The sequence below is a fragment of the Eschscholzia californica genome, unplaced genomic scaffold, assembly GCF_041429995.1.
Source record: "Eschscholzia californica isolate CP2 unplaced genomic scaffold, dmEscCali1.0.p SCAF_1, whole genome shotgun sequence".
Lineage (NCBI taxonomy): Eukaryota > Viridiplantae > Streptophyta > Magnoliopsida > Ranunculales > Papaveraceae > Eschscholzia > Eschscholzia californica.
This window is the reverse complement of record NW_028238198.1, coordinates 59347439-59449009: the sequence shown is the minus strand read 5'-3', so window position 1 is coordinate 59449009 and position 101571 is coordinate 59347439. Positions and strand designations below refer to the sequence as shown.

The 101571-nt window shown below is 37.7% G+C and overlaps 5 protein-coding genes and 3 long non-coding RNA genes across 13 annotated transcripts; 4 read left to right on the top strand and 4 right to left on the bottom strand.

Moving 5' to 3' along the window:
* Positions 1–5141: 5141 nt before the first annotated feature.
* Positions 5142–5591, bottom strand: LOC147567898 (uncharacterized). The gene has a single exon (XM_086658689.1). It carries the CDS (start codon positions 5589–5591, stop codon positions 5142–5144), a length of 450 nt encoding a protein of 149 aa, XP_086514815.1.
* A 35880-nt stretch (positions 5592–41471) lies between these two features.
* Positions 41472–45994, top strand: LOC147567897 (uncharacterized). The gene is made up of 3 exons (XR_015230898.1): positions 41472–41530; positions 45575–45651; positions 45888–45994. It is a non-coding gene; the product is annotated as an uncharacterized LOC147567897 (long non-coding RNA).
* LOC147567896 (uncharacterized) lies at positions 44374–59284 on the bottom strand. Its single transcript, XR_015230899.1, has 2 exons — positions 57490–59284; positions 44374–45411 (listed from the first exon to the last, which is right to left on the bottom strand). It is a non-coding gene; the product is annotated as an uncharacterized LOC147567896 (long non-coding RNA).
* LOC147567895 (uncharacterized) lies at positions 52220–64443 on the top strand. Its single transcript, XR_015230897.1, has 3 exons — positions 52220–52372; positions 60380–60569; positions 63965–64443. It is a non-coding gene; the product is annotated as an uncharacterized LOC147567895 (long non-coding RNA).
* Positions 60024–65715, bottom strand: LOC147567894 (uncharacterized). 6 transcript variants are annotated; one of them, XM_086654401.1, is made up of 9 exons: positions 65604–65715; positions 65352–65454; positions 65212–65272; positions 64974–65119; positions 64602–64717; positions 61570–61671; positions 61392–61466; positions 61186–61308; positions 60024–60278 (listed from the first exon to the last, which is right to left on the bottom strand). In XM_086654401.1, the coding sequence occupies exons 2-9, from the start codon at positions 65398–65400 to the stop codon at positions 60147–60149; spliced, it is 804 nt and encodes a 267-aa protein (XP_086510527.1). In that variant the 5' UTR covers positions 65401–65454; positions 65604–65715; the 3' UTR covers positions 60024–60146. The 6 variants fall into 6 exon arrangements, with proteins under 6 accessions (XP_086510527.1, XP_086510525.1, XP_086510526.1 ...); XM_086654399.1 differs by having other exon boundaries at positions 64602–64729; positions 65604–65703; XM_086654400.1 differs by having other exon boundaries at positions 64602–64729; positions 65352–65420; positions 65604–65703.
* A 5909-nt stretch (positions 65716–71624) lies between these two features.
* On the top strand, positions 71625–74923 carry LOC147567893 (small ribosomal subunit protein uS8my-like). The gene is made up of 3 exons (XM_086654395.1): positions 71625–71873; positions 72671–72831; positions 74709–74923. Exons 1-3 carry the CDS (start codon positions 71744–71746, stop codon positions 74805–74807), a joined length of 390 nt encoding a protein of 129 aa, XP_086510521.1. The 5' UTR covers positions 71625–71743; the 3' UTR covers positions 74808–74923.
* Positions 74924–78293: 3370 nt separating this feature from the next.
* Positions 78294–83845, top strand: LOC147567892 (uncharacterized). Its single transcript, XM_086658685.1, has 9 exons — positions 78294–78338; positions 80034–80125; positions 80988–81294; positions 81360–81642; positions 81758–81906; positions 81949–82077; positions 82467–82758; positions 83202–83319; positions 83506–83845. Exons 1-9 carry the CDS (start codon positions 78294–78296, stop codon positions 83843–83845), a joined length of 1755 nt encoding a protein of 584 aa, XP_086514811.1.
* Positions 83846–87144: 3299 nt separating this feature from the next.
* On the bottom strand, positions 87145–90281 carry LOC147567891 (soluble inorganic pyrophosphatase 4-like). Its single transcript, XM_086654405.1, has 9 exons — positions 90003–90281; positions 88651–88791; positions 88473–88501; positions 88252–88317; positions 88064–88171; positions 87909–87974; positions 87710–87830; positions 87526–87607; positions 87145–87379 (listed from the first exon to the last, which is right to left on the bottom strand). Exons 2-9 carry the CDS (start codon positions 88787–88789, stop codon positions 87337–87339), a joined length of 654 nt encoding a protein of 217 aa, XP_086510531.1. The 5' UTR covers positions 88790–88791; positions 90003–90281; the 3' UTR covers positions 87145–87336.
* Between the last annotated feature and the right edge of the window lie 11290 nt (positions 90282–101571).

Below are 101571 nucleotides of genomic sequence, written 5' to 3'. Positions count from 1 at the left end.
GAAATTTGGGGGCAATAAAGGAAGCTGGTCACAAAGTAGGGGGCCATATAGGAATTAACTCAATCTAATTCGCTTTATACGGGAGGATCTTCGAGATCTTCCATCTCTACCTCTCTTTCCATGTCTATTGGCTCTGAATAGATAGGAACCGCAATTGCTGACATTTGTACATCATTGTCAGTTTTGTTGCTCCGATCGAATTTCTTCGATATCTAATATTTCTCCCACTTGTCTTTTTAAAATAACTCTTATTTCAAGGAAGACACCACCACAAGCAACAACCACCTTGTTCTCTGACTGCTTGTGGAAGAATCCCCAATATTTCTTTACCTAGTAAAGAAACATTCTGTCTGATATGTAAACTTGGTTCTCGGAAACCATTTATGTTAATTTCATATCAGTAGACCTTTAAGAAAAGACCACTTTGGAACCATTCCAAACCCATACTCTTATGGTGCCTTTTTAGCTTTTGACGGAATATGGTTAGTTAGGATGAACGACCGTGTTTGAGAATATATCCTAGAAAGTGTTCGGAAGATTGGCTTATACCTATCATTAATCGACTCATGTCTAACACGTTTGATTACTCCCACTTGACTCATCATCTGTATGATGTGTTTGTGGAGCAAGTGGAGGAACTTTTCCTCAACTTCCTTGATGGTCATCAAATTTTGATTCAAATATTTATCATCTCGATCAAATCGAATGACTTATATTTTCGTCAAGTGGATTCAGGTTAACTCTAGTTAGTGTATTAATAGTTTTACGTACATCTGTATGTACAAAGACTATTAGTTTACTAGCCATTTCTCCCTTTCTAAAAGGTGACTTTGTCAAATGGCCGTGTTGAACAAAATTCACATGTGTCGTATGATTCAAAATCATTAGACTTAGAAGTCCATACCATTGGATCTTCTTCATGTGCTTTATGTCAATTTGACCAATGACAAAACATGAGTTGACCTCTTTGAATCCTTTGATTATAGCCTATCGTATCTTTGTTAATGCTCTTGGTTCTCTAAGAACCTTTTGTTAATTTAGCACTATTTTAAAACATTTGATGTTTCTAGAAGAACATAATAACGCTTATTAAGTTCTACCTAGATTAGTGTCTAAAAGAAGACTTTGATCCCTTTCAGCATCCTTAGCAACTCTTTGCTTCTGCTCCCTCTTGGATCCTTCCTTCTTTCAGTCAAGTATGTTATTTCCACGAAGGGAATCTACAAAACTTGCTAGATTAACTTAGTCAACAAAGATACAAGAATCGGAATTCGTAATTCCTTTTCTTTCGTCTTCCAGGTACTTAGGGTAGTTTCCTTGAATGGCCTAGCCATTGCTTTAGAAACTTTTACGTCGACCCTTTAACCTTTTGAATCATAAGAACTCTTCTTATATTCTTTTGGTAATAGAATCGTAAGAACATGCTTCTTAGATTCAATGTTCCTCAATGTTCTTTTCAAGACGACACTCTTAGAGGTACCAACCTCTCCATTCACGACATCTAGTGGAACTTTTCTTCATGTTGTCGAATGTTTGTGTAAGCATCCATATCATTAATCTCCACGAGAGAGAAGATTTTATGGATGTTCACAAAAGAATTTGTGGGTAATCATATCCTAAGTCGTTTGATGTGGTAGTGAACATCGGGAATGGGATATTCTCGAACGATTCCTTTGTTTCGAATACGAGAATGGTTCTCGGATTCTTTACAAATCATGAAAATAATTTTCGTTTAATTCCTTCTGAGGGAATGAACGAAGGTTGGAAAACTTTTCTAATAGTCATATTTTCAATACTTTTAAAAGAAAAATAAAACAAAATCCTAAAACTTATTATCATTGCAAAAACAGTTTTTGCCATATTATTCAATGAAAACCGTCCCCATTTGAATAATATGATTCCAAGATCCCATTCCTGTGGAGTTAAGCGTACTTTGGCACTGCCTTTAACTCCACCCTCCTGGGTGAGTAACTCTTTACTGATCATACTCCTATGATTCTTGGTTGATGAATAACACTTATGTGTTCAATTCATCCTTTTGCCTCGAAATCCAAAACCCTTTTGCTGACTCGTGGAGAATAACCATTTAGACGCGTAGACCTCTTCATAGATCTACCCGTATTGTCCCGAGGTAAAAGATGGCTCCCTGCTTTGGCATGACCCACCATCGATGAACAAGGGCGCAATAGGTGTCTTAATCTGGTTAGGCATTACTCAAAATTCTTTTTGGGGACTTTTACGTAATTTATCAAGTTACGTTACTGTGAACTCTAGCATAACTAACTGTGATTTATTACGTAAAGATTTATGTGGGTTTGCGTAATGATTTCTTAAATCTTAGTATTACTCCTGAAAGATCTCATCTTTTAGGTTATTTCTTGTTTGCCTAAGGTTCGTTTGGATTGATATCCTTGAACCACCATTGAGTACTCCCACTTGAATCATGATCCCACCATTCGATTCGTCAATGGTTTCTTAAGACCCTATACTCTAAGTATTATTCGGACACATCACACTTGTGCTTAGAACAAAAAGCGTTTACCTATAAGATAAAGTATGTATCCTAGATTCGTTTCTAGGTTTGCTACGTTTCGTATAGCTATTTGTGGGAAATTCTGACATCTCTATGTCTAACGTGAATTCTAAGTCTATTTTCATAAAATACAGCCTAATGGCACGTCATGTTTCTTCCTTAACAATTTCCAAAATCGCTTTAAGGAAAAACTCTGTTTGGACTATCGCATAATCCGGGTCAATTTCGGAAAAAAAATATGGTTAAAGTTGGAAGAAGAAAAGTCAAAACCTCCCACTCAAGTCAAGGCCCAAAAAACCCGAGTCAAACTCTAAAGACTTAAGTCAAACTTGGACAAACACCCGCGGACCAGTCTCGGTTTGACCCAAACATGTCGAGTACCCCGGTTTGGACGCGTCCTGGCCGTAGGCCAGACGTGCTCCTTGGCCACAGACGCGTCCTAGACGCGTCTTGGTGCATCAGACGCGTCCTAGACGCGTCTAACCAAGTATTGCTCTCTCGGACACTAAGTCCGAGAAGCTAAGACGTGCCAGCCACGCCCTAGACGCGTCTGGACGGTCAGACTATGTCTCGGCCTAAGGCCGAGACCTTCTGGAACGTCCGAGACCTTCTTGGACTCCCTGTCACATATGGACTGGGATTCCAGACGCGTCCTGGCTTGGTCTGGACCGGCAGTTTCTATTTCCAAAATAGAAACTGCCATCCGAGCATGCTGTCTTCTCCCTTTCTCAACCCTAATCTGCTGTTTTTGATGAAAAATCATCAAAAACAGAAGGTTTTGAAAACTTTTTTTCAAAAACTCATTTTTAAATTCCCTTTTCGAAAACTCTTTTCAAAAAACGAAAATTTAAAGTTCTCCCCATTGAAACACTTTCAATTTCTATCCGATTACGTCTAAGTCTAATTTAAACTAATCAATTTCATGTCTAAATCAAAATCTAAACATAAAATTATCTAATCAATCAAGTTCGAATCAAATTCGACTAGTCAGAGATAGTTTCATGCAACCGGCTCGTGATGCCACTGTAGGGTTTTGTGTGTATCCTATACACTATCTAGTGTTTTAAGCGGAATCTCAAACATCTCATGTTAACACTAGAATGCCCAGAATCATATGCAAGAACTAATCAATGAACTAGAAGAGGGATAAATACCTTTATCGCATTTTTCCCTCGAACCTTTCCAATCGCGTGTGAAGATCGAGAGCTCCAATTGTAGCTCCTCTACTTGAGACACCGAGTGTATAGACTTGATCTCCCTTCCTTTCAGACTGCTAGGACTTACTAGAAGGTTGAGAAGAACTCTTCTTCTTGACTAGATTGATAGAACGGGAGCTTTTTCTCTATATTCCTCTCTCTCCACTAGCTGTATATTGAGAGAGAGAGAGAGAGAGCTGTATATTTTTCTTCCAGAGAAAAATCCACACCTTTTATGTTCTCTACTGACCCTTTTTATAGAGAAACCCTAATTAGAATCATATTCAGATTAGGTCTTTCTATTTTTTTGGGTCACAGAAAAGATAATTACTAAAATACCCTTTTGGGGTATTTTGGCTAACCCTTTAAGTGTGGCCGGCCAGGGCAGCCCACTATGGGCTTTATATGGCCGGCCCACTTACCTTGGTCGGCCATCACATGGCCGGTCTAATAAGCCTTCCTCCGGGCACCCCTTTTTAGGCCCGGTTCTTTCTATCTTGTTCCGAATCTCCATTCGAACCTTTTCGGCCTCTCCAGTTGGATCCAATCCATCTTTAGCCTGTTCCCGTCTAGTCAAGTCTCTCCGATCAAGTTACCACTCTTATGTGTAACCCGTTGTAGGATCCGGTCTATGTTAGCCGCGAATCAACGACTTGATCTGATGATCGTAGTTGGCTTCTAGCAAAGCATTAGACCCCTAATTGGACCGGTCTGGATGATCTTCACATTATGGTCATCGTTATCCTAGCTGACAAATTGATCGCATTGCCACCTTGGTTCAAGGACACTCCTTTGGAAGGACATCTCCTTCAAACCGAACGAATATATCCTTCACTCACCTTCTCGCCACCTCATCATCTTCATCTGCGAAGATCGCTGGTCGACAAATTTTCCGGCCGACGACCTTCAAACATAAAACAGAAAAAATTTGTTTATCGACGCTCTCTCTCTCTCTAAAAAAAATTAAAACAAAAAAACTCTCTCCTCTCTCTCTCTCTAGTGGCAAATGATTTACAAGTAGGTGGATGATAACACTTTACTTGGGACATGATTTATTAAATAAACTACTGATGTTATAGCGATCTCCCAGTAAGTTGGTCGCATAGTAGCACCAATGAGACTTGCACGTGTCACTTCAAGTAATTGACGATTTTTCCGTTCTGCCACACCATTCTGTTGAGGGGTATGTGGGCATGTGGTGTCATGAATAATATCCGCTCTTGAAAATATTTTTCCGCTCTTGAAAATATTTTTATAACTCATGATTAACGTATTCACCACCGTTATCCGAATGAAGAATCCTGACTGAAGTAGAAAATTGTGTTTGTATCATCTTATGAAAAATTCTAAAGCATTCTTGTACGTCATTTTTGTGTCTCATAAGATATAACCATGTCATACGAGTACAATCATCAACAAATATTAGAAACCAACGATAACCAGATACGGTGTTTTGCATTCCAACTGTTGTTGATGTCCAGACCTTCATGTGAGAGGAGCTTGTATGCTCCCTGTCCCACTACTTGGGTGATCAGGTAAGGCCTTTCCCAAGTTGGAGCTAGTTTGCTTGGTCCTGTCTGCTTGGTGTTATGAAGGACCTTACGAAGTACCCAATCCCCAAGTTTGAAGGATCTAATTCGGACATTTTTGTTATAGTGAGAGGCTGCTCTCTGTTGGTAGATGGCGATTTTAATGGCTGCCCTGTCTCTTAGGTCATCAATTGTGTCGAGGTTGTGGTTAAGCTCGACCCGATTACTTTCTTCTTCAGTACATTGGTACCATGCGGTAGGGACTTCTGTTTCAGCTAGAATTACAACTTCAGAACCATAAGTTGGTGAGAAAGGGGTTTCACCTGTTGGCATTCGTACAGTTGTTCGATAAGCCCATATACTGCTGGTAGTTGATGACTATCTCCTTAGGTACTCCAAACCTACAAATAATGTGCTTTCAGACAAAACTCATGACCTATTTGTCTTTTATTTGGTGGAAGGCCTCGGCTTCGATCCACTTTGAAAAATAATCGGTAATGGCCAACATATATACGCGTTGGCCTGGGGCAGTGGGAAGTTTTGCCCACTATGTCCATGCCCCATTTCATAAAAGGTCAGGGCGATAGCATGGAATTTACTTTCTCTGTCGGGAGGTGAGTGGTTTGAGCGAACCTCTGACATTTGTCACATTGTTTGGCATAATCGATTGAATCAACCCGCACGGTTGGCCAGTAGTAGCCGACAGTCAGAGCCCTATTGGCTAAACTGCAACCGCCAGAGTGGTTGCCATATTGTCCCTCTTGTAATTCTTCTAAAATATATTTACGTACCTTCTTCTGGAGTGATGCATTTGAGGTAAAGGCCTGAATAAGACCTTCTAAGTAATTAAAGGTCGAGTATGCAGAATCTCGCGACCTTTGCTTTCAGTCTTTTGGCTTCATTTTTTTCTCATTTTTCAGGTACTTTATAACAGGGGTCATCCACGTGTCAGCTATGTTTGTAAGTGCTACTTCTGGTTGTGGATTCTTCCAAACGGCTGCCCACTTGAGCAGGACCAAGGGTATGTTCTGAGCTACCTTGGTCTGGATGTACGAGCCAAGGTTTTCCAAGGCATCGACATGTCCATTTTTAACTCTGGGTACCTGTTCAAACATTACCTCGTGGAAGTATTTTCGTATTTCCGTGACGTGGTCCAAGTAGGCTGTCATCTTAGCATCTTTGACTTGGTATGTGCCTTGAAGTTGGTTGACCACCATTTGGGAGTCAGACCTTACATCAAGGTTCTGGATTCTTAATTCTTTTGCCAAGGTCAGCCCTATAATTAACGCTTCATACTCTGCCTCATTGTTAGTTGCTTTAAGTTCGCACCTTATGGCTTGCAGAACTATGTGCCCCTGTGGGGATGTCAAGATGGCACCTAGGCCGGCTCCATTCATGTTGCTTGATCCACCCACGGATAGAGTCCATGTTTGAGGGTCCGACTTCATTGAGACAGAGTAATTCTTTCTGGGCTTGCACTAGAGAGTTAGGTGTAAAATCGTCAATGAAATCCGCCAATACCTGGGATTTGATCATTGTCCTTGGTCAGTATGTGATGTCATGCTCACTTATCTCGACCACCCCATTTGGTCAGGCGTCCAGACATTTTTGGCTTGTGCAGGATGTTCTTCATCGGGAAGGTAGTGACTACCACAATGGAGGTTGTCACCAGAGTTAATGCCAACTTCTCTAGTTGACTGTACCGAGTCTCGACATCAAGTAAAGACTTACTAACATAGTAAACTGGGAGTTTCTTACCACCTTCTTCTCTCAACAAGACGGCACTGACAACTATTTCAAACATTGTTAAATAAATGTAAAGGTGCTCACCTGACTTGGGTTTTGAAAGTAATGGACGTGAAGTGACGTACTGTTTGAGTTGATGAAGTGCATCCTCACATGCTAGTGTCCGATTGAAGTCTTTGGGTTTCTTTAGAGTTGTAAAGAAGAGATGGCACTTCTCAGATGACCGAGAAATAAATCGATTCAGGGTTGCTACCCTTCCTGTTAACTTTTGCACATCTTTCACACACTTGGGAGAGGGAATATTTGTTACCGACTGTATCTGGTCTGGATTTGCCTCGATCCCTCTGTATCTAACTACATATCTTAGGAACTTCCCTAAAGATACACCAAATGAACATTTATTTGGTTTAATTTCATGTTGTACCTCTTTAGGACCTCGAAGACCTGCTGCAAATGGTTGATGTCTTGTGCAGCTTCAAATGATTTGACCAGCATGTCATCTATGTTTACCTCCACTGTGTCGCTGAGCATGTTGGCAAACATCTTGTTCACCGAGAAGGCATCCATGAAGCTGAGGAGTTCATGGCCAGCAGTGGCATCTACTAGTATGTCTATGTGGGCAAAGGAAATGAGTCTTTTGGGCATGCCTTATTCAGGTCAGTGAAGTCAATGCACACCCTCCATTTCCCATTTTTCTTCTTCACTACGACAAGATTGACTAACCAGTCATAGTAATCGACTTCCTTGACAGACCCCATGTCTAGTAGTCTTTCTACTTCCTCATTTATTACCTTATTACGTTCAAGAGCGAACCTCCTCCTCTTCTGTCTAACAGAAGGGTGGTCTGGGTCGACCTGTAACCTGTGCCTTATTATAGACGGGTCTATGCCTGTCATGTCGGCGTGTGACCAAGCAAAATAGTCATGCTGTGCGGTGAGAAAGTTTATCAGCACTTTTATAAGAGCAGGACTCAAATTAGACCCTATATGTACCTTATGGTCTGGGTAGTCTGGGTGGATTTGTATTTCATCCAGATCTTCTATATTAGGCTGATCGGGGTCAGGACTATGAAGTTGTTTGGTCTGTAATTGCTACAAGGGGGTCTTAGGAGATTTCATTGAGTTTTTATAATAATTGCGGAAGGCCCCTTGGTCTCATTTAATCTCCTTGATTTCCTAGGGTACAGGGAACCGTATTACCTGATGAATCTATGGCCTGCCTTGAATCATGTTGTAGGCTGATGGAGAATCTAGCACCACGAATGTAATCGGCAAGGTAAGTCCTCCAACATAGACAGATAGAGATACTTTTCCCAAGGTCTGCTTCTGTTCACCACTAAAAATAATTAGTAAGGTAGATCGACGACATATGCTCGTCTCGTCTAAGCCCATACTTTGTAAAGCATGTAGAAATAGTACATTAGTGGATGACCCATTATCAATTAAAATTCTTTTTACCAGGACGTTAGCAATTGTAAGAGATAGGATGAGAGCGTCATGGTAAAGGTTGACGAGCCTTGTGACTTCGTTGTCTACAAAACTTGTGATCTGATCAGTGCAAGCTGGTGATGGAGCATCGGTTGAGTGTGTTACGGGGTTGTAAGCTATCCTCGCGCTTCTCTTGGCGGTTGAATTGTTGACTCTGCTTCTTTCCGAACCTCCAGTAATCATCGAGCATGTCCTTGTCCAGATTGGCGGCTCTGGCTCCTTCGTCTATTCATCCCTGAGTGCTAGCGTCCATTTACCGTTGTCTGTTAGTAGGTCCTTGAGGTGCCCTTTTTTTAAGAGCACTGCCACCTCCTATCTCAAGGCTATACAATCTCTAGTGGTATATCGAGGATCCAAATAAAATATACGCCCCTTCGAGTTGTCTTTTTTATCGCTTGGAGTTTTCGTCTTACCTAGCCACCTCACGGTATTTCCCATACCTTTCATCACGGCCACTACCTCGTTGGGTTCAACATTGAGGTTGTATTCTGGAAGGCTTGCCCTCAGAGGAGCATGGACCTTCTCGTCTGGTCGTCTGGATGAAGGATCTAGAGGTCTCCTGTTCTCTCTTTGATTCGGGCGCCTTACTGGGTACAGGCCCATGTTGCCTTTGTGTTCTGGCCTTCGGTCAGGTCTCGTGGATCGCCGATCACTAGATTGGCCGTCGTTTATACCTTGTTCCGGTGGCTCTTGTCTTCTTCCCACCTTATTTCCAACCAGGCTCTAGAAGTACGTCATCAAGGGGCGTACAGTTGAACTTGGTACGTTCTTTGTACAACTCCCCATCGTGGAGGAGCCTTTTCCTAAAGGGGTCCACAGCGCTCTCGGTGTTGCAGTACGGGTTTGACACCTTTTCTCTGTTGAATCTCCCCACGTATTCTCAGAGAGGCTCGCCTCTCCTTTGTTGTATATGATATAGGTCGCCAGATAAATATTCTATCTTCTTGCTACTAACGAACAGCTGAACAAAGGTATAAGTAAGTTGTGCGAAAGATGAGATACATTTATTAGGAAGATTAGTGTACCACTGCAAGGTTGGCCCAACGAGCCCAGAGCCCAAGCTCTAAAACATGCATGCCTCTCTTAGGTATCTCGGTATAGCAGCGGTGAACATACGTTGCTTGTAAGAAGCAATGTGGTCAGTTGGGTCGGTTGTACCATCGTATCTCTTCATATTCGGGAAACTAAACTTCTTGGGCATTTTAACAAGAGTGATGGCATCTACAAATGGTGAGTCGGCATAACTTTGGGGCAGACTCTTTTTAAATGGAGTCGAAACCCCAGGGATGCGTGAAAGTAAGGCATTTAGGTCTGCTAGACTTTTTGCCAAGCTTATAGAGAGTTGTCTTTAGGCATCTCAACAAGAGTGATGGCATCTACAAATGGTGAGTCCGCATAACTTTGGGGCAGACTCTTTTTAAATAAAGTTGAAACCCCAGGGATGCGTGTAAGTTGGGCATTTCAACAAGAGTGATGGCATCTACAAATGGTGAGTCGACATAACTTTGGGGCAGACTCTTTTTAAATGGAGTTGAAACCCCAGGGATGCGTGTAAGTAAGGCATTTAGGTCTGCTAGACTTTTTGCCAAGCTTATAGAGAGTTGTCTCTAGGAGAGTACGGGTGTGTGGGGATGTAAATCCCGTTAGTATCCACGGTAAATAGATGAGAAATAGTAGAGGAGTGAGGAGCAGTTGTAGTCTGTGTTGTTGGGCATTGGTTGTCACCCAGTGCTGGTTGAGTGACTAGTTGGCTTGAGGGGTTACCGATTTCTGTCCTGCCTGCCTGTTTCGGGGCTGTCAAACGAAGGATTGGCTGGTTAGGCATGTCTCCTGCTTTGGTGGTCTTTCCAGTCCGCTCTTTGGGATTTAACTCTATCTTCCTAGAAGCAACTGGTCTTCGAGGTGGTACAGCTACAAACAACTCCGTGATTTTTTCCTGAAATAATTGATTCTCGGCTCTGACCAGGATGTTTTCCTCTTACAAGACTTTGAATCGTTGCATGTTCTCTTGCATCTGAACTGTCAATAGTGTAAGCCGGGATGCTACGTCAAGTAAAGTGTTGGTCATCTCTTATGCCATCTGGGTAAGCTCAGTAATTAGTTGTCAGGGCTCTCCTTCTAGCGTTAAACTGTGAGGGGTCAAAATCGCGAGTCAAGAAGTCAAGGAGACCGCGTCGTTGACCGGAAGTCGGACCTTCACCTGTTAATAATTTTTTGGGCCACCGACGACGTCTTTGTGTTTAACCTATGACAAGAGACAAAACACACGTGACCGTAAGATCCCTATGACATTGGGATGGTGCCGGCCTAAGGGGACTCTGACGGTCAAGTCAATAAGCTTGCAAGAGAAATAATAGATACGCGAGTGATATCTTTGGAATGTTACCTTTGAGGATAATGGTCGTAGTTTAGACTCGTCTCGTAGAGTGGTCGGAGCTCGATCTCTACGGATGGACTGACTTGGTTGGAGAAAGAGTATGACAGCCTATGAGGTATGTCTTAACTAAGGCAGCCCTGGTGAGGTATGCCTTGTTCAAGGGGGTATGTACCGTAAATAAATAAAGTGAAAAGCCTCAGGGGTCTAACCTCGTAGATAATCACGTGGGTGAAATAAAGATGGTCTGACCTCTGGGAGAGATAAAGTAGTTTGCCTACTTTGATCGTCAGGAGAGAAAAGGATAGGTCGCCCTTTCTTGTAGAACAATCGTCTAGTTGTCCAGGAGAGAGAAATGTAGGTTTCCTTCCCTGATCGTCAGGTCGCCCAGGAAAGAGAAATGTAGGTCGTCCTTCCTTGGTCGTCACATTGCCCAAGAGAAAGAAATGTAAGTCGCCCTTCCTTGGTCGTTAGGTCGCCCTTCCTTGGTCGTTAGGTCGCCCTTCCTTGGTCGTCAAGTCGCCCTTCCTTGGTCGTCAGATCGCCCAGAGAGAGAAATGCATATCGCCCTTCCTTAGTCTTCAGGTCGCCTATGAGAGAGAAATGTAGCTTGCACCTGACAAGGATCTTGCACATGGGTGTAAGATCTTCAACCTCGTATTTGGTAAGACCTCGTACTCGGTGGATGATAAGGTCTTGTATCCTCTATGAACAGTACTTGATAATGTCCTGCACTTGAGTTTAAGGCCGTAATTGTTTTTAGGTGAGAGGAAGGAAGCAGGACTATGCGATGAAGCGACACCCTATCAAAGAGCATGACTCAGGTGATCGAGTGTTTTGGTCGGAAGTTGAATGATGGTGTTAACTGTATACTCGATGTGTTTCCCAATTACCAGATAATCTTGGTATGCTTGACAATGATGTGAGATGAATATGGGGTATGTTTGGCGATAACCAGATGCTCGAGTGTTTTAGTCGGAAGCTGGATGATCACTCAGACGCTCTCTCTGTATGAGAGAGAAAGTAGTTGGTTGTGTTGTATGTGATCCAATGTTTTGGGAGTCGGCTGTATTCGTTGATCGCCAGATGATATCTTTTTCTTCTCGGTCAATTTATAGTGTTGGTGATCGACTGTCACCTAGTAGTGAGTTGTCGTCTTCAATGTGGTAAGCATGGAGCTGTCACCATTAATACAGATATTGTTACCCATTAACGGGTATATTTGGGATCTTTAATGACTGTAAGGTCCTCCAACGGATATACAGAGGGGTGTCTGTTGAGGAGGTGAGGGCGGACCTCTTTATCCAGGGCTGGGACATTTCCGTACTTTGGCGTTGCTTCGAGGTACCCAAAGATAAATTGGTCGGGCCTATTTGCCGTTAATTCATGGGTTTCGTCACCGTGTAAGCCCATTAGTCGTGGATTTCTGGTGGCACTATTGTTGACGTATTTTGGCCCATACAATCATCAAAAGGTTTATGGAAACGACGACCCCTGATTCCCTAAGGAAGTTCCTTCCCAGGATGACGTTGTAAGGGTTGAACTTTTTAACTATGGTAAAATTCAGCATTATCACCCTGTTCACTATCCCATTTTTATCGCCATGGGCCACTATATGATCCCATCAGTCGGGACTTGGTTGCCTCCAAAACTGTCACATAAGATTGGTAAGGTTTTAAGTATTGAGAGCTTACCTCGAGTTTCCTGAAGCATGCCCTGCTAATGACTTCGGCCTAGCTTCCTATATCGACCAAGATCCACCCGACGTTCCAATTTGCTATTACTGTCGTTATCCTTAACGGGTTAGTGTCTGGTGTGATGACTCTTGTAAGGTCTCCATCTGTAAATATTTTAGGTGGAGATTCCGCTGCGGGCTTAGTAAACAGGGTAGGCGGCGTTTTTGCCTCGTTGACGTATCTTCGTCGAGCGCCCTTTGTGTCTCTGCACAGGGTCGGTCCCCCAGCAATGGTGTTGATGTTATCTATCATTTTCGTATTTTCTTCGAGTCCCCTTTCCTTCTCGGGCTTCTTGGTCGAGATGGAGTGGGTGTTAGTGTCGAGTCTGGACCCGACTCCTCCTTTTCCGGAAGGCTTTTTTAATTTATATTCAAGTATTCATGCTTGATGTATTTGTCGAACTCTCCCTTTCTCACGAGCTCTTCTATCAAATTCTTGAGGTGTCGGCAACTGTCGATTTTGTGGCCATACCCTCTGTGGAAGGCAAACCAGGTTGTCATGTCCCTGGGCCCGAAATCTTCCTCGTCATCGTTGGGCTTCGACAGCTCTACCTTGTCCCTTTTTATAAGGATACGTAAGATCTCCTCCCTTCTTCGAGTCAAGGGGGTATAAAAAGCGTATTTAGACCTCCCGCGACTGCTTCGGTCTTGCTCCTTGACAGGTCTGGTTTCTTTCTGTTCCTGCTTCGGTATTTTTGCGACCTCCTTCATCTTTCTGTAATTTTTCTCTCTTCTTATGATGCGTTGGACCTTCTCTATAAATTCCCCAAGGTCGTGTGGGTAGTCCTTCGAGATTTCGCGCATGACGTCGTCCTTTCTTATGCCTCATTACAGGGCTATATGAGCGAGCTTAAGATCGAGGTCAGGGACTTGTACCATATGTTTCAGCCTCTTCTCCAATAGTCATCCATGGATTCTCTCTTCCCCTGGACAACATTAAACGGGTCTTCAATTGTCTTTTTCACCGAGTACCTTCCTCGGAAGGCGGCATAAAGTAGTAAAACCCGTTAAGACCAGGGTCGATCAACATAAACTTAGTCAAACTTGTTCTAAAACTTGGAAGTGGCAATATTTCTCTTCAAAACTTGAACTTGGTGAAAATAACAAAATATTCGAACAAAAAGAAACTCAAATAATTAGTAAAAAATATCAGTGACAAAAAAATCTTAAGAGTTCGGGACCCAATTTAAACATTCATATATAACTTCACCCCTTGTTATCACGATTTTCTAACTTTATCACTCAACATTTAGAAAATCAACAATATCTAAACATCGGAAAATTATATCTTGTAAACAAATATATCCTAGATGAACTATGCTAAATTTAAATCCTAAATAATCATATTCCAGCTATCGCTTATCAAACGACAAGTATAAATCATCAAAGAAACTTACTTCTTAGTATGGCCCATTAAGCTATGAGTATAAACGATGAAGTTATCATTATTGTTCCACGAAATCAACTAAACATCTTTAAGCAATGATGCACATTAGTGAGAATCATGGCAAGAAAAAGATTAAAGTACTTACTCGTATCTGAAGCTTCATCTTCACTTTAGAGAAACAAAATTAGTTATTCACAATCATCAAAGAGAGCACAAAGAGATTATTTCAAAATTTAAGATTAAAAGAAAAGAGATCACCAAAATGATAGATTTCTTGTTGTTAGCGATGAATTGATAAAGGAGATAGATTATCAAGTTGTACAACAACTGTTATTTTGTAATTCTTCTCAATATAACTTAACAGAGAACAAAAAGAAGAAATGACTCACAAAATTCTCTCTTTATCTCTCTATTTACAATTTTCTTTGTTTCCACCTCTCTCCCTATATATAATTCTTCTTTAATAAAGAAGAAAAAAAATTATTGTGAAAAAAAAAACAAATACTCAATCAAACTCTTTCAATCAAAACTCTGCTCAAGGCTCTCTCTATCTCTCTCTATCTCTCTCTGACTCTCTGTTCTTGTTCCCACCCTTCTCCTTTCTCTCTCAAAATTTTCAATTAAAGCTTCTGAGAGGAAGAAGAAGAGGAACAGAGCTCCCTTTTTTGTCTTTCCTCTCGAGCCCGCTCAAAAGCACGTTAAAGATTACAGAAAGCATCCAAACAAGCTAACGTCAAGAATCATTATTAATGATACATAAAATGGTCACCCATTGACTGACGTCAATAAGTCAAAAGAAGACCAAAAGCTCAAAGGGTCAACCCATCTCAAGGCAACAAGACCGTTGAGCCTGAAAGAGGTCTGCCACCTAAGCCAAGAGTCGGGAGGTCGGCAAGATCATCTAAGTTGCTTCATCCCTGTCTTGCCTCAAACACAACCAGGTCTACCCTGGGACTCGAATGATATATGTAGGAGTCCACGTAGGCAAGACCGATGTCTCACACCCTGAACATAGGAAGCTAAAAGTGTGCCGCACGCTTACCGACTTCATCCCAAATCTTCCTCAAAGATCCCAGTCGGTTAAGATCTTAAGTGTTTGATTAACTTAGGCTTCAAGAGCCTCAAAGGTGGAAACATCTCAAAGAAGATCTATCAACTCGGCAGGATATCTACGAAGGATCCTTGAACAAAAAAACTTCTACATATCCAAGATACGAGATGAACTGAAAAGAAAACCCTAACTACGAAATAAGAGGTTTAATACAACACGGTGGATCCGTATCAATATCACCGTTTATCACAGTCGGTCCAAAGTAGCCTATAAAAGGGCATTGCATCACCTTCAACAAGGCACGTTCTGAAAGGTTCAACCAATACTCAATCTTTGACTGCAAAGGGCAATCTGACTGTCTTGAGCGTCGGAGAGGGTCCCAAACTCTTTGCAGGTCTTCCCCTCACGTTTCCAAGAGCATGAGTGAGAGCTAAAGGAGTAATATTACTCAGATTCATTCACTCAGACGTGATTCAGCATCGAGTCTCTTATTTCGGACTAATAATCGGGATTAACGTTTTTTACATCTTATTGCGAATAATTTCGTATTACAAGAGAGATATTACATGTGGTATGATAGGTGTCATTTTAGTAAGAAGTGGTAGTTCACCTTTGACATCTAGGCTTTTACATTTACTTGGGTTAGTGAAGCTGGCTTGTAGAGGTGAGCTGACGGTGGGCAGAGCACCGAAGCAATGGCTGAACTGGTTCGCGGAGCTAAGCTGTGTTCAAGCAGGGTCGGGGTATGAATCAATCTTGAACTGGCTTGCAGAGCTGGGTAGACACTGAGTCATGCTTATCCTTGTTTGCTTCTTAGGAGTGAGGTATTGTCTTAGACTTTGGTTGCCATAGTGATTGTTGTTTCCTTCCGCTTGTCCCCTCAATCAAAGCTTGATATACCTATACATCCCTTGATGGGGGGAGAGGTCGCGATGGCAGAGCCAACGATCCTCCGACGCCCAAGTCAGTAAGTGATATAAAAGATAAATGATGAATAAATAAAATTGAGTTGGAAGTAGTACAATTTTAGGTGGATTGCATTCCAATCAGTGTTGATATCTAGCCTTCTTTTGAGCGGAGCATGTATACTCTCTATCCAACTATTTGGGTGATCAGGTAAAGTCCTTCCCAAGTGGGAGCCAGTTTGTCTGCTCTTGTCTGCCTAGTGTTCCAGAAGACTTTTCGAAGCACTCAATCCCTATTGAAGGATCCGCCTCGAAAATTTTTATTGTAATGGCAGGTTGCCTTCTGTTGATAGATGGAATTTCTTATTGTTGCCATGTCTCTAAGTTCGTCACTTGTGTCGAGCTTATGGTTGAGCTCGACCTTATCGCTTTCTTTTTCAGTCCAGTGGTACCGAGCGGTTTGGACCCATGTTTCGGCTAGGATTACAACATGAGAACCAATAGATAATGAGAAAAGAGTTCACCAGTTGGCGTTCTTACAGTGGTTCGATGAAACCATAATACTGCTGGTAGTTCGTCTGCCCAAGTTCCTTGGCTTTTTCCAAAAAAATTTTCAGAGAGTTCGAGATGGTTTTGTTAGATGATTCAGCTTGACCATTAGATTGACAATTCCTTGGGGTTGAAAAGCTGAGTTTTATCCCCCAATCTTTGCAAAAGTCTTGGAAGGTAAAGCTTATGAGTTGGGACCCATTATCGGTGACTATTTCTTTCGGCACCCCAAACTTGCAAATTATATATTTCCGCACAAAATTCATGACCTCTTAGTCTTTTATTTGATGGAAGGCCTCGACTTCGATCCATCAAGTAAAATAGTTGGTCATAGCCAACATGTACACCAATTGGTCTGGCGCAGTGGAGATTTTTCCTACTATCTTCATTCCCCACTTCATGAAAGGCAAAGGTGATAGTATAAAATTTAATTTTTCAAGAGAAAGGTGAGAAGTTTGTGCGAACCTCTGACATTTATCACATCGTTTGGCATGGTCGATTGAATCGGCCCTCATGGTTGGCATGTAGTAGTCGACGGTCAGGTTCCTATTGGCTAAGTTGCGACCACCAGAATGGTTGCCGCATTCTCTCTCTTGTAACTCTTTTAAACCATACTTAGATTTCTCTTGAGTGACGCATTTTAGGTAGGGGCCTGAGTAGGACTTTTTGAGTAATTGACGGTCAATTATGCAAAATCGTGTTACTTTTGCTTTTGGTCTTCTACCTTCATTTTTGTCTGAGGGAAGCTCGTCATTTATCAAGTACTTTAAGACAGGGTCATCAAATTATCGGTGATGTCCGTAGCTACCACTTATCCACACTGCTGGCCATTAGAGCAAGACCAGGGGTATGTTCTATGTTATCTGGGTATGAATTAATGAGATAGGTTGGCCAAGGGATCTGCATGCCATTTTCAGTTTTAGGTGCTTGTTCATATTTTACCTCCTGGAAGTGTTTTTGCATTTCTTTGGCATGCTCCAAGTAAGTTGTCATCTTAGCATCCCTTGCCTGGTAGGTACCTTGAGTTGGTTATCCACCAGTTGGGAGTCTAACTGGGCGTCAAGGTTCTGGATCCTCAATTCTTTAGCCAAGATTAGCCCTGCAATTAGAGTTTCTTTAAATTCACATCTTACCGCTTGGTGAACTATGTCCCCTTGAGGGGAGGTAAGGGTGATACTTATCCCAACTTCTTTCATATTGCTTGGCCATCCTCAGCCAATTTCCATTTTTGATGAACGGGCTCACCGAGACAGAGTAATTCCTTATGGGTCTACACTAAGGTTTTAGGAGTAAAATCTGCAATAAAGTCAGCTAATACTTGGGATTTAATTGTTGTCCTTGGTTGGTATGAGATGTGATGCTCACTTAACTAGACTGATCATTTTGTCAGACCTCCAGACATTTCGGGCTTGTGCAAAATATTATACTCCCTCCGTCCCAAATTAAGAGTCCCATATTGGTAATCCAACTTATTTTCATACTTTTTCTTTTTCCAGATTTACCCTTATTTATTTTTAGTTGGTGAGTCAATCAAATTTGACCATAATAATTAAAAGTAACTAGATTAATAAAAAAGAATGGATTTGTTTATTGGAAAACCCAATTTTTTTATTGGAAAGTGTCAAATGTCTTAATTAGCTTAATTAATACACTACATATTACAATATTTAAGTAAGGGTATTCATGAAAAAGTACAGGATTTTATATGATATATTAGAATGAGACTCTTAATTTGGGACATCTAAAAAAGGAATAGTAGACTCTTAATTTGGGACGGAGGGAGTACATTGGGAGGCAGTGACAACCACAATGGGGTAGCATTGGAAGTACGACCCTAGTTATTTAGCAACTGCCACCAATGCTAATGTTAATGCTGATTTTTCCAGTTAGCTATACCATGTCTTGAGGTCAAGTAATGACTTATTGACGTAGTAAGTGGGGAGCTATTTGTCGTCTTCTTCTCTCACCAGCACATCACTACCTATTGTTAATTTCAGATATTGCCAAATAAATGTACAGATTCACCTTGTTTTGGTTTGGAGAGTAGTGGAGGTGAAGGGAGGTACTCATTTAGTTGTTGATGGGGTCCTCTCATTCTGCTGTCCGCAGCCCGGCCGAAACCTGAAGCGGGTACCCCCAACCCAAAGGGCTAAACTGCGCCCTTTGCCTGAAACAGACATAACTCGCCCAGACCGGTTGGAGAAAATGGGCGTGCTCGGGTTGCAACCTCAGCCCGCCTAACCGCCCGAGCCCACCCGAATTCAAGAAAACCTAGACGCCCGTAACACCAGGTCGTAACACCCGCCCAAACCCTATAGGTTTTTAACCTGGACCATTGGATGTTTTAATCTCATCCGTTCAATCTAGGGTATCAAACACTCTTATATAAACTCCATTTTCTTTTGTCTCCCCCTCTCACTTCTCTGAGAGTTTGCCCCTTTTTCTCTTTCTTGAGAACACGAAATCCTAGCCCAAAGTTTGGGTTTATTCTTTTTCTCTGAGAGTCTGCCCTAATATCCGTGCAAGATAAGGTTTTGCATCATCTCTAGATAGTTGTTATCTTCGACAAACCCTTCATCTTCAAATAAGTTTGGACTTTCATCTCCACAAAATAACCTTCAACTCTGATCTTTACTGCGAGTCTATGATGATTTAACAGTTTTTTATTATTTATTTTCAAAGTAACTTTCTGGATGTTAATTTATTATGATGCATTACTTTATTTTAGTGGATTTTTGTATTATCATGAACATAGCTACTGAAATAAGCTTTAACTGTTTGTTTTGTAAATGTTTGATTTATGATGATTCATAATGAAAATAGCTACTGAACTTATGTCCATACAATATGGTTGAAAATGGTTTAACAAGACTTTAAGTTTACTAACAATTTTCAAATTGAGCTACTCGACTGAACCTGCCCCGTTACCCGAATTACCCGAATGTTTTACTGGGCTCGAACGGGTTATAGCACTCTGAGAGTCAGAATCTACCCGTCTGGCCCAGTCTAATACCCTAACGGTCAACAACTATGGTTGCCCGTACCCGCCCGACCTGTTTATTGTTTTACCCGCGAGTAACCCGCCCGTACCAAATCCCAACCCTATGCTGGTGTCCAATTGAAATCTTTAGGTTTCCTAAGAGTGGTAAACAAGCGATGACATTTCTTTGAAGACCGCGAAATGAATCGACTCAGGGCTGCTAGCTTTTCGACATATTTCACACATTTGAGAAAGGGGATATTTATTACCGACTGTATTTGATCTGAGTTAGCCTCAATCCCTTTGTGTGTGACCACATAGCATAGGAATTTTCCTGTAGACACGCCAAATGAGCATTTATTCGGATTCAATTTCATGTTGTACATTTTCAAGACTTCGAAAGTCTTCTGCAAGTTGTTGAAGTATTGTGCAGCTTCCACAGATTTGACCAGCATATCATCTATATATACCTCCATTATGTCGTCGAGCATGTTGGCGAACATCTTGTTGACTAGCCTTTGGTAAGTTGCTCTTGCATTCTTTAGTCCGAATGACATAACTTTACAACAAAATATGCCTCTCTCTGTTATGAAAGAGGTTCTTTCTTGGTCTTCCGGATGCATAAGAATTTGATTGTACTCCGAGAAGGCATCCATGAAACTAAAAAGCTAATGGCCGACAGTCGCATCTACTAGCATGTTTATATGAGGCAAGGGAAATGAATCTTTCGGGCATGCCTTATTCAGATCGGTGAAGTCAATGCACATCCTCCATCTCCCATTTTTCTTCTTCACAACCACGACGTTGGACAACCAGTCAGGGTAATTAACTTCCCTTACAAACCCTATCTCTAGTAGCTTTTGTATTTTTTTCATTTATTACCTTATTGGCGTTCAGGTGCAAACTTCCTTATTTTCTGTATAACAAAAGAGTGGTCTGGGTGGACCTATAACTTGTGTGTTATAATTGAGAGGTATATGCCTGTCATGTCGTCGTGAGACCATGCGAAGCAGTCATGCTGTGTGGTGAGGAAGTCTATCAACTCTTTTCTAAGAGCTTGACTTAAATCAGATCCTACATGTACTTTATGGTCTGGGTGAAGGAGATGCCCTTCGACCAAAGATGCAATGCGAGCAAATTGTCGGATAGGATAATTGATGAAGAAGATCAAGTCTAGAGATTTAGGGGTCGTAGTGTTTAATTAGCTAGAAACCAACTACAGTCGTTGTATCACGGGGTGATTCACGGCTAAATTCGTCCAGATCCTACATCGGGTTACACCAAAGAGTGTCGATTTGATCGGAAGATATGACTAGAGGGATGAGACATATATGAACGGATTGGATTCAGAAATATGTCCAAAAGTCCAAGCAAAAGGGCTAAGGCAAAGATAATACAAAGCCAAAACAAGAAGGGTTTTTGGGTTGGGTACTTAAGTCCCATTAGTGGGCCGCCCAGACCTTGGTTGGCCACACTAATAGGGCCGGCCAGACCTAGCCTTTAGGGCATAGGGTGTGTGGCCTGTCTTAGGCATCTTGGTCTTAAAGACCGAGATGGCATAGGACCTCGACCATGGCCCAGACGCGTCTGAAATGGCGTAGGACGTCTCGGTCTTGACTTGAGACGTCCTGTAAGGCCTGGCCTTGGCCAGACGCATCTGGGACCCATCTGGGCCAAAGGCCAACGTCCTGGCCTAGGGCTAGGACGCGTCCCAATAAATGGAAAGTTCGACCTAGGCCAGGACGTGCCTGCACGGGCCAAAGAAATTGCCCTAGGTCCGAACTAGGGGTGGGATCGGTCCGAGCAGGTTACTCGCAGGTAGAACAGTTGACTGTCCGGGCTAGTACAAGTAACTAGGTCTGGTGACCATTAGGGTCTTCGGACGGGTCGGGCGGGCAAAATGTAAATTCCAGGTCGCCATTACCCGCCCGAGCCCGGGAAAATAGTCGGGTAACTCGTGCCAACAGGGCGCGTTCGGTCGGGTAGCCCGAATTGAAAATTGAAAGATAATGTAAATTTCAGACTGTCATTACCCAAAACTCAAGATGATTTTATCGAAGATAACATATGAACCTCATCGCCCTTCGTAACATCGCCATAATTCGATTGTTGGCTATCTTGTCAAAGATTATATCCAAATAAACTAAGGAATAAGGATTAAAGAAGATGGAGATTAAAGGTGATTACAGAAGTAAAGGTTGAAGGTGAGAGTGTAGGCTGAAATAAGAGTTGTCGTAGGCGTCGGATCTCGGTGGCGCTAGGGTTTTCCCACCGAAACTTTTTAAGGGCACAAGTTGAGCTTTGGTCTCGGGTAGATCGGTAGAGAGAGAGAAAGATGTCGGTTGTTCTCTGATGAGAACTTACATAGTTAGGACTTAAGAGGGGATTTAGACACTTACTTAATGACCCTAGATCGAACACCTAACATTTAGTCACCCCTCATCCGACGGTCCATGTAAAAAAACTAAAGGTTGGGTCGGGCGGGTTACTCAGATGGACGGGTATCAGCTTCGTGTACCATGGGTATAAAATGGTCCAGGCTCGGGCTGTCAGGTGGACAGAGCTTTCAACCCGAGCCCGCCCATTTTCTTCATTCGGTCTGGGCGGGTTACACCTGTACCGGGTAGTGGGCGTCGTTTTACTAGGCGGGCCGCGGGTAACCACTCCAGGTTTCGGGTATGTGGGCTTTTATCCCACCCCTAAACCGAGCTATGCTTTCCCCATGCCAAGGCACATCCTTGGCCGAGACAAGGAAAAGCTCGTGGGCCTTGACGTTTGGGGTCTTTGGCCTTGACCAAGGCTTGTCCACGACCATTCCGAAAATGGTGTAGGACCGCGTGCCGAGATTTTTCGGACTTTGAGCTGAGTGGCAGTTTTTCGTCTAAAATTCGATTTTTTTTTCTCCCAATTCCACCCAAACTTTACTGAAATTGTACAGGTTTTTCTTAAAATTTATTTTGGAAATCATTAAAAGTCAAACCAATTTTTTTCAAAATTGACCTGGGCCATCCGAAGGCCCAAACGAAGATTTCTTAAATATGGATTTTGGAAATCATTAAAGATAAAACCATAAAGTACCATTAGTCAAATTCTTTGAATATGGACTTAAGGTGTGTGTACATAGAGATGTCAACAAAGTATTTCCCGGACAATCATACATATATAATTGATTGTTTTAAATATCATATGAATGCATTCAACGTGAACGCGGAAACTAGTATGGTCGTAGAAAGTTGTTTTTCTTTCATTCTTGTTTTAAGCACAAGTGAGTGCATGTTGTAATAATTTTAATTTCAAGTTTTATACGATCTGCCTATCGTTCAAGTCTTGTAATTAGAGTTTAGGGTCTATGAGTCCATTGAAGAAGCTCAAGGATGGGATCCTGATTCGAGTGGGAGGATTCAATGGAGGTTTGAGGATGGCGATCAAGGCGAACTAAGGCGAAGACAAGAAGAATCCTAAGAAGATTAGATCTTTTCGGACTAGGGGCCATACTAGGATCCATAGCTGCTTGATTTGTTTTCTCGCGCGCATTTACTTATTTATTTATGTTTTCTGTCGTGGATGGTTAGTTGGTTTAAAGTTCACTATAACGCATACTAGATAAAACGTCAAAGTCCCTAAAAGTAATTTTGAGTAAAATGCCTACCTAGACAAAGACACCCTTGAGCCCTTCATCATTGATGGTAGGTCTATCTCCGTAGGGTGTCATCTTTTATCTTGGGACAATGCAGATAGACCATGGCAGAGGTCAACACGTCTAAATGGTTTTACTTAACGAGATCAGCAAAAGAGTTTTGGATTCTCGAGGCAAAAAGATGGATTTGGCATTCTTTAATGCAATCCATCAACCAAGAGTCATAAGAGTATGATCAATGAACGAGTTCACTCACCCAGGACAACTGGGTAAAGGCAGGGCCCTAGTTCGCTTAACTCTGAAGAAATAGAATATTGGAATCTCATTATTCAACTAGGAATGGATTTATATTGAATAGTGTGGAAAAACTGAATTTTTCCAAAAACGATAACAAGTTTCTTTCATGCAGTTTTAAAATGACAAAAGAGAGCACATTCAACTTTCGTTCACCCCTCGACAAGGAGAAGCTGAATGAAAACAACTTTCTCGAATAGGAGAAGAATCTGGGAATAGTTCTCAGATTAGAAAACAAGCTGAATGTCCTGGAAACTCCAATTCCGAAATTGGATGCTACTTCGATTGTTGAAGAAAAGGAGCATGAAAAAATTGTTCGGAAGAGGGAAGAACCAGTAACGTGTCTGATGTTGGTAACATGGAACCTAGTAGTGCCTCATGTTCGGAAAATGATTAGGCTCATCGCGAAATTGGCGAAGCTGGGTTTCCATATAGCCAAGAGGCGGCTACCGATACTATCCTCTGTTCCCTTCATAGTGATTTCAATCTGTTCAAGATGAACTACGACATGAATGGATGGGATAAAACCTTGGAGGAACTTCATGTCATGCTTCAGACAGCCGAATAGAATTTAGCAATAGTGGAACCAAAGAAGGAGTTTCTTTTGGTTCAGAAGGACAAAAGGTTCAAAAAGGCAGGAAAACAGAAGAAGAAACCTGTGTCCAAAGAAAAAGCCAAATGAGTTACTAAATCCAAGGACAAAGGTCCTCCTTCTGATATTAAATGTTTCTACTGCGATGTCAAGGGCAATTGAAAGAGAAACTGCCTAAGTTCCAGGAGGACGTGAAGAAAATAATAGTGGTTTCCGGTCCATGTATACACATTGGTTGTTAATTTAACAAATACGGTAAATGACCATTTCGGTATTGGATACCTAATGCTCTTGTCATTGTGAATATACAGGAGCAGTTGGAAACTGAGTATTTGGCTAAAAAGAAATGATCCAAGAGGGGGCAGCGGCAATGATTGTTGAAGATGCTCAAAGGGATCAAAGTCCTTTAGGCACTAATCTAGACTAGTTTTAATTTTTCTAATAAACATCATTTCTGTACTAAGTATTATGGAAAATTGATAAAGAAGTTTAGTTCTATATTGAGATGTTATAATTGCTGATGTCGAAAAATGGTTTTCCGTTAGATCAACATGAAACTTGGACTTGATGGATGACAGCGTCCATTATGATAGATTATTATGTTAAGTTGAGTGAGATTCCTTTCGCCTGCTCCTCGCTCCAGCTCCTGCTCCTTGCTCCTTGCTCCAGCTCCTATTCCTTGCTCCAGCTCCTGATTCTTGGGGGGAAACTGCAAAGGGTTCAAAAGTCGCTCTGACGCTCAAGACAGCTAGGGTGTTCTTTGCAGTAAATGATTGAATATTGATTGAACCTTTTGGGGGACGAGTATGCGAACTCTGTGTAAGGGGTGATCTTTCTGGTATAGAGATCGTGTTTCAAGCTTGTCTTGTGGAAGACGATGGGGGCCCTTTTATAGGTTGAGGTAGACCGACCGTGATTAGACGGTGTAGATGAGGCGGTTGTGATAAACCGTTTAGGGAAGTTTTCCACTATTCGTGGTTAGGGTTTCCTTTGTAGTTATCTCGTATCTAGGATAAATAGAAGTTCCTAAGTTCAGGATCCTTCGTAGATATCCTACCGAGGTGATGATTCTTTTAGGAGATGTTTCCTCCTTTGAGACTCTTGAAGTCCAAACTTGCTTAAACACTTAAGATCTTTAATCGACTGAGATCTTTTTAGGGAGATTTCTGGATTGAGTCGGTAAGCTTATGGCGCGCTTCTGCCTCTTCAGTTTAGGGTGTGAGGCATCTGCCTAGCTTACGTGGAACCCCCTCATTCCTTTAGAGATTCCAAGGCTGATCTGCTCGTGTCTGGGGCGAAAAAGAGCTGATACCTCTTAGCTTGTCCTGGACGACCTCCCAATTAGGGGTGTAGATGGCGGAGAGGTGAGGGTTTAGCTGTTTTGTTGCCTTAAGCCGGGTTGACCCATTGGGCTTCAGGTCTACTCTTGACTTTTTGACGTTAGTCAACATCTGGACAATTTATGCATCATTAACAATAGTGTTAAATTAACAAATCAGTTATATATACCAACATATTTCAAACTTGGGTTATACTTGTAAGATGAGACGCATCAATGAATCAAATGATTTAGAATCATGAGATACATGTGACTCATAAATAGGATCGTCCCAATAGAAAGGGATGAGAACAAGACATCCAAAATAACCAACAACGCTTTAAGCAATTTTCTCAAAGGAAGCAGAGAATCATATTGACAAGAAAATAGAATCATCTGAAAGGGTCGATGACATTTGAGACAAACACGGAGGTCGATCGTCATAAAATTTTATAACTGCACTTCAGACCTATCTAGTTGGAACTGTCCAATAGGATAAAATTGAAGACCGTTGACAAAATTTAATGAATCGTACCCTATCCTCCAAACCATTATTAAAGATGTTTAGATACAGCTTCCCACATAAAACTTAATCCGTATAATAGCTGAAAAGACTCCATAAGGATATAAAATTGGAAGGATTCCATTACTACCTTTATAGAGTTTGGGAAAGCTGAGCCAATGTAAGAAGTTTAGAGGGCACAAAATTAGCAAGTCTAATGCAATTTTCTTTAGAAGGAATTCGGAGCTTCTCTACAACCAATCAGAGAACAAAGTTTTTGTTGCTCGTGATGGTATCCTCCTAATAATTGATTTTATTCTAAGAGGATAAGTGGGAGAAAAGTACACATCGAATAGTTCGATGAAGAGCAACAAAAACTGTTGAGAACAGTAAATCGCGGTTCCTATAGTGAGAGGAATAAAAGGTAAAGTTAGATGAACTCTAAATACCTACCGCAAAAGACGAATTAGATTCCCAAGAAAAGGAGAACCCTCAAGTGGTTGAGAAAATTCTTTTGTTGTTCACAACTCCTTAGGTCATAATGGCTTATATATCTAGATTAGAAGAATGAGATCTTGTTGATGAAAGATAAAAGCCATAGACCTGCGCAGAGCTATGACGTAACTTAACTCTGAAAATTGGCTTAGAACCAAAAGATCGAAATAGGAATCCCTGTCGCATTAAGTTTGGAACTTGAAAATTTGGTTAATGGAGTAAAACCCATTGGACGCAAAATTAGTTTTCAAAGCAGAAAACTGAGAAGGATGGAAACATTGCTATTGCCCAAAGTTGAACGAGAAGATAAAGGCCACTGATTCATAGCATGAGACTATAAATGAGATCTTTTATATTCGTCGGTAAAGCTTAAGCCCATAAAGATCATACTAGCATATGAAGGTCAAAACTATAGTCCTTAATGAACTTCTGGAAGAAGATGTGCATTGGATAAAGTCTAAAAAGTTATTGACTCTAAAGGTTATTAAAACGCAAGCTTCAAGAATTCATCGGTGGATTGAAGTAGGCAAGTAAGAGTTGGAATCTTCGACTTAACGAAGTAATCAAAGGTGTTTGATTCTTAAAGAATGAATAAAATCTTGAACCTCGGGAATTTCAAGAAGGTAAGTGGGAGTGACCCATTTTTAAGGTCTGGTATGCAGAGGACATACTAAGATTGAGAACAACCTTTGGATGTTGAATACAGTTTTGAACTGACTCAATAAAGGATCATACACAAAACAATGGAATGCTTTTGGCTTCAAAGATCTATGAGAATAGATCAAAAGGATGACAAGACTAAGTCAAGAAACTTACTATGATAAGATTCTTAAAAGTCCAATGCCAAAAACTCTAGGAAGAGAAATTTGACCTAAGTCTCATGACAGAGAACTCAGCAAAACTCAGTGCCTGGTAGGCCATGATGAGAAAGCACGTGTGAGAAAGATGCTTGTGCTTGAAGCAAAAGATCAATCATGTTCGACATGATTAGCATTCACCTGAGACATCTCAAATACTTAGAGTATGATGAGATGTCACCATTCGAACTCAGATAAGAGAATCCGACCCACAACTAAAGAACATCCTAAAGAGCTTGGGAGGAAATTAGAATGAGTTCTTAGTACAAAGTTGAAAAGAAAAGTTGAAAGACATAGAAGGATAGTAGTGTGGAAAGAGTTCCAAGCTGACTACTGTTGTAAAACTCCACAAACGAAAGAACAAAATTAATGATTTGGAAGCTCTAACCAGCAAAGTTTTACTCGGATTAGATCCGTTTTAACTAAACTGTCACCCAACACCAATTATGAAAGGTCATGCACAGGGCCTAAGGCATAAAGCGCATTATGTGAATAACATTGACTAGTAAATTAAGTAAGTAAAGGAGTTTACGGAAGAGACACAAATTTACAAACTCTTGTTATCGGAAATAATAGTTGTTTATTTCATCGTCTAAATCTGGTTTAGTATTTAAACGACATCCCACAATAATGGAATATTCCAAATCGGTTCATCAGATGCGTGATCTAATGAATGAAACCCTATTAAGTGAACTTGGGATCTTTTCGTTATGCGCTCCCTAGTCGAGGTCATTACATGGACAACAATGACTTATAAAGGACTAGCACGTAAGATTGACAATATAGCGTTGTTTCATGGGCTATGAAATAAGAGTGTTCAAGTCAACTATGTGGAAGCATGATTGGGAATTTACACTTGATAACCCACCGTGAGAGTACATCAAGAGTGATGAACGTCAAAAACCTCTCATTGACAAGATTTGAGAGATTCCTCAAACCATGAGTATTCCACTCATCTTATGTAACCAATGTCAAACTTTAGTTCCACCAAACGACGCACCATATAAGGAGGTTATAAAGGCAGATACTGGGGAAGACATGATAGATATGAAGCTAAGTGGGAGTACAAGAATGGATTGTGTCATCCTAATAAATTAGGAAAAGTATCTCAAGACCACTTGATAAGTAGCAACTGAAAATGTGTGGCCACGATCAAATAGAGTAAGTGATTAATCATTTGGATTCACAGTTGTACTCGGGATCAAGAAAGTCTGAAAGATATGACGTCAAAAGACAAAGGAATCGAGCATTGTACTTGTTATAAGTACAACTAGGAGACTGAAGGAGATGTCCTTCGACCAAACATGCAATGCGAGCAATTTGTAAAATAGGACAATTGATAAAGAAGATCATCAAGTCCGGACGATTCAGGGATCGTAGTGTTTAGCTAGAACCCAACTACGTATGTTGAATCAGGGGGCGATTCACAGCTAACTTCGTCTGGATCCTACATCGGGTTACACCAAAGAGTGTCGATTTGATCGGAAGATATGACTAGAGGCGTGACATATATATGCACGGATTGGATCCGAAAATATGTCCAAAAGGCCAAGCAAAAAGGCTGAGGTAAAGATAGTACGAAGGCCAGAACAGAAAGGGTTTTTGGGTCGGGCATACCTAGCCTTTAGAGCATAGGGTGGTCGGCCATAACTAGTAGAGAAAGAGAAGAAAATAGAAAGAGGTTTCTATTTTCTGAAAATCCTTATTCAGCTTTAATTTTGGTCTTGTAGGAAACCTAATTAGGGTTGGACAGTAACTTTGGGATTCTATATAAGGCCCTCATTAGAACACAATTAGGTGTAGAAAATTCTCAAAGAGATTTTTGACTCTACGACGTCAAGTAGAGAAAGAAAGAAAGAATAGTTCCGAACTAGCTATCTAGGCTAAAGAAGAAGGTGTTCTTCATCTAACCACCATTGAAGTTCTAGCTAAACTCTTGATGGTGGGAGATCAAGTTGATTACACGGTGTCTCAAGTGTGTAGTTGCTACAATGGGGCCTTGTTTCCATTGTACTTTTATAATAACTACGGGGGGGCTACGTCTCCTTTAATCTCTCTGACTCCCCAAGGCGTGGGGAACCGTATTACTTGATGGAATGTTGACGGTATCACTCTCATACCATGTATCCTTGGTCTACCTAGAATCATGTTGTATGCTGACGGACAGTCTTGTCCGACAAATGTGGTTAAAAAATTGAGTACCCTAAATAGACATTCATAGATACTTCTCCCAAGGCCTGCTTCTGTTCACCACTAAATTCAGTGAGCATGGTTGACCAATTGTAAATGTTTGTTTCGTCTAATCACGTACCCTGTAAAGCATGTTGGAATAGTACATTAGAAGATGACCCTTTCTCAATTAAAATTCTTTTTAACTGAAATATTGACAATAGTAAGAGATAGGACGAGAGCGTCATGGTGAGGGTTGACGAGCCCTGTGACTTTGTTGTCTACGAAGTTGATGAGTTGGTCAGTACAAGCTGGTGATGAAGCATCGCATGAGTGTGTTGCAGAGCTCTGAGCTATCGTTTCGCTTCTTTTGACAGTTGAGTGCCTGACTTCGCTTACGTGATCATCGAGTATGTTGATGGGCCTAAAAGGTTACCCTAAAAGGTCTCCACCCGCAAGTATACGGGCGTCAAGTAATAAGTCCGGTAAGACCGGTTCGTTCCTCAGAGACTAAGTTAAACTAATTCTAACCTTAAAACTATTGAGATTTAAAATTGGTTTTGATGGTGATAAAATAGAATTATAATATAAAACTCAAGAAAAATAAATAAATAAATAAATAAATATTTCGATATTCAGAAAAAGGGAACCTAGGGTTTTCGAATCCGTTTTCCTAACAATTCTAAGGACAAATTAATTTTGGTCTAATTCGATAGTTCTTTGTATAACTCAGGTTTTCAGTCCATGAACGGTCTAAAAAAACCCGGAAGATATTATCGTTAAAATAATAAAAACTGTAATAAATTTATCATTAGAATAATTATTTAAACTTCATCTAAAACCCTAGATATAAAGGACTTAGCTACTCATGCTAGAAACGATAAATATTTGAAGTAATAGAAAAAAAAAAAAAAAAACTTACTTTTCTGCGCTTCTCCCACCAAACAGACCCTTAAGGAATTGATTTCCTTCTGTTTTTCCCGGAAATCTGCCAAACGCACCCCCTGGGAAAACGATTTTCTCGTCTTCCCGGAAATATTTTCCTCTCTGGAAATTTATTTTCTCACCTTCCTTAACTCTCTTTCTCTCTCTAACTTTCTGTTTTCTCTCTCTATTTTTTCTCTCTCTCTGTTAATTCTATCTCTCTCACAAAGACAGAACTAATAAGAAGTATAAATCAACAAGAGAAATAAAAAAATCACGAAAAATCAAATCAATTTCTTAAAAACCGAGAATCTGTTTCTCTCTCGCTCTACAATAACTCTCTGTCTCTCTCTCTAACTTTCTCTCTTTCTCCTTAATCTCTCTGTCTCTCTCTCTAACTTTCTCTCTTTCTCCTTAATCTCTCTCTCTCTCTCACTAAGAGGTTAAGATTAACAAAGGAAAATCAAAAATTACAAAGAAACTAAAACTAATGAAGCTCTCGGTTTTCTCTCTCTCTCTCTGTTCTTTCTTTAAAACTCCTCCCAAAAACCGTGATGATACCTACTGTTCTATCAAAAACCGATCCTTCTCACTCTCTCTCTGATTTCTGTTTGTAGTTGAGCTCGAGAGGAGGATGATGCTCCAGCCGAGACTCAACTCTACTTCTCTCTCTACTGTTCTTCTTTTCCCGAAACCGATTCCCCTTTTTATCAGTTTCTCTTCTGTTTTTATAGACCCAAGACCGAGTCTCTTTTGCTCTATCTTTCTCTCGGTTTTGATTCGAATCAATCTCCCAATCTCCTCCATCTCTCTCTCGGTTTTCTCTCATTCTGTTTTGATTTGAGATGGGAGAAGATAATCGCAGCATTCACGTACTGATGAGGAGGGAGCAAATGATCCAGTGATTCGCGGGACATGACGGATTGTGCTAGCTGCTGTTGGATGAAAAACACGTGTGCTGAAACTCTCGGATCTCGACAAGTCACGGTTGGTTGCATGGTGATAACTTGTGCTCGGGTGTACCGGATCTGACGCTCTTTGAGAACCCTGTGACCCACCTTTACTGACCGAATGTAGCCCACAACTGATCTGGACCGTCTGATCTACTTCCCTCCTGCGTGCCATGTGTTACTGACCCATTTGGTCAACAAACTTTTACTTCAACTTTGACCTTGCCTAATTCGCTCATCCGGATTCCGATTCGACTTCCGTTTTCGCCTACGGGCTCGTCTTGGACTCTACTTTCCATCCGAACACTAATATTGACCAAGAAGTCAGAATCAACAAATGACTAGAATGCCCCTAGTCTGTATTCTTTCCGACTTTATCCGTTTTGCACGCGTAACTCTGTAAAAAGGTACCTGAACATAAAAGAGAGTAATTCGTGAGAGTAACTGCTCTAGAGAGACTAACTCGTCTAAATTAAGAGACTCAGATGGGACATTTCCATGTCTCATCAAACATCCCCAAACTTAGATTTTGCTAGTCCTCGAGCAAAACGGAAAAATAAAACTAAACCCATTTCACCACTTTCGTAGGGAAACACGATTGCACTTAGCACGTGCAACAAGCCGTTAAACCTCTAGGTTACCCAAGAGGACGAGTTTTGTCTCGTGAGGGTTTGCAGTGAATATACCCACAAAATTCAAAGATCAAAAATGCAAAAGGGTCTAAATATGATGTGGACTAAAAATGTTCAACCGGTAGATTTTCGAAAGTTAATAGACATGAAATCTAAGTCGACCAAACCATACAAATGCTAAAAATCCCTTCACTAGTAATCAAGACTCGAAGTGCCCGTGACCAGCCAATATGAGTATCATTTCGGTTCTGAAAAGACAAGACCTCGATTACCGTCTCGATACATTTCGCCTCGACTACTGCCTCACGGTCATACACTCAAAAATCAAAGTCACTCAAGAATGGTTCACTCTATGTGTTGGTATGAATATGAAGGAAAACTCAACACATGAAAAAGACGGACTAAAATTCTGTGGACGACTGATCTCAAAGAAGGAAACAACCACTAATACAGGATGGGGAAGCTAACCAACTCTTCTCACCTGATCTACTATCTAACAATGCTTCCTAGAGGTAGATAGACACTAATGAGGATCTGACTAGAACTCATGAGAACTCGACGTCTTCAAATCTTCAAGAACTACTTCAAGGGATAAACACTCAAACAAAACTACACAAGCACTTTTTTTCTTTTCTTCTTTTTTTTTTTTTTTTTTTTTTTTTACTGACTCTGGTAATAAAACTCAAAATACGTAACATACTTTCTTCACATTATTCTTTCCTCGGGTAAAATTCTATTCACTTTGCTTCATGCCTTATTCTCAGGGTTCTAAATAATGATGGTGTTCCTATCTTCCTCTAGTTGACACTGTTTTCAAGTTTCTCAGACTACAAGAGAAGGTTTGCATTCCTGATGACATCCCTAGTGGTTGTAAAATTTGAACTCAAGAGATCAACTGAATTCTAAGGAATACTGCGAGGTTGAGTAGCTCTTCATTCTACTCAGAATTAGCTCAGAAGAGATCACTCAAAGCAAAAGAAAGGCTCAGAATCTCACATGGGTTAAGTCTCCACTAATGATCGATTAAGTTCTCTTAGAAAAGTCTACTCGTCACCTATCTAATACTCACATGGCTAGTGCACAGACAACTTCAAGACTCGAAATTCGTGGAAAAACCCTTAGCAAAAGCATAGTACAACCAACTAGACTCTATAACTATTAACAAGCAAAAACAACTAGACTCACGTTTTTAATCCAAAATAAAAAAAATTTGAACCCTTTTGAATTTTTGAAATAAGGACTAAAAATTCAATCCCCATCCCCAAACTTAAACCGAACATTGTCCTCAATGTTCTGAAGACTATGCAAAATAACAGGAATAGGGAAAGATGTTACCAGATTCAGAAGTCCTATGCATGGGTTGCCTCCCAGAAAGCGCTAAGTTTAACGTCTTCAGCCAGACGAAACAGATGATTCGAAAAATAGAAAAGATTATACCTACTGGATTACAAAAATGTAACTAACTGTAAACCAATAATCGATATATCTGTGGGTCCACCCAAAACACAAAGTTTTCAGTGAACGATAGTCTCACATTTTCGTATCTTGGTGATAGTGTAGGTGAGACTATCAAGAAAGAAGGGCAATCCCCAAACTTATACGACAATAAGGTCGTTAAGTTTGGCACCGCACTAGAGAGAGTACAGACCGGATAGAATGGGTCTTCATATGGATAATCGACAGAGGGAGTGAGTGTTTCAAAATCTACACATGGTTTTGAGGGACAAAATACAAAGCAATCTAGAGGACTATCAATGACACCCGGACTTAAACTAGGGTTCTCTAAAATAGGTACTTCGGGTTCCTTCAATGGAGAAACCCTACTATCAGACTCACAATCCCTAGAAGTCGAGTTAGATAGTCCTTCTATAATTTCTTTTATCATGTTATCATCGGTGTCCCTAAAGAATTCTAAATCTTCGCCTAAATCAGGCGAGTCAATCCTCTCATTTAGCAAATTGGTCAACCATGATTCATCATCCTCAGTTGAGTCAAACGACTTCAAATCATCTTCAACTCTAGTGAACTCTTCATTATGGTCTGAATGGATTTCAAGTTCGATATACTGAGAGGATATCTCAATATCGGGCTCCATCGTTTCTGAGATTTTAGTCTCAATAACGATGTTGTCGGGAGAACTGTACTCCTCTAAAATTGTATCCTCGTCATCATAGTACACGGGACACTGTGGAGCATACTCTACATTCTCATGGTGATCTTCTTCTATAATACTAGTTGTTATTTCTTGTAGAGTTCTATAGGTATTGTCATTCTTTTCTTCTAAAGTCTGACAAAACTCGAAAGTACTCTTTTGAAGATCACTAACAGTTTGGGCCAACGAAGATGATGCTAAAGATGGAGAGTCAACCTTTTCACCGTTATCCCATTGAGGTTGAGACACGTGTGGAGCAGAAGATTCTCCATTAATCCTCCTTAGCGCACTCATAGACTCTTCATGAACCTTCTTTAACATACTCATAGTTTCGGCCAACGAAGGTGATGCTAAAGATGAAGGATCAATGGTTTCACCGTTATCCCATTGAGGTTGAGATACGTGTGAAGCATAAAATTCTTCGTTATAATGCATGTAAGAGTCATTAGTTTCAATGTTTTCCCATTGAGGTTGGGACACATTTGGAGCATAAGACTCTCTACTATAATGCATGTAAGATGATCTGTCAGGATATCTATAATATGGTTCATAACCTTCTTGAGGTTGATAATAATCCCTAGGACCATCATTATGCACATTGTATCTAGGATGACTAACACTATTCTGACCATTTGCTAAATACCACCATGGTAGATTTGAAGAACTCTCGTCCCTTCTGCCATTATGTTGGGACCACGATCTATCCATCTCTCATTAATATTATTATTTTTTTTATTTTTTTTTTAGACCGAAAACCGAGGAAGCCCTACGAAGATCCTATAGGAAAGCAAACACAATCAGGCTGACTCCACCAAGCAACCTAGACAAAATCTAGCAATGAGTGGGTTTGTCAGATTCACCTAAAAAGCTAGACAGCTCCTACTTCTCCACAACACTTGAACTTTGACTGTTATAAAGGTTACTCGATCAGAGTAGTCGGTAAACAATTCTCCAGGAAGACAACCAACGATGAACGTTGTGACAGCCGTCTTCCTTCGGCAAACGTTTCCTCTTCTCGAGGCGGCCTTTTTGACAAGAATTGTTTACAAACTTTCCTCTGAGAATGCCTAGATAAAAGTCAATTTCCTGAGTTGTTTTTGAAGGGTCCTATGAGCTCGTTACCTTAGGGGCTGATGTCTAAATAATATTTTAGCTTTTTAAGTGAGGTTTGGGTTCGTGAATGTTGTTACCTATGTGGGCAAGAGAACGGTGATGAAATCCGTTTCTTATCTTTTAACTGGGTTAGTGCCCTTACTAGAATGATTACACTAACAGTTCGATCAAAGCAATTAGGCACACGAATTCACACCAATACCCACTGACAGGAGATTCGTGGGTGTTCAAGAAATTTACCTCCCGTTCAAGACGGGCGATGACCTTTGTAGATGACCCGCGAATGTTCCGACCCGAGGCTTCGTTTTGGTTTTCGGTTACAATTTAATTAAGCCCTCTAATTTAGGGTCAAAACTTTAAAAAAAAAAAAAAAACTAGAAAGTCTCTCTCACCAAATAAAATAAAAAATAACAAAAAATGTAAATTCTTCTTCTTGAGCTCCTCTCCTGTTGCGCCTTCTCCTTTGCTCCTTAGTGTTTTTTCTACACCAAAAACGGAAAAGCAAGTAAAAGTGTCCAAAAATATAAACTTACCAAAAATAGAAATAAAATTAGATTAAATATAAACTAAGTCCCAGGCAGCGGCGCCAAAAACTTGATGGGCCTAAAAGGTTACCCTAAAAGGTCTCCACCCGCAAGTATACGGGCGTCAAGTAATAAGTCCTGTAAGACCGGTTCGTTCCTCAGAGACTAAGTTAAACTAATTCTAACCTTAAAACTATTGAGATTTAAAATTGGTTTGATGGTGGTAAAGTAAAAATTATAATATAAAACTCAAGAAAAATAAATAAATAAATAAAGTCGATATTCAGAAAAGGGAACCTAGGGTTTTCGAATCCGTCTTCCTAATAATTCTAACGACAATTTAATGTTGATCTAATTCGATAGTTCTTTATATAACTCAGGTTTCAGTCCATGAACGGTCTAAAAAAACCCGGAAGATTTTATCGTTAAAATGGTAAAAACTTTAATAAATTATCGAGAAAACAATTATTATGACTTCATCTAAAACCCTAGATAAGATATTTAGTTTCTCATGATGATAGATGGAAGTTTAACTAAATAAATGATGGGAGAAAAGTAGAAAAAGTTGGATTTCTTACTGATTTTGCAGCCAAACAGAGCCTTAAGGAATTGATTTCCTTCTGTTTTTCCCGGAAATCTGCCAAACGCACCCTCTGGGAAAACGATTTTCTCGTCTTCCCGGAAATATTTTCCTCTCTGGAAATTTATTTTCTCACCTTCCTTAACTCTCTTTCTCTCTCTAACTTTCTGTTTTCTCTCTCTATTTTTTCTCTCTCTCTGTTAATTCTATCTCTCTCACAAAGACAGAACTAATAAGAAGTATAAATCAACAAGAGAAATCAAAAAATCACGAAAAATCAAATCAATTTCTTAAAAACCGAGAATCTGTTTCTCTCTCGCTCTACAATAACTCTCTGTCTCTCTCTCTAACTTTCTCTCTTTCTCCTTAATCTCTCTGTCTCTCTCTCTAACTTTCTCTCTTTCTCCTTAATCTCTCTCTCTCTCTCACTAAGAGGTTAAGATTAACAAAGGAAAATCAAAAATTACAAAGAAACTAAAACTAATGAAGCTCTCGGTTTTCTCTCTCTCTCTCTGTTCTTTCTTTAAAACTCCTCCCAAAAACCGTGATGATACCTACTGTTCTATCAAAAACCGATCCTTCTCACTCTCTCTCTGATTTCTGTTTGTAGTTGAGCTCGAGAGGAGGATGATGCTCCAGCCGAGACTCAACTCTACTTCTCTCTCTACTGTTCTTCTTTTCCCGAAACCGATTCCCCTTTTTATCAGTTTCTCTTCTATTTTTATAGACCCAAGACCGAGTCTCTCTTGCTCTATCTTTCTCTCGGTTTTGATTCGAATCAATCTCCCAATCTCCTCCATCTCTCTCTCGGTTTTCTCTCATTCTGTTTTGATTTGTGATGGGAGAAGATAATCGCAGCATTCACGTACTGATGAGGAGGGAGCAAATGATCCAGTGATTCGCAGGACATGACGGATTGTGCTAGCTGCTGTTGGATGAAAAACACGTGTGCTGAAACTCTCGGATCTCGACAAGTCACGGTTGGTTGCATGGTGATAACTTGTGCTCGGGTGTACCGGATCTGACGCTCTTTGAGAACCCTGTGACCCACCTTTACTGACCGAATGTAGCCCACAACTGATCTGGACCGTCTGATCTACTTCCCTCCTGCGTGCCATGTGTTACTGACCCATTTGGTCAACAAACTTTGACTTCAACTTTGACCTTGCCTAATTCGCTCATCCGGATTCCGATTCGACTTCCGTTTTCGCCTACGGGCTCGTCTTGGACTCTACTTTCCATCCGAACACTAATCTTGACCAAGAAGTCAGAATCAACAAATGACCAGAATGCCCCTAGTCTGTATTCTTTCCGACTTTATCCGTTTTGCACGCGTAACTCTGTAAAAAGGTACCTGAACATAAAAGAGAGTAATTCGTGAGAGTAACTGCTCTAGAGAGACTAACTCGTCTAAATTAAGAGACTCGGATGGGACATTTCCATGTCTCATCATATGTCCTTGTTGAGATTAGCTCCTCTATTTCTTTTGGTTGTGCTTTCTTGAGTGTCGGGTTTTTTACCTTTGTCTGTAAGCAAGTCCATGAGGTTACCCATTTTCAACAACTATGCTACCTCTAACCTTAAGGTTATACAATCTCTACTGGTATGTTCGTGACTTGAATGCAACTCACACCAATTGGAGTTGTCCCTTTTATCGCTTGGAGTTTTTATCATCCCTGACCACCTCACAATGTTACTCATACATTTCTTTACGTTTATCGCTTCGCAGGGTCACACATTGATGTTTTACTCTAGAAGTCTTGCCCTGGGAGGAACATGAACCTTCTCGTCAGGTCGTCTGGATGGAAGATCCAGAGGTCTTATGTTCTCTCTTGGATTTGGACGCCTTGGCGGGTGTGGGTCTCTGTTGCCTTTGTGTTCTGGCCTTCGATCAGGTCTCCTAGATCGTCGATCGCTAGAATGGCCGTCATGGGAATTTCTCTTGTCTCGGTGGGTCTTGTCTTCTTCCCACTTTATTTCCAACCAAGCTCTGGATAGTACGTCATCAAGGGTCGTACAGTTAAACTTGGTCAGTTCTTTGTACAACTCTCCATCATGAAGGAGCCCTTTCCTGAAGGCATACACAGTTGTTTATGTGTTGCAATATGGGATTTATACCTTTTCCCCGTTGAATCTTTCCACGTACTCTTTAAGAGGTTAGCCTCTCCTTTGTTGTATTCTGTAAAGGTTGCCAGCTACTGGCAAACTGCTCAACAAAGGTCTCTGTCAGTTGTGCAAAAGATGACATCGATTCTTTTTAAATGGAGTCAAAATTGTAGGAATGCGTGTAAGTAGGGCTTCTAGCTTTGCTAGACTTTTTTCCAAGTTCTGCTCTGAAATATTATCTTTAGGAGAATACGGGTGCGTATGGATGTAAGTCCCATTAGTTTGTAATGTAGGCACAGTACATAAAGGAGGAAGAATAGAGGATAGAGAAGAAGTCGTGGTCTACATTGTTGGATGTTGGTTGACATCCATGTCTGGTTGAATGATTAGTTAGCTTGAAGAGCCACCCACTATTGTCCCGTTTGAATGTCCCGGAGCTGCAGAACGAAAGACTGGTTGGTTAGGCAGGTCTCTTGCTTCAGAGGTCCTTCCAACTTGCTCTTCAGGGTTCGGCTCTGAAACGGGTCCTCGAGATGGTAGGACCACAGACAACTTTGTGATTTTCTCTTTCAACAATTAATTCTCGACTCTGACCAGGACGTTTTCCTGTTCAAAGGTTCTCAATCATTGGGTGTTCTCTTTCATATGAGCCGTCAACAATGCAAGCTGGGATACTACGTAAAGTGGAGTGTAGGTCATTTCTTGTGCCATCGGGATAAGCTTAATAGTTAGTTTTTGGGGTCCCTCCTTCTACTGCCAAACTGTGAGGGGATGAGTCGCGGGTTAAGAAGTCAGCGAGATCGGGCCGTTGCTCTGAAGTTAGACATTTACTCGTTAATATTTTTATGGGCACCGACGATGTTCTTGGACCTAACCTGTGACAAAAAATGAAACACACGTGATCGTAATATCTTCGGGACACCGAAGTGGTGCTGACCAAAGGGACTCAGGCGGTCAGTAAGCCTAATATGAATTGTAAACCAGAGATTGAGCTGTAGAGTTATATATGTTATCTCAGAAAGACGATCGTCGAGAGAGAAGGTGATACAATCAGGGTATGTTGCCTAATTCTCTGATAGTCGAGAGACATAAAATGCTTGCATCCATTGGTCGTCAAGAGTGAGAAAGATAGGTCATCTTCCTTGATAAAGTAGTCACCGCGAAGGAGAAAGATAGGTTGTTCTTCCTTGATAAAGTGGTCGTCGGGAGAAAGAGAAATATAGGTCGACCTTCCACAGTAAAGTGGTCGACAGGAGAGAGAAATATATTAGTATTCGTAGATTGCGGAAGAATTGAATTCCCTTGTCAATAATTGGAACCATCCTTATATAGTGTTTTGTGGTCCACTGTCTCCTTTGGTCAACTATCACTTTGTGGTGAGTTGTCGCCTTGAATGTAGTAACACATGGAGTTGTCACCACGAATGCGGATATCTAAGTCCCATCTTACAGATATATTGATGATTTCCTTGGCCAAGCGTTATCTTGAATAACAGTAACGCCTCCAACGGGTATATGGGAAAAAGGGTCGCTTAGAAAATAACGACCGAGCTCTTTGCAAAAGGCTGACTTCTTTATTCAGGCGTTTAATGCCCGCGTATTTTCTAGTCACCCTGGGGTGCCTAAAAGTGAATGGGTCAAGCCCATTTGTCATTTGGTTCATGGGCTTGGTTCTCCTGTAAGCCCATTAATCGTGGATTTCTAGGGACGTTCTTGATGACGGATTTTTGCTCATATAATGTGCACAGTTTTTAAAAAACTCTGAATTAATGAATTCAGAGTGAAAACAAAAAGATTTAATTCAATGAGTCATGCCATCAATCATGTGTCTGAAGCACACACTGAAAAAAGTGAAATAATAGAACTTGCACTAAAAATAATTGAGTATCAAAAGAATACTTCATTGATTTAATTTAAGAGTATGTATAAGTGTTACATAAGAGACAATTACCAAATAAAGAAACACATCGTTTACATAAGTGGGAATATGAAAAATTGGAAACCCCATACTATGCTCAGTTGGATCTTACTGTTATCGTCAGTTGTGGTTGTGCTAATGTCTACAGAACCCTCACGATTATGTAAATACCCACTTCAAGTTGGATATGGGAAAGAAATTTGAGTCAAACCGAACTTGAAAACGAACCGTTGAAACTAGTTAAAACCGAAGGGTTTGGTGAAAATGTCAGCTACATGATCAGCAAAGCGAACGTGAGTTGTCTAAATAAAAGCACTTTAAACTTTCTCACAAACAAAGTTGCAATCGAGTTTGATGTACTTTGTCTATTCGTGGAAGTTAGGATAAGCAGCAATATCTAAAGCAGCATGACTGTCAAAAAAATATAAAACAGTTTTGGAATCGAAATTCTAAGGGCCTAAAATAGGTATTTAAACCATTAGAGCTCCACAATGAGACTAGCTAGAGCCTGATGAAGTAATTGTTGGTTGGATGATGGAGAAACTATCCCAATCAGAATCACTGAAGCCCAAATGTGTGAGAAAAGTATTTCAATCACAGGAAAATTGCATGATTGAGGTTCCCTTCCAAATGTGGTATAACTCTAGTTGTTACATCTATATGTGTTGGACGTGGATGTTGCATAATTTCACTGAGATAATCATCGAAAGCGCAATACCTAGGCTCGTAACCGTAATATGAAAATTGAACCGGGAAGACAACAGAAGGATCATCTACCAGTGTACAATTTCTAAACAACTTTGAACGTTGTTCTATAAGAAGTGGACTTGGTTTTGTTTCGAAGAGACGAGAATAATGAAAAATATCTAAGGTGTATTTGTTAGTATTTTTAATACTAATAACTTATGTAGACTAATATATGTATTAATTACATAATACATGTTATTTCACTTAAGGGTCCCAAAAGGTGATCTAATCGATTTATACATTATGGACCAGAAAATATCAGTTTGAAGTGTGGGGAGCATATTATCAATATGTCATGTGTGGAGCCCTCAAAAGTAATTATCAAAGAATAATGAGCTCTTTAATAATTACTTGGGTAACTGCTAGTAACCACTTATGCAGTTCCCATTTTATTTAAGGAAAATCCCTAAACCAGAGAATAAAGACGTGATTTTCCCAACTCCCATTTGGAGAAATCAGAAACAACGTCAATTCTCAAGGTTTAGAAGATCATGTCCAAATTATAAGGGTAACACAGAAATCTGCTATATCTTCAAGTTATGGATTCGGGTAAGTACCTACAACCTTTTACATCTCTTTAATTTATTAAATAGAGATCTTGGGTTATTTTCATTATTTGTGTTATTCATAATTTATATGCATGAGTATTGAAATTCCATCAAGTGGTATCAGAGCCTTTGTTTGGATTCATGGGATGTTTAAAGTAATTTTATTCATCAGTTTTGTGTTGAATTTTAATTTAACATAAAATATCAGGAGATTTTCGTTGGTTTAAATCCTTTAATGTTGGGTAGTTGTTATTTCTTATTTTTTTTAAAACAAATCTCGTAGAAATCTTTTCAATTTTTTTGTTTTTTGATTATCTTTATTAAGAAGTTTGTTTCAAAGATAATTTTTGGGAGTTCTAATTTTGAAAAGATTGCCAGTAACTACTTTTCATATTTGTAACTACTTTTTGATGGGATTAGATTTTCTTTATGATATTCCAAAGATTTCTATCTTAGGTTTCTGTTGGATTATCTTCTTAGGTTTCTGTCGGGAGAGATAAAATATAAGTAGTTATTATTTCCTTATTTCCCTCTCCCATAATTTTTGTGTTGAATATTAATTAGTTAACAAATATTTTAGGTAGAAATGTTGATTATATATTTTAATTTTGGAAAGTGGTTGTTTAGGTACAAATTTTATTCATAATAACTAAAAAAGCAGATATCTTTTTCTATTATCTAAAAGCTTAAAATAATAACTAAAAAAAGCAAATTTTATTGGTAATGACACATAAAGCTTAAAATAATATAGATAATTAGTAAAAAGGTCATTTTATATTTTTCTCATTCCAAAACTGCCCTTACTCTTTACAACTTATTTTCTCTCTAGAAACCCCAAAATTTAGGGTTTTGCTTCTTCTTCGTCTTCTCTTTCTCTGGTTCTTCTTCTTCGAATTCTGAAATCAACAAACTCGAACATTGGAGAATCATCTGCTTCTTTGGTTGAAAAATGAAAACAAAACGTAGAGAAAAAAGAGAAGATATGGTTTAGGGTTTGTGTTGATGGAAGCTTTTAATTCTAGAAAGGCATAGATCGGTTTAGGGGGGTTTTTCTTTTTGCAGCTAAATTCTGAAGAACAAAGGTAAATACTGAGTCCTCATAACTTATCTAATCAATCAAATAAGTAAGAAAACTTTTTGATTGAACCAGTTTGTTAATTCATTGTTATTCATTGTTAATGGAAGTTTTTAATTCCAAAAAGGCATATATTGGTTTGGGGTTTTTTTTGTAGCTAAATTCTGAAAAAGAAAGGTAAATACTGAGTCCTCGTAACTTATCTAATCAATCAAATAAGAACAAGAAAACCTTTTGATTGAATCAGTTTGTTAATTCATTGTTATTTTATTTGTAGTTAGAGAATGTGAAATTAGATGGGAGCCCAGCGTTTGGATTGGGAATGAGAGCCTCAATTCTCTTCCAGTTGATCAAATTGGTGGAAATTTCATTATTAGAATCGAACTTCATTAAGGGGAGAACAAAATTGGGCATGATTAAGAAACAAACCGGTTTTTTTTTTGGGTTTTTTATGGAACAATTCTTATACTGTTACATGTGAGCATGAATTCACCCATTTTCATTAACCATCAAGGTTAGAAGTTTTAGGGAATAATGGATCCTCAATGTTGTTGTTTTAGAATTTGTGAGATGTTTATTCATTGTCTTGATTGGTGAGGTTGGCTTCTTCATATCTTTCTTGTTCTGGTCTGGGTATATTAATGGTCAGAGGTTTTAACAAAATGATCTGGCATAATGAAGTTATTTTTTCATCTAATTCTAACTGTGAAGGACTATCCTGGAGACATAAAAGTTGGTTATTAGTTTCTTTTCTATTATTCTTCACACTATTCTTATAAGCTGCCACCATATTGATTGCTACTTGTACACGAATGTAGGAGATAGGTGGAGTTGCTAGATCCTAGTTCTAAAGTAACAGAAACCGACAGTCATAAAGCATGAATATGTGATTTAGCTTATCTTGCTTAAAAAGTATAAGATGCAAATCATTCCACTGCTATTGGGTGGGATGGGCCTAGAAAGTTTCCTAAATAGGTCTACACCCGCAAGTGCACGGGTGTCAAGTTGTAAATTTCGGTAAGACCGGTTCGTTCCTGAGAGACTAAGTCAAACTCAAATTCTAACCTTAAAACTATTATGTCTTCAAAAAGTGGTTTGATTGGTAATATGATTCAAATAATAAAAAAATAGCAATTAAACTTTAAATAACACTTAAGTTGATATTCAGAAAAGGGGAACCTAGGGTTTTCGAATCCATCCATATAATCAATTCTAAGTATGAGGTATTTGCATTAGTTAATCAATTTTCCATTTAACTCGGGTTTTATAACATTAATGGTATAAAATCCGGAATATATCATCGTTTAAAAGCAATTAAGAATTTAAAATATAGGAAATTTATTCTACAAATTGATTAACTTACATATAAATCATAATAGTAAAACTAATTTTAGACTTCATCTAAACCCTAGATAGACAAGATTTAGCTAATCATGCTGGAGGAGATAAACATTTAAATTTATATAAGTAAAAGAGTAAGAAAACTTAACTTTTTCGCTATTTCCAAACCAAACAGGGCCTTAGGGAAATGATTTCCTTCTGTTTTTCCCAGAATTCTGCCGAACGCACCCTCAGGGAAAACGATTTTCTCGTCTTCCCGGAAATGGATTCCCTGTGAGAAAATTATTTTCTCACCTTCTCCAATTCTCTTTCTCTCTCTAACTTTCTGTTTTTATCTTTCTCTTCTCACTCTTTCTATTTTCTCTTAATAGCAACAGTAAAAGAACAATGAACATGACCAAGTCGATACGAATTAAAGAAGAAGAAAAAGATTGAAACTTTGTTTCTTTTAATCTTTTCCTCTCTATACAATCTCTCTCTCTACTGTAATCTCTCTCTCTCTCACACAAAGAAGGAGATAACAAAAATAGAAAAAGAAAAATGCAAAAGAAAACGAATGAGATGATGATGGCTCCTTAACCGAATTGTTTTTGTCTCTCTCTCTAAACCTTTTTCTAGTTCTTAGCCGTGGAGGAGAAAAAATGGTGTTTCTTCTTGTCAGTCGTGGAGAGATAATCCCCCCTACTCTCACTCTCTGTGTCTATATAGAAAAATAATTGTGATCCTTCCTTCTGTCTAACCGAGGATCTCTTCTCTCTCTAACTTCCATTTTCAGCCGAATCTTCTCTTACCATCTTTGTCTTTCGGTTTCTCTATTTGAAGGAAAGTTTGAAAAACATCCCTTTCCCTCACTAGAATCTCCAACTTTCAATCTTATTCTTTCCTTCTCTGTATTCGAATTCTCCTCATCTTTAGCTACCTTTCTCTTATTAAAAACTTACCTTTCTCTCACCTGAATAAGATAAGAAGAGGAGAGAAAGTATCACAGCTTGGACCCGATCAATCACGTCACGTGTTGGCTGTCGAGTGGAAGTCATAGGCGCCGATTTCATGCATCGCAGCCGGATGATACGAGTTTCAACACAGTCTTAGACTTAACCCACGCGTCAATGAAATGAAGATGACTGTTGGATCTGAATGGACGCGCAATTGAGACTATTTTTCTCGACTTGTGACCAATAGTGTACCGAAATATGAATTCCCTCTCTTGATTTGCGCCAAGTGTTACCACATCATCTGTGTTGACTTCTGGTCAACGGATTTAAAACACAACTTTAACCCGTCCTAGTTTTTGCATCCGGACTCCGATTTGACTTCTGTTTTTAGCATTGAGTTTGTCAAGGACTCTACTTTCACGCGAGCACTAATATTGACCAGAATACCCTTTTCATTAAAATGACCAAAATGCCCCTACATCAATTTCTTCCGATTTCGTCTATTTTTCACATTGCCCCCTGTAAAGACACCTGAGAAAGAAAATCAAATAATTCATCAAAGTAACCACTCGAAATGGGCTAACTGGCCCGAGTTAAGAGATTAAGATGGGACATTTTCATGTCTCATCAGTGGAGTTTCGTACATCTCTTTCAATGTCTTATCCATTAATCTCATTTTTTGGTTGTTTTGTAGGAAGTATGCCGACAAATATAAAGCTCCAATGAACTAACCTAGGATCCTTCTCAAAATGGAACACAAACTACAATCAAGTGAGTATTGAATCATTATTCAGTCTCATTGTTGATCTTTGTTATCGTTCATGAATGCATTAGTAATTGTAAATTGTAATGATCAACTAAATATCCTATCTACTTCTCAAAAAATATTCTTTTATTATTGATGAGTGATGTTCAATATGACTACAAAGGTAATTGTTGATGCGTCTGTCTTAGTCTTTTCTATTATAATACGGCACTGTCTAAAGTCTTTGAGTATGTTGATGCAGAAATTCACAGTGCAAACCGAATAATGGAGGAAAGTTGTTGATGCAACAACAACTACTATCCGGAGTAGATAAATGGGAGAGTTGCTGAGAGATGTGGGTCAATGGACAAACAACTCTTTGATGGTGGATATTCTGGTTTCCGCCCTTCACCATTAACGCACGATGATTTTGAAAATGGATTTGACAGTGGAAAAAAGAAAGGCTCTGGAATTCGAATGTTCGGCAACTTGTGGAAGAAAAAGGGTCACAAATAAGCAACTTCAGTATCTTAGTGACTGCATTTTTTATTTGTTTCCTATCTCGCTTACTTTTTTTTAAGGTTCTGAAAACATTTTGCAATAGCATATCTAGTTTTTATTGTATTGTTCTGATTCGAAGAATGGTACTTTTGTCTGTAAGAATTTAGTTTATCAGGATATTTCTTGTTATTTTGTCGAATCATCAAAACAACTTCAATAGCTTGTTATTTTGCAGTGAAAATTTTGAATAATTTGATGCATCAACCATTTGAGCTGGACCGAGTGGTTCGAACACCCCAATAATTTATATTCTCGATATGCAAATCGAGTTTGCAGGATATGCAAATCGTGTTTGCAATCTATATTTTACAAACACAATTTGCAGTTTACATTATGCAAACACATATTTGGAGATCAGATTGTTGCAAACACGTTTGCAGAACAGATTGTTGCAAACACGTTTGCAGAACAGATTTTTGCAAACACGTTTGCATAACAGATTGTTGCAAACACATTTGCAGAAAAACGTAAAGGAAAAAAACGTCGTTTTTTTCTGGATTTTTTTTAAAAAAAAAAAGTATTGAAAGTGGATCTTGTTAGAAAGCTAATGAAAATCATTTCTAAATATATAATTTTTATAGAAATCCGACATCTCAAACAAAAGTTATATCGATTTAAAATTTACAAAAAAATAAAAGAATTTAGTTACACAAAATGACAAAAAGGGGTATTTTAGTATTTGCACACTTTTTTACCTAAATAATAATTTTCAAATGTTTTGTGCTTTTCTACTCATTTTCAATATTATTTTGACCTTTCTAGAAATCAGCCCCTTTAATTTCTCCCTTCCATAGTCTCTGTTACTCGGTTCTTTACAGAGAAATTTAAGTATCATTTTCTCCTGACATGAGTTTTCATTAAATCAAAATGTTTAGAGAATATTAGGATACCATTAGAATTGCTTTAGATACTCGAGTAGATAAAGGTTATCAAGCAATATTTTGTTGTTCACCCTGACAAAATGGTTATTCCATTTTATATTTCATCTCTGGTTATGTTTATTTGTTAGTACTTAGAATTTGGAGAGCCCACAACTCCTCATTAATAATGGATAATAAATAAAATATTTACCGAGGGTGCCTAGAAGAACTTTTGACAGGGTGACTATAGTATTTGGTAGGGTGCCTATAGCAGCTGGTAGGGTGCCTATAGCAGCTGGTAGGGCGCCTATAGCAGCTGGTAGGCGCCTATTGTATTTAGTAGGGTGCTATAGTATTTGGTAGGGTGCCTATATTATTTGGTAGGGTGTCTACAGTATATGGCAGGGCACCTATAGCACCAGGTGTTAATAGTTTTAGCCTTTTAGGGCGCCTTTAGCCGTTAGTGTGGGTGCTAGTAACATTAATTTTGGATGCATGTGACATCATATTTGGGCACCTATAGACCTCACATCAATGTACTTATTTTATTTGTAATGCATGAATTGTGAGTTATTGTTGAATGCCTTAATTGGTTGTTTGAAGGCACCACCACAAGTTTTTAATATTACATAATGCACATATGAATTTTTGGTTTATCATTAATTATGGTAATTTGACGATGATTTCATGCATATGTGTCATTTGGATTATTTAAACTTTAGTGGATGTAATATCTATGTTGATATTTGTTTCATAAGTAATTAGAATCATGATTAAGTGCTTATATGTCAATAATCATTAAACATAAGGTTAGGCTATTGATTAATCTTGCACAAAATATTATGATTTTAATTTTTGTCAAAAATTTAGATGATTATTGCATTAATTATGGGATTGAACTGACATGTCACCAAAGTGACCTTTGTTGGGTAAAATACCATAGTTGGTGTAGATAAACATATCTTAGTCCATGTGAAGTGATCGGCCCAAAGGAAGGTTACTTTGACAGGTCTAAAGGAAGCCTCAAATTGCCTTATGACTAAGATATGTGGTATATTTAGGTGTCATGCGAGTATTGTGTTCGTCCAAAGAAAGGCACAACACTTGACAGATCTTGTATCAATATCAGAGAGTATCACTAGTAAGTTACTATCTTTGTCCAAAGACTAGGTAGTAATGTTACACTTGATACCTTAAAATGGGCCCACAGATTGCAATATTTGTTCAATTGCTATTTTTTTGCATGATTATATTGAACTCTAATATGAGCATGTGTGGTTTATTGTCTTTTGTATTTAGTGTCATCTATATCTTCCAACATGAACAACATTCTGGTGCTTAACGGCACTAACTTTAAGGAATGAAAGAAGTGGATATCTTAAAATGGGTCCACAGATTGCAATATTTGTTCAATTGCTATTTTTTTGCATGATTATATTGAAACTCTAGGTAGTAATGTTACACTTGATATCTTAAAATGGGCCCACAGATTGCAATATTTGTTCAATTGCTATTTTTTTGCATGATTATATTGAACTCTAATATGAGCATGTGTGGTTTATTGTCTTTTGTATTTAGTGTCATCTATATCTTCCAACATGAATAACATTCTGGTGCTTAACGGCACTAACTTTAAGGAATGAAAGAAGTGGATCTTGACATTGCTCTTAGGATGGATCACCCAATGCCTCTGTCCAGCTCAAGTACTTCTGAACAGAAGGTTGCTATGGAAAAGTGGGAGAGATCTGATCGGATGAGTCTGATGATCATGCAAAACTCAATTCCAGACTCGATAAGCAGTGGACTGACTAAGGAGAGCATAAAAGAGTTCCTCAAACAACTTTCTGATCATTTTTCAGCGAGTGGGAAAGTGGACACAAGCGCTGCATTATCTAAGCTTGTCACCATGTGATATAACGGTAAGGGGAACATAAGGGAGTGTACATTATGGATATGTCTAACCTGGTGACCAAACTCAGGGAACTAAGACTTGTATTGTCTGAAGACATAATTGTTCATTTGGTTCTCATATCTCGTCCTGCTCAGTATACCACACTTAAGATCTCCTATAATTTGCAGAAGGAGAAGTGGAGCTTGAACGAGCTCATTGCACATTGTGTTTAGGAAGAAGATATGATTAACCGGGAAAAGATAGAAGGTGCTCACCTAGCATCAACTTTAGGAGTAAAAAGGTTGAATAAGCGAAAGAAGGATAAAGTTATAGCAAACACAATAACTTCACAAGATAAAGGCAAAAGAAAATTGGACTCAAGACATTCCTGCTTCTTTTGCAAAAGGACGAGTGTTGTGAAGAACATGTGTTATGAATACGCCGCTTGGCGTGCTAAGATAGGTTTGCCTCCACTATTGAACGCCCATTGATGGTAAGAGATACATCTTTGTGGGTTGAAGAACAACTTTGTAATGGAAGCAATAGGTGTTTTCTTTATTTAAAGTTCAATTGTGTACTAGTTGTTATTTGAATTTAGAAGAAACTTTTCATATACCGTCGTTCAGACGGAACTAATTTTTATTTTATTTTTCACAAATTTGGTTTTAATTGTTCATTTTGATTTAGATCATTAGTACTTCTCTAAATTCTAATACTGTGGATTCTGATACTTAATTGATTAAAGATATATGATCAAACACCATAAAGGCGAATGTGGAGTCAGTCAAAGATATTTGTGGTTCATTCCCTATTTCCCTTAGGTATCGTGGAATGGCAAACATTATCTTGTCTGCTTCAAAAGTGACTCAGCATATTAGGAATACCTTTACTGGAAACAGTTTTATCGCCAAACAGTCTTTCATTTTAATCAGGGAACTCTAAGTTCGTCGAGGATGTTAATTACAGTGGGAGTAATCAAAATAAAGGGATTGTGTTTGAAGACGGGTATACAAATATTCGTCCTGGAGTCACGACTGACAATAATCAAATTGTTTTTCGTTACAATTATTGTTCAGCCTGTGAATTAAAGTATTTGATCAGATACAATCATATTGGTTAATCCCACATTTGGTGAAAACTTTTTTCTCATACTAGTTAATGAAGCACCTCTAAAAGAAACTGAGGAATAGCTAGAGAAATATGGTTGACATTAACGACCTTGAATTAAGGAACCACTTAGGAGATCCACTATGACTTTGTTGTCTATCTTAATAAGCACAATTATGACTTAAAGTTCGAAGTATTTAACTTCTCTTAGTGAAGCCAAAATGAGCTCAAAATCTGATGACTGGATTGAGGTCATGAAATGAGAGTGGAAGTCTATGGACGACATTAATATTAAAATCTTGTCGAGTTACTTGTAGGGCGAGATCAATTGGTTGTAAATGAATTTACGAAACCAAAAAGAATTCAGAAGGTAACATCAAAAGATATAAAGCACGTCTAGTCGTCAATGACTTTACTCATAAGGGAAGAATAAACTTCGAAGAGGTATTCTCGCCTGACATTACGAAGAATTCTCTAAGCCTAGTAAATTGTACAGAAATTTCGATGAAGTCATACCTCTTTCGGTTTTATGAAGAAAATACCATCGATCAGTGCATATATCTCAGGATCAGTGGGAGCGAATTTATGATCTTCGAACTGTATGTAGGTGTTATTCTACTAGCAAAATGATATAGGCTTGTACCACTAGATCAAGGTCTTTCATGTTTTAGGTATCCAGATAGACCAAGTTGGCTCTAAAGACACTCTTAGTCTTTCTCAAAAGGCCTACATCGCTAAATTTCTCCGTCGTTATGACATGGAGAAATGTTCACTAGGAGATACGTCAGTGGATAAAGGCGATAAGTTTAGTTTGCTCCAACTATTGAAGTTCGATATTGAAAACAAGGAAACTGAGACAATCCCAAACTCGTTTGTGGTTGGTAGTCTCATGCATGCGCAAGTTTGTACATGTACGGATTTGGCACTTATTGAAACAATGTTTGGTAGATATCTAAGTAACCCAGGCCTAGACCGTTGAAAGTTCATCTAGAGAGTTATGAGATAACTGCAAGGAGCAAAAGATTACATGCTCACTATGGAGGAGAACCGATCATATAGAGATCATGGGTTACTCCGATGCGGATTTGCTGGTTATCTTTATTGTATGAAATCCAGATCAGATTATATTTTTGTTGTGGTTGGAAGGGTTTATTATTGGGAAGTGTAAAACAATCCCTTATGACATTCTCGACCACGAAAGCAGAGTTTTTAGCATGCTTTCAAGCATCAATCATGCAATTTGGCTTTGATTTTTTGGTATCCATTGAGCAATTAGGCAGCTAAGTTGTACTTAAAGAACAACAGAAGCTTTTCAAAGTCCAAATACATTGTTATTCAGTACCTTCTGGTAAAAGATAACATTCAGAGTCTTTTGGTATCCATTGAGCACATTGACACAAGTTCTAATATGGTGAACCACTCACTAAAGGTTTACCGCCTAAAGTTTTCCATGAGTATGTGGTTTATATCGGGATTCTAGGATCCCATTGATTAGTGGCAGTTTGTTGTCTTTTTCAGATCTATTTGGTTGTGCTCACTGGACATGTTTTGCTTTTGTATTGATCTTACATTGTTTCTGAAGTTATGTATTTTTTGATGCTCTGAACATAAGGATATCAACTTTCTATTAAGGACACCATTGGGAGAAAGTTGGACTCTGTGGAGTCACTGGATTAGTTGGAAATAGACATGTTTTAGATCATAATTGGATGCAATTTCCGTGCTACACATCCACACTTGAAAGGTTTAGTCATAAACAAATGCGACGAACGCCGTTTTGATCCCTTGCTAATGTGATTAATGAACCAGATTGTACGTGATATTTGAAGTCGTGAAATAACAATTTTTGTGCACGCTAAGGTTCTTGTATTATATAACTCAGGAAACATATAAAGTCCAAGTGGGAGATTGTTAGTATTTTTAATACTAATAACTTATGTGGACTAATATATGTATTAATTACATAATACATGTTATTTCACTTAAGGGTCCCCAAAAGGTGATCTAATCGATTTATACATTATCGACCATAAAATATCAGTTTGAAGTGTGGGGAGCATATTATTAATATGTCATGTGTAGAGCCCTCAAAAGTAATTATCAAAGAATAATGGGCTCTTTAATAATTACTTGGGTAACTGCTAGTAACCACTTAGGCAGTTCCCATTTTATTTTGGGCAAATCCCTAAACCAGAGAATAGAGACGTGATTTTCCCAAACCCCATTTTGAGAAATCAGAAACAACGTCAATTCTCAAGGTTTAGAAGATCTTGTCCAAATTATAAGGGTAACACAGAAATCTGTTGTATATTCAAGTTGTGGATTCGGGTAAGTACCTACAACCCTTTACATCTCTTTAATTCATCAAATAGAGATCTTGGGTTATTTTCATTATTTGTGTTATTCATAATTTATATGCATGAGTATTGAAATTCCATCAGTATTTTCTTTGACAAACGAAAGATCTATTGCTATGAACACTAAACCATCTCTGTTTCTTAAGGCTATCGACGAAATTCCACATTTATAACCTATTTGTTTGGCCTATTAGACATGAATTTGAGGGCTTCTAGACTCTAGTTTTGATAAAACAGAGGCAGAGTAGTGTTGGAAATATAGGGTTGGATCAATGAAAATCTTATCACTCACAAAAACCAAAAACAGAGTTTGATGTGTCATGGTATGGAGGCCACTGCCTTGAAAGTGATTTCGGTACAACCTCGGTGCAAATTGTATGATTCCGAACACTTCCCAAGGATTTACCACATCTTCCACTGCACTGAAGAAGACAATATTGGAGAAGCAGAAAATCGACTTCGATATTTAGTTGAAGATGAATCCTTCTTAGTAGTTGTGTCTTTTTCTCTTCTGGTTTTGATCTTATTTATAGACCAAGTAAACCCTATTAGGGTTTCCCAGAAAACGTGGAGAAGAATAAGGAAGTCGTGAGATTTGAGGTTATCTGTTACTTGTTCCACAAGGAAACAAATAATAGAGTTTTAGAAATAATAAATACCAAAAAGTATTTATTTTATTCTAAATTCCCCCAAACTCCAGAACTCCCAAACCCAACCCGACCCGCCTTGGTCAGACCGACTATTCTCCTCAAGTGGGACTATCAGACGTAACGGCTTTGGAAGCCATTTATCCAACAATCCCCCACTAAAGGATTACAAAGACTTCTAAATACCGAGCCTAAGTGGGACATGTACTTAAGTGTTCAATATCTTTCGATTTGAATTGACACATAGTGAAGTGGGGCAACAACAAGAATAAAACAACCAAGTGAAATGATTCTTGAACTTGGAGATTCTTAGTTGAGACCCCCACAACACATACGATACCCGGTGACTTTCTACGTTCTCCGCGATTCGTTCATGTTCATTTAGTAGGCCCTGAACATACCTTGGGTCTAATGAGTTTTTAAGAAGACTGTTGTATGTCTTCCATAGAAGGCGGCCTTCAACCCTCGGGCTCACGTAGGTGATTTCTTTAAGTCTACCTCAGTGTAGACAATGACCCCTCACTCGGGTGATGAAATCATTAAGAACTTTGGAAAGTTCATCCTCATCATCATCAGCAGCTATATATCCATATAGTCCGTCTCAATAGGACCACCATTATGGTAATGGATATATCAGCTATCGGTGCATTCATCAAGTCCTTCTCAATAGGACCACCACAAGGGCTATAAATGCATTAAGAACTTTTATAAGTTCATCCTCACATTATCGGCAACTATGTGTCCATCGAGTCCGTCTCTGTATGACCGCCATAAAGGTTATGAACACATTCATTAATCGGTGCATTCATCAAGTCCGTCTCAATAGGACCACCACGAAGGGATATGAATGCATTAAGAGCTTCATGCTCAACCTTAGGTCCAACTCTGACTTGCTCAACGAAGCTCTGTACTCAGCTAGCTCTGCTCCACCCTATAGGAGTAAGAGATCAGCCACACAGGCTTTATCTCATCTATCTCGACGTCTCGAGAATCAATCTCCTCGTGAAGCCTTTCGGAAGTGGGTCTGTCAATTTATGGTCAGATCACACATCCTTTAGAGCTATCGCACAATACTTCAGCTTACGCTCTACTGCAACTTGCCGTATCCGGATGTGTCTCATTTCGCCATTGTGCACATTATCCTTTGATATCACAATGTTCGCATGTGAGTTACTATGAAAGGAGATATAACATCATCTCCTTCCCCCACTGTGATACGTCTTCCTAAAAAAACTTCTCAACCACTCAACATCCTGACCTACCTAGTCAAAAGCAATAAATCCAGACTCCATAGTATAGCGCATTGTGCATGTCAGTTTGTAAGACTTCAATGCCACAACACCTCCACCAAAGATAAGATTATATAACCACTAGCTTGAACAAACTTCATCGTTGTTAATTACTCAGTTGGCATCACAATAACCTTCCAAAGCTGCAGAAAAATTACTTTACTGCAAACATTAGGTTAATAATGCCTCTTAAGTACTTAAGCAAGCGATGAAGAACATTTTAGAGTTCCTTACTAGGGTTATGAGTATATCTAATGAGTCTGTTAACCGCAATGACAAAATCAGGTTAAGTGTAATTTATCAAGAACATCACATTTCTCATGATCTTAACATACTTTGGTTAGGAAAAACATATTCATTCTTAACTAGAGCTATGTCAAGGTCAAATGGAGTTCTCGCGTGTGTCACATTAAACGAGTTGAACTTTCTTAATGTCTGTTAACACAAGGAGATTGACTTAGAGAGATGACATTTGGGTTTTTCTTGAACTTAACCCCCAAGAAGTCATTTTCCTCTCCTAAGTCCTCTATCTCAAACTTAGATGACTTAAAGGTTTTGACCTCATTCACATTATCTCCATTGGCACCAAAGATAAGCATGTCATCAACACACAAATAAATGATGACATGTCTAAACTCACACTGTTTGAATATACACACGACTCTGAGTTATTCACAGTGAAGTCATGCTTAACATGGTATCATCGAGTTTTTCATACCATTTCTTAGGTGCATGTTATAGACCATAGAAAGACTTATTCAGTCTACACACCTTACTCTCCTGACCAGGGATCACAAATCCCTCGGGCTGAGACTTATAAACACATAAATCTCCTTATCTAGGTCTTCATTTAAGAAGGTTGTCTTTACATCCATTTAATATGTTACTACATCATGTAGGACAACCAACGCAATGAGAGACCTCATCGTAGTAATTTTGGTCACTAGAGAGTAAGAGTCGAAGTAGTCAAGTCTCTCTACCTGTGTAAAACCTGTAATCACTAGTTTGGTTTTATACTTATCTATGGTCTCATCGAGCCTTATTAGCACGAGAAATAGACATCTCATCAACAGATATCTATATTGTCAAATACCCATAATTATACTGTTTTAGAATGAACACACGATTCAAAGTTATTCACAGTAAAACTACTACTCAATAGGGTATTATCAAATTTCTTATGACATTCCCTGGGTGTCTGTTCCAGACCATGTGAGGACTTCTTCAGTCTACGCATCTTACTCCCTTGACCACTGACCACAAACCTCTCAAGTTGAAACATGTAAGTTTCCTAGTAAGGTCTCTAATTAAGAATGTTGTCTTGACATCCACTTGCTGGATCACTAAGTCATTCAAGACAACCAAGACAACCAAGACAAAGAGTAACCTAACAGTTGTGATTTTTTGGTCAAAGGAGTGTAAGTATCAAAGTAGTTAAGTCCTTCACTCTCTGTAAAGCCTCTATTTACAGGTCAAGCCTTACATGTTTTTATGGTCCCGGCTAGTCTTAGCCTTCTCTTAAGCAACCATTTACAACTAATGGATTTACACCCTTAGGTAAGACAGCCAGTTCCCAAGTGTGATTAACTAAGATAGAGTCTAGCTCACTCTTCATGACCTCTTTCCACATGCTTTAATTTACTGAAGTCATGACCTCATGATAAGTTTTTGGGTCTGTCTCAATTAAGAAACTAGACACAAACTGATCATTCAGCCAGTCTAAACTTGCAGAAGCAGAAAAGCAGTGACGGAGTCAGAGCCTCATGATAGAGTCTAGCTCACTTTTCATGACCTATTTCCACAAGCTTTCATCTACTAAAGTTATGGTCTCATGATAAGTCTTTGGGTCAGTTTCAATTAAGAAACTAGACACAAACTGATCATTCAGCCAGTCTACACCTTCAGATAGAATAACAGTGGAAAAGTCAGGCAAAGTTTTTCTCTATCCTACGTCTCTTACATTTCCTAAGTTCTGATCCGTCTTAGGTGTCATCAATGGCAGAACTAGAGGGAGGCATACTATTTGACATCTCAACATGCAAAGGTATGCTCAGTAAGTGACTTATCATGCAAGGGAACATTCTCAATAGACAGTTTCAAAAGAAACACATGCTCAAAACATTCAACATCTTTAGATTCTATCATAACATTATCGTCCATCATGAATCTATATGCAACACTGTTATGAGCATAACCAACAAAACCAGAATCAATAGTTTTGGTCTAACAGTGACTTTCCCAAAGTCAGGCCTACCAACTTTTGTTAGACACCCCCACACTCTTAAAATTTCAAGTTAGGTGTGATACCCTTCCAGAATTCAAGAGTGTTTTGTCTAACACCTTTATGAGGTACCATGTTCAACACATGGAAGGCGGATACATTCGCCTTCCCCCACAGGTCCTCTGGTAGTCCTGCCTAAAAGCATGACATTCTTCATGTTCTTAAGTGTCATCGTATCCATTTTAGATACACCATTTTGTTGTGGCTTATAAGGGGCACTAAGTTCATGAATTATGCAATCTTTCTCACAGAAAGTCTTAAGGGTGTTAGAGCTATACTCACCACCCCTATTTGATCTAGACCTTTTCTAATTTCCTGTCCAGTTGGTTGTCTACATCAACCTTATATTTCAGAAACACCTCTTTTGCTACATCTTATGCCCAAGGAGGTACTCTCTCGTGTACCTATAGTAATTATCTATGAAGTACCTCTTACCTCCATTCTTTGCTAGGCAATACTTGATGTCAGCTAAGTCTCTGAATGCACTAGTTCTAACAATTCTATCATTCTAGTTGTGACATGCTTAAAAGGTGAATAACATATTTAGGTTTTACAGAAACATGTCATCTAGTGTGATCATCAAGATCGTCTACACTAATATGTTCACCAGGTTTTAGTTTCTCAATATAAACATAATTAACATGTTCTAGCTTTTATACATACCGGATATCTAGTGTGATCATCAAGATCGTCTACACTTACGAGTCCATTCTTATTGAAAAGCAAAGTTAATCATGTTCTGATCTACAGTGTCACACATCAAAAAGATATGACAAGACTAGTGATCTTATCATGCACAATTTCAAGAATTGCTAGCAAATATTAGAGAATACTCACAATACTTTAACTAATATTAAATGGAACGAGGTACCTTTAGATGGTTGTCCTAGCTCCAAGAGGGTTCACGGACACACCCAGCCTAGATATCCAGCTCTGATCCCTTCTCGATTGGCCTTCACTGTCTGATGTTTGCCAATCTCTCATTACCACAATGTAAGAGATGTTATCTTCGTTTAACATAAACAAGTTTCCCCTTATCAGTGGAGATATTAATCCCTTTAGCACGAAATAGTTTCTCTACAACAAAGTAATCTTCATCTTCTTCCGAACGAAAAGCTTCAGACAAGCTTTCTCTCTAGAGAATTTTTGTCTAAAACAAACTCAGACAACATGGAAGCTAAACAAAGATATACCATAATTCATTAGCCTAATAATGAGTGTAAGTGTGAGAAAACTCCCTTTTTTCGTCTCTATTGGGAAACCCGAGAGGTGGTGGAAAACACTTCAAAGGTCAGTTGACCTCCCTCCAGCAGACAATCAGGTTCCTATAGTAGTAAACAAAGGTGCCCCTCAGCAGGAATTGCTTTCCCAACAGCGATGGTTGAGTTTTCCCATGGTAGAAGATTGAAATTCCCTTTAGGAAGGAATCTTCTTCTCTGTTTCTAACAAATACCACCATGAAAGTTAAATCTGAGCATTCTATCTCTAAGATTAAACATAGAAACAAAAATCAGATCAAGGGATAGATTAATGTAAAGGAGGCGATCGGAAACCCTGAATTTCCGGCCAAGAGAATATACGCATTTGTTCCTGAACTCTCAAATTCTTGTCGTTGATACTCTAGACCAGTCCGGCTAGATTCAACCCTTTCGCTGCCTTTACCGTTTAAGAAAGACCGGCGTCGATCACCTGAAGTTAGGCTGACAATCCCGTGTGATGTTAGCTTCTCCGATTGTAAAGACGATTTAGAGTCGTCCATGGTAAGAATTCAAGTCGGAGAAATTAACGATTGGAATTTCTGAGTTAAGAAGACCTTTGACTCCAATCTTGTGACTGTCGAGTTCTTGATTTCTTGAAGAACCGACATAATGATGATCTGTCATGGGGGTTTCAACAACTGGAATAATATCACATTGCTTTAGTTATTTTCTTGTTGAATTTTCTGCTACTGAATTTTCCATTGCTGGATTTTTCTCTTTCTAGATTCTTCACAATAAATATAGAAGCAGTATATAGCCATTAGAAACTCAAAACCAGATTTGAGCACAAAGAAAGCTTTAATCCCAATTCCCACGACCTTCTTCCTCTGAGTGATGATGCTATTTATTACCACTGGTATAAACTCTTTCTCTCTCTCTAAGATAATAAAAAGGTGATGAATGAGGTTCACTATATTATCAAATAAAGAGATAAGGTACAACAACTGCCCTAGAAATTAACCAGCTTTCTTTAAACCCCCTTTCTTAACAACCAAACTAGCACCAACGAATTTGCTTGAAGTTAAAGTTCAAACCGAACATCCCTACGGTAAATCAAAATCAAACAGAAACCCGAGGGGTTAGTTAGGTTCATCAACCATTCTTCTCTTTCTTCTTCCTCCCGTTGATTAAATAATAATTCCATTGATCAAGGAAATCACTTTCAAATTGTTGGAAATATAGGGTTGGATCAATGAAAATCTTATCACTCACAAAAACCAAAAACAGAGTTTGATGTGTCATGGTATGGAGGCCACTGCCTTGAAAGTGATTTCGGTACAACCTCGGTGCAAATTGTATGATTCCGAACACTTCCCAAGGATTTACCACATCTACCATCTTCCACTGCACTGAAGAAGACAATATTGGAACTTCGATATTTAGTTGAAGATGAATCCTTCTTAGTAGTTGTGTCTTTTTCTCTTCTGGTTTTGATCTTATTTATAGACCAAGTAAACCCTATTAGGGTTTCCCAGAAAACGTGGAGAAGAATAAGGAAGTCGTCAGATTTGAGGTTATCTGTTACTTGTTCCACAAGGAAACAAATAATAGAGTTTTAGAAATAATAAATACCAAAAAGTATTTATTTTATTCTAAATTCCCCCAAACTCCAGAACTCCCAAACCCAACCCGACCCGCCTTGGTCAGACCGACTATTCTCCTCAAGTGGGACTATCGGACGTAACGGCTTTGGAAGCCATTTATCCAACAAGTAGTTCATTAGCTAGCAGTGAATTACCATTTTTGCGCAATACAAGTTGCAGGTAAGAGCTTCTGAATGCAAGGATTCTAGCTTCTAATCTAAGTTGTAAAGGCAGTGGCGAGTCTCCACCACTGGCTGACCCATGACTCGCCCATTTATACTTTCCTGACGACCTTGTATTTGAACAAGAACCCCCCTTAAGGCAAACGGAGACACCTCGAACCTAATTCATAACCACCAAAAGTTTGCTTCATAGTGGCTTATTTTTGCCCTCATTTGCTTGCATCATATCACTTTAGTTACTCTTGAGAGATCACTTTTGGTTTTGGGTATAAAAGGCCAGCCCTTTGAGAAACTAACGTGTTCCATTGTCATGTAAGTAAATCAAACCCGTCTTTTATTGTAGGAAATCTATTACCATAAAATATGAGCATAGACGAAGAATAGATGATAAGATAATCTTGTACATACCAAGTGTTTAACTTTTTAAGTGCATATCAAATAGTTGATTACTTATTCAAATAAGTTAAGAAAACACTCTTGAACTATCCTCCCTAACTAAAGAAGTTAAGAAAACATAAGCCTCGTTATGGTTGGACTTCCATTCTTAGCTTCGTCTTCTTTGGTTATGTTATTAGCCAACGAGATCGGAACTAAACAGAGACCTTTGCTTCGGATATCTTTCTTTTCTGCTCGACCCTGCAAATGACAAGAAATCAATATTTCTTTTTCAAATCTATCTGACATATATATTTGTATAATGCTGAATGGTACGCTAATCACGTTTTATCTTGTTTCAGTTATTTTTTTCTACATATCATAACAGTGAAAATTGTTACGACTTACGAATATAAGCAAATGGATCCAGGCTCGTCACTGTAGCAGGTAGACACAGGTATGCTAAGTAGGGCACCAAGTGCCCATGGGCACCTCGCACTCGGGTGGTTCAGATCAGGTATTGCGGCTTCGGGCCTCTCTCCCACCCTATATGTACGTAAACTCTTCTCAATAAGATAACTTTTGGGGCGTTTGTCTTCTATAGCAATGGGAGCCTCCCTTTTCTTTGATCTTCAAGAACAGATGTTTAACACCAAGTGGTCGTCTTTTTCTATTATTAATATTATTTCTTATTTTAGTACATGTTAGTAGTCTAGTGGGGACCCAAATATTTGGGAGGCCCGAAGCAGAGGTAAAACTTGGGGGCCCTATACAGTCATGATAAACAAAAAAATCCAATTGTACCTGGAGGAAGATTTAAACCATTGACTTCTTCCGCAAGATCTAAACTCTTAACCAATAAGCTACAACTTAAATATGTCATAAATTTGTTTAAAATATAATTATTATTTCGAAAATGGACATGCAAATTCAGGACATGAAGCTCTTAACTACGTTGGGGCTCAAAGCTATGTCGCCCCTGCATGTTACTCCTGTGGTAAACAACTAACTAAGTAGAATCTGTAATGTAAGTATGTTGCCTTGATAGAAAGATCTTATGAGAACATGGGGTTTAGACTTGGCCTTGGGCCTTTTGGACCTCAATATGGGAATTGAACCACCATTAATAGCAAAAAGATAATGAGATGATATTAATGGCTTAATTTACCTGAGGAAGTTGAAGTTGATGAAATCTGGGATCTCTGAAGTAAGGATTACTCAGATTTTTTATCTTTTCATGCATTATTCTTATATATTTAGCAGCATCCTCCAGTGCAGAAGCTGTGTCCGTCTAATTAGATGTTAAAACAAATGTTAATAGAAATTAAAAAATTCATTAGTAAAATGATGAATGTCAAGCTTTCGTAATCTAACCTTGCCATAAGGATTAACCAGGTTTTGAAGAATTGCTGCTTTATCTGCTATCCTGTGGCTCTTCTTCACTGGCACCTGCATATTATGCCCCTCATTCATATTAAATAAATATATTTTTGTATTTCCTTTTATTTTCCTATTTATTTTAGTAAAAGTAAAAAATTTGATAAATAGTTACTTTCTCGGTTGGGGGTGCTTTTGGAAATACGAGCGAGCGTTTGTCTTCTAGGAATATGGGACCCTTTCTTTTCTTCGATCTCTCAAGAGGTGAATATTTGTTCTGCATCAACGGAAATTCTTCTTTTTTAATTGTCTTTTTTCTCTCCTTTGAAGCATCAATAAACACAAAGGAAGAAAATTGATAATAAAAGTGTAAGTTAATTTGAAAAATTTAATGAAAATAAAAATCGATATAAGCATTAATCTAGAAACAAAAATTCTATTCATCCCTCCTTTTTGGTTCCTCTCTCAGCCTTCTGCTGATTTGACAACATATCGCTGGAGTATGTTTTCTCACCATTCTCTCTCCAATTGTTCCACACTCAAGTAATATGTCATCGCATCAGCAGAGGACAGGGGAAGGGACCAAAATATAGGGATGAATAAAATTTCTCATCTAAAAATGACCATTGTTTGTTTCTAGTAATAGAAGTGGTCATTGTTTACTTTACAAAACCATAACACTTGGAAGAAAATTTTGTGCATCTCTTAATTTGAGGAACCAAAGCCAAACAGTCAAAATGAGTCATCTATTAATTTGCGGCCAGACTCTAAGAACATATCCAATGCAAAACTTAAAAAAAAATCTAATTGACTTATGTCTTAAGTCTCAATTGAGATTCTCTTTCTTATATAGCTAAATTAAGTGGCTTTAATTTAAGTCCTTCTCCAATGCAACACTCAGAAAAACCCTAATAGTTACACATGTCACACATACATTTAATAGGAAAAAATAGTTGAGAAAGAAAGGTTTTCTATTGGTCTGAAAATTAAATTTGATGACTAAGACACTTACGACTCTCTGAAGAGATCTCAAAAACTCAAAAATAGAGTTTGTAATTGAGACATCTGAAAATTAAATGCTTTCACATCATCTTAAGATCTCAATTGAGTTTTGCATTGGAGAGGTTATTTTCTATTAAAAAAAATCTAAAGTCCTAGGTGACAGCTAAGATTTTAAGATTGAGTCTTGCATTGGAGATGCTCTAAACAGACACATTTTGGGACCCGATAGACAACTTTTTATTGTATTGGTCAATATATTTGAGGGACTTTTTTGTTAAATAACACGATTACGTTGCATCCATCACTAATTATTTTAATAGAACTGTTAATTTGGGGCCATACTCTAAACCAAACACATTTTGGGACTCAGTAACCAACATCTCTCTAGACAACTTTGTTACTATATTGGTCAATATATTTGAAGGGAGTGTTTTTTTAAATAACACGATTACATTGCCTTCGTAGCTTTTTTTTTTTTTTTTTTGTTGAAAGATTGCCTTCGTAGCTTTGATACATCAAATGAATGTATTCATAACTTCCATTACTATTTTAATAGGACTCCTAAATGCCTTACACCTACCTTGTATGCTAGTATACCTTAAATAACCCAATTCAATAAATCAAGGATTCCACCTCCATTGGGAATCAAACTTGAGACCTTAAGGATTTTGGAATACATGCACTACCAACTGAGTTGTTAGTCGTTGGCTATTTGATAGGACCTTAACCTCTCTAAACATAATATGGAAATCTGGAGGGTATAAACCAAGTTTTGTGGCCTCATAAACATATTTGATGTTATAAATTGTACTTATAGATAATTAATGCGGGTCAATGTTTTGGGGAAACAAGAAAAATTTATGGACTTCTTTCACCATATACAGATTCGTCGGATGGCGATTCTAGTCGGAGCTCTTTCTCGTCGCATCTTCATCTCTCTCTCTCCCCCTCTCTCTCTCTCTCTCCCTCCCTCCCTCCTCTCTCTCTCTCTCTCTCCCTCCCTCGCTCTTTCTGTAAAACCAGATGAAGCGTTTGCTTCTACTATACAAGGGCTTTGGCGAAAAGGGCCGTCCCCTTTGCTGGAACAGAAAAGAGAGAAGAATGAAAAGAAAAAATGTAAGAGAGAACAGAAAGAGGAAAGAAGAGAGAGGGAGAGAAGAAGAGTGATGACAACAGAATTTGGTGGTGGAGGTGTCGCGGAAATTGATGGTGGCACTGTTGTTAATTATGGTGGGGGGAGGGAAAAATGAAGAAGAAACTACAACGATAATTGAGGGTGGGTGGGTATTTAGAGGAAACAAAAGACTACTAAATTTTTTTTTCATACACAAAAATTTATACCTCGAAAAATTTCTTTGTTTCTCCGAAACAACGGCCTTAATCTCAATTAACTAGATATCTAGAGGGTAGTTTATTCTTTTTTCACTTATTGGACTCATTATTTAGTCATTTCATTACAATTTAGTTTTAATTATACTAATCAATAATATGGGTCACTTTTAAGTAAGTAATCAATTATTAATGATAATTACTAGTGATACAATTCGAAAATTTTTGATATTGTGCAGCTCAAGTAGGGTTGTGCCAACCAGTGTGTTGCACCATGAGTTGCAAGCTATTGATGTTGGCCTTGATTTGGCCTTCACTCATGGGTATGAGAGTGTGGTGGTAGCTACTGACTCTAAGAATGCTGACTCTAAGAATGCTTATGACCTGTTCACCAAATGTGGAGTTGTACCACCATGCATGGCAGTCCATGAGAGTGGAGGAGAACTAATAACAATATAGGCAGGTTCAAGTTGTGTAGCTTGGAGTATGTCTTCGCTCACTTGTTGTCGGGAGACAAAGGTGTTGTTGGTGTAGATATTTTATCAGCTGGGGAATTGAGTATTGATATGCAGCATATTGCCACAAATTGGGGATTGATAGGAAGCATCTCAAGTGAAGATGCTCGAGGATAATTAGCTCTTTCAGTTTATTGTTGGTTGTCATATATTTGTGGAATTATATGTTTCGTTTGGGTTGTTTGTATGGTGTGCCTTTAGGGTGTGACTTCTGTCCTGTGGTTTGTTATTTTGCTTGGGTTATATTAGCTACTTCTTTGTGAGAGTTCTGACTCCCTATGTCTGCTAATATATCAAAAAAGAAAAATTACATTTCGAGAAAAAAGAAGTATAAAGTTAAGGTAATTTAATTATAACTTACGGCTTGATTATTTTCGAGTGAAAACCCATCGGGAGGATATTGCGGCTGTGAAACAGCGTTCACGTTGTAGATAGGCATTGATGAAGTACTACTACCTCCAGCAGTAAGAGAAGAAGCTGAAAACAGACCTGTTTGTCATTAAAATATTGTACAATCGATAAAATGGCAAACTTGGGTAATTCAGTGATAGTCTACTCGAAAAAATAAGCCCAAATGTAAGAGCGGACAGTCCCATTTCGCCCAACCAATCAAGAAAGGAAAACAGGAGGGGAAATGTCAGTTCGAATTTCGTCCCATTTTTTCGAGTTGACAAACAATCATTTCTGTTTGTTAAATGTTTCATATTATGGAGTAGTGTTTTAATCAAGAAACCTGAGAGATTAAGATGGGTAAGAGATGGAGGAGGAGGAGGAATATCAACGGTCGATAATGGAGAAAAACTGCCTAAGTATTGATCGTTAGTAAGCTGTGACTCTCTAAAGAAATTGTAGTAATTGCTTCCATATGCCCCGTCAGCTCTGTCAACAAAAATTGGTAAAAGAGAACGTGAAACTGATGAGAGAAAAAATGAACCAAACTTGTTCATTGTAATTCAAATTTAATGGCATACACAGAAGCGTCTGAAGTTATCATTTGAATGTCCTCATCGTTGTTGTTGTTGTTGATGTTTCCTGCATTTTTAATAAGCAAAATGAGCAAACTTTAAAGAGAATTAGAAAGATGGAGATTGATTATTAGGTTAACAATTACCAAAGTTGCAGGCTTGGGAAGATAAAGTTGGATAGAATGAGTTGTTCATTCTTAAGAACTGAAGATTCTCTGTGAAAATAAGTAATGAAACCGATAGTATGATCTATAAAATTCAAACAAAACGTTAACATGAAACTGATCTTCAACTAGATAAAGGGTTACAAAAGATAAACCATTTCTGACTGAGATTGAAACAAATTTCATGCATGAAGGTATTTTTATTGAGAAACAATTTTTACAGTATTAACAAACCTCTGTTTCAGAAAACTTGATCAACTAGAACTAGAATAATCTTCTTCTTCTCTTTCTTCATATTTTTACAGAAACTAATGAATTTATTGAGCAATTGTACGGATTCTAAAATGAAAAAAATAAAGGAGACAAAAGAAATTGATTAAATAATAATAGAAAGATTAATGGAACTTTTTCTGTTTGATTTCGCTTTCATCACTTGACCTATCTTTCCTTTTTATCTCCTGTAATTTTGACTCAGGGAATCAAAGAACCAAAAATTTACTCCTTAAACTTTTTGTTTCTCACCTGAATATTTATATAGCTTGTATGTTGTATCCCTCCTCTCTCTCTCTTTACTTTCACTCTCTACTCTCTAGAATGTCTTCTTGCGGAGTTGGACTCAAGGAGTTGACCCGTTTGGAGGGGTTAAAACATTTGATTAGAAGTAAAATAGTTCATACTTGGGTAATCTAAAACTTTTGAAAGAAAAATTCATAAGATATTATTATCTCATCAAAGTATATATATATATATATATATATATATATATATATATATATATATATATATATATATAAAAGCTCATTAAAGTATATTAGCAATTGTAAGGTTATTTCATGACAAATATTTGAGGGTTTATTTGAGGGAAAATGATCAAATGCCACGCCACAATCCCGGCCGGGGTATGTCGGAGCTTTCTCTCTCTAAACCTCAGCCCGCCACATACCCCGGCCGGCATTGGGCCGGGACTGTAGCTGGGCATTCTATAACTGTTGTTTTTTTTTTTTTGTTGAAAATAACTGTTGTTATTTGAGTGAACAAAGTTTGACTTTCTCTTTTGTAAAATTTTTAATGTCCGTATGAAGAATAATTTGACTACTGAAAAAATTCAAGTTAAATTAGTTAAGTTGTAACAATGCCATAATAGAATTTTTGACGGCTATCTGTCTTCCACGATACCCTAACATGTTCATACCATATTCTAACACATATTCTAGAAGAATTACAAATGATCCAGAAAGTACACGTGTACGAAATAATATCAATCACTTAACGGTTTACAAATGTCTGAAACACACCACTCTCCGACTTAAATCAGTTACGTCTTAGTATTGTGCGATAAAGGTAGCACCGTAGAATCTTAACAATTAGGCCATGTTTGGCGCGCGGGAATGCTCCCGTAACGTGATTCCTAGGAATCACGTTACTGTAGTTTGATGTTTAGTTTGATTAGGAATGGGAATTTGATTCCTGACATATTCCTAATTATGTGTTTGGTTCGTATAGGAATAGGAATGTAAATATTTGTAAAAATTCACTTTTACCCTTACTTAAACTACATAAAATACACATCGTTTTTTTTAGCATAAAATATACACATCAACTTTGTAAAATCAGTATTATTTTTTCAAATTTGTAGATATGAAATAATAACACGATACATCAAAGGGTTAGGATTCAAAGATAATAAATAAATATCTTAATAAAAATTTATCTAAAATAAAATTTTGTTCGTAAACCAAAATAGAAATTTATTTAAAATTAAATTTTATTTATAAACATAAATAGTACTTATTAATACCAAATCCTACAAAAAAATAAAATTGGTAATTCAATATTTTGTTAAGGATATATTTGTCAATAAATATTAATATATGTGATTCCAGGGGAATGGGAATCACAAACCTGCCTCCCCCATGGGTTTGCTATTAATCCTTTTTGAGGGAATCACATTCCCGAGCCCACACCATTCCCGGGAATCACATTTCATTCCCACGCTATTCCTGCGCGTCAAACATGGCCTTATATCTTTTCATATTGCACTTACAAATTAATTAGGCTAATATCGGTTCTAGAAGAAGAACAAATGGCCTTACAGTATTGTGCAACGAACTTGGTTAGAATTCGTAACAACTTAATTCTTGCCCCTAATGTGTTAAGTTAACACTAAAATATGGCGAGAGTCTTAAGTAAATTGATTGTTATAGGGGTTTTCATAGCTGAAATAATTCTTCTTCCCGTCATTAATAATTTAATATAAAAAGCATAAGGAAGTGAATAATTAACAATTCCTCTGTTTCTTGGTAATTTCTCAAATCGGCATCAAACCTAAATTTATAAGTTTTCTGAGGATAACTCTAATTTTGAAACTAAATTCTCCCCTTCCTTTGCTAAAAAAACAATAATGAAAGTCTACTACAATTGACGACTCAACAAGAAAAAAGAAAAAGAAGTTCATCTAAACTTAGTAGCTGTGTTAAATTAAGCAAAGATGAATTCCTTAAGCTAAGATTTAATTACAATTAATTAACTAAACGATTAAAGTTGTTTCTGTTTGGATAATCTCTTACATCCAAAAATGGAACAGAGATTATAACCATTTTGCCTTTTATTTAAGGAATTGAAAGTAAGAACAAACTTTGACATACCCTGAAGGAAATAGTATCGAATACGCCTTCACATACAAGAGAAGTTTCTTCACCAGCACGCTCCTTACGTAAATCCCATTTGGCCGAACACCTAACAAGAACAGGAAGCTTGACGTGCCGCCCAAAAATTATACTTGGCCTTTAAATTTGGGTTGTATTTTATAATTTTTTCCGGTGCTCTTTATTGAGTTTAGGGGTTTTTTTTACCGTCGCGGTACATGGTAAAATATAATCCATTTTCTATTTTAACTTAAAAATCTTGAAATCAGTACAAGAATGGAATGAAGTTAAACATTGACTTATTAAAAATATAAAAACTTCACGACTTAACATATGCCTCAAAGAATATGTTTGAAGAACCTTAAATGTATTAGTTTCAAGATCACCTATAATGTCGAATTCTTAAAGTTTGGCTCGCGAAAAAGAAATTTTAGTATAAGACTAATTCTACTAAGCATTAGCCCACGATCCAAACTAAAAGAAAACGAGAAAGGTCGATACATCATATCTCATGAGAATTGCAATACGAAGATACAACATGAGGTGAATAAGCGCATTAACCGCCATAAGACAGACCTCTTACTACAGGACTCGCACCCGTGACATTTGTGATAACAGGGAAGTCTAAACAACTTGATTTAAAGCTCATTTATATTTTCATGAACTTTTCTGAAAAGGGATGATTTGACATTTACTCCCAAATATTCAGTGAAATTAGGACTATAAACCCAAAATGGAAAAGTTTGTCCTTCTTGGTATCAGTTATAATGGTTAGACCGTGATGTTGAATCCCACTTCTCCGGTAAACTGCTTCATTGAATCCCGCAAGGTTTAGTAAGGACTGTTAAAGGAAGCCAAGAGATAGCACGAGAGTGCTACCTAGTTTCAACAAAAAGCTGCAAGATAGCGGAGGAAAAGCCCGAAGAAGGTGAAGTATTCGATAGGCAAGAATAAAGATCTTTGCACGAAGGGTGAACAAGACCACAAGGTATAGCCTCCATTTAAGTTAATTTGTTTTACCTAATTTCAATAAGCATTAAGCCTCTGCATGTAGGAGCGTTAAGATTTCTTAAATCGAAGAATATTTTTCAAATTAAGTATTGAAAAAGTAGAAAAAAGTCACAAAACTAGTCACCACAAGGCCACCAATGCCAACGACAGAGGTTTAGTTGATAAATTAAATAAGCCATGCTCAAACAATGAAGCACGCATCAACCCTAATAGCTCAAGCTACGACTGGGGCAAGGAAAAGTCCTATTCAAAACTTAAAAAAGCCTTGCTCTAGGAAGCATCAGCCTTAATAACCCAGCTACGACCAGCGATCAAGGAGAAGTCATATTCGACCTTTAAATAAGCCCTGCTCAAGCATACATTGATATGTCATGAAAATGTCTCATCCGAATCATTTAGTTAGACGAATTAGTCCATTTCGAGGCTTTGTTATAATAAAATGATTGGTTTTCTTGATTAGGTGTCTTTTGCGGAGTTAAGTATGAAAAACGACTAAAAACATGAAAAAGATACTCGAAAGGCATTTTGGTCATTTAGAGACAAGGGTATTCTGGTAAATGTGACCAAAATCAGTATCTGGGTGAAAATAGAGTGAAAGACGAATCCAGAGGCAAAAATGGAAGTTAAATCGGAGTTGGGACGAGCGAATTAAGGAAAACCAAAGATGGAGTCAACGGTAGTTGACTAACGGGACTATGCCAGGATAGATTCTGCGCGCGGTATACCACGAGACGACGTGTCATGACGTGAGAGTTGCGCTACAACTTAGCTTGTCGGCTAAGAAACTCAAAATAGGGTCTCAAAAGCTCAATTCGGGAGCCTAATCGAAAGGGGATCCCTATCTAACCTCACAAAAACACAACAAGTCCTATTAATTCAGGACCCAACGACAAATAGACCCAGCTATATGCAAATATCCCTGCTCTTCCAGCCCTGAGCGGAAAAATATAAGATTCTAAGATATTTCACAGGTAGGACTAAAGTCGTGGTTTCGCAGGAAAACTAGAAGAGATCCCTTCGAGCATTGGTAAGTTAGGACGTGAGCGTCAGTAAGTTTAGGTCATGCAAAGTTATGCTAACAGAATAACGTTTTTTTTTATGAACTTGTGTGCAGGAGTTCATTGATTCAGAGCTCATTAATATAGAAGAAAGAAGAAGAACCAAAAAAGCTCTCAAAATTCTTAAACAATTAAACAATTTAGAGACCTCCTTCGGGAGGAGAAGGGTCATAAGGATGCTGATGTACAGAAAAAGTGGAGTCTTCGTCAGAATCATCCTCCACCGCCACCACGGAATCCATAACCTCATCATTTCATTCATCATCGCTGAAAGGAAAACTGCTTGTTATCCCTTTCTAACAAAAAGAAGCAACAATTTCGCTCACATTGTCTTTGCTGGCTCCGCGAAGAGATAAGATCTTGTCAAGGTTGTAGAAACGACGAATACACTCCCACCCAGACTTAAAACCCAGTTAGGGTTGTTGCCGCATAAGGCGATAGTACTCGTCTCCTTATTTGAATCTAGAATCACTTTTTCCTAAGCCCCGTCATTTCAGCAAAATTGCACGTTTCACTCTGAAGGTGAAGTTTGTCTTACCTGGCTACTCTGTTTTTAGGAGCATCAATCTTCTTCCCATAAGCCGGCACGCGTGACTCTTGATGGTTTAGTTGAAGCTCCAAGGTAGCCTTCTCGACACACACAACCTCTAGATCTGAGCTCTTGATCTACGTATCAACTCTCGAAGATTGAAGCTCTAACTCAAGTTGCTTCTTCTCCATCTCTCAATTGTGGAGTGCGTCACGACAAGCCGCTACGCCATGATTAGTTTGAGAATCCTAAATCTCCTAAATATCCAAGATATGAGATAAACTGAAAGAGGAAACCTTACATCTCCTAACTATTTAAGAGTATTCTCAATCCCGAACGGTGGATCCCAACCGCTTCATCCACACTATCTATCAACAGTCTGTCCAAAGCATCCTATACAAGGGCACCAGATCACCCCGAAGAAGGTACACTCCCCAAGGTTCAATTTTTAGCTAGAAATCAATTACGATCTGCAGGTCACCCGGATGAGTCGCGGCTAACGACGATCGGATCCTACAACTGGTTATACAAAAGAGTGTCGACTCGATCAGAAGCTTTGACCAGAGGGAATGTGATTAAATGCACGGGTTAGATCTGGATAAAAGTATCCAAAAGGGCCCGGCTAAGAGTCAAACCACGCGCCTGGGCAAAGAGTGGTGGCTTGGGCCATGCCTTTTCTTCTAGCTCCTATTATCTGTAACCACAATTCCTAATTGGAAATAGTCTATCTATCTTATTCAAGTTGCACACTGAATTTTGGGTATGATATATGTCCCAGTCCCAATCCAAGGAACGCGGCTATGAAGTTTTTGAGAAATGGGGATGTGCTTACTATAATGAGGTGTATTTTTGTCACGGTTCACGCTTGTGTTTTGCATGTGAACTATTTAATGGTTCTTTGACGAAAAACAAGCCAATAGGAGCCTACGCCAGAGTAATTTTCATTTTAGGGGTGTATTCCTAATTATGTGGGTTAATTTCGTTTTAACCCCAAAATTTTGTCCAATTGGCCTTTTGAGTCCTTTAGTTGCTTGACTATGTCAAAAAGCAAGGGTTTATTTGGAGCTCTTGAATGTGCTTAGAGAGAAAGAGAGAGAGAGAGAGAGAGAGAGAGGAAGAAGATATAGAAAGATGGGAAGGCGGATACTGAATGAAGCTCTGAGAACGATAGTCAATGCAGAGAAGAGAGGAAAAGCCACCGCTAACTTGCAGCCTATCTCCCATGTTATGTCCTCCTTTCTCAAGATCATGAAGGATCGAGGTAACTCACCATCTAAACCCTAGTATCCTAAAACCCACAAAACCTCAAAACCTTGCTCTTCTACTTTAATCTGATTTATTTCATTTCTTATGGAAATAGTAAGGGCAATTTCGATTTTATTTGTTCTAATTAACGACTATGATTTGAATTTATTGATTAAAAAACATAATCTCAATTTTAAGTTTTAGTTTCGGAAAGGAAGTAGATTTTTTATCCCAATTTTTATCTGTTTGAAGAAATTTTGATTATCTTTGACCTGCAAGCTATTTGTTAATCTGATATCAGATTCTTGTATTTGCTTAGCTTATATATGTTAAATCAATGACTTCCACTGATTTTAGGTCTCTCATCCCTTCCCATCCAAAAATTGAAATCAGACCATATCTCAAGTAGTTCAAACTTGAGTTTGGTTCTATATTTGTCGAACTTTGAATTTGTTTACTCGGTTGTTACCTTGAATGTCGTAGTTATCAAGTTTTAAGTTTTAGACAAGCCATGAACTCTGATTCATGATTTCATTCCTAGAAATTCAACTCCTAAAACTTTTTATAAACATTGTTTCTTAGTTTTGTTTTAGTTATGGAGCCCTGTGAAATGGGGCATGATCTAAATGACTATGAACTTCAGTGTACTTAGAGGGTGTATTCAATGTTGTCTTATTTTCTTGTTTATGTATTTAGTATTGAAATTAAGATCAGTTTGAAATATGGGTTTTTGTCCTTGTTAGAACTGTTGGAACTTTGAACATATGTGCTTTAAAGCTATATAGCTTTTAAACTTGCTGATCTTCTTTCCAGGATATATTAAAGATTTTCAAGTATTTGATCCACATAGAGTGGGAAAAATAACCGTCGAACTTCAAGGCAGGATAAATGATTGTCGGGTTCTCATGTATAGACAAGACATCAGGGCCAAGGAGATTGAAGAATACAGATTACGTACTCTTCCAACTCGACAGGTTTGGTTTTATCCTCTAGTAGTTTGATGATTGTCGAGTTCTCATGATTTCATTCCTAGAAACTACAGATTACGTACTTCTCTAGTAGTTTGATGAACTAAGTTTCCTTTTTTGTATAAGGGTGTACTATTCATTTCTCTAGTAATTTGTGTTACGTCGACATCCTTGTTTTCGACTGTTCTTTCTTGCTTCACGCTCGTGATCTTCAAATTGTATTTTGAGGTTCCTAGTTTACCATTGATAGTAAGTAAGCCAATTATGTTTTGCCCATTATCAAATGTTGAAAACAACTCAGACTTGGCATTTAGAATAGTTAGCTTCAAAACCCTAAGCCTGTTTCCCCTAGACATCGACAGATGAGAAGTTGGAGACAGAAAGCCTCGATTAGATGAGAAGTTGGAGAAGGAAAGCCTCGATTTTTCCTTTACTAACCCAACAGATGAGAATAATAGATACTGCGTTAAGTAAAGGAAAAATCTTTAACTCACAAAATCTTCATATGGCCGTGGAGTTTGGAAAGGGATACAAGGTAGGTCAAAGAGTTTAGGACAATTACGAGATCGAAATTGAGGGATGCCAAGAGTATCAGTTTTTGGCACGATGTCTGGTGCCACACAATCTCATTAAAAGATAAGTTCCCAGCAATATTCCGTCTTTCCAGCAAAGGAAGTAACAGTCCACCAAGAATTCAAGTGGAACCATGATGCCTGGGAGATTCTATTGAGGGGAAACCTGAATGATTGGGAAATCCTGATCTTGACAGAGCTATTGGATGTTATTGATAACTTTCGGCCAATAGAGGGAAAAATATACAGGAAAATTTGGAGAGCGGAGGGAAACGAAGATCTCTTAGTTAAACATTGTTAGAACAGATTGAATCCAGACAGAGTCAACCTCAAACTCAAATCTCCGCAAACTCATTTGGAAAGCACAGATTCCTCCAAGGGTTAGTTTTGTAGTGTGGGACTGCCACAAAGCACAAGGTTCCAACCGTCAACACACTTAAGAGACTAGCGATGCCTATTCAAAATAGGTGCATTGGATGCAAAAACTAGGAAGAGTATGGTGAAGAAAGGGACGGATAGATCATAAAGTCACCAAATCTTCATATGGCTGTGGAGTGGGATCATAAACTCACCAAATTTTATGGGATTTTTGTACATCTAATGATCTAAATCAGGAAATTACTGGTGTTTCCCCAAGTTGGTAACACAGACCATCTCGCAATGGCAGTACTTAAAAGTTAAAAAGATGAAGAAGAAATTATAGGCTCTCATCCCAGCAGCAATAATTTGGGCAATATGGAAAGATAGAAACTGCAAAATCTTCAAGGATTCAAACGCAAACAACATACTCATAAGTGGCAGACATCTTACCACTCCTTTATGTTTTTTGTTGGCAGTTTACTGCGATTTTGTGCTTAAATGGGAGGACTTGGTGATGGAACATAATCCTATTTTTCTTTTATTCACTTGTACATCCTTTTCCCTTCTATTAATATTGCTTCAAAGTTTCAAAAATAAAGGACAAATTGAAAATCAGAGAAAGTCACTAGAGAGAAGTGAGAGGGGGGAAAAGAGAGAGAGATAATCAAGTATAATGATTACAACATGCCATCCATAATCGCTTTCGAAGTACTGATTATCGACTCACCAATGTAGGGTAGGGAAGGTGCTAGAAATTTGTAACCACTAACCAGAAGTTGAATTGTTCATTTCTTGTCATTTTTATTAACCTCACCAATTTTTGAAACAACGAATTGATCTTTTATTGTAAAAATATTGTTTCACCAATTATTCATAATAGTTCTGCAACTTCTTGTTCTTAGTAATCAACATTTGAATTTATAACACAACTTGTTGTTTGATTCTATGCAGTGGGGATATGTTGTGATTAGTACTCCAAATGGAGTTTTGGATCACGAGGAAGCCATCAAACAGAATGTGGGAGGCCAGGTTCTTGGTTATTTTCACTGAAAATCTTCATCTATTTTTCTCTGTAATGATGAAGAAAAAGAAAGGAGCGAAATTTGTTCTGTACTTTTACTCGATGAAGATTTAAACACTAAATTGACCCATGCCAGTTTTGTTTCTTTTGGTTGATTCCTGCAACTTTATATTTGTTTCTTTTGTTTATGTTATATTCTTCTAGTTAGAACAATATTCGGCATTTCTTGACTTTGGGCATGACATTTTTCACACTACCAGCCTTTCTTGAATCTAAACAGAACCCTTTTTTCCAACACAAATTTGCATTACGAGGACCGGAGTTTATTGTTCTAATTCTTGAATGTGCGATATGCAGATATACGTAGATGTTTTCATTTTCCTTTCTGAATGAGAAGGTCTTCTAATGATAAAGTAGATGCCAAAGCTTTCAACAAAAAAAAAAGTAGATGCCAAAGAATGCCTACCTGCACATATAAATTCATCAGAAAAGAAAGATGATCGAAAAAAAGATGTTTCTAATAGAGTTTGACCCAACTAAATTTGTTAAAATGAAAGAGCAAAATTCCTTATTATGTAAATCAAACAATACAAGGAATTTATGATCACATGGTTCATCACATGGTTCATCACATGGTTCATCACATGTTGTGAATATATATCATGAAACATATAGTATGAAAATACATTGCGAGTTAAATAAACCATGTAACTGTCATCCTGAAAGACTTTTTGGGTCCTAGAGGCTGTATAAACCCTTATGGCCGCCTTGTAGGGTTTAAAACTTTAAATACAGTCCACTTGTATCTACGTTTACTTTATTGATAACCTGTTAACACAAGTCAATAAATGCAAAATCATTTGTATATCAAATATTTTCATTAGGTGTACACGAAAAGAAAATGGTACGGAGACTAACATCCTCCGCTAACGAATTCTTCAAACCTCATTACTAGTTTGTACCTTCTCTAAAGACTCTTTTGTATGAGCATACTTGTGTAATATGAATATGTACAAGCTATCGCGCACCTGGGGCAGGGCGTGAGGGCGTGCAGCTTCCCCCCTCCTCCCCAGGGCCCATTTTTATTAGTGCCGAAGATATTGAAAAATTAAAATATACTTAGGGTATAGCTCGTGCTTCCGGTACAGCGAAATTTGTGGAGCACGTTACATAGTTACATATTTGTGGTAAATGTGTTCCACATTTAAAGTTGTTTTTCTTACTCTTGTCTTGCTCTCACGAGTCGTAAAATAAAAACACGAAAACAAAAACCACCTAACCAAACCAAACCAAAAGGAGAATGTGTTTCAGGTTTGTACAATAAGAAACCTGGACATTAAATAAGATATCAAAAGGTGAATTCATGTATTATGTAAACCAAAAAATTAAATAGGGAATATGTTTTGCACTTGCAAAAATAAAATTTATCTCTGGATGTAGTAGTATCTCAAGTGGCATACATCCAATCCGTAACACAATCCATATGATAAAGTTTCTCCCATCCAAATCATACTTTTGCAAAATAAATAAACAAATCGAACTTTCTCGAATGTGGTTGTTCACAGAGTTCTAAAGAAGAAAACATTACGATAAGTTGATGTTTAAATTCCACAATTAATTTATCTAGATATACTTTTGTTCGTATGTACTTTTGTGAAACGATGATTGGAGTAAATTAGTTATCAAAAAAGTCATTCAACCCGATTATAATAGGAAATACAACATTTTGTAGCAACTAAGATGTCTTGTCACTTTAAAGGCTGGAAATAAATTTTTCCCTAGTGTCAGTTTAGTGTCGAATTAGTGCATCCATATTTAGGCGATTTAACTAAAGAACAAACAACCCTAATTCATTAGCTCGAAAACAATATGTACATATACTCGATGAAATTACTTTAGTAAGTTAATATATACTAAACTCTTACAACATAAAGCCATTCTGGTTAAGAAATCCGGCTCCACATATATAGGCACGTCTTGATGATTCTTTGTTGTCCAAATCACAATTCAATTTTTTGAAATGAAATAATTGATGTACTTAATGTGAGATCAAAGAGGAACTATGGATTTTACAAATTGGAAAGAAAAACATTTAAGCTTGGCAGATAAACTATTACTAATTCACTAATTTCATCTTGATTTATTTGATCGTTCATTCCTAAAGGAATCAACAACAGTTTCTCGATTGCTTGTGAATTGGACAGTTCGATTTAAAAAGACTGTGTAGACAATATGCACAATAAAAAAAGATGCTTGATTATAACAAAAATAATTGAATGTAATATGTCGTGGAGTAACAAATGAAAAAGTTTAAAATTTTTGCCAAATAAGATATAGAAGGGAGGAGATAAGCTAAACAACTACAATAGTCTTCACTATAAACAACATTATTGGTGGAAAAAGAACTTGTTTGCTCAGGAAGTAATGTGAAAATCCGGCTACTATCAGCACACTTAGAGCCACTTATAAATGGTTGTGGATAAACACTCGGAAACATAAAGCAACTTCAACATGTGTAACGGACTGTTCTTGAGACTTATTTATTATCATTGCATGTGTTAACAGAATAGGGAATTGATGCCTAGTGAACTGAATGTTCAAATCAGAAGAGTTCGGTGTTAGAGAGATTCTAGGAGTAAATAACAAATTGCAAGTTTTATCTCATGTTAAGATTTTAGCTTCAATAACTTGGGTGACACAATTGACAACCATCAATCTAGTACCATAACAAAGTCCATCTATTGGAGAAAGGTTTCTCAACATAATCGGAGAACCGACCTTTAAGTCTAACTTGAATAGTGTAATCCCGATGGATTAAGGGAGTTGAGAAACTCATTAGGGTATTTGAGGAGTAATATTTATGTTCAATGTCTGACATCTTGTATACCTATAGATATATAACTGTTTCACCTGGTCAGAGGTTTAAAACGTAGTTGTTGATGGCAAATACATCGTCATTACGAGCAAATAAGATTGTTCTTTGTGTAAAATATTTTAGGCTCCCAAAGTCAGCCGATGTGGATGGATAGCATTTATGAGTTATAACAAAGTATCACATTTATAAATTGAAGATGAAAATGTCATATTTTCTCAAGGTTTTGTACCAACCTTCACAGATTATGTTTATTAAAAAGTGACATTGATTTAGAGTTAAAAATGCTTAATTATTTATCAATCGTAAAAGAAAAATAAATTAAGGGAAATGTTGTACCTCATGTAGAAAAAACGAAATTGACGATTACGAGGGTCATCTGACTACAGACGCATGTTTTGCGAAAGAGTTAGCACGTTAATTTGTGAAGATAGAAATGATCACCTTAATGATGCTCTTAGAATTTGTTCTCGTACCCCTTAAGATATAACAGGTAGAATCTGTCGAAATTCACCAACAAGAACCACTACTAAAAAACTAAAGATTTTGTGTTATAACGAACGCCTTGAAGTGTTTTTTTATGTTGCAAAAAGAGTTTTCATGCACATCAAGAGGAATACAGAAAGTCGAATGAGAGGTTCTCATGCCGCATAACAATAATGGAGCAATACCAGATGATGCCACAATGGTAACTATATGACTTGTATTGCGTTACGTGGAAAAACGGTCCAACATACCGTTTACATGAGCAACTCGTTTAAACTTTTCGCTCTAAATAATTAGAAGATAATGAAGATGATAGGTTGCAAACAACGTTTTATATTCTTCTTAAGAGCATCTTCAATGCAACACTTAACTCTAATCTCAATATGATGTGACAACAATAAATGTTGAGTTTTCTTTTGAGTATCTCAACATTTCTTGTTGTATCTCAAGTGGTCCACATCATCATTTTATATATTAAAATAAAAAACAAGAATAAATCTAAAGTAAATGTTGAATTTTTTGAGTGTTGCATTGGAGAAGTATTATAAATTGAGGATCTAAATAGTGCCAACTATGAAAGAGAATCTCATATCGTACTTCCACATTGGATTAGTTGAGTTTTAGTTGAGAGTTGCATTAGAGATACTCTAAGTCAGTCCTGCATTTAACTGGTGAGGGGTGCTCATAAAATTGTCCAGCCGGCCACTTATAATGAAGGGAGAAATTATGGGCAATCAGGGTTTATGTATACCAAATAAACAGGTGGGTCGGGTGTCAGGTTTATCGTCAAGTCTCTCGTTGTACCGTCATGGGCTTTTGTGGTCCGGATTTTTGGGGTTCAGACTTAGGTAGAGGAACCCACCCATGTCCCACTGACACCCAATTTTTCTAGCAGGTAAGCCCGCCTCGAGCTCACTGTGACCACAAACCTTTCGTAGTTCGGGCAGTCTCATTTGGGTGGTTGGTTCGTTGGCCGTTTTCCCGGCCCTAGCTCTGGGCCATTTGCCGGCCAATGACCAAATCTTACTAAAACCCTAATTCTGCTTTTCAAATGCCATCTGCTTTCAAGTATAAGATAGAGAGAGCATCTGCGACCTATATTTTATAATCATGATCATATTTTATAATCATGATGCCCTGTATATGTATATATATATCTTAATTCTCGAATCAGTGCATTTGTTTTTGGATAATATTGTTTGTTTATCTGATTTCTTAGGTACATGTTAATTCTTTCTTCCTTTTCACTGTTTTATTGATTGAGACACTAATAAGGAAGTCCTCCGTGTCATTATGTTTTTCATTTTTAAAATTATCAACTTTCCATCACAAAGTTTGTTCTGTTTTAGCTTAATTTTAAGAAGTATTATCATCTTTTCATTTGCTCAAAACCCGTTTCTCTGAACATTAAGCTATTAGAACATTCTGAGTATTGAGCCTGATTTTGTGTATTCTAATCTTATTTTTGGATCAGCCAAATTCAGGAAGAATGGTGAGAGTAAGGTGTTGTTTGTTTTTTCTTTTGTGTCTGAATCTGAATTAGCTGTTAGTTTAAACGAATTAGGATGTTTGTTTTTCAATCTGAAATATTAGGTCTGAAATTAATTTTTTACATTTATACCCTCACTCATCTTTTTAATCCAATAAACCCTAATGTATAAAATATTTCTTTCTCATTTTCCTTCCTGCAATCTCTCTTCCATCTTACTGCTTCTATTGAACTCATCTCTCTCTCTACAACTGAAGTACAGATCCAAGCCCTAACAAGATGAGTCTTATCTTCTCCATCTTGCGGCTAGTATGGGGATAATCTCTCTCTATAAATCGAAATTCACAACCAAACCATAGCAAGATGACTCTTCCTTCCCCATCTTGCTGATGGAATTGTGGTTTGTAGTGGTGGGGCGATTTGGGTTGTGATGGTTGGCGTCCAGTTTATGGTGGTGATTTTGTGGTTGTCTGTGGTGGTAATGGTGGTGGTCTGTGGAGGTAATCTGTGGTGATCAGTGGTGGATTTTTGGTTGTTGTGGTGGTGGTGGTCAGTGGTGGCTTTGTGGCGGTGGTGGCTGCTAATTTTAATGTAATTTTATATAAACTCAAAATTGATTTAATTAATTAACTAATTGGAGAGTCAAGTTAGTGGGAAGTTATTTTCTTTAGTTGATTAAGTTAGTGGGTTAATGGATGAATTAGTGGGATCATGTTAGTAGTGGTCTTAGTTAGTGGATAGAATTTGGGTCTATAAATATACCAGTCTTTGTAGTTTATTTTCATCAAATCAAGTCAAGTAATTCAATTCAGTTAAATATCTTCTTCATTCTTCTTTGTTTGTGCAAGTTATAATTTCCTTTATCATTCGGAAATAAAACACTTTTAATTTCCAACATTTGGTATCCGAGCTAGGAATATTTTGTGATTACTGACCGAATTGCAAAATGATCGGGTCAATCCAACCCCAGCTTCTGCGATTTTGTGGGAGAAATTTTGGTCAATGGTGTATCCAAATGAAAGCATTATCTAGCTTCCAGGAAATTTGGGAGGTTGTCTAATTTGGGTATGAAGAACCAGTTGACCGGGTAGCACATGAAGCTCTCTCTGAGGTCCAAAAAGATAGTTTGGGGGAGAGCAAAAAGAAGGATAAGAAGGCATTGTTCTTTCTCTATCAAGTTGTTGATGAGATTGTCTTCGAGAAAATCTCAAGAGCTGAAACAGCTAAAGAAGTGTGGCATTTGTTGCAAAGATCCTACAAGGGTGTTGAGAAGGTAAAAAATGTAAGGTTGCAGACTTTACGAGGTGAATTGGAATCTCTTAATATGATTAACTCTGAAAATATTTCTGATTATTTTTCTAGAGTTCAAACTATTGTTAATCAATTGCGGGTTAATGGTGAACAGTTAACTGATTTACGTGTTATTGAGAAAATCATGAAATCATTGACAGGTCATTTTGACTATGTTGTCGCTGCAATTGAGGAAGGAAAGGACCTCTCAAGTATGTCAGTTGAAGGTTTGATGAGTTCATTATGTTCTCATGAACATAGGATGAACCAGAGAGTTGTTGAAGGATCTATAGAACAAGTCTTTCAAAGTAAAGTGAGTTTGTTTGAAAAAGGTGGGTCTAGTGGTGAAGCACGTGCCGACAAAAAGGAAGAAGTCACGGTAAGAAATCCAAAAAAATTGGAAGATATGAAAAATCTAAAGTTAGATGTTTTCGCTGCAAAAAGTTGGGTCATTATAAGTCAGATTGTAGAGTTAAACTTTCCAAAAAATATTCTGAGCATGCTAACTTTGTTCAAGATGATGTAGAAGAGAGAGAAACTCTTTTATTAGCCTGCAGAATCAATTCAGATGATTATACGGATGAAGATTCAAATGAAGATTCAGATGAACATTCAGATGAAGATTCAGATGATGGTTTAGAAACATTTTTATTAGCTTGCAGTGTTAAAGAAGATGATCATTCAGACAAATGGTACTTGGATACAGGGTGTAGTAACCATATTAGTGGTAAAAAAAGAATTATTTCACCAATTTGATAAATCAGAACGTGGAAAAGTGAAATTTGGAAATAAATCCAAAGTATCAATTATGGTTAAAGGTAATATTGTTATGTCTTTGACAGATGGTTCATATGATTATATATCTAATGCCTATTATGTTCCTAGTTTGCATTGGAATTTATTGGGACAGCTTTTCGAGGAAGGAATCAAAATAACAATTGATAAAGGGATTCACAAACTAGAGAACAAGGATAATGAGATCGTTGTTATGGTAAAAATGACAAAAAATCGTATGTTTCCATTATGTTTACAGACTCCATTGCATTTTTCTTTTAATGCAATTGTTATGGATGTAAATTCGTTATGGCACTTTCGTTTTAGTCATCTTAACTTTAATAGTTTAAAGTTATTGGCTCAGAAAAATATGGTTACTGGATTACTGGTATTAGATAATTGTAATAGTTTTTGTGAGGGCTGTGTTCTTGGAAAGCAACACAGGGACACTTTTCTAGTGGGAAAAATCGGCAGAGCTACAAAGTAGTTGGAACTTGTATACTCCGATATTTGTGGTCCTATTGAGGTGGAATCAAGTGGAGGTAATAGGTATTTTATTACTTTCATTGATGATTTCAGCAGAAAAATCTGAGTTTATTTTTTGAAGTAGAAGTCAGAGGCATTCGAAGTGTTCAAGGAGTTCAAAATTTTTGTTGAGGTTGAGAAACAAAGTGGATATTTTTTTAAGGTACTCAGAACAGATAGGGGTGGTGAATATACCTCTAACCAATTTTTTGATTTTTGTAAGTTACTCACCTCAACAAAATGAAATTTCAGAAAGGAAAATTTAAGACAGTTGTTGAGATGGCAAGGAGTATGATTAAAGGTAAGAACTTACCCAAATTTTTATGTGCAGAAGCTGTTCCTTGTTCTGTTTATATTTTGAACAGGTCTCCTACCAAAAGGGTTCTGCATAAAACACCTGAAGAGTCATGGAGTGGTTTTAAACCAAATGTGGAAGGGTTAAGAGTGTTCAGGTGTATTGCATATGCCCATGTACCAGATGAGAAAAGAAAAAAAATTGATGACAAAGGTGAAAAGTGCATTTTTGTTGGTTATAGTAATGTTGGTAAGGGATATAAATTGTTTAATGTCAAAACAAACAAAGTTATTGTAAGCAGGGATGTGAAATTTATTGAAGATGGAGTGTGAGATTGGTCAGTTGAAGAAAAACAACAAATGGGTATCGATATTGATACGGAGACAGTAGCTTCAGATTCTCAATTAATTGAGAATACACCAATTTCTCCCGATACTCATGATACTTCAAATATAGAGTTGCGTCCCAGTTCATCTCGTACTCGAGTTATGCCATCACGGTTTAATGACTATGTTGTAACCAATGATAATGATGATTCTGACAAAGATTTTGCAATTTGCATTCTTTGCAGATTGTGATCCTATCACTTCTTAAGAAGCAGTAAAAAAAATGTGGGGTGGATTTCAGCTATGGATGATGAAATTCATTCAATTGAGAAAATGATACTTGAGAGTTAATTTCTCTTCCTACAGGAAAGAATTTCATTGGAGTGAAATTTGTTTTCAAAACCAAGTATAAACCAGATGGTCAAGTAGACAGATTGAAAGCCAAATTGGTGGTGAAAGGTTACAAAGAGGACAGGAAGACAAGGTATTAAGGTTGAAAAAGGCTCTTTACGGATTGAAACAGGCACCGAGGGCATGTACATTCGTATTGATACATATTTTTTTGTGGTTTCGAAAAATGTCCGTATGAGCCAACAATCTATATCAAATTTAATTCTCATGGAAATATCCTTATTGTATGTTTGTATATAAATGATTTGATATTTACAAGGAGTGATACAACGATGTTTGAAGAATTTATGGAGACAATGACTAACAAATTTGAGATGACAAATTTGGGGCTTATGTCATATTTTCTCGGTCATGAAGTCTTGCAAACAGGTGAAGAAATTTTTGTATCACAGAAAAAGTATGTTGCAGATATCTTGAAACAGTTTAAAATGGAGAATTATAATGCAATTAAGACTCCAATTGAATCAAGACAGTGTTTAGACTGTAACGGTAAGGGTGAATTTGTGAATCCAACTTATCATAGAAGTCTAGTTGGTAGTCTTCGTTATTTGACTTCTACTAGACCTGATATTGTGTTTGGAGTGGGGATTGATAAGTAAATTCATGGAAAAACCTAGTCAGATACGTTCGTAGGCAACAAAAAGAATTTTGAGGTACATCAAAGGTACCCAAACTCATGGAATTGTATTCACCTACTGACAACTTTAATCTGGTTGGTTTTATCGATAGTGATTGGACACGTGATATTAATGACAGAAAAAGTACTTCTGGTTTTGTATTTCACCTTGGTTCAGGTGTATTTTCGTGGTCATCAAAGAAACAACAGGCAGTTGCACTCTTAACTACAGAAGCTGAATATATAGTTGTAGCCTCATGTGTCAGTCAAGTTGTTTGGTTACGACGTCTATTCGATGAATTAAATCAGAAGCAAGAATCTCCTGCAACTATATTTTGTGACAACAAATCAACTATTGCCTTAACAAAAAATCAGTATTTCATGGAAGAAGTAAACACATCGATATAAAATATCATTACATTTGTGAGCTTGTCAATGACAATGAGATTGATGTGAAGTCTTGGAAATCACAAGAACAAATGGCTGATATTTTCACTAAGCCATTGATGATTGATTCATTTTACAAGTTCAAGATCATGATGGGCATTATACCGTTTGAGTTTTAGGGAGGATGTTAATTTTAATGTAATTTTATATAAACTCAAAATTGATTTAATTAATTAAGTAATGAGAGAGTCAAGTTAGTGGGAAGTTATTTTCTTTAGTTGATTAAGTTAGTGGGCTAATGGATGAGTTAGTGGGATCATGTTAGTAGTGGTCTTAGTTAGTGGGTAGAATTTGGGTCTATAAATAGACCAATCTTTGTAGTTTATTTTCATCAAATCAAGTCAAGTAATTCAATTCAGTTAAGTATCTTTTTCATTCTTCTTTGTTTGTGCAGGTTATAATTTCCTTTATCATTCGGAAATTAAACACTTGTAATTTCCAACATTAGGTCTGTGGAGGTGATTTTGTGGTAATGGTGGTTGTGGTGGCTTTGTGGTCTATGGAGGTGAGTGTTGGTGTTGGTGGTGGTGGTGGTTGTGGTGGTGGTGGCTTTGTGGTCTGTGGAGGTGATTTTAAGGTAGCGGCGGTGGTGTCTTTGTGGTGGTCGTAATGGTGGGGTTGAGACATACATTTTTCTAAATCACAGGGGTACTTGGGTCATTTTACACATTTCAGAAATTTGGCCCTTTTTTCACACTTGTTTTGAAGTCTGAAATAAGTGGTTCTTTTTCATCCAATTCAGACCACAACGAAATTCAGATTTATTTCAGATCTAGTTAAAAAAAACATCTGATATCTGAATTGAGACCCAATTCAAATTTCAGATCTGAAAAAATAAAAAAACAAACAACACCTAAGTGTTTTAAATGATGTTTTTTTTTTTTGATAAATTTAATGATGCTCTTAAGAGCATGTATAATGCCGAGAAGAGAGGGAAACGACAAGTAATGATCAGACCTTCTTCGAAAGTAATCATCAAGTTCCTTATAGTCATGCAAAAGCATGGTTTGAATCTTCACTCATGTTCTTGTGATATATTTTTTTTGTCTACTTTGGCATTGATTACAGGTTATATCGGGGAATTTAAGTACGTAGATGATCATAGGTCTGGAAAATTGTTGTTGAATTGAACGGAAGACTCAATAAGTGCGGTGTCATCAGTCCACGCTTGGATGTTGGTGTTAAGGAAATTGAGCCATGGACGGCAAGGTTGCTTCCCTCGAGACAGGTAAGTTTAGTCTCCAATTCTCTTCTGTCATAAGCTTTACTCCCATAGCCAATATGGGTTTATAAGAAAATTGAAAAACCGGTATTGGTATTGTTGACCAAATAATTCGATACCCATTAAGATATTTGACACAATTCTTTGTTGGGTACCTCTGAATTCCTCTTTGTATAAGTTGCATTTCCGTGTTCTCTTAAGATACCGAATTTTATATCATGCAGTTTGGTTATATCCAGAGACCGAACCAGGATTAGGAATCGAGGGGAGTCAATATTAAATAATATTTTTCAATATTTATGGAGATATATGAAACATCGACGATTTAATATTTTAAAGCGCAATTTAATTCTTATTTTGCAATTTGCTGGTGTTAAGAAGTGTGATCGTTATAATGAACTAAAATGTGTAATTTTGTTGTTTCATTTAAATTGTCTTTTCAGAAAACAAAAAAACAAATGAGTTTAAACTTTAACTTGAATAGAGGAAAACATGATCGAAATATTTAAAATTTGTGTCTTTATAATAACTCTCTCTCTCTCTCTCTCTCTCTCTCTCTCTCTCTCTCTCTCTCTCTCTCTCTCTCTCTCTCTCTCTCTCTCTCTCTCTCTCTCTCTCTCTCTCTCTCTCTCTCTCTCTCTCTCTCTCCTCTCTCTCTCTCTCTCTCTCTCTCTCTCTCTCTCTCTCTCTCTCTCTCTCTCTCTCTCTATATATATATATATATATATATATATATATCTAGAGCAACTATGTGCTCTAACAGCAAAATAGAATCACAAGAGCAAATGTGTTTTTCTTCAAGTATTCCTTTTTTGCCCATTCAGAAGTTCATTCTTTAATTAACATAAATGCTAGGAAACATATTATGAAAGAGAACAAAATGTTTTCTTCCATCGAGCGACAAGATACAAGCCATGCATCATAATAAAAGAACTCAAACAACTAGGAGACACTGCCAAAGAGTATTTCGTTGCCCATAAAAATTGTTTATGGCTAAAGAGAAAAAGAATCACAATTCAAATACTTACTAACATCTTTTTCCCTTGGATCACTTTGTATCTTCTCCTCTAACTTCATCGTTGTCTTTGAAGATTGTATTATAAATAGAGAGAGATTCCATGAACCTAAGAAGCGAGTCACTCGGGAAACCAAAACGTTCTTTCATACATACAAAGGGTTTGTGAGATAAGAAAGATGAGTTGGAATTGGGTAGGGATATCTTTTCTTTATGTAGAAGATGGGATAGGATCATAGGAAGAAAAGGATCTTCTAAGCATATACTTGACGCACAACTATTATTGCCCCATTTCACCATATTAAATACACATTATATATTAGTTTTCTCTTAAAAAGGTACTTTAGATGTGTTAAATTTTGGAATTATTATTCACCCCTTGTAATGGGCACTTTCTGCCACCAACTTTTCGAGTTGGAACGAGTAATAGATAACTCATTACCATCATCGCCCTTGTCATCTTCACCATCGTAAACGTAATTGCACTTGGCTTTTATAATCCCAGTTCTACAAAGGATTTTAATATCTGGATATTCCATTATTATTTGGATAATTAAAATTTTAAATATTTCTAGCCAAAACTATATGAATGAAAGGATTATCAAACTATTGAAGTGCATTCATAGAAGTTTCCTATGTTTGTTTTAAGTGCTTATTACAGTAGCTAGTAGTAGGGGCTTTGAGTAAATCCTTATACCACATTTAAATATGAATTAACCAGTAAAAGTCTAGAGGCTTTCAATTCGGAAATATAATGAGACTGACTTCAATTTGTGTCGTCGGCGGCTAATCACCTCCTTAGATTCTCTACGATATATTCCGCATAGAGATCCCTTCAAAATACGAAAAAGAAAAAGACGAATTGAGGCATAACAAGCAGAGCAACAAAACTTGCATAAATCGCTGAAATATGTATTCATGGATAATAAAATCTCAAAGCATAATAATCAAATGGGACGACATGAAAGAGAGTCCTTACATGGAGTGTTGAATGGCTTCATAGGCAGCAGTGGCCGGTAGAAAGTCATTCACAGCAACTTCCTTGTTTTCGTTTTTCTTGTCTGTTATATCATTTGTTAAGCAAAACACGAGTAGAAAATTTAAATAGAAGTTGAAGATTGCATCTGTTTAGTTAGTTTATATAATAAATAATGGAAGGATACAGTCTTCAAAGAAACGGCGAATTTCAGCTAAACGGTGAGGTGGAAGTTCCTTAATATCACTGTAATGGCGATATTCAGGATCATCTGCACATACTGCGATGATTTTGTCATCTTTCTCACCCTGTGCGCATTAAACAAACAAATTAAGGTTCCCATCAATGGCCAGACTTCATTTTTGTATGTGAATATTTATATTTACCTGATCAATCATAGGCATGAGACCTATGGCTTTAGCCCGGAGAAAAGTTCCAGGGAGGATTGGTTCCTGAAATTTTGCCATATTAGGAAGAAATGTCAGCTGTTTACAGACTAAATAACGTTATGCCGAAAAGTGTAGCACAACATAAATAATACCTGCATGATGATCAACACATCTAAGGGGTCACTATCCTCACATAAAGTACGAGGGATGAACCCATAGTTGTGAGGGTAAACAACCGATGAGTACAATACACGGTCAACCTGCAAAAATGGGTGTAACTTATAACCAGATAAATATAAAACTCAGGTTGGGAGGCTCACTTGGAAGCAACTTAAAGTACCTTGATAAGTCCAGTTTTCTTGTCCAGTTCATATTTCACCTTACTCCCCCTTCCTATTTCCACCACCTAAAGAATTTAGCAAGTTTTGGATTTATAAGGACTAAGTCAGTTAAGATGCTATACATAGCTAAGACACAAGTTTTGCAGTCTCTTCCAGTATGTATAAATTGTAGCTACTATTACTTTCCGAAATATAGAAACAAAGAGGTTTGTGCCCTTACACAGTTGAATATTGTGGGAGCTCCAGGTCCTGAATAGGGAAAAAACAAATTAAATGGCAATTAATAAGCAGTTCACAGAAGATAGACAACATTGTAATTGTAAAAGTTTTATTTCAGTGTTAAGCAAATCTGACAAAATGCAAGAAAGCAATGTTAAAAAGAGATATCAAGTTTAGACCTATCTCAAGATCATGCCAAGGGTGTGCTGCAGTTTCCCTCCTCGACATGGATGAAAGGATTCTTTCATTGAGAGGTGGACGGGCATATGATTTTTCAGGCTTGGCAACATTGTTTGGGGTCTTGGTAGGTGTATCCATTACTGCAAAAATGACAAATACAAAGAGATGTTAGATTCCAAATTAATCATCTAATCAGTAAAACAAGAGTGCAAAAGCTTTCCTTCTCTTTGTGAGAAATACACTCAATGGGAACTTGGGCAGTGACAAAATGATGAGAAACGGAAGTTTCATGTGTAAAGCAATTAATCCAACATCGTTTAAGAAGACATTCCCGACCTGGATTATAAGATAAATACCTTGTCTTACATGTCGTCTAGGCCTTTTGGGTATGTTTGGCGCCTAGACTGGTCAGGTGGGAAGCCTTGGATCGTTTGGGGCAGGCCCATGGCAAGGAAAATCCTTGTACCATGTGGAACTAGGCCAGTGAGCCTGGCTGGTGCCTAAATCAAGGAAAATATGGCTAGTATTAAGGCAGGTGTTATATCACGGAGGACACTTTTCAGATTTAGGTGTTTCAACCGTGTAAACCATAGAAGAGACCAGTGATCAACTTCCTAGTTGCTAGTGGCATCAAAGTTCACTCCCTACATGTAAATTTTCCCAATTGGTTTTTAATCAACTGAGTTGATAGTATGCACGGCCGGAGTCCGTGGTTGGACCCAGCAGGGATTAGGTCGGGGTACGTGGTCGGACCCAGGCCGGGATTGTTGGGATTCAGGCCGGGTAGAACATTTTTGTTTAACCAAAGTTACTGCCCACAAAGGCATGAAGTTCAAGAGAAAGGATATTTTGCTTTCCTGTTAAAAGAGATAAATCGGGTGGATATGAAAGCGTTAATATACCAGTAATGAATAAAAAACTGTGACAAGATAACTCAACTTTAACATGCAAATCTGCAAACAGTACAGAGACCTAAGAAATCTAAGTAGATCTACCAGATCTATAATCTCAGAAACTACAAATCCACTAAAAATAACGGGCACAAACTAACCAGGCGAGTCTTAATGCATAAAAAAACACAGTAGTAAATTAGTAAAGCTGTTTCAGATATAACGTCTTTCAATCTTCAAATACTACATTTTACACATAAATTTCAAGACCCATTCAACAAATTTATTCTCATACAAATTTCAATATCAATAGGGTGAATATTTCATCACTAATCAGACGAAAAGATAAAGATCCATACAAAAACGATGATGGAACATTTTTCTTTTGAAGTTCGATTGAAATATTACAACAACAAAAAAAAGTTTAATTGAAATATGATTCGAAAGAAGCAAAGCCATACCTGCAGTAAGTGGAGTTCGAAATAGTGGTGAAAGAATAAACTCCTTGAACCGATTGAAACTGGAAAATAAAATTCCAATCTTCAAAATCCCCCAAATGGAGAAGTAGAAGAAGAAAGAGAGAGAGAGAGAGAGAGAGAGTAAAGTAAGTGCAAGAAAATGAAACTGAAACAAGTAAGAAAGCGAGAGCGAGTGATATTTCGCGTTCCCGCTTCTTAATTTGCGTGATACTGTGGGTGGGAGTAATGGCGGATATATTCCCGAGAATATTTCCCCCACACCACTCCTCACACGTGTGGTGGACATTCGATATATGATGATAGGTAGGACCCACCAATATTCGGTCGATCACCTTTTACTACCGTCTCAGACTCCGAGCTAACCGTTGGTTTTTTTTTTTTTTGAACAGTTGGTTGGGTCACGAGTATTGGTTGGTTGATTCTCTACCCATTGTCCCACATGAGTTTTGGCAGTCAATATGTAGACAAATATATTAGGTGCAAAATATAGGAGTAGTTTAGAGGACAACTTATTTTTGGGTAAATCTTTTAGATATAATCTCTTAACCAACACTTATTCCTAATAACAACCACCACCTTCTCAAATCGATGGTATTTTTCTTGACCAATCAATACTACACAACAACATAATCTTTAACCATCTTAATTACTGATTCTTATCATTTCATGAATCAAAAAAAAAAAACTCCAATAAGATTAATAGCTTATCATTCCTAAGTTCATCTAATTTTTTTGGTTCTTCCTTTCTTGTTTAATAAAGTCGTTGGAAGAACAAACTATGTTATAATTTAGAGAAAAAAACTACCCAAAACATAAATTAATCAGTTATTTTAGTAGAAGTACATAAATGTTGTGTTTGATTTTAATTTTCAAGCTAAACCACAAAAAAGTAAACCAAAAATATCCAAACCCTAGAAACCCATAAAAGCATAAGCAAAACATTATGATGTTTCACACAAATGGAATAGTTTTAGTAGACATGAATGAGAATGAAGAATGATGTTATGTAATGTAATGGGATGAAGGTAGGAAGTCCAGAGAGAGAAAGAGACAAAGAGTTGTCCTCTTAAACCAATAGATAATTTTTACACCCAAAAGAATTTGTGTCCGCATAAGAAATTGGGTTGTCCATATATTAGTACCCTTTTTTTTGTTGCAAGTTCATTTCAAGTACTCGAAGTTTTTTTTCAATTGTTCAGCGTCCTTCGAACCTTTGACCATCGGGAAGATTGTCTCGTCAAAGGTTACATGACGTGAGAAGATGGTTTTGCCCGAGGAGAGTTCGAGGCAACGATAACCGCGGTAGTTGGCCGGATAGCCAAGGAAGAGACACGGTGTGGCTCGATGAGTAAGCTTATGGGGCCGGGTGGCGGAGGTGTTGGGGTAGCATAGGCATCCGAAGACGCGAAGGTGATCGTAGGATGGCTCCCGAAGGTACAAGAGGGATAAGGGGGTGCGGTTTTGGTGCAGTTTGGTTGGAAGGATATTATGAAGATAGCTGGCTGTATGGAGAGCCTCAACCCAAAAGTTGGAAGGGAGAGAGGCATGGGTAAGAAGGGTAAACATGATTTCGTTGAGGCGACGAATCATGCGCTCCGCTTTGCCATTTTGTTGAGATGTGTGAGGGCAAGAAAAGCGAAGCTGTATGCCATTTTGGGAAGTGAAGTTGTGAAAGTTTGTGTTGTCAAATTCTCCTCCCATGTCACATTGTATGGTTTGGATGGGTAGGCGGAATTGGGTGGTGACAAATTGGTGAAAGTGTGTGATTTTGGAAAAGGTTTCCGATTTAAAACGAAGGGGATAAACCCATGTGTATTGAGTAAGGTCATCAATGATTACCAAATAATATTTATACCTTGCATGACTTAACAAAGGTGAAGTCCATAAATCGCAATGTAATAACGAGAAAGGACATAAAGTATGAGTACTTGAATCATAAAAAGGTAGTCGTTTATGTTTCGACAACTGACAAGCATGACAGAGAGATGAGCTCTTCTGTTTATTACAAGAGATAGAGTTATTCAAACGAAGAAAATCCATCACTGGTTGACCCGGGTGACCGAGTCGATTGTGCCAGAATGGAGAGTCTTGGGTAGAAGCAAAACAAGCAGTGGCGGAAGCATTTTGGGTGAGCGGGTACAGGTCACTCGAACTGTTGTGACGACTCAGGATCGTGCCATCCTTGAAGTCCTTCACAGAAAAACCATAGGGGTCAAATTCAATAGAAGTGTAATTGTCAACATTGAATTGACGAACAGAAATAAGGTTTTTGACGATGTTGGGATTAAATAGGATATTTTTAAGGTATAGGGGTTTGGAGGCAAAGTTAAGGGTGGAGTTTCCCGAGCCCATAACTGGAAGTTTATTGCCATCACCAACAATTATTGACGCTATTGGTGCAATAGTAGAAAAATTGTCAATATTACTCTTATTGAAAGAAATGTGAGAAGAGGCACCTGTATCAAAGTTCCACGGATCATTGCTTACGTCTGTATCCACGGATAGGGCATGAACTGCTTCAGTAAGTTGAGTTGGTTCAAGTGGATCAACCTCTGCCAGATTTGCTTGAGCCGATCGACGATTGCCGCGAGTAGGAGTTTGCGGGTTCCATGGTTGAGACCAATTCTGGGTAGGGTAAGGACATGGTGGTGGGGTCCAGTAAGGTGGTTCCCAAAATGGTGGGTAATAGGGTTGCTGGTGGTTGTTGGTTGGGTAAGGAGGTGGTTGGGTGACAGGCCTATTGTAGGTGTGTTGGGTTGGGTTTGGTGGGGTGCGGTTATAATGGTAGGATTGGCTATGGTTGGTGTGGTTATTGGGTCGGTAATGGTGACGGGTATTGGGCCTGTTGGTTTGGTTACGGTTGTTGTGAGGGGGTGGGTTGGATGGTGGTATGGCAGCCGCAATTGCGGGGTTTTTGGTGACGGCGTCTCGTGTTTTAAGACGACCGGCCTCGGATATGAGTTGGTCAATGGCGTCTTCCCAAGTGGGTAAGAAATTCTTCAAAATAGAGGCTATTGTGTCGAATTCCTTGGGAAGACCCTTAACAAGATGTAGTACTCTTTGTTGGTCATTCATGGGAAAATCTAGGGCATATAGTTGGTCGGTCAAGTCGCGTATCTTTTGACAATACGCATCAAGTGAAGGCATAGAGGCTAGGGTAAAGTTGGCTAGTTCATGTTGTATGGCTTGGGATCGGGGTCCTTTGTTGTTTCTAAAGAGGTGTTTCACTCGTAACCAAGCTTCTAAGGCTGTGGATTCATCGGCCATGACACGGACAAGAAGATCGTCTGATAGAGTATCATAGATCCATTGTAAAACAATGGAGTCTATGGTCTCCCACGGAAGCAAAATCGGCAGATTCCTTATGTGGTGGCGGCGAACCGTCGATGTGACAAAGCACATTGTAACCTTTTGCATGAAGAGTAAAGAGTTTAACCCATAAGGAATAAGAGACTTTTGTACCATCGAGGATACGTACCTTATGTTGAATGTTGGAAACTGTGTAAACCGGGTGAAGGGATTTGTGGGTGGCTGGTTCATTGAACGATGCAGGAGCTCTGTCGGCCATATGAAAGGTGAAGGAAAGAAGAATGCCGATCGAAATCTGGCAAGAAGATATAGGACGGCAGTGGTTTGATCGAAAACAAACCCTAGTAAGCTCGATACCATGTAAGATATTCTAAACCCTTGCCTTATTTCATTGATCACAATTCATATATATAGTTACAATGGAATGGGTTAAATACGGAAATAGCTAAATATACATCGAGATAATTACGGAAGTAAATATACAAAGAATATACAATGATGAACCGATATGGTAGAATATAATTATCGGCTAACACTTACCACTCCAACTAAGGGTTGTAGCTCAACTACTCGAAGTTGCTAGTTGATTTCTTTAAGGGTATATACCACAATCTGGATCAAATTTGTCTGTGATTTTTCTTGTTTTGCAGGCTTTAATTAAGGATGCTACTATAAGCAACTTCAATTTTACTAAAGACAACTATTGGACAAAAATAATCAAATAAAACTAATTAAAATAGTGTCCTAAATTGCTAAACAACATCATAAACAAAAATCAAATATAACCGAATTTCTCCTCCATACTATACACAACTCTATTTTACTCAAAAAATCTCTTGGACAAAAATAACTACATAAAACTAGTTAAATATTGTCCTAAATTGCTAAACCAGCACCACAAGAAAAAAAATCAAATATAACCGAGTTTTTCTCTAAAAATCTTGGGGTTCAAATTTTTATTACCATAACTAATTGTTCATAAATAAAATTTAATCGAACATTAAGCTAAACATTAATTAAATTTTGACAAATATTTAAAAATATTATATTCCAGTTAGAGCATCCCAAGCTGTAATTGTGGTAGAACATAGAGCCGCATTTGAATCACAAGGTTGACAATACCGATTCCAACTAACATATAATCGTGGAACTGGAGTATTAATTTTTTCAAAATTACCTTGACAAAGTGATTTCCCTTCTCAGATATTGCAAGTAGAACAATTTTTTTTTTGTGCTTGGACACCCCCTCCTAACGATAGATTAATTAAAGAAAAAAAGATAGATTGTGTTATAGTCAAATTAGTGATTCTTTAAAAAAAATCTAAAAAAGAGTGTGTGAGTCAAATTAGTAATCCTATTTAAAACGAATTTCTAAAATAAAATGAGTTAGAGTCAAATTAGTAATTTTTTTAACATAAAAATATAAAATAGATTGTATTAGAGTCAAATTAGTATTCATTTTAAAAAAAAAATTCTATCTATTTTATATTTATTATTTTTTGAGTTTTATTTGGAGTGATATTTATTTTAGATTCTCAACATAATATTTGCTGGATAACACCAATAAAATAAATTTTACTTTTTTTTAATAATTTAACAAAAGAAAAAGTTGTGTCTAGTAAATAACTTTGTAGAATTAAAACATAGTTGTATTTAGCAATCTAAGATTCAACAAAATATCTGCTACATAAAACCAATAAATCAACTTTTGGTGTCATTTAGTAGTTTATCGGAAAACAAAACGGTTGTGTCTAGCAAATAGGTGTGCGGAGCAATAATGCTGCTTCGTTTAGCATTTGTCTTACTTAATGAGAGGATAATTATAAAACCCAAAATTTGGAGGGTAATAGAAAATTAGGCCAAAACCTAAATAATATTGTAAAAACTCATTTTATAAAATCACAATTTTACCCTCGATATGAAATTTTAGTCCAAATCGACGTTAAATACATTTTTAAAAATTTCTGAACAAATCTCAGTTTGCTTTCAGCAATTTTGTAAATTTCTAAAAAATTCGTTTTTGCTCAAAAATTGTTTTGCAAAAATGTTTTGCATTTCTTCTTTTTCATTTGACAGACACATTGATTAACACTAAACTTTTGGCTAAACCATTTTTCAATTTGTCTTTGGAAGAAACAAATAGTTTCCGCATTTTTATTATGCTTTTGACATTAACATTTAGACTAATACATTTTTAATTTGTCTTTTGCAAAAATTAAAATGTTATGCATATTATCATTTGTCTTTGACAAACCCATTAACGGAAAAATAATATTTTGGCTAATGCATTATATATGTCGTTAAAAACACAATTATAGATGTCGTAAACATTTTATAACAAGTCAGAGCAATTACATATCGTCAACGTTTTATAACAAGTCATGACATTATTGTATATGTTTCACCAATTTATAACAACACAATTACATATGTTGTCAACAGTTTTGTATTGGCAAAAAACAGCATTGGGCCTTCCTTATGCGCCCACCCTCGTGTAACATATGAGGGGTGCCTTCAGTAGCCTCTACGGTCTAGCAAGGAAGCCCACCTAAAGCCCAACATGCCTCGCAAGCCCAGAAATTCTAAGCAGGCCTACCCAAGCCCACGCTCCTGGCATGCCTAGATAAAGTCTGCCATGACGATCCACCCACACTCCAGCTAGTTGTGCGTACACGTGGCCAAATTGTTAGAGATTGGGTCAGTCCAATCCTAGCATTCTGCTACACGTTGGGGTCATGGTACAAGACCGAGTCTTGCGCTACTTTGAAGGAGTGGTGGACTATTTCTACTGGCAACGAACAGGCTAGGGCAACGGGTATCGTAAGGCTACCCTTCTCTCTCAAGAGATCAACGGCCATGGAAGCAGTCTAGTGTGATCCTACTATTGCGGATCCAACAACCCTGCGCCCTCAAGAGCGGTTACTATCCTCTACACCCTATAAATAGAGGAAGCCTCACTCTTGGAAAGGGATCAGACTCTCACTCGAAAACTACTTACTTATTCTCTACTTAGCACTCTAGAAGCTCTACTCCGATCACCTCACTCACTCTATACTAAGCTCCTGCTACGAATCACCTACCCCGACGATCTCTGGTCTAAGCTAGCCTAAGGCAGAGATTCCGGCTAGAAGCTTCCACGAAACCACATCGGAACTTGCTAGAGGCTTCTTGTTTCTCTCGTTCCCCGTTAATCTATCCTTCTGTAAGCAGGAGTCTACCCTTCTGTAAGCAGAGATCTACCCTTCCGCAAGCAGAATCCTGCTCTTCCATAACCAGAAGTCTACTCTGCTGTTTAAGTAGTCCAGAAGCTACCACAACTCACCATTCCGTAGAACCGAGCTCCGGCCACTCTACGAGTCGTGCCACCCCGACGCTACAACGATTCTACCATCAATAGTAACTCTACCTTCGGTTATTCTCTTTATTACATCGAACTAAGTTACTGACTTGACCGTCGGAGGGTCCTTGGCTGACACCATCTCCGGTGCCCCCTTCGACTTCACGGTTGTGTTTCCCTTGTGCAGGTTTACAGGCTACTGGTACCCGTTTTCTACCCTGACGTTAGCCCGACAGCAGCTGTTTCCTTCTCTGACGTTTGCCTACCCGTCTAGCCGGCTACCAGAACCGACCTTCTGCCCGTCAACCCGTCTATTTGAAGGCCCGAAGCCTAGTTGCTGGTGCCCACCCGACGATCCTTCTAACCGTGTGACTTTCTACCCGTCCACAAGTTTACACCAACATATTTATATATGTTGTTCTAACATAGAAGGGTAAAGAGAGGATTATGAAAAAGTAGGATTGTCTTGTTAACAAATTGTTTAAAGTCTGATTTTAGTGATGAGGTAAATGAATATAAGATTTAGACTTTTCAAAAAGGAAAACAACCCATTAATGTCAGACCTAGTGACTAGACGTGACATCATTATGGCCATAATCTACATACTTTTAGAGTATATTAGGCATAATTTGTGCCTGTCACTGATCTTTTTATTTTATATGTTTGGAATAAAAATTCTAGTAAAACACATCATATCTTAAGAAGAGAAAAATATGGAATGATATTAAAAATAGGTCGTGGTTGTGCATCCAGAATACTCTCAGGAGCATAAAACCTGGTCAATAAAGATGGACTTAGGGGCAACTTTACTTTGAGTCCAAATCAACTTGCTTGGAAATTTGTAATTTACCCCCTTACGTAACTGGGTGGTTGCAATTTACTCCTCAAACTAACTGGGTCAGTTACAAATACGTTATTTTTTTCATTTTTGCCCCTCGTATTAGCTCTTTTTAGTTATAATAACAACAATGTTCTCTTTTTCGCGACTTTAGGCTTCATGATGGCTACCATATGCTATATGCAAGTCCAACATATTCCTATCATTTTCGTGGTCTTGTAAAATTTTCATACTGACCGAAATATTTCCATGAAATATTTCCACTTTTGGGTCGATCGAAATTTCCAACGAAATCGAAATTTCGTTCCTTGGGTTATACCTACATTATAAATTTGAAGATGGAGAAGAACTATGTTATGATTATGTGATTTTCATCAAGGAATGAAGTTTCAGTTGCGATGGAAATTTCGGCAAGCATGGAAATAGAAATATTTCAGTCATTTTGAACGAAATATTTTGAAATTTTATTTCCTTCAAAAGGCATTGTTAAGATAAACTTAGTTAAATTTCAGTTTTGATGGAAATTTTAGTAGGCATGGAGTAGAAATATTTCGGTCATTTCACAGAAATATTTCGAAATTTAATTCGTTGATTTTCATTGTCAAAACTTTTGACATTTGTCAGCTTTGTTAGGTTGTTTTATTTATGAGTTTCTATGATGTTTCTTATAGCAGAAAAGTTTTTGCTCTCACTTGTGTTTCAACTATACAAACATTTTATTTCAAATAAAAAAATATATGTTTTGATTGGATTTATTTTTTACGTGATACATTTCTAACTTCTTCATGCATTTTCTTATAAAAAAACAAGCTGCAAAGCTGCATTTGACAAAATCTAAACTATCTAATGCATTTCCTTCTTTGCTTAGATTACAATCCATAATTTACTAATTCACACATATATATATGAGTAACACTAACCATCTTAAGTTTGGCAAATTAGTACCTATGCGAACCACACGAGTAATAGCTATGTAAGTATCCAGAACCTTTTATAATACCGCATAGCTCCTTTGACATGCTAAGAATTTACATATACTCAGGTAGAAAAAAGAACTTTCATGCAAATAAAAAGGAAACAATAAGAATTTTACCTACTAACACCAGAGTATTTACTTAACATGAACCCAAATGGCTTCTGACAGTTTGAGGAAAAATGTTATTATTTGCAGCTTTCCTTTTTGACATTTTCGACTTCGTTTTACTACTCTTAGAGTAAATTCAATTTTTTGGTGTCAAATTTCATGGTATTAATAACTACCCGTATTTGTGATTCAACCAATTCCTTCCCCTATGTTTTATCTGATGGTCGAACATACGGTTGATGGTGACCCATTAACATTTCATAGTTTAGACCACAAAATTAAATTTATGGCTATTGAAGTTTCTATCGAAACCGAAATTTAGCTAAGTTTTTCTTAACAATGTCTTGTCAACGAAATGCATTTCAAAATAGTTCGGCTGAAATCACCAAATTATTTCTAATTTGAGACCTACAGAAATTTCTGCCAAAATCGAAACTTCATTCCTTGATTTAGACTCTCATGGCTCAGTCTCTCGATGAAAGCAACTTCATTCTTTATGAAAAGTATGAACTTGTTGTTACCTTACTCGTTAGCCTGATAGTTTGAGCCATTGCTATAGGCATGTTGTTTCTAAACTCTTCGACCTGTTCATGGTTGTTGTGTGAGATATTCATCACTTTCGGTGTAATGATTCAACGAGTTAATTAAATGAGTCACTTAACCGATTCACTGGCAAAGATGGTTCTTACATTGATTTTATTAGTAAAACAACCGAAAACACTTTACTTCTGAATTAACTGAGAAAGATTAAGGAAGTGAACAATTCAATAAACTTTGTATCCTTAACTGATAGTGGCTGTCACCCAAAATAATTCTTAGTCGAATCTCACTATCGAGTTAAGATTGAAAGGAAAAATTTATTCATTTTGTGTTTTCTAATTTATTACTTCAAAATTAATCCATCCAAAGTTACGTGGTTAGTAAAGAAGATGTATCCATTGTATTCTTACGTGTATCGACGATTTTTCAGTTCCCAACTTTTACCTAACTAGTTAGAAGTCTTCGCCTCCCTTATCAATTTTTTTTTCATAGCTAGCTTAATTAAGAATATCCCAAGATCAGGGGATCACTATTCAAATAAGGATATTAGAGTACTCTACTCAAGGGTTGTCGGGTCCCAAAGAGGCATCTTTAGGCCAGAACCTAATGAAGGGCCTTTTGCTTTGGATTTTGTATGTCATTTTCAAAATAATAATTATATTTTAAACAGACTTGTACAAGATTTAAGTTGTGGCTTAATGGTTAAGAGACTAGATCTTGTTCAAGATGTCAAGGGTTTGAATCATCTTTTTTCACAAAAAAGGTAGAATAGTCTCTCACATACAAGACAATGAAGAGGCTCGGGTTGTTCGATTGATAACATCAACCAAAATATTTACCGTTCTAGCAGCATTAACAAAAAAACTTCATGAAATTTACTTTTCAGCTCCTTGATCTCCTCAAAAGTGGCTTTGGAGATCCAACTGCACGTGTCTTTCCCATATGAAACTGCACTGATAACACTTGAAGAGTGTGATTCAATGACGAGCTTAAAAAAAACGGAGCTGTAACGCCCATTCGAAGACTAGCAAGAGTGTTCGACACAATCCTTCTTCACTATTGCGAGATCTAATAATATCTGCTTTGGCTAGAAGAAAATTAACTTTATGATCATGGGCAATACTACTAAGAGGTGCTGGTTTATCCACTGATATAAAGGAATCATCAACATTTAGCATGATCATATTAAAAGCGGGAAGCTTCCAAATTATATCATGAGAAGGAATTGAGTGACTGTTAATTATAGTAACTTGTCGAGTAAGAGTAGACCTAAAAAGATTATATGTATATGACATTTGATACATGATTTGGTCGAGCGTTTTTTGTTTGTTATCAAAGAGAGATCTCCATCTATGTTTCCATATATGCAAAGTATAATAGAGTACATGGTGGTGTCTATAAGATCTGATGTACTATTAGAGATAAATCAAGAAGATATCCAATTTTTCATAGTAGATGCAGTGATTAAGTTAATTTTAATGCTGAAGTGAAACCGGATACAACATGCAAATGAAAAATGTAAAAACAAATGTGTATCAGTTTCAGTAAATATATTACTAAATTGGACAATATAACAAAGCTTAGAATTAAGAGATAAAGCATCCCCACAACATTTCCAAACGAAAATCTGGATACGAGGTAAAGTGTGAACACTTCATATGTGTTTCCAGAAAGAGACATCATCAAGGCTATCAAGAGAGCTCGACACTCTCCTTCGCTATTGCGAGATCTAATAATATCTACTTTGGCTAGAATAAACTTAGATTGATGATCATGAGCAATACTAGTAAGAGTTGTTGGTTTATCCACCGATATAAAGGAAACCTCAACATTTATCATGATCATATTAAAAGTGGGAGGCTTCCAAATTATATCATGAGACGAAATTGAGTGACCGTTAAATGTAGTAACTTTCTGAGTAGGAGTAGACCTAATAAGATTATATGTATAGGTAATTTGATAGATGATTTTTTCGGCCGTTTGTTTTTTGCTATCAAAGAGAGATGTGCATCTATGTTTCCATATATGCAAAATATAATAGAGTACACGGTGGTGTCTATAAGATCTGATGCATTATTAGAGATAAACCAAAAAAAAATCCAATTTTTCATACTACATGCAATTACTAAGTCAGTTCCAATGCTAAAGTGAAACCGGATACAACGTGTAAACGAACAATATAAAAACAAATGCGTATCTGTTTCAGTAAATATATGGCAAACAACGCAAATATCACTACATTTGGCAAGATAACAAAGCTTAGAATTAAGAGATAAAACATTCACACATTATTTCCAAACAGAAATTTGGATACGATTGATGTGACACGAAAATGTCACATTTGGAGAGCCTAACTTAGACTAATTAGTCCTTTTTGAGTGTTATCAATAATATTTTATGTGTTTTTCATGTTAGGTACTTATTTTGGAGTTAAGCGTGTGAT

Bases quoted from the DNA above. Each gene is read 5' to 3' on its own strand.
- LOC147567898 (XM_086658689.1), bottom strand. From the start codon at position 5,591: ATGCCAACAGGTGAAACCCCTTTCTCACCAACTTATGGTTCTGAAGTT.
- LOC147567894 (XM_086654396.1), bottom strand. From the start codon at position 65,400: ATGAACAACTCATTCTATCCAACTTTATCTTCCCAAGCCTGCAACTTT. The intron at 65,273-65,351 runs GTAATTGTTAAC...TTAAAAATGCAG, and splicing joins TTCCCAAGCCTGCAACTTTG to GAAACATCAACAACAACAAC. The intron at 60,279-61,185 runs GTAAATTAAGCC...TGTCATTTGCAG, and splicing joins ATCAACTTCAACTTCCTCAG to GGTCGAGCAGAAAAGAAAGA.
- LOC147567893 (XM_086654395.1), top strand. From the start codon at position 71,744: ATGGGAAGGCGGATACTGAATGAAGCTCTGAGAACGATAGTCAATGCA. The intron at 71,874-72,670 runs GTAACTCACCAT...TCTTCTTTCCAG, and splicing joins CAAGATCATGAAGGATCGAG to GATATATTAAAGATTTTCAA. The intron at 72,832-74,708 runs GTTTGGTTTTAT...GATTCTATGCAG, and splicing joins GTACTCTTCCAACTCGACAG to TGGGGATATGTTGTGATTAG.
- LOC147567892 (XM_086658685.1), top strand. From the start codon at position 78,294: ATGCCGCATAACAATAATGGAGCAATACCAGATGATGCCACAATG. The intron at 80,126-80,987 runs GTAATCTGTGGT...TTATTTTTCTAG, and splicing joins AATGGTGGTGGTCTGTGGAG to AGTTCAAACTATTGTTAATC. The intron at 81,295-81,359 runs GTAAGAAATCCA...CGCTGCAAAAAG, and splicing joins ACAAAAAGGAAGAAGTCACG to TTGGGTCATTATAAGTCAGA.
- LOC147567891 (XM_086654405.1), bottom strand. From the start codon at position 88,789: ATGGATACACCTACCAAGACCCCAAACAATGTTGCCAAGCCTGAAAAA. The intron at 88,172-88,251 runs GTACTTTAAGTT...CCATTTTTGCAG, and splicing joins AGAAAACTGGACTTATCAAG to GTTGACCGTGTATTGTACTC. The intron at 87,975-88,063 runs GTATTATTTATG...GCAAAATTTCAG, and splicing joins ATGTGTTGATCATCATGCAG to GAACCAATCCTCCCTGGAAC.